The 112,738-nt window shown below is 40.2% G+C and overlaps 8 protein-coding genes across 10 annotated transcripts; 5 read left to right on the forward strand and 3 right to left on the reverse strand.

Moving 5' to 3' along the window:
* Positions 1–35,986: 35,986 nt before the first annotated feature.
* trh (thyrotropin-releasing hormone) lies at positions 35,987–38,669 on the forward strand. The gene is made up of 3 exons (XM_038722274.1): positions 35,987–36,226; positions 36,670–36,877; positions 37,318–38,669. The coding sequence occupies exons 2-3, from the start codon at positions 36,688–36,690 to the stop codon at positions 37,938–37,940; spliced, it is 813 nt and encodes a 270-aa protein (XP_038578202.1). The 5' UTR covers positions 35,987–36,226; positions 36,670–36,687; the 3' UTR covers positions 37,941–38,669.
* A 3,025-nt stretch (positions 38,670–41,694) lies between these two features.
* LOC119905342 (rabenosyn-5) lies at positions 41,695–49,856 on the forward strand. Of its 2 annotated transcripts, none has more exons than XM_038722275.1 (12): positions 41,695–41,801; positions 42,706–42,990; positions 43,454–43,588; positions 43,727–43,827; positions 43,938–43,983; positions 44,076–44,237; positions 44,332–44,600; positions 44,802–44,872; positions 45,004–45,090; positions 45,174–45,276; positions 46,182–46,286; positions 46,375–49,856. In XM_038722275.1, the coding sequence occupies exons 2-12, from the start codon at positions 42,828–42,830 to the stop codon at positions 47,476–47,478; spliced, it is 2,346 nt and encodes a 781-aa protein (XP_038578203.1). In that variant the 5' UTR covers positions 41,695–41,801; positions 42,706–42,827; the 3' UTR covers positions 47,479–49,856. The 2 variants fall into 2 exon arrangements, with proteins under 2 accessions (XP_038578203.1, XP_038578204.1); XM_038722276.1 differs by having other exon boundaries at positions 41,704–41,801; positions 42,745–42,990.
* mrps25 (mitochondrial ribosomal protein S25) lies at positions 49,799–52,257 on the reverse strand. The gene is made up of 4 exons (XM_038722280.1): positions 52,124–52,257; positions 51,074–51,180; positions 50,897–50,984; positions 49,799–50,527 (listed from the first exon to the last, which is right to left on the reverse strand). The coding sequence occupies exons 1-4, from the start codon at positions 52,255–52,257 to the stop codon at positions 50,338–50,340; spliced, it is 519 nt and encodes a 172-aa protein (XP_038578208.1). The 3' UTR covers positions 49,799–50,337.
* A 612-nt stretch (positions 52,258–52,869) lies between these two features.
* nr2c2 (nuclear receptor subfamily 2, group C, member 2) lies at positions 52,870–66,563 on the reverse strand. Its single transcript, XM_038722277.1, has 15 exons — positions 66,397–66,563; positions 64,210–64,294; positions 63,797–63,892; positions 63,358–63,558; positions 63,082–63,187; positions 62,736–62,915; positions 60,881–61,037; positions 60,694–60,784; positions 59,661–59,806; positions 58,144–58,321; positions 57,670–57,791; positions 56,525–56,664; positions 55,912–56,049; positions 55,670–55,775; positions 52,870–55,274 (listed from the first exon to the last, which is right to left on the reverse strand). The coding sequence occupies exons 2-15, from the start codon at positions 64,267–64,269 to the stop codon at positions 55,103–55,105; spliced, it is 1,893 nt and encodes a 630-aa protein (XP_038578205.1). The 5' UTR covers positions 64,270–64,294; positions 66,397–66,563; the 3' UTR covers positions 52,870–55,102.
* Positions 66,564–72,179: 5,616 nt separating this feature from the next.
* On the forward strand, positions 72,180–75,071 carry b3galt4 (UDP-Gal:betaGlcNAc beta 1,3-galactosyltransferase, polypeptide 4). Its single transcript, XM_038722279.1, has one exon. The coding sequence runs from the start codon at positions 72,547–72,549 to the stop codon at positions 73,666–73,668; it is 1,122 nt and encodes a 373-aa protein (XP_038578207.1). The 5' UTR covers positions 72,180–72,546; the 3' UTR covers positions 73,669–75,071.
* Positions 75,072–75,605: 534 nt separating this feature from the next.
* Positions 75,606–92,587, reverse strand: wdr46 (WD repeat domain 46). The gene is made up of 16 exons (XM_038722278.1): positions 92,469–92,587; positions 91,287–91,343; positions 90,266–90,414; positions 89,816–89,989; positions 86,898–86,978; positions 86,691–86,803; positions 86,496–86,583; positions 85,884–85,945; positions 85,169–85,273; positions 84,893–85,043; positions 83,790–84,025; positions 78,291–78,444; positions 76,909–77,056; positions 76,477–76,667; positions 76,287–76,400; positions 75,606–76,189 (listed from the first exon to the last, which is right to left on the reverse strand). The coding sequence occupies exons 3-16, from the start codon at positions 90,320–90,322 to the stop codon at positions 76,070–76,072; spliced, it is 1,794 nt and encodes a 597-aa protein (XP_038578206.1). The 5' UTR covers positions 90,323–90,414; positions 91,287–91,343; positions 92,469–92,587; the 3' UTR covers positions 75,606–76,069.
* Positions 92,588–93,532: 945 nt separating this feature from the next.
* Positions 93,533–96,642, forward strand: LOC119905347 (cytosolic sulfotransferase 3-like). The gene is made up of 8 exons (XM_038722282.1): positions 93,533–93,694; positions 94,025–94,163; positions 94,275–94,403; positions 94,631–94,731; positions 95,679–95,805; positions 95,918–96,015; positions 96,122–96,296; positions 96,376–96,642. The coding sequence occupies exons 1-8, from the start codon at positions 93,674–93,676 to the stop codon at positions 96,486–96,488; spliced, it is 903 nt and encodes a 300-aa protein (XP_038578210.1). The 5' UTR covers positions 93,533–93,673; the 3' UTR covers positions 96,489–96,642.
* Positions 96,643–102,014: 5,372 nt separating this feature from the next.
* On the forward strand, positions 102,015–109,161 carry LOC119905348 (cytosolic sulfotransferase 3-like). Of its 2 annotated transcripts, XM_038722283.1 has the most exons (8): positions 102,021–102,947; positions 104,669–104,831; positions 104,956–105,084; positions 105,817–105,917; positions 105,995–106,121; positions 106,210–106,307; positions 108,466–108,640; positions 108,756–109,161. In XM_038722283.1, the coding sequence occupies exons 2-8, from the start codon at positions 104,693–104,695 to the stop codon at positions 108,866–108,868; spliced, it is 882 nt and encodes a 293-aa protein (XP_038578211.1). In that variant the 5' UTR covers positions 102,021–102,947; positions 104,669–104,692; the 3' UTR covers positions 108,869–109,161. The 2 variants fall into 2 exon arrangements, with proteins under 2 accessions (XP_038578212.1, XP_038578211.1); XM_038722284.1 differs by lacking the exon at positions 105,995–106,121 and having other exon boundaries at positions 102,015–102,947; positions 105,817–105,942.
* The last annotated feature ends 3,577 nt before the right edge of the window (positions 109,162–112,738 follow it).

Genomic DNA, 112,738 nt, shown 5'->3' on the forward strand with positions numbered 1-112,738 from the left:
GCCACTCTGCTATAAAAGGTCTTAATGCTTGTATCAGAGCTGTTGTTCACACAACAGGAAGTGCAGGGCTAAGCAGCAAAGCAAGTTCCCATGAAAAACATCCCTTAGAACAGAACAAATGGCTTGGGATTTTCTCACAACATTGTCCTCAAAGAGTAAACTGTCAACAAAGTGTAGTGTATATGAGTGTAATGCTGTCCTATTTTTCACATGATCTGATCAGACTTGTACTTCCATTAGCCATGGGACTCAAGCAAAGCTTACACATAGTCCCACGTAAACAGAAACACACTTATATACAACGTACACTACACAGACAAAAACACACAACCCACAGGCCGGCTGTTTATTCTGCTCCCACAATAGAGCAGAGGATAATGAGAAAGATTAGTGTGAGCGGCTGATGCCTGGCGACCCTTTCTCTGAGAGCGCGGCAGATGAGGATGCTGGCTCTCAGTGGCCCTTGGCAATTAGAGCATCCACTCTAGCAGGCCAAGCCTAATGAAGAGTCCAGAGCATGGGAGTGGAGGCGGGCAGGCTGGGATTGATCCCCAGCCTGGTGAGGGCACAGCTGGGGGGCCGACATGGGAAAGCCTGGGGACTGAGGGACCGTATCTTCTTCTTCTATCATAGATAGAACGCCCTCAAGGAGATATGGCTCCATCTATGTCTGTGTTCCACCGTTTGACCTCTCAGTCTCATTATACTCACTCCTTTTCACATGTTATCAATTGTTCCCCCTCTGGATTTCCAAACTTCTGTTGCTGATGTGCATCAATTAATGGCCTGAGGTAGATTTCACTGCGTCTCCTAAGCTTCAGGGAAATTTAGTTTTTTGAGTCTTGTGTTCCTTAGAATAATCCTGCCACAGTGGGAGATACTTCAGCCTCTCCTTTCAATGTAAAATTTCATGAGCTCTATTCTATTAATGACATGTTGTTCATTACTGGTCAGTCCGTCACTTTGTTCCAGACTGAAACTTCTTGACAACTATTGGATGGATTGCAATGACATTTGGTATAGACAGTCATGGTCCTAGGAGGATGTGGCCTACTGATTTTGGTGATCCCCTGACCTTTCCTTTAGCACCACCATGAGGATGAAATATTTTGTTCTGTGTGAAATGTCTCTTGTCATGAGGAATGTGAGACAGATATCGAGTGTCCACAAAGGGATAGTAAGTGAATGAAGCTTTATTCAAAGCCAATTGGGGGATGCAAGAACTGACGCTTCCTATAGTGCCACCTTAGTGAAATGATGTACCTCAACATCCATTGCATGGATTGGAACAACATTTAGTGCAAACATTCATGGTTCCCAGATGATAAATCCTAATGATTCTGGAGATCCCCTTGATCTGGCGCCACCAGCAGATGGAAAGATTCAGAAAATATTTCGACAACTGTTGGATGGGTTGCCATGAAATTAGGTACAGATGCCCCCTCAGGATGATTTGTAATACACTTGGCAATACCTTAAATAACCTACTTGTTTATGCAAACACCTGCAAAACTTGTGACATTCCCATCAGTCTCAGCTGTACTTTGTATTTAGCGCTAATGGGCAAAATGTTAGCATGTTTCCAAGCTAAACTAAGATAGTGAGTGTGTTTTAAACAGTTTTGGATGACAGTGAAGAAATACTTGTTAGTTGGTAGAACAAATCATTTGGTGTTGTTGTTTTAATGGGATTTGTTGATAGTAACATATAGTGAAAATAACATTCATCGTGAAATTTAATTTGGCACTATGTAAGCACCCAGAAACCGGCCACTACTGGCTGATTTTGTTTTTTGTAAAAAAAATAAATACACACTAACTCCATATTCTAAGCATGCCCACTGCTGCTCAGTCTTTGATAAGGTCAGGACCCCTTTCCTCCACCTCAGTGTTTCTGCATCGCCACTGCGATCTGCATGCTAAAAGGGGTAATTGCCATTTCTAGTTTGGATTAGCATTCAGAGAGAAGGGGGGCAGACAGCTGTTACAGCTAACACTAGAGTCTACAACGTTGACTACAGCAGTCAATAATGGACACTGCTGACACCCATTTCACCAGATATTCACTGTTGAAGCTTAAGTTCGCCATGTGATTTGTGATTTTGAGTAAAGTCTTGGTCTAAAATGAAATATTACAACAACTATTGGATAGACAGCTTAAAATTTAGAACAGAAAAAGTAAAATAACTTTGGGTTACTTTTTATTTGGTGCCAGGTCATTTGTCCTATTCTTTCATATATATAACCAAATACGTGCAAAACTAATGACATTCTCATGAGCTTGTTTAGAAGGCAAATGTTAGCATGCAAACATTACCTGCTTAACATCAGAATGTTAGCATTGTTAATATGATCATGGTAGCCTGTAGCTAACTGTAGCGGTGTCCCTGTGAAAGTGCAGCCTCACATACTGTAGCCGCTGGCATGGTTTTGGACTTTTCATTTTGATATTTGAGGTGAAAAGATTAAATAACGTATTTAACACTTTAATACTTTTTAAAAGAAGCCCTGCATGCATATTATTGCTTCTTTACCTGTTAGCCTTTAATAAGAAACCAATATGATTCTGCATATGCAGGCTACTATATAGGCTACTTTGCTCTCTACTTGCCATGATCAGCTATACAGTATATGTCTGAATTTGTGGAAACGTATCCCTGTGTCTGAGCTTTGGGGGGAAAATCCAAGCAAGTATTCAAAAGAAAACTTAGCATTTCATTGATATGAACAAAGGCAACGTAGATAGAAAGTGAATGATCTGCTGAGTGTTTTAGAGAGGCATCTGAGACATCCGGAGCTTTTCTAACAGGTCAGTTTCAATTCGAGGTTTCAGACAAGTCACTAAATAAAGCCAACAATTCTCAGGATAGATATAAAGTCATTGATAGTCATGGAACAGAAGAGAAGAGGCTGGTGAGATATTTTGAGAAATGTTGTGAAGATGAGGCCTAATTGCTTTTCTTTGAACCTGATTTACAGCCACCGGCTCTTATGGGTGTCCTCATCATCAGGGAATAGTGGTGGGCTGCGATACAAATACTTACACGATACTTTTAAGCTGTGAGTCATAATATGAGTTATATCCTACCTCAAGTTAGACATGAGGGAGTTCCATTAATGAGACCCCTATGGTCCCTGAGGAACATTTGACTGCATGAGAGAAACAAGGAAGATTCACCAAAGCAGTCACTTTCAACACAGGCTAATGTGTGAATGTGGAAGAGACTGTACAAGATGCAAACATTTCCCTTTAAAAGCCATTGAAAAAACTGTTAGCATCGGTTTTCTCTGTGGTTGGCAGCATATGTTCATTTGTGCTTTTCGCATGACAAATACATTGTTGTTCACACTGTTAGTATTACTTAGCTACTGGCCAACTGGTTTTAATTGCTTGCTTTTAAACCCTAAGTGCTAAGGAAGTGCAGGAATTGCTGGTAAGGATTACAATGAGCAGCTGATCTGAGATAACGTAATCAGAGAGATTGTGGAAGGACAGGATTGGCATCAGACCAAAATAATGAACTTGAAATGTGTCATTGCAAATAGATTCCAAGCTGAGGTCACTACATCGGATTAAGTGCCAAATTGTACTTGCATGGATTATCAGAGAACTGCACACTACAACCACGTTTTATCTGCCTTCTCACTTTGCAAGAAAGTATAGTTGCAGGGAAAAGAATTTCATAATTTGGATAGGACGGAAGTATGACTGAGAAAGATCGGATGAAAAAGTAAAAGACTGGTGAAGGATGAACACCCCACATGTAGATTTGCCTTCTAGTTTTAATGAAGGTTGAGGGTTGGTAGCAAGAGTCTTTTTGTCTCGGCTAATCTGAAAACAAACACAAACACCGTGTGAGCTCCTCATTACCAAATATCAAACCATAGATTCAGCATGGGATTAAAGACTAAACTTTATTTGTGGGAACTTAAATTAACTATGTGGGTGTAATCTGAAATGCCTTGTTCAAGGATTAAATAACTTAAAATAGTGATAACTAGATCTAAATTGACAGAAATTTGCAAAAAAAGCTGGGTTTAACACTCTTCACCGATTTCAAATGCCTGTTGGAAAAACCTGATTTTATCTAACGTGGGATGTGAAACAAAATAATGCTAATACCACAAAACTGTTAGAATGCAGATAGAAACCATCAGTATGTTTACTGGGTTTATCAGCCAGCAATTCTCTGTCCGGTTGCAATTCGCCATTGAAATTAAGAAACAAAAGCAGTAAAATTATGCTATCGTCATTTCCAGTAATTGCACCCATCCATGACTGATTTGAGGCTACTCTACCCTGTAAAAATTCACACACCATGCAAGGAAGTACATGGTGTTCGCATTGTACATGGAAGTGTACTAACAGAAGTATCTGAATTGAGAAACAGCACTCCAAGGTTACTCATTACTGTATGTTCAAATTTAACAGACAGACATGAGAGTGATCCACAAAGTTTTCATGCCAAAGTTTTCCTCTTTTACCTCTTCAATTTCAGCTTTGTTGTTTTTCATTGTTCTATTTTCATTTCCCAAAAACTTAACAGCCGGCGAGCATTTTCACCAACTAACGCAAAGCTAGTGTGAACATTGAAATCATACACTGATATAATTAAATGTAAATGTACCAGTCAAACACTGAGAAAATGAGCAGGAAAGAGGATAATACCTGCTCTGTGTCCCCTTTACAGTTTTCGGCGATTGCCCAGGTGACGGGCTGACTTACCTAATGTTCTTCAGTCTGTGCCAGTGACACACTGAGCTTTCCCACTCTCTTTATCCTGCTAATAGGACATGCCACTTCAGGTTTCAGACAGAATAAGACAGTCTATGGTCTTATTAAAGTTCTTAAGTCTTGCAAGTCGAAAGCAATTAAAATAAACCTTCTGATTCTCAGTGTTGGAGGAGATGGCCTTTCTGAGGACATACCAACAATATTGTAGCAGTTTTATTCTAATTTTCACCATGACTACCACTACGAGTACTTACACTACTACTACCACTACTTCTTCAAACTGAGTACATGAACGCATATGATGCAAACTCGTCTTCAAAGTATTTACAAAGTAAAATTCACACTTGTATATAAACCAGAGATTATCATCCCTTTACGTAAGTTATACAGCTTGTGTCTGGCTGTAGATTGAATGTGTATGTTCACTCTCTGTCTCAATGAAAAAGGCTTCACAGGAGGTGAATGTCTTCTCCAAGAATCTGTTCTGATTTATTTGGAGCTGACACTCTGCACAACAGGATGGTAGAGCTCACTGGCTTTGTCTTTATATGCAGATCTTCAACAATTCAGAGACTGTCTGCATTTCTTGCATATACACGCACACAGAAGTACACCACAAATACATGTATATGTGCCTGTAGATACACGCACAAACAATTGCTTACACACACGGCAGCGCTGACCTTCCCAGTGACAGCAGTCTAGCAGCTGCTTCATTCAGTGCTTTATTACTCAGTCAATTAAAGGGGAAGAGTAGGCACCTCTACCAGTCAGCAATTGTGTGCTCTGTTGTCTCTTGCAGTGTGTATGTTTGTAAGTTTAATGACATGCAGATCTATAACAGTATAGTCTTGGTTTTAGTTACAGTTGGCTGACAAACATTCCCAGAGGCAAATTCAACAAAGTCATGTAATTTCTGACTCTTGGCTATACGGAGACCACAGTGGCCTCCCTGGCTAAGCCATCTGATGCAGGTGGTTACCAGTTTGCTCTTGTCATCCCAGTATTCACATTAAAAAGAGAAGAGGTTTGCATCAAGGAGACGGTCAGGGGCAACATTTAATGCCCCTGGGCAGCACATTTCCCATATTTGCCAAAACTTCATTCAAAATCATCTGAAAAGGCAGAACGAAGCTCAAAGTTAGAACTGTTGTACTTTCTGATCCAAATCCAGGATTAGGGGATCATCAATCTGGATACATCTATCACAGAAATGCAGCGCTGGTATTCTGCCCATAGGGCCCCATCTCTTTTCCTTGGCTTGGCTGCATCTTTGAAACGTGGCTGCATTATTCCTGATGCAGGTAAAACCTTGTTAGGGCACAGGGATACATGTAGTCCTAAACTCTTATAGTATGCATTTGAAATAATATGTAACCGAGGCAAATAGTGAGGGGTTCAAATCCCAAATATTCAATTACCAAGGGTTTCCCACAACTAATAAAATTCAAAGACGTGAGTTTCGACCGGAAGGAAAATTCATTTAAACAATTAAAAACTCAGGCTTTGGGCAATTTTATTCGCTGTGCAAGCACAACAATAAAAAAACAAATAAGATGTGGATGCCAATACTGCCAGAGATGCTAAGGGATAAAAGCACACGGTTAATGACACCTCAGCATCTACAGGGGCCAAACCTGCCAGGGGGTTTCCCGTGGGCCACCCAGGTGCCTTGACAACACCACTCACACTGGTGCACAGCCACCTAGACACAAGAAGATACACAAACGTCACACAATAAAACAATAAAACTAAGTAAAACATGCATCCACAGCTGTCATACCCACCACCACATGCATTGAAAGGGACTCCCACAATCCACCACCCTGTCCGTCCGGCAGAACACTAAATAGGGAAAAAAAAAATTATGGCTAACAAGCAGAGGAAAAATCATACAGCCAACAAAACAGGGACAACCGCCACACCCCTAGCAGACCCCGGCAGTTGGCAACCACATTCACAGTGGCCCATCCACCTGTAACAAATCTCAAAATAAGAATAGACAGAATTCAAACAAATAGCAGTGGTTGATTAGGCAGGCAAAACAGCAGTGGCTATACAAACCTAAAATTACAAGAATTTAATTAGTTCAGTTGTTTAATGCATACTGCAAAATCATACTTGCTAGATACCTGACAAATAATAGTTACCTCACAATGCAGTAAGTAGTCAACCCAGCTGACTCCACCTCATTTATGGATCAGATGTTTAGGCCCACTGCAATGTGAATCATGTTATCGAAAAGGAGGGGGTGGAGCTTCACTGAGAGGCTATAGCCGACCATGGCCTTACTAGGCCAAAAGCCTGCCTATGCCTATCACAAATATTATTATTAGTTAGTTGGCACATGGTATACTGTCATTGTTCATTTTTTCACCTTGGGTCCAAATGACCAAATTCTTGCAAGACATTCCCATCAGCCTCAGCTGGGATTTGGGTTTTTTCATGTTATCAAATGTTAGCATGCTAACATGCTAAAATTAGACAGTGAATGTGGTAAAAAATATAGCTGCTAAACATTAGCATGTTAGCATTGTCATTGTGCACATGTTAGCATGCTGACGTTAACGTTTAGTCTCTCAGTCTTATCATGTATTTATTTTCTTGTTGTTGTGCATATGTGATTTTTTATTCATCTCTCAATGACGCATAAGTAAAAACTAGATTCATGACATCAAAAGTATCATGAGGTGCCCTGGTGGCCTTTGTTGCATCTAATCCCCCATCTTTCTCTCCTCTCATTTTCTGCACATTGTATACTATATACTAAGTAATATGTAATAAGTAAAATGCCAAAAAGTTGTCATCTGAAGGTGGTGGGTGGCGATAACTAAAAGTAAAAATAAAAAATTCCACCTAGTTTGTTCATAGAGACTGGTGTAGATGTACATGGATATAGTGAAGTGAGGTATGCCAGTGGGACGTAAGTGTTAAAATGGACATCGAGACAGGGAATAAAAGTGTTAATTAATTGAGGATGCACGTCCCATCTTATTAGCAAATCAGCAGTTAGGCCAGTTGATTAAAGAGCAGGTTTAAGTTCCTTTGACACAAAATTGTGATAACATATTTTGGAGTTAATAAATACAGTTCAGGTGATTCAGTAAATTGGAGCCTCTCTCTCTCTCTCTCTCTCTCACATACACACACACACACACACACACAATGCTGTGCAACAAAATGAGCAATCTTGTTATCATTTGCCAGTTCTATTCATTTATTCATGGAGTGGCTCCTTAAGGGGGCTAGGGGACGACCATCGGCACAGAGATGAATCCTTTAATACAGAAAAACCCTGCTGAGACCAGAGAGACAGGGGGAGGTGAGGAGGATAGACAGCAGGTAATATTAGTGAGGGCCATTTCTGATTATATAAGACTCAGCAAGTGGGGAAGCGCTAGATGAGAAGAAGAGGTAGAATGGGAAGCGAGGAAGAAAAGTTTAAAGTGACAGGCTTATTGTTATATTTGAAGTAAACCATTTGGGAGGTGTCGTGTTGGAGTGAGATTTTGCTCACATGATTTATACCTGAATGAATTCACAGCAGATAGATAGAACAGCCATGTGTAACTTGTTCCTAACAGGGATTTATGTCTTAGACAGATGGTGTGTCTCAATTTGGAGCCAGTTTCCTTGCCCAGTCCTGCCTGTTATTGTTGCATTTACTTATATTCTTCGGTAGATGTTGCTTGTTGCTCTATGTAGTTTAATGTAAAGAACATAATGAACTGGGCTTCATGAAAAATGCCTTGCCTAGCACTCTGTACATGGGGGAGGACACAAAGGAGAGAGACAGGAATTGTTTGTGTGGAGGAAAAAGAAGGTGTGACTCCCCTCTCACTCCGCTGATTACAGATGGAGAGGACTCTGTGGAGTTCTGCTGCAAGTTCCTGCTGCCTCAATGTTGAGTGTGCCTAATGCTCTCTCCTCTCTATTACAGCCCACAGCACCGCGGCCATCACACACTCACGTACACACAGAGAGAGAGAGAGAGACAGAGACAGAGAGACAGAGAGAAAACAACAACCCTATCAGCTATCTTTATCTCTTTAATTCTCTCCTGCAGATGTCATACTGTTGCCTCCAAACAATGCAAGATCCTGCTTGGCCTTTCTCTTTCCTATGTACTTCTAAAGCGATATGTGGGTGGCAATTGCTGTCAGGAAACCCTGTTAATTATTAGTTACATGTAAGCCTACCTTAGGCTAACGCTGAAGACCCGTACTTAGTGCTCATTTATTATAATGGGAAGCCTTCTTCAAACACATTAGCAGATGCTAATCTCAAGATCACTGAAGGCTACTATGTCAGTAATACTCATAAACCAAGATTTTTCACTGCTGTGTGTGTGTGTGTGTGTGTGTGTGTGTGTGTGTGTGTGTTATCTTACATCTCTGCTTCAAAACGCAACTCCCTCCTAGCCTGTAGAAGACCAAAGAGCACACGGTTAAATAAAGGCACATTTCCATCCCCGGTCATTCATATATTATCATTGAATTTGATGTGAATTCTTTGGATTTTGATTTGAATTCCTGATTGTATAACTCATAATCACAAACACACCTTTACAGTCTCTAACTAAACACCCCAACCGTCAAGAGGATTAAATACATTTTCTCCAATTCACAATAACTTTTAGGTCTGATGGCTGCAGTATTCATCTGACCTCCAGGATTGTGGATTCAAAGACAAGACAGGAAGCAGATTTTGCACCAACACTTCAAATATCTATTGCAGGAATTATGTGAAATATTTCAGCATACAGCAAGTAGGCACACAATCAAGATCTCTGTTATTTACCTGTGTTTGCATGGCTAGCATCTAGAGTCATTTCTGCTGAGGCCAGCTGTACACATGCACATGTGCTCATATAAAAACACCTGCATCTGCTAAGAAGTCTAATACAAACTTTTGATTTCCATTCATTTCAATAGCAGATTAAACTGGAGGAAATGTTTTATGAGTCAGAAATGGGTAAAAGCAGCTATAATCAATTTTTATCAATGTGGATTTTCAACAGTGGATCGCATGGCTTCTTGTACATGAAAGTGGTCAAGAACGCAGAGAATTATCACTTGACTGCAGTGTTTTAACGTCTTTCAGCTAATTGTTTTGGTTTTCCTGCCCACAACTTTATTGTCTCGGTTGAATCTCACCACTTTCATCAGCTTTTCTGGAGGCAGCAGGCAGTTTTTTTTCCGGTGAAAGAGCTCTATTATGCACTACCTGCCCAGCACCAAATGTACAACTGTAGCAACTAGCTGGTGGATGTAGTGGAGCATTTAGCATCTAAAGAGTCTGATATTTCCCCTTTGGTGGAGAACAAAATGGAGCTAATGAGAGTAGACTTAGATTCATCAAATGGAAACACAACTCCAAATCAACATAATGTTGCTCTGTGTCTGCTGACTGTGTAAATACGCAACTATTTGCTAAGATGCTCCCTGTGGTGGCCTGATTCGTTCTGTGCATGCGAGTGGGTTAAGGTCAATGTTAGAATCGGGCAATGTCGTAAAAGGCCAAGTGGCCAAAAAATCAGCTAATGTAGGTTTAACTTGTTAAGTTTACAGAACTGAAATATTATTCTGTAGAAACTTAAAATCTAAAATAGATTACTGTAATCAAGATTTAAGGAGAATCTAAATTGAGGGAATGTTGGAATTTGACAAAAGATAACACTGTTGATGAAAATTTGCAGTTGTGATCCAATATAGAGTAACATAGAATCTATTATATCTATTATATAACTATTATATCCTTGAGCTTTGGAAATCCCTGCACTCGCTGACATTACAGCACTAGAAATAAAATGTGTTATTATTTAAATACATAAAAGACAATAGCAATAGAAGAATACATAGATAATAAACTAACTTATTGTTATATTTGAAGTAAACCATTTGGGAGGTGTCGTGTTGGAGTGAGATTTTGCTCACATGATTTATACCTGAATGAATTCACAGCAGATAGATAGAACAGCCATGTGTAACTTGTTCCTAACAGGGATTTATGTCTTAGACAGATGGTGTGTCTCAATTTGGAGCCAGTTTCCTTGCCCAGTCCTGCCTGTTATTGTTGCATTTACTTATATTCTTCGGTAGATGTTGCTTGTTGCTCTATGTAGTTTAATGTAAAGAACATAATGAACTGTTGTTCAACACAGTGTTTGTGTCCTGTTCTGAAGTATTTAGGTTCAATTGGTGGAGGATAGAAGTGTGTCCTTGAACATGTATGTCTTTTGAATGTGTTTTGTTTTCTTTATGTGAAGTGTATGTGTAGTGGGCGATATGTATTTGGAAAATAAAACCAGATAAAGCACAAACTTTCTGTTACATTACTCTCCAAATCTAGTGTAGATAGTTCCTATTTTTGGAGGCAAAACGGGGGTGTTGATCGTGTATGTACTTGTCTTTCAGAGGTTAAGGGTGTCTTTAGAGAACCCATTTGGGGCTGGTGAGTCACCATGACTGTCAGCCTTGCTGTTTCTCAGCTCCATCAGTGTGGCAGCAGGCAGGCGTCCAGTTGGAAGGGTGGCAGGGCAGCGGGACAGTGACGGGGGAATGTGACAAGGAGCACAGACAGGGAGGCAGAGGATGATGCAGTGGGCTTAAGACTGGTGACACAACAGAATAAAATCGAGACCTCTGTTAGTTCAGTAAAAAAGGATGATACTGTGCATCTCTTATGTCAGGGGCATGACAGGGTAAGATAACTATGTTACAATACACATTTTCAAAACTGGGTAGTTACTTTGGGTAGTTCATGGTAGTTGGGTTGCTCAAGGTCAGATCACGTTCCAACCACAAACAAACCGCTCCAGAGTTCATTTGAAACTGGTCCCAGACCACCTCCTCTCTCAAGGGTCTCATTGCGGTTGTTCAACTGACAGCTATAACGTCAGCCCAAAAGAACTGCTGAGTACTAGCCAGGCAAACGCACTATGGTTCATTTTGACCAAACCAAAGTAAAGTTCAGTTTCACTGAAACCAATTACAGTGAAACAAACCTGGTGGCTTTTTGAAAAATATCTTCTCTCCAACACTCCAATGGCTCTTAACAAAAGTCTATCAGAGTTTTGACAGGCGACCGAGAATCAATCTCACTGGGCGTGTGCAGAGCGTGGCCTTGTTGAAAGACTGGAAGTCTCTGTTCTTTGAGCACTAGACCTGATCACAAAGCTATTAACTATAAAAGCCAAGCCATATACATTGCAGACAATCAACTGTCCTGCCCTGTGTGTCCTAACTATACAGCCAAACAAGGCCTTTTTCACCTCAATACCCTAAACTAACTCTACAGTTTTGAAGCCAGAGGAAAAGTGATGAAGGAGGCAAACCATGGTAGGAATACTAAAGGAGGTCTTTTTTGACAGAATCCGGATTTATGTTTAACGTGACATTTGAACTTTTTCGCACATGGGAATAACTGCATCACGCATAGACAAGGGAATAGGTCACTAGAAGTAAACAAGGCATAGACATAATTCAGTTTGAGCGTCATTTTGAGCCAACAAATAGATTCCTGTGTTATTTAGAATGTGCATTGTAAAAAAAAAAAAATCCTATTTCATTCATAGCATCAATCTTCAGAAAGAAAGAGTGTGTGTGTGTGTGTGTGTGTGTGTGTGGCTATTGAACAAGCCTGTGGAAAGCTCTGTATGTTGCTGCAGTAGTAAACACTACAGTTTGAACACATGATATGGACAACAAAGAAGCCACCTACACCACAATCACCACGCAATTATGTTTCCTTTAGTGGCTTTTTTTTTTACTGAAATTAGCTTACTTTCTGTGCAGCTCAATGGCGTTTCAGGAATGACAAAGGGCTTAAGTAAAGTGATTTTGCAATTCAGCTGACTCACGTGGTGAGATCCCATCTGTCCCACCTTTGTCAGTCTTCTCCCTCTCAACTGCCTGTCCCTAACAAAAACATACCCATACCCCTACATTCACCTATACAAAGACGAAGAAGAGAAAAGTAATCAGTCTTTTTTATGAACGAATAATGTTGTTTCAGACATCCAATTGCTGTCCTGAATATGCCTATGGTTGATTTGCTATTGTTGTGTTTAGTAGAAATTCAAAGAACAGGAAATGACATATTCTTAAAGAATAAGGCTGGTCATGTTCTGTATTTTTCTTAATGTCAAAAAACCCAACGGAAAGACCAAACCAATAATGAATTGATCCCACTAACAATAATTCGTTGTTATATATATATATAGATGTCCAAAAACTATTAAAACAGACCAATGAGCCACACTGTTGACCTGGGTTCCTTTATTAAGATGAACAAGGGCACTAGCTTATGTTGAGTAAATCTAGGGCTGGATAATAAAACAACAATAATCATTACAATAATTTTTCAATAACAATATAATAAATGTTCAATAAATATTCAATAAATTATTTTATTCACCTGAATAATACATGAATTAGGACTTCACTTTTTATTAAGATGTTTATTTTGTTGAGGGAAAAGTACTGAAATAAAGCTTTTACTTAATTTATTCATGCATATTTGTTAAAAAAGATTTTATCATAATTGTTTTGAATGTTCTACCTCAGATTTGCTTAGTGATCCACTGTTTGGCCTCAAGTGTTGATCATAAAGAAGAGTTTAAACCACTTTTAACCATCGGGTTTCTTCAACTTTCACTCAGGAGCAAAAATCAGCCTTTAAACTCAAAAGAAATAATGATTTGATACTATATCGTCCAGCCCTAAGTAAATCCTATATACAATTTTTCTTCCATTCTCCAGTTAAATCCAATAGCGGCCCAAATGGCCGTAGCAACCTCCTATGCACTGGAATCACCTGGTCGAGTACATGTCGCTGATGTCACGTGAAAACATTTTGCGAAACTTTCTTACCATTTGATACCACTCTCATCTCTGTTCCTTAAATATATGGCTGCAGTCAGCAGATGGTGAGCTTAGCTTAGTATGAAGACTTGAAGCAGGGGAAAATAGCTAGCATGGCTCTGTCCAAAGGCACCTAAATTGTCTACCAGCACTTCTAAAGCTCACTAATCAACATATTAGATCTAAATTGTTAAATCTGTACAACAAACTTGTGGTTTTACAGGGGTTTAGCAGGACTTTTTCTTGGTCGGACACAGAGACTAGCAGGGGTCTGCAACTGGCCAAAAAAAAGTCCCGCACACAACCTCCATAAAAAGAAAAAAACAAAGGAGGACTAAACCATAGATGTAAACATTTTCATGGTGCTAGAATGAAGGTCAGGTGATCCTCAAAGTCATCAGAAAACATAATTTGGGAAACACAAGTGACCAAAATGAGTGCCTGTCCATTTGGCAGATTTTGTGATTTTTCACTGGATAACTGCACACTTTGATTTGCTTTGCTAGTGGTGTTGTAGGAAAAATCAGGGGATCAGCAAAATCATAATGATTCATCCTATGGGCAACATCAATCTGTACCACGTTCTAACTGTATCATCATCCAACTATATGTGTCAGCCATTTCTAATGCAAACAGTTGTCATTACATGAGTTAAACATCCGTTGCCACAAAACCATTATATTATTCCATTTATGTAGTATCAGCTATAAAGAAAAATGTGTGTAATGACTAGTGTGTTAATAACAATAAAACGCTGAGAATAAATACATTTGTCAGTAAATACATTTTTCCTGACTCCCTGTGAATCCGCTTGGCTGGTAAACAACACATCACACATCTTTAAATTGAAATATTTCACTGGCTTCTGTTAAAGCAGCATGGCACATCTGATGAATACTAGCCTGTCCTGCTTCTGACTTCCAAGGTTGTACAACTCTGTCGGCATCTTTCGTAGCTGTAACAAGAGTTCAATCACAACAAAACACGACTCTTTGCTGTTTTGACCTTTCCAAACATTGCAGAGAGACAGTGAATCTTCATCCACTCCTGTGGACAATTAGGTTGGTGGAACAGACGACCCTGTCAGTGCTGCTCTTTACTGTAAACAACGGCTGTGTTGTTATCCCAGGAGACCACAGGCTTGTGTGATGTCAGACTGATACAATATGGTCCAAATTCAGATGGAATGACAAAAGCTGCTGGAAATGGCAGCGAACCATCTGAACACAACCTCATTAGCAAAGATAAAGCTGGAGAACAATAGTTGTGACCTAATGGGTTGTGCTTTCATTTGACACTAACGTAATGAAAACAACATTATAAGTGCTGATACAGGTGCTTCTCTCTTGGTAGTGACAGCAAATGAAGATGTGGAGTATTGTTTTCCGGCTGCAGCCTCACTCCCACTGACAGAGCAGACAGGGCCTCCCCCTCTGCTGTCTCCTGGGAATAGGTCAATAGAGAGAATCACCACCTGCTGCTGCAGACACATATCTAAGGGGGTTCCTCTGTGATTCAATTGACCACCCGTGTGGTCTTTCCAAGCATAAGACACCCTGAATAAGACAGTAGGATATTGCAAATGATCTTCTAGGTGTCTATAAATCCCAAAAAGCAAAGTTTTACACAACTTGATATTAATTCTGTCCTGAATCAATGGTCCATTTTTTTTCATCAAGCAAGGTAAGAAACGTGAGACAGAGTAGGACTTATTATTCTAGTTGTGTGAAGGTTCATTTTTGCCTCTTGGATTGGTTTCACATGAGAGCCTTTTCATCCAGGGGTCCATGCCTCTGATTGTCTTCTTCAGCTCACCGGGACTGAGCCATCTTTGTCCTCCATGCGTGACGTAAATGGGGGATAAATCTTTTATCTATCCCCTTGGTGAGGGTGTAGAAATGTTGTTGCTGATCTGACGTCAGATCTTGGATCTATGTGTTGCTCATCAAGCCTGTCAATCGCACTGCCTCGATCACTGTGGCAGATATAAATAGCTGTTCGCACTCTGCTCTATGAACACATAATCAAGCAGTTAGCATGCCTCCCTGAAGTCCACCTTCTGATTGAGAGCTAAAAAAAAGACACAAACACAGGTGAAAGAAGTGTGAGGGATTTGTGTATATGTTTGTTTGTTTGTTTGTTTGCTGAATACCTGCTATGATTTACAGTACATATGAACACATCACTTTTACCACAGTCTGTATACTAATATGATAAGAAGACCATGTGAAGGAACTTTGATTCTCACATAACCTTTGGGCTTCATCTCAAGTTACATCTTGTCAAAGCAAGTCCCAGATCAAGTCACAAGTCTTCAGGTTACTGAATGCTGCCCATTAAAATGACACAGCAGTTGAAATGAAACATTATCCAAGGTGTGTGGCTTAGCAAGACCTGCCTGTCACTGTCTTAACCTTTATTTTTAATTGTTGCAGGATTTTATCAGGTCACAACTTGAGTGTTTTTGCATTCAGGTCTCAAGTCAATTCAACTATTTCGACAGTCAGGTCTGACCACAGTCAAGTCCAGTTCAATTCAATTAAGTTCAAATTAGCTTTATTGGCATGAATGTCAAACAACAATATTGCCAAAGCTTAAAATATATGAGTTAAAAGATACCAGTTTTTAGTCATAATTTTTGTGATAACTCTGACTTTTGCAAGGACAGGGCGATCAGAACTAGTTTGTTCGACATGTTGGCAGATCACGTTAGGAATCAAATGTGTTTATAGTTGTTCCAAACAGCCATAGTTGAAGGTTTTGCTATTCAATCATCTGACAAAGAGTTCTGATGGAGTACACTGGCCCCTTAAAGTCAAATTCACATTACATGATTTTTAGCCTGATTTGCCTGTCGGCGAGCGATCGGCGTTCTCGTGTGAACTACTCAGCGAAGCATCCAAAAAGGCTCGCCGACCCATCGCCGACACCAGACAGATGTGAGAAATATCTGGTCGGTTGACTCGACATCCACATCCATCCAATGAAAGAAGGCAGCTGGCAGAGCAGGCAGGTACTTTCCCTGCTGCCCGCATGTGCTAATCCATTCTTAGTATATTCTTTGTCTTTTACTTTTTCGTGTACTTTAAAAATATTAACTACATACAACAGACAGAGAGCTCATGCAATGTGTGACCCTCTGTCGCCGATCAGTCATGTAGTGTGAACACCACAACGAAAGTCGTGTAGTTTGAACAACGTCGTGTAATCTGCACTAGGCATGAAGGTGCTTTCAGACAGCAAGCGGTTCAAGGAGAGAGGGTGGGGCTGCCGCTCTCGTGAACACCACCATGATTCTGATGTTACTGGTATATGAGAATTATTCTTCTCATCTGTTTGATTCTCCGGTCTGGTACATTAAACATCTATAATATTAGGCGTCAATTCGTGCAATATTAATCTTGTCATTTCAACCATTTTCTCTATTTTAAGCTACACACTGTTCTGTTTAGTAGTGATTGGACTAGACTAGGTGGATAGTTGCTGGTAGGTAGGTGGGAGCACTGCAGCACAGTTGCCTGGTGGCGGATTCTGCAGCAACCATTCCTTGTCTGAAAGCACCTTAAAGTCTTCAACTCTGCTGTTGCTTTGTTTTCGTTCACTACTGCTAAATATCTGTTTTTTCAGTATGGTTTTACTGCATTTAGTGTCCAACGTTTTTCTCAGTCTTTAACTTTGCTCCTCAGGGAGAGAGAGGGGGTGATCTTATTGCTATTTCATCCAGTAATGAAGCCATCCGTTATTATTTACAAGGGTGAGTGTCTTATGTTGCCCATACTTGCAGTTTTGCATGTTGCAGGCAGTTGATATGTGACTATCATATATAAAAATCAAACTCTTTTGGTTGGTTTCTGCAGTTAGAGCGAGTACAGACTTGTATACTGTACACTGTCATTTCGTTTTATAACAAGTGGTGTAATTCTCTCTCCTCTGGCTCATCGAAAAGTCTGTCAAGAAGCTCCAGCATGCCCCAGACTGTGCTGCCCATAAACCCATGCACACTTCTCCCCACCAATATATTACACTTTGTTTTTATCTGAATTACACAGTCTTTCTGCTTCAAGCCCATAAGCACATTCATTCTCCCTTTAAAAGTATTAAGTATTGGCACGTTGTCTAAAACGTTGCAATGTGTTCTCTCAAGGTTTTTTCTAAGAAACGTGTTATAGATAGAGGCTGATGGGTCAAATAGTGGGAACAGAGTAAGTCAGAGTAGCACGGTTTGAGGTATGGGGACCTTCAGATTTCACCTTTATTTTTTGCAAAATGTGTTATGGTGGTCATGGTCTGGTTAAGCCAGTGGATAAATTCTGCTTATTTAATCAGACCATGACGTCCTGTGGATCCAGAGTACCCAAGCAAGTCTGATTGGCATTAACGTTGGTCTGGGAACACCATGAGGAGGACGTGGCTGAGGAGAAGGACGTTTTGAGTACCTTGCATAACCAATAACAGTGGCAACCGGGCCCAAATAAGCAGAAGAAAATTGATGGAGAATAGTAAAAACAACAATAGTGGGAGTAGTTAAACTAGGATTAATGGTATTTTTATTACTAGCAGTGTATGATTGTAGAAGTTGTGAATTTATTGATGGTTAAAATAAAAGGGTATGAGATTTTTTTTTCATCCAGACTGATTTCATTTAAACTCTATTTTATTGGCCCATTTCACCTGCCAGCTCATTTTACCACAATGCAGACTGATAACGGGCTGATAGAGGACGATAGAGAACAGCTGTGGTTCGCAGACAGTTGTACTTTAATTTCCAAAAAGAAATATTTAAAAGGCTCATTTCGTTTCTGATGAGCCATCCCAGGAAACGCAGTGAAAGTATTTGTGTGTGCACTAGATATGACATAACTGCTCCATCCTGTGCAGGGGAAGACGATGCGGAATATAACTGCATTTGCATGTTGTGGCATTTACACTTGGTGATAAATATACTTTTAATATGCTTTGCCGCTGCCTACCATTTCCCCCAATTAGATTAACTAAGCTGAAGGATGTCCAGAGTGGGATACTAGAGAAGGATTCTGTGTGTGTCTGCAGTCTCCCCTGGTAAACTTCACAAGATGGATGGTTTACATGTGATGGCTAAACACCTTGCAGGTGCATTTTTCTACATGCACTGATAGTGATACACTGGCAGCACATCACTATCCTGTTACAGCCTCACGCATTCCCACACAGCCACTGAGGAACACATGAGGCTGAAAATACTATCGAGTGATTTTATCTCAAGCACCAAATCTCGCTGAGATGCATGTAAAATATTCTGAGGGTAGTATAGCCTCATGAAGGATACTTTAGTGTTGAAATGCTTTAAGGTTTCAAAAGTCGAAACATAAAAATATCCACAAGCTCGGAAATTTGAAGTTAGATGCTGTAGTATAGGTATAGACAGTCGGTGAAGGCACTCAAACACGTACTAACAAACTGCTGACTAACAAATTGAAAATGTGATCGTGGAAGAGAATATACACACTTATAAATAAATGTATCACATCTCAAGTCAGAGCACTATGGCAATATATATTAATCTTTTTCTCTATCAAACAAAGACAGATATAGGTGTCGTTTACACTGGGGACGCTGGGGACATTTGTTAAAAATATACTGAAAAATAGCCTGCAATATAGTTTTCCCTCATATAAAAAAGACACTGTAAATTGGAGCAGAAAATGTCTTCAGAATGCAGGAAATTACGAGTTTAATGCTCAGAATCATCTGGGGGAGGACCCCCAGACCCCACGCACATATAATTCAGCATCAAATATTTAATCAAAATAGTGCTAAATAGTGCTAAAAATGTTCTTGTCTTGGTCTCTCCAAATGTATCATCACACCCCTAATCTAAAGTGACGCCCTTGAAGACAGATATTGTCTGTACTGCTTTTAAACCTATAATAACCAATTTTGGGCCACTTGGGAGCAGCAGAAACGAGGTGTAAACATTGACATAACATCACCAAGCTGATATGGATACAACTCCCCCTTTAGCTCTGGCTGTTGTTTGGTAGCAGTCTGACTTCTACACCGAAAACAGCTGTCTGCTAAGGCTAAGGAAGACAATGCCATTTGAGTGGTGTGAGTTAACCAAAACAGTAATGCTGTGGGCTGAAAAAACCAAAACAATGAGCTGAAAGATGCTAAAAAGCTCCATATAGCTGAGAGGACCTGCAGAGCCGGGTGATGATTCTGGGGTTCATCACTAAGCGACCCCTTTCACAACAAGGTAGTCACATGATACACTCTGTTAATATCCATCCATCCATCCATCCATCGTCAACCGCTTATCCTGCATACAGGGTCGCGGGGCACTCTGTTAATATAAAACTATTTATTACAGCTCCTTTAAAGATCATAATATAGACCAGATTATATCACAATATGCAGTATAATAATAATGATATCACAATGATGCTTAAAAAATTGCTGGACTGTCGCCTTTCAAGTACACAGCAAAAATCGCCTTTGTTCCAGGGCAATTAAGCCAAACCTCACTGCATGACATCCCAATTAATCTGTTATGGAGTCCTAAAAGCCCTTGTTTCTTAAAACAAGTTAAATTTATGCAGCAAATTTCCAACCCATAATTTCTTTTTTAAAAAGTGCTATTAACTCAGAACAAGACACATAGAGCCGATCACTGCACTGGCATCAAATTGACACTTGATTGTCAAATATTCTTGAACAAGTTTTGTGCGTGTTAATAGCCTGGTCCCACACCTCTGAATCACTGCCCACATCTCAGCGATTCAAATACTGATTCTAATGAATGAAATGACAATTCAGTCTAATTATCTGGCTGATGGGTTGAAATAATCTTACTAAACTTCATTTGTTTAAAGAAAATATGAGTTTTATGACTCAATTATAGACAAATGGCATGATGAGCTGGAGATCTTTCTGCAGATCTTTCATTAGGGACTGTATGGAACTTTTTTTTTTCAGTTTTTCCTTTCATCACTCCTGAAGAATGAAATATTTAAAACCTCACATCTGCCGTTTCAGCCGGGCGTGAGACTGAAAGATCAGCTTAATCTTCTGGTCCCAGACACTACCTGACTGTGATGGAGGGGAGTGAAAACGAGGGAGGACAGACATGGAGGGAAAGAGAGAGAGCACGATGACAAGTGAGCTGTAGCATGTGGTAGCAGTGCACTAATCATGGTCTCCGGCTGAAGAAACACACAGGCGCCTCACAGGTTATTGAGAGATAATGGGATTCTCAGGGCAACAGACACACAGCTAAAGACAGAGATGAAATTTGAAAATAAATAATGCAAAATCCTCTTTCTCCCCTGCTGCGTGTGTGCCCGTGCATGGTTGTGCCTATGTCTGTCTATGTGTGTGTGTTTTGTGACTCCAACTTAAGTGTTCTGTGTGATGAAAAATGAAGAAATAAGGCATTAGTCAATATGGAACCAGAACCAAACACATCTTTTAGAGTTTGAGCACCAATTTTGGTTTCCTAGGCACAAAATGGCAAAAGAAAAATCACAAGAGAGGAAATTGTTTGGTAAAAAAGGGAATTTTCTGATATCCAATGAAACTCATACCCGCTACTCATGGAGTGTCCTACACTGTGAGGAGAGCTTTGCTTAATTTTTTGCTCAAGCCTTAATTAAAAAATGGTCTTCTCAATCTTTAGTGTTTTAGTTATGTGACATGCATGGTTTCACTTGATGTCACAGCACCTTCTGTAGCCATTTTGCAGCTGTAGCGTGCAGGGTTGTCATGACTGTGATGGATTAAGGTCTCGTGACAGTGATGCTATTTCATAAACATCTGCAAGGGTTGCTGTAAAATCACCCATTGTGTGAGCCCTTTAAGAACCCCTTTGATATTTACTTTGAGTATATTGCCTGTGAACATACACTCTCTGACGCAAACTGCCCCTGTCCGTCATCCGGTCTTTTCTCATAATTTGAATCAGGACACCCACTAAACACAGGAGGTCAAAGATTTTTCACCAACAACTCCAAGCATTAAACTCGCAGCTCTCTGACAGAGCATAAATGGCAAGAGCTCACATTCATTTGTGAAGTAATTTACCAACTTAAACATATTACAGCACAGTTTAAATGAAATCTACTGTATCTTTTGAGTTTTCCAAAAATACATCTATTGACAAGATACAGTAGTAAGAAACCATTCATAAAAAACTAATCATGCACAACCATGCAGCAGAAGATTTGAATGAACACAGCAAAATATTTCTAGGAAAGAATCATTACTGAGAAGCTTCCCTTTGAATTTCTGCATGACATCAAAATGCGAGACAAAGACAACAACCCGGCCACTAAAGCTGAGTCTCTCTTCCTGCCCTGTGACACACAACCCTTCCATACACACACACTTCCAGCCAGCCGACTCCACCAGCGCACCCTGTAAACTGTCACTCATTCCCTGTCGCAGTGACCTCTGTCAGACCTGTGTCACTTTTAGGGGGGTAGGGTTATCACGCCATCCACACACACTCACTTTTCCATTTGTTTATTTGTTTTTGTCGCTTTGTTTTCTGGTGTCTGCCTTCACCCTGTCCATCTCCTACTCTATGCTTCTTACACGCATCTGCACAAAAGACAAGACATCAGTCAGAAGTCTTGTCTTTTGTTTTGCCACCTCTGGCTGCTTTTCTCTGAAGTGTCTATGAATACAGGGGTGTTGGATTTCACCTGTCGACAGATCCACTCTCCACTTTCAGAGAGTTTAACTAAACTTTGTGAAGACTTTTTTTATTGACTCTCCTTTTCGGAACTCATCTGTTTTTGTGCAACCAAAACATCCTTCATTCCAAGCATTGAAAGAAATACAAGAGAATTATTAAGCTGTACGTCATGAGAGGCTGTGCCTCAATGTGTTTTTTTCACCATGTAGTTTATATGGCTTACTGCAGTATGGTTTTTGAACAGTATGATTTGAAGTGAATTAAATTGAATTGAATTGAATAAACTTCACGGTTACTACACCCACCTGCTACCCCCTTACTGCATTATTGTCACCGCCTTAAACCTGCTGTAATACAATGCAAAAACAATGTGTCAAAACATTTGAGCATCTTTCAGCTCATTGTTCTGGTTCCACCCTTGTTCCAGCTACAGCAGGCCAACAAGTCCTCAAAGCTAAAGGCTAATTTCAGTATTGTTAAACATTGGCACTATTGTCCCATATACATGGGCACTATTGTCCCATATTTTGGTATTGAAATGACCAGTAGGTACAAAAAGTTTTGGAATCCATGCAGATGGTTTCAGACACACTCTGTAAACCAGCTGCAGTGTTCAGGGCAATTGTGCCCGTCAAAATTATGTCAACAAAAAGTGCTTCTTTTTGCCACTGACAGGCTCAGACTGTTATACAAGGTGAGTTGTTGAAGGAAGGGAAAGGATTTTCTTGTGAACGTAGAGAAAATGCTAGCAAGACTTTATTTTCTAACATTACTCCAACACAACAAATTCCTATCTCCAACTCACGTTTTCACTGGCGTCTTCCTGCAAAACCTCGCCTCACACAGGATTTCAGAGCGAGAATAGTCCTTGAGCGAAACTTATGTTTGTTGTTAACAACAAAGGGCATCACTGGGTGTTAATCGTAGGGATCCTTTCCAGACACCGTCCTGAGATTTCAGAGCAAGAACAACAGATAACTGTTTTCAAATCTGACGTCACTATAATCAGGACTACATCATTTGTAAACCGTTGCAAATCGCTGTCGTTATGAGGAATGTTTTATGGCATGACAACGCTTTGGTTAAGGTTTGATTTGGTTTAGGGAAACAACATGGTTTGGGTTCAAATAAGTACTAAGTAAGTAAGTAATGAGTGGTGATCTATGATCTATCCACCCCAACCACCTCCCCCCTGCAGACTTTGTTCGCAACTGGGGTAGGTAATGTCGGAGAACTAACAAGAGAGCTAGATTGTGAAAGAATCCAATCAAAAAAAAACCACCCCCTCCCTTCAGGCCTTCCTCCAAAGCCACTCCCCCAAAACAAATTTGAGAGTGTGTGCAGATAGACAGGCAGGTACACGAGCCAATCATTTCCATACTTCTTACGTTCCTGCGACAACCACGGATACAGGATTTTTTTCATTTTTGTGCCAGAGCATTTGATTTATTGGTTGCTATCGGGATGTATTTTCAACAAATATAACAAATAGATAGCTTTAACCTCATTCCCTGATTTGCTGCTTTGCTGTTTTATAGGTTTTAGCTTTTTTACCCATGTCCTTGGTCAGTGAGTCACAAAAAACATGTATATATATATATATATATATATATATATATATATATATATATCTCATGAACCAAATTGAGATCACACACTGCATGATGATATCCCTGTCAACCTGACACTTGATAAAACACCCTGCTGACTGAAATTTGTGCCGTTACTTGGAATAAATGTGAATGATGTCACTGGAGATGACCAGAGTAATATACATTTCTCAGGAGAAAGCTTTCAAGCAAATTATATTTATTAATCTTAATGAATTTAAGAAAGAAGCAATAATGTCAATTCTTTGTCTTATTTTTGTTGCTGCATAAAACCCGTTTCCTTTTTGGGATCATTTAAGTTTCATCATTGTGTGTGTGATGTTCATGGTGGTAAAATACTGTAGCCTTCTTTCCTTTGGTGCATTTTTTTCACAACAGCAGACTTTGACTTCCCAGTACTGAAAGAGCGAGGATTACACTGAAGGCTGCAGGCATCATTAAGCACTAAGTTACCGAGGAAAATGTTTCAATCTCATGAGCTGCACACTGGAGAGGCGGACAACAGGATCTGGGGCCTGTATCAGGAAGCAAGTTCAAATTAGTCTCTTTGTGTGGCTTCACTGAGCTTAACATCGGTGAGAGGTGAAGGTTGTAATTACAACAAAAATAATCAGATCTACGAGGGACTTTAAGTCATTGCAGAAGCAAAAAAATGTGAAATATACAGTGTACAATATAATCACACAACTAGAATAGAACAAGAAGCTGTTAACAGAGGATATAGCGTATGTACTCCTCCCATATAGCATTGTACTCATAACGTTGTCAGACCTCATGCAGTTTTGTCTGCAATTCGGGAGAGTGCCAGTGGTGGCTAATGTAGCCTTAAGCCGCTAGCCTCAAGCAGAGATGACAAGCAAACTAGAGAGGTCTGGAAACATCACTTCTTTCTAACTCCACACCCACAAAATGTTTTTATTTTCAAGCTCGTAAAAGTTCTTAAGTTACGATAGGATTTATATATAAAATAGGATTTTTTTCAATTTAGTATTACAGAAGCAAATCCTACCTAACTTAAAGAATCCTTCCTTATCTCAGGTTTAAATACTCAATCCAACATCATGTTTCAACTTTTATGTCTGTAACCTAGCAATCAATGCTTAAGGTGACCAGATTTCTAAATTGAAAACCGGTATGTCATTAAAAATATAATGTTATTATTATATTTATATGAAATAAAAAAGGGGGACAATTTCGGTATTATTATAATCTGTCAAATATAACTCTTCTGAATTAAATGAAGTCATTTTGAGGCAGAATCCATAGTCAATAAGTAGAAGCTGCAATCACTTTCTGGCAAATGAAACACTGCATGTTATGGGTTGTATTGGCCATTTAAAGGTATTTTAACAGTTAAAAAGGACTGGATTGGTTGGTGAGTCATAAGGATAATTGCAAAAGAGATCATGTCTTTATTTTATATATAACTCCGCAGCTGTCCAGAATTTCTGGCCACGTAAAATCTGATTTCAGGCATCTTAGCACCTTCTCCAGTCTATGATTAACACCCAGTTAAAAATGGGGACATTTCTGGGGACAGCTCCAGACGGGGGACAGGTCACCAAAACCAGGGACTGTCCCCAGAAAATGGCGAAGTCTGGTTACCCTATCAATGCTGCTTCTACTTTTCTCATCTCCACAAACTAAACAACTTTGTAACCGTTTTTCTTCATTTTTATTAAAACATACTGAGTTATACATTACATGAAAAACTGAGTTCAAATTCAAGACAGATGAAGTAGAGTTGTTGGTCACCTCTGTCGAGAAATCCAAATTTACATCAACGTTATCTCAGGAGATTAAAAAAAGAGAGTGGGCTAACACAGCAGACACAGTCTCCACCGTAAAATAAGTAGCCTACACTGACAAGTGATAGATCAGCCTGTTCTCATGCTCAGGCATCACACACGCTTTGAGTACCGTGGCTATTTTACGCAAAACGTCAATTTTGCGTGTATAGGAGACGCCAACAGGTTTATGTTTATGAGACGCATCCAGGCCGCATGTGTATATGACGCCCTGGGGTGACACGAATCGCTAGTAGTGCTTGCGGTCAGTCAGTAAATATATGCATGTCGACCAGCTCATGGCTGATATGCTACCAGGTATGGTTAGCCTCCTTTGTGTTGCAAAGCAATAGCAAACTGCAGTGTATCATATATATTCAAAATCCACGTTTTGCGTACAATAGCCACGGTTTTGTCAAAGCGTGAGGTGAGAACGGGTTGGATAGATCCTAAAGAGCAGAAGGAAACACGTATTGCGGGTCTCCTCGAGAAAGATTGTGAAGAAGGAGAGATGTCTAAAAAACAGTCAAAGAGGAAAAGGTCTAAAGAGTATAAACAGAAAGTTAGACGACAAGGCAAGGGCGAAGGCGTTTCAATGCTGCAGAAATTTGGAGGGGCGGAGCATCTGAGGGAGCACTGAAGGGAGGGGTGTATTTGGTAGTTGAGTTCAAATATAAACAATCTTTCAGCAGATTGTCTCAGGCCCCGTCTACACAGACACAGGTATTTTCAAAATCGTGACTTTTTCTACGCAATTTGGCTGTTCGTACACACGGAAATGCAGTCAGACCACTGAAACCTAACATTTTTGGAAACTCCTGCCAGGGTGAAGAGTTTAAGAAACTCCGGTTGGAGTGTTGTCGTGTAGATGGTGAAACCAGAGTTTTTGCCTTGCAACGTCAGAGTGCGTGCCATTATCTGCTGTGTTTGATGTCAGATTGTGCGCCACTGCCTGCTTTGTTTACCATTTTAATTGGCTCTGATTGTCATATCGCCACCTGGTGGTTTGGCATGCGCTTAACAGCGCTTGATGTGCGTGTTTGTGCGTGTTTTTGCGTTTTCGTGAAGACAGATTTATTTTTAAACAAAGTAGGAAAAATGTTTATAAAAATACCCATGTACATGTGGACTAGGCCTTACTCTCCTCTTAAGATAGTCAAGAACTAAATACCTTTATGCAATGAATGACTTTAGACATCTCTAGCAAGAATGTAGCTTGATCTAAGCCATAGTTGTAGTCCGTCAGGGCTGTAGTATTTCAGCTGCAGGGACTTGACTAGGGATCCGGAGGGTAGCTGGTTCAAGTCCAGCTTGGATCATACTCTATGGGGGGTGAATTAGTAGCTGGAGAGGTGCCCCTAACTGGTCGTGGTGCTGTACTATGCACTCTTGGCATCTCTCCACATAATAGTTTCCATGGTGATCTAACCTGGTTAAAAGACTAGAAAACCCGAGTTTTTGTGGGTTAGCCCAGCTGCTTACCCACTAATCTTCATGTACAAAACATACACGACAAGGCACACTTTGCAGAAACTTCCTTTACACACTGAAGTTCACCATGATTTTAAAAGATAAATAATTAACACCAGCAAGAGTAAACAGAGGCTAATGAGTCTTATTATTTTCTCCCACCGCACAGGACATATACTTAACCTGTCCTCTTTCTCTGTACATGTGGTACATAAGGCTGACTGGAATACTAATTGCTTTTCACAGCCTTACAGTGATAAAGGGGGAGAAAGTGACAACCTAAATGCTGCTACACCTGCAGCAATCATTCCATCTGCTTGTTCTACATCTTCAGTATCAGGACATCACATTCACTGAACAGATCCTGCCAGTTCACAAGACTTTCACTTGTTGGAGCATATGCTGGCCTTAAAATCCAACATACACACTCTCTTGAGCCATTCATTGGTTGCTTTGAGCATGTCGTTACATACTTGGCCTAATAGGATGAAGGGGACAGAGGTAAGAAGGTGGATTCCCATACAGATCAGACATGTCTTAACTGTGCCACTGTCGCTTTCTGTGTTCGCCTGAGGCAATGCAGCACAGAATTTAAATCACAAACAGACAGAGTGTGTCTTTGGCTCACAGCGAATTATTCTTCCTCCTTCACACTGTAACTTAGCTTACATGAGGAGAGGGACGCTAAACTTGGCTGGTGTGGTTTAACTCTTTTTTAAAACATATTTTGGGGTGCACGACAGGAAAAATGTAATGGTGGTGTAGTAGTGTAATAACTACAACAATATTTTTAGTGGAATTTTAAAAACGTTATTATTAATAATGAGCTCACAGGGAATGGCTACTCACACACCCCTTTCCCTCTCCCTCCCTCTCCCCTTGCTCTCTCTCTCAGGCTGAGCCACCTGCGCTGTACTTACAAATCCTCATATGGATCCTCTTTTTTTCCATGTTCTCTGTTTATGAGGCTATACACAGGGTGTGAGAAAACAGAGGGGGATGTTTTGAAAAGTTCTTTGTTGTCATGAAAATACCCCCCACCTCCCTTCGCAGGGTTCGGCACACAGGTGAACTGTGGATTGATTGCAAAGTTTAACCATCAAAGTATGAGAAAAAGTTTCACTGCCACTGTTAATTTTTAAAATAATAAATAATATATAGACTATTATATTATTATTATAGACTATAATGTTAGATCACAGTTGCAGTGAAAAGACAGAGAAGACCAATGCATGCTGTGTTTAAGCGCAGTGAGTGTGTAAGGGGAGAGCAACTGATTTAAAAGTCGTCACTCTGAGTTAAACCCTGTAGCTGTGACTTCGGGCATGTTCACACTGGTGTAACAGGGACACTGCGCTGCTTGTCATCATAGAAACAGATCATCCTATTTTGATGTTTACTGCACCTTCAGTAATATTGGCTGCCTTCCCTTCCACACACAGCTCCGCTGCTCACCGTAGTGTTGATAGGCTATTATTTGCGACGAGTAACCAATCACATAGTGCTGTGGGCGTGACAGCGAGCAAATAAATAAGTAAGAAATGTTATTTATATATATATTTATAAATCCCCCTCTCACCCCTTGCAGGGTGGTATGTGTCATCCTCAAGCTCGGGTCATCTACCAGAGGCTTGGGAGTTTGAGGGTTCTGCGCAGTATCTTAGCTGTTCCTAGGACTGCACTCTCTTTGGGGGTCACAGCCCCCAGTGCTCCGATTACCACTGGCACCACTGTTGCTCTTACTTTCCACATCTTTTCTAGCTCCTCTTTCAGATCATGGTATTTCTCAAGCTTCTCGTGTTCCTTCTTCGTGATGTTGCTGTCGCTTGGGATTGCCACATCTATCACTGCAGCCTTCTTCTGCTGTTTGTCGATCAACACGGTGTCTGGTTGGTTAGCCATCGCCAGTTTGTCAGTCTGGATCTTGAAGTCCCACAGGATCTTAGCTCGGTCATTCTCAACTGCCTTAGGAGGTGTCTTCCATTTTGATCTTGGGACTTCCAGCCCACGGCAGATGTTCCTGTGCACTTCCTGCCTGCATCTTACACTCTGCTGTTATGTCTATGAAGATTCTCAGTCATCCAGGTCATAGTTATCCAACAAGGGTTAAAATGAAGGGCAACTGGACTTGGTTGAAGCTACAGGAAGACGTTTCGTCCCTTATCCAAAGGACTTCTTCAGTTCTGACTGACTGGCAGGGAAACTCAGCTATTTAACCTCAGTGGGGTCGTTATCCCGGGTCATCGATACCGCTGGTTCGTTAGTGTTCCTTGGTGTTGTGACGACAGTCGTTGAGACTACCTGTGGCCAAGACTGAACGGCCATCGTTGGTATCTTCACCTGAGGCCAATAGGTTACGTTTGTTGAGTTTCCTGGGAAGTGATGAAAGGACAGCATTGTAAGTGGGGGATAAGTGGTGGCGTTCACCTTTGTGAAGACAGCCACAAGATCCAAGAAGAACAAAACTACAGGGGAGGAGGAAAAGAAGGTCAAACGCGTGGATCTTTGTCGTTTAATCCTGGACAGTGGTCTTGACACTCACTAGTCCTCGGCCTCCCTTGCTACGCTTGGTGTACAGTCTCAGGGTGCTGGATTTGGGGTGAAACCCTCCATGCATTGTGAGGAGCTTTCTTGTCTTGATGTCAGTGGCCTCTATCTCCTCCTTTGGCCAATTTATTATACCAGAGGGGTATCTGATGACTGGCAGGGCATGTGTTGATGGCTCAGATCTTGTTTTTCCCATTCAGCTGACTTTTCAGGACCTGCCTCACTCTCTGTAGGTATTTGGCTGTGGCGGACTTCCTTGCTGCCTCCTCATGGTTTCCGTTTACCTGCGGCACCCCAAGGTATTTGTAGCTGTCCTGAACATCTGCAATGTGGCCTTCTGGTAGTTCAATCCCCTCGGTTCTGATCATCTTCCCTCTTTTTGATACCATGCGACCACACTTGTCCAGTCCGAATGACATTCCAATGTCGTTGCTGTAGATCCTGGTAGCGTGGATCAGTGAGTCAATGTCATCCATATAGAGGAGGTGACTGATGGTTGTTCCACTTCAGAACCGGTATTGGTTGCTTGGCTTCTGTCATGAGTTGTAGTTTTTCCCTGTGAGTTTGAGTTTTTGCCATTTGTTTCTGGTGTCCTTCTGTTTACCTGTTCTTCTCGTTTCCTTGTTCTTAGTGTTTATGTCTTGTCTAGTGTTCTAGCTCGTAGTCCTGTGTTGATTTGATATTGCTTTGGTTTGGTAGTCTAGTTGTTATATTGTTTCTTAGTCACTGCCTTAACTCTTGTTCCTGCGTTTTAGGTCGTTGTCCTTGTACCTTGTCCTCCTGTACCTTAGTTCATGTTAAGTGTTCACTCTGGTCTGTTTTGTGTTCAGTGACCTGTGTTCCGTCTGTTCCCCCAGTTGTCACTCTGCCTGCATGTCAGTCTCTCTGTTTCCCTCTGCTCACTGTCTCTCTCTCTGCCTGCCTCGTTAGTCTCATGTCTGTCACCTGTGTTGCTCCCGCCCTGCTCGTTAGTCCCTGTGTATATATACCTGGTGTTTCTGTCTTGTCCTTGTCGGGTCATTGTTTATTGTCACCCAGTGTTACCTTGTTGCCAGCCTACTCGTCGTGTTTCCCTGCTGATTTTGGATTCTGGTTTTCTCGTTTGGATTACTTTGTTTTGGACTCTGTCATTAGCCACTCAGTTTGTAAGTGTGCTCGCCTTAGTTTGTTTATTAAAACCCCTTGAACTGTACCTCCTTTGCCTTGCGTCCTGCATTTGGGTCCTCCAACCTGCTCAACCCTGCCTTCACCTCAAAACCATGACAGCTTCCCTGGTATTAGTGCCCATTCCCTTCTTTGCCCGGTCCATATATTGAGCAATGTGCCTACTAATCTTAGCCGCTATGATGCCTGACTCCATGTTGTGGAGAGGCAGGTTACTGGCCAGTAGTTGGATGGGATTGTTCCCTTCTGGGGATCCTTCATGATCATGATTCATAGATGTCTGCCGTTAATTTGCTGGAGATTGCTGTGATCTGATCTAAAAACTGTTTATATATATATACCATAAATTATGGTGCAATGTTGCACTACATTGAAACGGTATGTGCACATAACTTGAGGCATCAGCATATGGTGGCATACTATGAGCCACTTTTTTCAATCTTGGTGTCACTTGATTCTGAAACAAAGTGACAGTTTCAGCCTGACCACCATAAATGCATTTTAGATCCACTTGTCTCTCAACTACTTCTGTTTATTGGCAGTTGGTGTGCCGCCTTGTGGCAGGAACTTCTGGTTAAAGTATAGATAAATACATACTTACTCAAACACACACATACTCATTCACACATCATATACACATGTATGTTTGTGTTTATGTACACAGTACTGTACAAAACTTTAGGCAGAATGCAGAAAGTAAGAACACTTTCAAAAATGGACATGTTAATAGATTAAATTTATCAATTAACAAAATGCAAAGTGAGTGAACAGAGGAAAAATCTAAATCAGATCAATATTTGGTGTGACCATCCTTCAAAACAGCATCAATTCTTCTAGGTACACTTGCACAGTGTTTGTCACGGTTTGTCGTGTCGAGGCAGGTAGTGGGACCCAAATGCAGGACGCAAGGCAAAGGAGGTACAGTTCTAGGGGTTTTAATAAACAAGGGGGGGGGGGCACACTTACAAACTGAGTGGCTGATGACAGAGTCCAAAAACAAAGTAATCCAAACGAGAAATCCAGAAACCAAAACGAGCAGGGAAACAGGGAGACACGACAAGTGAGGCTGACAAGTGAGGCTGACAACAGGAGCAACACACTGCTACACAAGGTGACAACATACAATGACCCGACAAGGACAAGACAGAAACACCAGGTATATATACACAGGGACTAACAAGCAGGGTGGGAGCAACACAGGTGAAAGACATGAGGCTAACGAGGCAGGCAGAGAGAGAGAGAGAGCAGGGGAAAACAGAGACAGACATGCAGATGGATCACTGGGGTAACAGACGGCAGGTAGGTTGACCCAAACACCTTGGAGAACTACTCACAGTTCTTCTGTGGGTTTAGGCAGTCTCAGTTGCTTCTCTCTCTTCATGTAATCCCAGACAGAGATCAGGGTTCTGTGGGGGCCATCGCTTCCAGGACTCCTTGTTCTTCTTTAGGTTGAAGAAAGTTATTAATGACATTCGCTGTATGTTTAGAGTTGTTGTCATGCTGCAGAATAAATTTGGGCCCATTAGATGCCTCCCAGATGGCATTGCATGACGAATAAGTATCTGCTTGTACTTCTTAACACTGAGGAGAACATTACTTCTGACCAAATCCCCAACTCCCTTTGCAGAAATGAAGCCCCAATCTTGCAAGGAACCTCCACCATGCTTCACTGGTGCATACAGACACTCTTTCTTGTACTGCTCTCCAGCCCTTCGATGAACAAACTGCCTTCTGCTACAGCCATGTTTTTCCAAATTTGACTCATCAGTCCTGAGCACCTTCTGCCAATTTTCTACGCCCCATTTCCTGTGTTTTCGTGCATAGTTCTGTTGCACAGACTTGTTTCGATGTCAGAGGTATGGCTTTTTGGCAGCAAGTCTTCCATAAAGACCACTTCTGACCAGACTCCCCCTGACAGTAGAGGTGTGTATCAGGGTCCCACTGTTTACTGCCAGTTCAGAGCTGTTGGCACTGCTGGACATCTTCTGATTGCGACTGGAAGTAAGCGTGATGTGTCTTTCATCTTCTGCGGTACGTTTCTTTGCATCTATACGAGCTTGGACAGCACGTCTGGAAATCGCTGATTGCATTGAAATGTCTGCCAGAGAGAGACCTTGCTGATGCATTAAAGCTACCATGTGTCTTGTTGCTGTGCTCAGTCTTGCCATGGTGCATGACTTTTGACAGTAAACTCTCTTTAGTAACCTCACCTTGATAGCTGAGTTTGGCTGTTCCTCACCCAGTTGTATTTCTCCTACACAGCTGATTCTGTTTTACTTAGACTTACAAAATACAAGTGAAGTATTCAATTTTGACCTGGGCGATTTCTCATATTTAAGCTCTAACTAAAACATTAATAGTCTCATCACCTTTACCCTTTGAGGGGATACTGATCAAATTTTATTTTCAATATATCATTATAGAGAATGTCAAACAGGGATTTCTATCAGTTTCCTCATAAAGGAAAATGAGATAGTCATAGTTATAAGATTTCTGACAGTATTCTATAAAAATCAGTCACAAAGTATATGATTTCCACCAGGGGTATTGATGTTTTTAACTGCAGGCTCGGCAGGAGTCTAAACCCGCTTGAAGTATTGGACGTGACAGCACACTGAAAGCAAGTAATTACAGCATTACACGGCCTATTCAATTCATGCCGATATTCACTATGCAGGAGTTCATCCAGACGGTGGAGTAATTTATCTCTGCATATGGACAAGATCTGCAGATCGTTTCATACAGGTAGTTTTGGTGAGTTTTGGATTTAAATTTATGTGGATTGAGAAGTTTCATACTTTGGTTCAGTGGACTGCTCAACAACACAATCTTAATAAGGGCCAAATTTCCTTCAACAGGAATCCACACAGTTGCCTTCACATCCACAGTTATTGTTGCCAACAATTGAATTACTGCCTTTGTGTGTAGCCTGCCAGCTGTCTGCAAAAAAGAGTGTACACCAGTAATTAAGCGAAATCACCAACCACCACTGATCTGACGTCCAGCTGAGACAAACTCAGCGTGTTTACATGTTGATCGTGTGTTTTTGTCAAGCTGATATTGACACACTTCACAGAAACAGACAGTTAGAAGGTTTATTGCCAGGTACATTTTCACATATGGGGAATTTGACTTGGTGCTTAACAGTACACATAAACATAATATAGAAATATAAATGTAGAAAAAGTAAAGAGATCAAGAATGTAGAAGTATACAAAATAATACAATAATACAATAATACTAATACAAAAAATGCAACAAAAAAAATACAGCATAATTAACAAGGATGTGCAAAAATTCACAGTGTGCACTCAGCAACTCTTATCAGGGTCAACAGTCAAAACTTTTATTCGGTTTACTGTAACTTAGGACCTGGGAGAACAGCATCCATTTTGTCAGATTACTCAATCAATTGTTTCTAATTGTATATATTGTTGGGCAGTTTAATGTTTTACAGTGTAACATATTTTTAAAGTTCTGCATATGATTTATTTTTATTTAAAATATTAATCTGCAAAATAACTAGTCACTCCAGCTGTTAGATCAATATCGTGGAGTAAAAAGTACACTGCTCAAAAAAATTAAGGGAACATTTCAATCACACATCAGATCTCGATTAATGAAAAAGTTCAAAGTTAAAAAATCAAATTGGTTGAGAGCAAAATGACATAACAATGGCCAGTGGAAACCAAAATCGCCAGCTGATTGAAGGCTGGATTCAAAATTCATGCTGAAAATCAAAATAATAAAAAAGGAAAGTACAGGCTGATCTGACTGTCAACACAGCAATTCATAATGTGACTCAGTAGTGTGGCCCCCACATGCCTGTATGCACTCCTGACAACATGCTCATAATGAGACTCCTGTCCTGGGGATCTCCTCCCAGACCTGGATCAGGGCATGAGTGAGCTCCCGGACAGTCTGTGGCGCACTGACATAACTTCCCAGAGGTTCACAGTTGTATTCAGGTCTGGGGAACATGAGGGCCAGTCTATGACTTCAATGCCTTCGTCATCCAGGAACTGCTCTGGCCACATGAAGCCGGGCATTGTCCTGCACCAGGAAGAACCCAGGGCCCACTACAACTGCGTAAGGTCTGACAATGGCTCTGAGGAGTTCATCCAGGTAACAGCAGTCAGGGTATTTGGCTAGCATGTGGAGGTCTGAACGACACTCCAAGGGTATGCCTCTCCAGACCATCACAGATCCTCCGCCAAACCGGTCATGTTGCAACATAACATTCACCACGGCGTCTCCAGACTCTGTCACACGTGCTCAGTGTGAACCTACTCTCATCTGTGAAGAGAAAAGGTTCACAGTGCACCTGTTGTCACTTTAATTTGTACCAAAACAAGTGACTTTGATTCACAATTGCTTATGCTTCCTAATTGGACAGATCCCTGAAGTTTAATTGACTTGATGTCATACTGTGATGATTAAGTGTTCCCTTATTTTTTTGAGCAGTGTACAATATTGTAGTGGAATAGAAGAATAACCACTCAGTTAAAGTAGCCTATGTCAGATTTGAACTTATACAGTATTTTAGTTGTTGTAGTTGAAAACTCCATTAATAGCCTAAACATACAAAAACTGGCTTCAGAAGTCACATTTAGGTTTTTGGTCCCCTGCTCCCACTCCATGTAAAACATGTTAGATCCGCCTCTGTGCTGCATCGTGACCAGAAAATACATGTTTTGTGCTCAGAAGAACCAGATGGATTCAGCTCTCCCTCCTGAGTCCCGTGACCTTAGGGTATTCATGAAAAATATGAATGTGCAGCCCTGACTGGCGCCCCATAGGAGACCTTCAGATGTTTTGTTTTTGTTAAGATACTCTGACCATCATCTGAGAGGCAAACGGCAATAAAAAGAAAACATAGCCTGTTGTAAGGAGACTCGTGCTCACGATGAAAGATTCTGAATACATGAAACTATATTTATCCACGCAAACAAAAGCTTAATGAACTTAAAGAGAAAACGGATTATAAAACTTACAAACAATAAATGACTTGTCCAAAATTCACAATTTAAACGAATTAATGTATCTAATCCACTCATCCTGTAGTAGTGTCTGTTGTCTATCTCAAACTCAAGCCTTTCTTTGTTTTTGAAACATACAAATTGGGCAGCGGCCCCTGTAGGTCGATCATACATCCAGTTGCGCACGACTTGGTGACATCAGTGGGGACGAGGGATCCTGAAAAATGACTCCAGCGTTGGTGTGACGACAGTGACCGGTTAGTATAAATGCTGAGACAGAAAGTTATCTTGCTCATACCTCTAGACTTTACGGGTCACCAACCGCTGAGATAGAGCAACTATCATCACTGCCGGCTCAACAGAGGCTGGGAAAGAGGAGAATTTGGATACATCCCAGGTGAGTCTGGCGCACTTCAGGATAAACCCTTATACAAAGTATATCTATCTTTTGTGTTAGTGGTTCTTATTCGTCTTATCTGGGTGGGAAAAATGTATAATGCGTTAGTGCGTTCAGTTTTCTTTTGAAAGGTTTTGTAGACAGCATGCCATTCAGTTTACATATTTTATTTCTGTAAAACAAGTTTTAAACGCAGCTGCTGGAGTTAAATTATCCTATTTCCGATCAGAATTCAATGAGCTTTCAGAAAATTCCTCCTATCTAGTTGAAAAAAAGTTGCAATTTGCATTGGACCCATTGTCTCCCTCGATCGTTTTAGACTCAAAAATACAACTTCGTGTCTCGAAATTGAATCAAACAACGTAAGAAATATACACTACACATATTCACTCATATATGTTGCATTATATTTCCCATCCACCACAACCTATTTCTTCCAACAGACGACCAACTAAGTGACCATGAAGTCGACATGTCTGCTTATCTTGGCTTCTCTCGTGGTCTGCAACTTGGCCGTGTCTGGAGGACAGGGCATCCCCGATGAGGATGAGACGGACCGAAGCACCATAGACGACATCATACTACAGAGAGCAGAAAGTCTCCTGTTACGGTCCATTCTCAGAAAGATGCAGGATGAAGGCGGCAGAAGCGGTGCGTAAAATACGCAGTAGCCTATGTCTTGGATCATTTTTAACATTGCCTAGTCATGTGGTGATGCAAAATAAAGTAGGCTAAAAAATTCAGTTGTAAACCTGTCATTTACCGCTACCATTATATTAATAGGCTATCTGGGCTCTTTGTCTCGTTTTTCAAACTGAAAGCCTAAGTAACTAAAGTGGCAACATGTTAAAACTAGTTTTCCAGTTGGATAAAAATTCATTAATTAATAATGTTTGAAATTGTCTTTTAAAACATTAAAATTGAAAGGAATCTTCTTCCAAAATGATGCAAGGCATATGGGCCACCAACTACATTCGTTTGTGTGCACGAAATAGACAAGCTGGGGAAACACATCTTTGCAGTACAGGGATATACTTAAAGTTGACTTGGGGATACTTCAAGTGATCGAGATAATGTTTTTCTTTCTCCAGAGGGATCTTCCTCTCAGACAGAATGGGTGACAAAACGACAGCATCCCGGTAAGAGATATAGTGCGGATTTGGAGAAGCGACAGCATCCGGGGAGGAGAGAAGAAGATGAGGACGAACAATACTTGGATGTTGAAAGGAGACAGCACCCGGGCAAGCGCGAAGATGAAATGCACTCGTTCATGGAGCTCCAGAAAAGGCAGCACCCAGGAAAGCGCTCCGCGACGGGACACATTTCAGAAAACCCCTTAATGCTCCTGAGTGAACTTTCAAAACGGCAGCACCCGGGCAAGCGCTACCTGGTGCTGCACAGCAAACGCCAGCACCCAGGTAAGCGCCATCCCGCGGATGAGGACGGCGATGGGGACTGGGATGCGGATGCAAATGGAGACGATGACCTCGCTGAGTTGGGAAAGCGTCAGCACCCAGGAAAACGGTTTTGGGATAACTCCAATCCGGATTTAGGCACAAACAGTCCGTGTGATGTTTTGGACCCTACGAGCTGCAGCAAGACCAGTTTGCTGCTCGACTTTTTAGACAACATTAACAAGAGTCATGCCGAGGAGAAGAGACAACACCCGGGTAAAAGGTTTGCACCCGAGGAGGATTTAGTGGATGGAGAGTAGGTTAAGCAAATATCTGGTGTGCGCGTACTACTGTATTGTAAACAAAATAAATGTGTAAATTAAGTGACCATAATGAATTATTAAACATGAAAAAAAAGATAAAAGAATTTATCAATCATTTAACCTTTTGTGCCACAGTTTTTCTTTGGCAGCAAATTACTGTGTCATGGCAAAACATTTATCTGCTGTTTGTTTCTTTGGACAGTGCGTAATTGTCCTCCAAACTGACTTTGGAGGACAATTACGCACTGTGTACTATTTCGCTGTAAAGAGATGCGCGTGCCCAATGTTGAACTTTATTAATGAGTTATTATTAATATTAATATTTATTCCGTTAATTAGGCTACTCATGCTGAAAAATTTAATTATTACTACTGACTTTTGGATGTTGCCTCTGTGAGGCAGCACACGCTTGTCAGTACCGTAGGACATGCTTGCAATATGATCAAAGTGGAGATAACGTTTACAGATTTGCTTTGGAAAATCTTTAATTTTATTCAGTTGTGATTCATTCTTTTCTACATAATGATTATCACAGCAAATAAAATGTCTCATTGGTTATTTTTCTACACATTATTGCATGAATTAAGTTTATTTAACCTAATGTTGTAAATTAAAAGCTTTGCCTTAAAGTCAACCACCAATGTTTTTGTTGGACAATAAAATGCATTGGTAAAAATGTATGGTTTGCTTTAGTTGCAGTAAATGCATGTCTATTAAACTGTTTATTCAACCCAACTAGGTCTAATAGTGTGAAGTCCAACAAATCAGTCACCCTGCCTTTGGCCCCATCGGGAATGATTCATGCATTTCAATAGAAAGACAGAGTGTGTCAGGTATCTGCCTCCCAGATTAATTGGGCTCGTTCCATCAGAGCCTTGGGAGCCGCTGTCAACAGACCTGATCAATATGCAAATTTCAACTCCAGCAGTAATGATCAGGGTTCAGTGGATTGACAAACCATTAAGCAAGGGGAAGAAACTAATGTACAGGATGAACGTATTTAGATGAATTATGTTTCATGCATGAACTGACTACATGAGATTCCTCGAGGACAGAATGCGACGTCGTTTTAAAAGTACACAAGGCTATCTGTGAAAAGTATGATGGTGATCTGCACACACCCCAACACACACATACACACACACACACACACACACACACACACACACACACAAACAACTTCAATTCCTCTGTGGATTGTTAAGTAAATTTTCAATATTTTTGGTCTGTAAGCCCTTGAAATGAAACAAAGTCTAGGCTGTGACCTTTCATCATAGGTGGATGTGAGTTTTGAGCAGTTTCACCAAGTACTCATATTTATTATTAGATTTAGGTTTCAGAGGCCTTAAAAAAGGGAGACTTACGCGGGATTTCACAGAAAATAAAATCAAAGTAAATAATTTTACATTAAACATAATTTTCTGTAACAGAAAATTTTTTATTTTTCTACATTCAATGCTCTTGATTTATGGTCCTAACCCCAAGACTGAAAACCACTGATATAGTTCTACCAATTAGACTTGTAATTTGCTTATAAAAAGTTCATGACTGACTAACAGTTACCCTTAGTTTTGGGCCCCTTTGGACCTCCTATTCCTCCTATTCTCTGTGCATTGTGTATGCACCCTGTTGCCATAAAGTGAGCAACAACTAAAGTGTACAGGGCACTGTACACGTTGCATCTTAATTGTGTTTTGCCAGAGAGCCCCAGAAACTGAGCCATAGGCTTAAAATGAATAAAGTTTATAAAACTATGAACTCAAACTGAAATAATTGAATGTCTTTAAACTAGATTTTGACACAGGGCCACTCACACACCCTGAGCCTCAGGGTTAAAGTTGGGGTTAGTGATTCTAATCCAGTACACGTCTGTTTGTCAAATTCAGAGAGTATCTCCTCACTGCTAGCTGTTCATTCTGTGTGTGGCTGGAAAAAAAATCCTATTGTTTGTACACAGACATGGCTATGTAAATGGAAAACCTACAAATTGGCCCACACCCGACCACACAACATTATTCCAGCTGTTGTTCCAGCCATCATTTGTGTGTCAGTTAGTGTTAGTAATTACTTGGCCACGGGAATTTCAGCTTTATTTAATTTGCAAAGACATGCTGCTGTTGTGATGTTAGCTATAGTATCAGGAAAGTTGTGAGTACCGCTGTTGTGCTGGCTCTGGGACCGTCTCGTACATTTTAGCTTCACAGCAGCAACCGTAGCGACAGTGTGCTAACCCACAACTTAGATAACGTTAGTTACTTTACTTGCAATGTCACTGTTCGCTCTATATCATGGTATTTGTCATTGTATTGGATTTCTCCAGAATCGCTTAGTCCATCTTTAAGTAATAATGAATGCTCTTATCATCAGGTCACACTGTAGTGCATATTCCTAATTACTTTAATTTACTTTAATGAATTAAATTGTCCCAAACCGTCTGACACACAGTGGCTGTTTCCCGCTTTGCACACCAACCTTGTATTTGCCAACCTAAACCAACTCACAGCAAGCACAGTCCATTAGTCATGGCAAACTTTGTTTCAAATAGGCTTATTAACAGAAAAACAAAAGCAGAAGGAAACACAGGCTGGCATTACAACAGCCTACAGCCAGTAATCATCAGGATCTGAATCCAAATCAAGAAGTTTGTAAAGGGAAAAATAACACATTAATAAACAAAAAGGTAGAAATAAAAAAATATACTGTTGAAATTAATATTAAACTTAAAAAATCAAAAGGAAAAAGCATAATGTGGAGAAAAACAAATCAACAGCGGCAACAGTAGGCTAAGTAAGTAGCCTATGAGAAGACGTAGGGGAACTAACAGGACAGAAATAGGAACAATAGACAGTAGAGCATTTTCTAGCAACATGCAGAAAAATATAGGCTACAGAAGAAAGACAAGTGATGATCATACAACTGTGGACAAGTAGAGGTCTGTGTAAAAAAGTACATTTGACTGTTTGGTTTTATAAGAGCTACTGGGAAGAGCGTCACTTTGTGTTGAAAAGTGGTGGCGACATAAGGGCTCAGATTAGGGGCGTGATGATACACTTGGATCACGAGACATGAGGATGAACAAGAAGAAGAATTAACATTTGGAAATGGTGAGATTTATGAGCGGGAGTCTGGGGGTCCTCACCCAGAAAATTGGAGCATTAAACACTTAATTTCCTGCATTCTGGAGACATTTTCTTCTCCAATTTATGGTGGAAATGTCTTTTTTATGTAAAGGGAAACATTCAGCTGGGAGGTGACTATTTATAAATATAAAAATACAACATAATATAATGCAGCAATCAGCTGCTTGTTCTTTTTAGCTTAGGTTACTTTTTTTGGACAATGCACATTTGTTTCTTCCATATTTGAATTGCATTGCATGTTTTTTTATTGTGCAAATAAACCTTTCTCAAAGCATTTTCATTTGTTAGTTAATATTTCTTGGTGCAAGCTATTTTTCAGAACATGTTATGCTTTCAAAAAGTGATGGGGACAAAATCAGCCATTTCAAAATGTGGTGGGGACATGTCCCATGCGTCCCCAGTGTAAATGACACCTTTGGCTACTGGACTTATTTAAAGCCATTTTAAATAATGGACATTGACGCCAACTACCTCTCAGAAGAAGAAGAAAAAGAAGATGAAGAGACCTCATATAATCCAGCGTGTTGTGAACTCTTTAGATACTGTCTATGGTTGTGAAGCCAGTGTGTTTCGTGCCATATGTCTCTCTTCTCTTTCCTTACACACTGAATGCTAATCACATGACCAGGCAGGGCTGCTGCTGCTGCTGCAGCTGGTGTTGTCGAGCTGTCAAAGAAAAGCTTAACTGTCAACCACACAGTTATTGTTGGATTCATTTGTAAGTATACACTATCTGTCGTGTTGCTAAGTCCGCGACTGTTTGTTGTTGTGATGTTGGAAGTTATTTATCTCCGTGTTTTGAACAACGACATTGCAGAAACGATGTCTAAAGAAAGCGAGACCTGCAGCTAGCGTTCTCGAGCTAACGTTGCATTCTCTGCTAGGCGGCCAAATATTAAACAATACAACTTTAGCCATTGGTTAGTTAATATGCAAATATCAAATTGGACAGTGCTCGCAGTCAGAAAAGCAAATACTTGTCGTCTAGTTAGGTTTGGTTTTTTTCCACTGACAACAACCGTGGGTTGTTGATACACAAACTGACTGAGTGGGTTAGCTAGGTATAAACTCTTAACGTTAGCTAACGTGACCTGGTAAAAATGTAGCGTTTAAATCTACAGGTTAATTTCAATGTGCACAAGATCAAGAAAACATGTAACGTTAAATAACTATAATCATTGTGAAATAATTGATGTGTAAGACTTGTGAAACTCAACACTGTCTGCAGTAACGTTAGCTTGTTGGCTAGAATTTATTTAAAAAAGCATGCAGCTCTTCAGCAGTGGGTGTAAATCTGAATGTTTGTTTCTTCACTCATGAGAGCAATATAACACGACTGTACAGGTGTAATAACCCCATTTATATTCTATATCAAGTTAGAATGTAATATATTTCACCTTCGCAATCCTCTCTGACCTGACACCCCTGCCTCCCATGTTTTACTCACATATAAGTCACAGTGTGTCATTACAGGAAATGATGCATTATTCAGTTTGCATAACTTACCAGATATGGTTAAAATTGACATTCTAATCAGAATACATGTTTAAATCTGTGTTGGATTTTTGGCCAAGTTAGTAAACATTTTAATCCCACAAAGTCTGCTTTGTCCTGCTTTTTAGATTCCCAAGCTTTTCTCTGTTGTGATGGCACTAATATAGGGTGGGTTTCACACCCTGTGACATGTGGACCGAAGCAAGAATCTCCCATTTTGCATCTCGTCTCCAACAACACAGCCACTGTCATGGCCTCCAGTTATCCACCCCCTTTTGAGGTCACAGGTGAAGTGAAGGAGGGCTTTCTTTGCCCACTTTGCCTGAAGGACCTTCAGTCATTCTACCAACTCCAAGACCACTACGAAGAGGAGCACTCTGGGGATGACCGCCATGTTAGAGGACAGCTCAAAAGTGGGTCCCATTAATTGTACTTGTGGATTCCGCTCACAGCCATAATGGCATTTGAGTCTTATCACATCTTGTCACGTAAAACAGAGAAAAAAGAACATTGTACTGTTTAGTTAAGCTAAAAGTCTGTGTGGCTTCATTTAAAAAGCAGTTTTAAAGAGTACATCATGAATTTGATTCAAGGGCACTGCAGTGTTAGAGCAGGGGAATTGTTTCCAGGATGATTTGGCAACATATTCTGCTGCTGCTTTTCATGGCAGGACAAACAGGAATGTGATAAAATGTAGAGATGAAGAATATATTGATGGGAAACAGAGGCATGCAAGGAGGAATCTAGTTGTTCAATTCAATCATTCATCTGGAAATTAGTGGATGTTCTTGTGGACTTGTGGTCCATGTGTATATAATATCCTTTCTGCATTTTCCACACATGGTGGTATTTGTGTCGAATTTTCTTTGTACGCAGGTTTGGTTCAGAAGGCAAAGAAAGCCAAAGACAAGCTGTTGAAAAGGGATGGAGATGACAGACCGGACACAGGCAGTTATGAGTCCTTCTACTATGGTGGAGTGGACCCCTACATGTGGGAGCCTCAGGAACTGGGTGAGACTGGAAAACTGGATTGTAAACTCAACCTTTTTGTTTGTTAACTTGGCCTTTTCATATTTTTTTCACACAAGAGTGACCGAGAAGGCCTTCAAGCAGCCACCACTCTTATCTCCTTCCTCTTTGCTTTTGCAGGAGCAACCAGAAGTCACCTGGACTTCTTTAAAAAGCACCGGGCAGCCAGGATAGATCACTATGTCATTGAGGTCAATAAGCTCATAATCAGACTGGAAAAGGTGTGCTTACAATAGCAAATCACACATTATTTTCTTCCCACTGCTGTTGAAATTACAGTAAGAATGGCTTAACTGTGCTGACTCATTCACCATGAAAACTGTCATTTCAGTTGACATCGTTTGACAGAACCAGCTCAGATGTCGCCAAAATCAGAGGTTTGTCCACGTGTTTTCAATACAAGTCTGACTTTCTCTCTCAGTGTATGTAAATATGATTTATTCATCATAAATTAATCATTCTTTTATAGCCATTGAGAAGTCAGTGGTGTCATGGGTGAATGACTCAGATGTCCCCTTCTGTCCCGACTGTGGAAACAAGTTCAACATCCGGAACAGGCGGCACCACTGTCGCCTCTGTGGGTCCATCATGTGTAGGAAGTGCATGGAATTTGTCCCCTTACCTTTGGCTCGTATGTATCAACAAACTAGAGGAAGTAATCATATATCTAGTTGAAGTCATGTTGTCTGAGTGCTGTGATATGTTAACATTTTGTCTCTTCACAGAAAAGCTAATTACTGGGACACGAGAGGCCCTGTGTGTACCTGGAAGCCCCGTTCAGTCCCAGTCTCCACCAGCAGGAGGTGGCGGTGGAAGCAGTGGGATGGGCTCCAGGAGAGGCAGCATCAGCAGCCTGAGCAGCGTTACCTCTATGCTGGAGGATAAGGATGACGAGAAGATTCGCTGCTGTCACCACTGTATGGACACGCTGCTGAAGATACAGCACAAGTTGGAAGAGAAGGACCACGTGCCGGATATAGTGAAACTTTACGAGGTTGGCCCATCAAATTATCTCGTAGATGGAAAGAATCACTACATATTTAAAAATCTGTCTCTTCCTCTATTGCCTCTAGTGTCGTTCGATGTTTTCTTTTCAAGCTGCCTTGAGTTTACACTGCTGTATCCTTCCCGCCATTCAGTCTTTGTCTTTGTGATTTCCTGTTGTTCACTTGCTCAAAACTTTTCTTCCTGTCAGAGGCTGAGGATGTGCATGGAGAAGGTGGATGAAAGGGCTCCAGAATACATCAAAATGGCAGAGTCTCTCAAGTAAGTCACATTTAAAAAATAAATAAATGTAATAAAAAGTTGATTTATAAGCATTTCTGATATGAGGAATAATCTTTGGATCTTTGATTTAAGCGACTGTTGCTAAGCCCCATGGCTTTATACTTTCACAGTGCAGGAGAAACCACATACAATCTTGACACTGCTGGTGGACTGAGACTGGAAGTACAGAAATACTACGAACTAATCGATGCCCTGAGGTAGATGTCAGTCCTAAATGAGTCTTCTGTCATGTTTGTCTTTTTAAAAAAAGATCACACAGAGTTGTGTGTTTTCTTCTCAGTAAGAGGATTTTAACACTAAGTGCAAAAGATGATCCACCACCGCATCCAAAGGCCCTCCAGCTGCAGAGGATGGTCCGCTATACAGCCACGCTATTTGTCCAGGTGAGACCAAGTTCAAACAAAAAAGCAGACCCCATTCGGACAGAGGAAATATTACGTGAGGAGGTTGGCAACAACATATTTGCCATCCCCGTTTATACCACACGTCATCATTCGAGTCGGCAATTTAGTCACTGGCCAAATACAGGAGCTGGTTCTGTCATAGACAGTGATATGCTGTGGGACACTGTGATCTTCTTCAGGCTTAGTATTATTTTTTAATAATAATAACATTAGGAATTATTTAGCTGTAACTTCATTATTAACACGGACAGCTGCACACTACTATGTTTCTTTTTGAGTGTCGATTAGGCTGTGCTGCTTTCACAGTAAGACTGGGACTTTTGTCTGCAGCAATCTGATATACATGCTGCTGCTCACTACACATAAAATCTGTTTAGCTACACAGACAGGTAGACTAGCAAAACAGAATTGCCTTTAACGCGGCACTGCTCATTTGATGAGCTTATCTCGTAAAGGTCTCACTTTTTCTTTCCGTAAATGTTTCCACTTTGGTTGTCACGCTGTGAGCTGAGCTGATGAAAGTCAGTAGCAGTAAACACATCTCTATGTTTAAAACCTCAGAGGCACACTTTTAAAATGCATAGTTTCTGTCCTGAGTAGACTTAACTTACAGGAAGAGCAGAGGGTTGGTAAGTAATTGGGGCTGTAATTAATACAGGGATGGGAGGTAAAAATCTCACACGTACTACACGTGAAATCACCGACCAGCACAGGCAATATTAAAATCCCCCCACCTCCCAGAGAAATAAATCATGTCCGAATGGGCTGTACAGTATTTCTACAATCATCACCCTGTTACATTTATACAGTACTTCTGTATGTCATGCTCCTTTGATCCTTTCCCTCCCTGAATTCACCCATTCTTTGTATTCTCCTTGTTTCAGGAGAAGCTGTTAGGTCTCATGTCTTTACCCACTAAGGAGAAATATGAAGAGCTGAAAGAAAAGAGGAAACAGGAACAAGAGAAGCGAGTCCAACAAGAGAGACTGGTGAGATTGTGTACTGGTACTTCTGTGTTGAATTTTCATACAATAAAAGTTATTCAACGTTTATTCATATATTTTCCCTTCTCAACAGGCAGCCCAGGAGACCCTGAAGAGGAGGCAGGAGTCTGAGAAAAACCGTCCACCTCCCAGTACCAACGGAGAGCTGCCACAGCCCCCTAGAGCTCCACGCATGACCAAAGCTGGTGGTTGGTTGCCCTCTGCAGACTCTGTCCATGCACGCAGCGAGCTGGAGGACCCCCTCCTGCAGCAGATTGAGAACATACAGTCATTCCTTCGTCAGGCACGAGAAGCCAAGAGGACAGACGAGGTAGCCATGTTGGAGGAGAACTTGCGTCAGCTGCAGGATGAATATGACCAGCAGCAGACCAGCCTGGCCATCGCACTCTCCCAGAAGCTGGCAGAGGAGGAGAGCTTGCAGCAGGGGGAGTTCCACCGCCTGAAAACACGGGAAAGGGAGGAGAGGGAGAACTGGGGCCCCACTGTGGGCTCCACCCAGCCTCTCATCACCTGGGATAGGTCTTTGGATATCAGTCCGGCAGGGGGCTTCCAAGGAGAGGAAGAAACTGCAGCAGAAGACCTGACTCCTAAAGCTGACAGGAGTCCATCCTCTGTAAGAGCGTTCCCTGCTCTCACAAGCCAGGAAGAGTCACCTCCCAGGTTGAGGAGCTTAGGGGGGCAGGTAACCCCCCCTGGCGGTGAAGGACAGAACAGCACCCCCCTTAACCCTTTCGATGAGGAGGACTCTACTCCAATTGAAGAGGATCCATCCAATCCCTTCTTCGAGGACATCAAGAGGGAACACAAAGAAGTAGCCAATGGGAAGAAAGAATACAACCCATTCGATGAAGATGATGATGAGCAGGAGGACAAACAGACCGCACCTGGCAACCCCTTTGAGGAGGATGCTGACACTGACACAGGTAACCCTTTTCTGGAGGCTACTGGGAATTCTCCAGGAGTCTCGACCAACCCCTTTGACGGGGACAGTGATGACGGGGTTTTGCCCGATGTGGACATGATAGAGGAGGAACTTCTGCTGCAGCAGATTGACAACATTAGGGCCTACATTTTTGACGCAAAGCTCAGCGGCCGTCTTGACGAGGTGGAGCTCCTGTCACAGAACCTGAGAGAGCTACAGCACACCTTACAGGAACAGAAGAGTAAGAAGCACTGACACCTTTCCCTCAAAATCCCTCTGACTACCTGCTACTTACCAAGTCCTGCAAGGCTAGCTCACTCTACGTGACTAATGAGCCCACTGATTCTAGTTTGGGTGAGGTCTGCTGCACCACAAAAAGATTAGGTTAGTCCCAAAACTAAACACATAGTAAAGCTCAGTTGTCTGGAGTGACTTTGTTCATTTCCAAACATCTTTCTAAACCACTAATCCTGTACAGGGTCACACGGGGCTGGTGCCTATCCCAGCATGCACAATATAAGATATAAGCCATGTTGTATCAGCGCAAACACAAACAGTGGGAGAATGCAAAATTTTTAATGGGACAGTCAGATGGTTGTTTGAATTGAGTATAGCTGTGGTCTTGTGTCAGGATGTATGATTAGGCTCTCTGGCAGAAGGCATGAGAAAAGTTGAAATGTAATTATGGCTAAGGGGGAACAAATGAGAGTATAAACACATTATGAAGCGCATAAATCAATGGATCAACAAATCGTTACAAATTAAGTTAAAAGAGTACTCCACCAATTAAGCAGTCCGAAACATCTCATGATGGACTTTGTTTTTAATTCAAGGATCAAAATAGATGCATTCTTCTTCCTTGTCAAAACCCCAAAATGCAACTTGACGGTCTGAGATTTGTGTTGCGTTAATAGCGGCTAATGCAGCCTCAAGCGGGCTACAGAGGTCTGGTAAGCTTCACTCAACTTCGTCACTTCACTCCACACCTTCAGAATAAGTTTCTTTTTTCAAACACGTAGGCTTCAGCCCCAGCTGATGCCGACTCAAGTGACATCACTAGAGGAAATTCATCACATTTCACACAGCTCCACCTGGAGGCTACAAACTAACTGTTTCACATATACAGCAGTACTTACCAAGACCGGTAAACAGACTTTGATGTGTAAATTCGGAGTTCCCCTATAATTCCATTGATATTAAAGGAATCTTGTTCTTGTACCTACAACTTTACTTTATTAATTATATCAAAGAACCAAACCATGCATTACTGTTCTAACTGGGCCATTAACAACACTCAAAATAACCATCTGATAATTTAATGGGAAACAAATCGAATTAGACTTTTATGACCATATTTGGGCAGCATAGAATTTGAAGGAAAGTGTTCATTAAAGTGTTATATATTAAAACGTAATCACAGGCTTAAACTACTAATACAGTTGCACCACTTGTCATCAGCAGAGGCTTTGAGCACTCTGTGTCATAGACTTAAAGGAGGGAAGTTAAAGGCACATTACATTACACAGATTAAAGACATTCTCGTTGCTCCTGTTCCGTAACCGTCACTCGTACTGACCATGATGACGTCAAAAAGGAAAACTGCGCTTAATCTTTAATTGAAGAAGTATTTGTTTTAACACCTTTTACCACTTGTTTCTGTTTCAGTGGAAGTTGCTTTTTTCTTTAAATGTTTCAAATGAACATGTTAACCTATGGTCCCTGCTAGAGGACACTTTGTCTGCATGGTTTAGATGAAAGTCTTAACTGTTGCGGTTTTGCTTCACTAACCATTTTTTTGTGCATTCTGTCATGTTTGTCTTGGCATGGTTGTATTTTAGATCTTTCTTTTTTTTTTAAGCATCTTTAATGCCACAGTGAGCCAAATGAACAAAGCATTTTACACGTCCAACTGTGCGGCCCCTGAAGGTTATGACCTTAATGTTTACAGTGGAACGACTGATCCAACTGAGCACTTGGGTTGCATGATTCATGTCCGCGTTGCCATTGGATGCTGGTCTTTCTATCGGTGCAGTATGCGTTCGGACATACTAATAAAATCAATCAACATGTTGCTTTTCCTTGCTGCTCGGTCAGGATCTATACTGAGAGCATGTTATCCGTTCAGTGGTTTCATCTAAGAAGTCCATTCAAAGTTAATACACCCAACACTCGCCATGAACACACTAAAACCAATTTGCGAAGGCACATAGAAACATCAACTAAATTCTTTGGTCAAAACATTTTAAGGACATTTTTTTTTGTCAGATAAATTAACACTACATGAATGCCATCAAGTATTATCACTCATGCCGCTGCTAAATCATTACATGAATTCATCATCGTGCTTTCCTGTCAGTCAGAATGTCCATGTGTCTTTATAGAGACAGAAATGGTGTTTTGTGCAGTCTGTTGATCTCACGCTGCTTATGTCCACAGATTTTAAGCCAAACATGTCACACTGTAAATGTTTTGTGACGGTGTGAATACCTTGAGAAGCTTCTTAAGTGTGTAAGCAGTTGTTTTTTTCCCTGCTCATTCGGGTAACACCTCTGCATTTAAAACAATGATTTAGGACTCGCAGACATCAGTTTATTTCCATCTCGGCACCAATAAAAAAAATTTTGTCTCTGTAAGATGTTTGCATTTCTTGTTCTTGTCTTAAATCTGGTGACACTGCCTAATCAGTCTCAACTGATCCTGCCTCTTGCATGAAGACATTGCGATTTAGATTTCTTTTAGATCTACAGCCACACAGGCAAATTAGTTTTTATTTCAGTGTTTACACTATAGTATTGACATTGTGCCAGGTGTAAATTGCATCCAGATGTGTGGATTCTTCAACAAGGTCACATCATATACAAACACCAGGTCAAGTTATCCAAACCTGGAGCAAAGTATGGTGGGTAGGTTCCTGCTGCTTATGGTGGATTGGAAGGTCTCAGGTCAGCCAGTGGTGATCTCACAATGCACACAGCATAGTGGGAACCCATAGTTACACATTTATATCAAATTACGCAATGTGGTAGTCCTTTTCTGTCATACAAGACCAAAGCGAACATCACAATGCCACAATATCCGGTGAATCTACAACAGTCATCTCTCCTTCTCAGCTTCTCACTCCTGCGACGACGCCATCTGGGCGCGATATTTGCCCGTCATCTCCTTGGGCAGCGGCGTGGTACCAGGACACGGCACCTGGCCATCCACCTCACAGATACACTCCCTCAGACAGTACTTTTTTGGTCCAAAGTTTGCGGGGTTGGAGGCCTGCATCTTGGCTTGAGCCTCTGCTTGTAACACATCTCTGTAAGCAGGGAGGGAGTACAATAAATGCATTTGTAGATCACTGCAGGAATGGGCCTTTTTTAAGGCAGACATTTGTGATGATTGTGAAATAGCACCCATGTTATCTTTACCTGGTCTTACAGGCTAAAATTCTATTGATGGATACAGTTTATTAGATAATTGATGTGAAATTTGACAATTATATCCACATAACTCTTAATCTTTGAAAAAAAAAAAAATCAATGACCACCAATCACTGTCACATTTTCAGTATCAACATATATAGCCCAAAGTATATATCACCAGCCCTAATCACAAACAAATGTTGTCATGTGGGTGTCATGAAACATGGTCCACACTGAACTCAAAATAACTCGGAATATCTTACTCAGATTTGCCCAAAATCTTCTTCACATGGTGTGAAATCTGTTTGTAGTCCTTCCCTTCCACATCCACCAGAACTTGCTCCCCGTCGTCTGCAAAAGAGACAGATCAGCCCAAGCTACATAATCATCATCATCATTATATTAATAATACAGGTTAAACGTCAGTGCAGGCTACACACCCAGGTAGAACTTTAAGAACGGGGCTGGTGTCATATTTTTGAACATCATTATTTGGACCCACGGGTTTTTGTACTGAATCTGAGGAATATTGAAGAACACAAATTTCCTGCAAAACACAAAGAGAGAGAGAGAAAGTACAAAATTTATGAAGAGCATTTTTTTTTTACTATTATATTATTTAACTATATACATACATTCTGTGAGTTGTTATCATTTGAAACACTAATTCAATACAGAATTATACATGTCACTACCGCAGCCATGTCTTTTCAGTTGAAGGTTGAATTGAGCTTATTTGGGAGAAACAAGTGCTGGTACTTAAAGACCTAACCGTGACTTCTGTGCATGAAATTAGAAGAGACAGCTAGAAGGCTAGATAGGAAGAAGACATAATCTGTGGGTTAAATAAACAAAACAAATTAAAGCTGAAACGATACGGGGGACTACCGATGAAAATTAGCACTTTTTAGCTAACTAGGGTACATTTACATTGTTTTAATGTTGATTAATGTACACTGTCCCCTTTCAAATAAATAAATAAATAAAGATTAGTGGACAATCAACAGAACATTAATTGGCATCTATTTTCTAATGTCTCATTGATTAGATCTCTGGTTTCAGCTTCTCTAATTTGAAACGTTGGTTTCCTTTGTCTTCTATAATAGGAAACTGAATATCTATCGGTAGAGTTTTCAGGCTAAACAAGTAATTTGAAGACGTTGGAAATTCTCACGGGCATGTTTTCACTATTTTGTGGACCTAAATTAATGGCCGATTAATCCGTTAATCAAGAAAATACTTTACTTTACAATTATACACAATGGAAATAATCATTAAAATAGTCTATGCCACTTTTCATATTGAATAACTTAGCTGACTTATGTACATGAATTCTATGAAATATTATGTCAAACTGAGATTGACAGAATTACACACGCACAGAAAACTGGAATAAAAGTGTTGGTGGTGATACTTAACATACTTTAGAGAAATTACATTTTCTGCAGCAGTGTTTAATCTGTAAACGTGTAGCTGTTGTCGGCTCTGACCTTGCTCCGTCGCTGAGCTCTCCATGTGTGTTGTAATTGACCGTCATGATCTTCACTCTGTTTTTAAAGATGATGTCGCCCTTCTGGAGGTAATCCAGAGTCCTCCTGATGGGAAACCTTCCTTTCATAGGCATTTTTAAGTCCTCTTTTTTGTCATTTAAAAAACACCGTTTGAAAACCCACCGCTGCGCCTGCCCAGAACCGCACAGCTAACGGAGAGGCGCCTTTTCATGACGTCGAAAGTCGTCAACCGAGGAGCGACCGTAGTTGGTTGTTTCCTGCATGCATCTATTTATCTGTCTACCAGCGTAGCACTGAAAGATAAAGACACATGGGAAATGGAACAATTCATGGAAAAATTATAGTGTAAAAAATTAAATACCACTTAGGACTTCTACTTCTAATGGTTTAGAAAGGGGGTAATTACTGACTGTAATGCCATAACGTCACGATCCCACATTATAATAATAATAATAACTAATTACGTATTTAAAGTGTATAAAAGCGTACAGATATAAGTGTTCACACCCATGAAAATGGCTTTTTGCTGAGACATCAAATCTTATTAATGAAGTCTTTTCCAACAATAATGTAAATACATCTTTCACTTAACTGATAAGGAAAAACTGGTGTGATGTTGCCAAAGCTTTAATGTGAGAAGGGATTCGGGCAAAAGAAACCCCTTCAAATCTCACATTGTGCCACTTTAGCCTTTCATTTTCAGCACGAACAGACTCCCAGCCATGTCATATTTCGTAATTGTTTATTTCTGCTATAACGCCTGGCTTCAGAGAAGCCAGTCTCAGAGACTGGAATGCTGATACAGGAGCTCAGTCGCTAATACATTTGTTTTAAATCTTTATCGGTGTGAGGTAGAAATGTAGGATTGTGACAGACTCCAGCAAAACATGAATGTTTCAATGTTTTGAATCTCTTGATAATGTCTGAAGAAATACATTTTTTATGAGCAGAAAAACAAACTACATTTACACAGTATAAAAATCTGAACCATAGGATACTCAATCCACAAAGCTGAAAAACAAAATTCTGATCTAATATCTTCTAATGTGAGAGCTGCTCATGGTAAATATTTTAAAGCCACAACATTTAAATTAAACATTTTTCATACAGCATTTCATAAAATGCACTTTAAGCAACTTGTTCATGCACTGCAATGCACTATAAAAATTATATCAATGCTCCTTATTAGGGCGGACAGCCACAAGATTGTAAAACCCGCCTTAAAAACAACATGCACTCATTTTTATGAAATTACATGTACAAAGGTCATTTCACGACAGTGCCTTTACAAACAGTCTGTATAGGTTTTAAACCCGAATATTACAATTGACATTTATTTCACAAGACATATTCCGTGTTGACTTCTTTACGTCCCCATTATCATTCACACTGCTGTGGATGCTTATTCTAAACCTTTATACAGGTGGATAAGCCGCAGCACATACCGTCTTCAAGACGTCAATGCACATGAGACTGGCTACCCACAAAATCTCTAGTTTTTGTTGAAATCAGGGAAACCTGCCCAAAAGTACTTTAAGTACACTTAGTATGCAACAAGCAAATTTGTTCACAACAAATTAAAAGTTTTTAGAAAACATAAAAAACACAAAGTTTTAGTCAGCATGAAGACAGTGGAACGCCACAAACGCTGATTGATGTGCACTTAGCAGAGTACAAATGCAAACAAAAGTACAAAAACAGCAGCATAGCTACACGTAACATTTACGTAACATTTCTGAACGCAAAATCTTTAAGAGAATTTGATTCCTTAAAAGAAATAATTACCATTGATAAATACACATACAAAATGCAGATCGAGAGGGACATTCCATGACACTGATGGGACAAAAGGAAGTAACATATAATTGATTGTCATAAAGGGGAAAAGTGATGAGGTGATTGCACAGGTTCTATTAGCAACACATTCATGATAACCCAGAAACAAGTGTACCTAAATGTAAAAACATACCCAAACTTAAAATCTCGGACATGTCATTCAATATATTAAAAAAATGGTCATGTCGGAATGAGCTAAGAATGTAGTAGCTCAATACTATGATAGCGAGGCAATGTGAATACAGATTAAGCATGAATTAATTTTTTGTACCTGATTGGAGTTATCATTCCAACTAATATTTACATTTATTTAAAGTAAAGAACTGTACATTAATGTCTTGCACCTTTAAGGAAATTCAGTCAGTCAGTTTTAAAATTGAAAAGAGAGAAAATTATTACAAAGCATGTTTCAATTCCTTGTTGTATAACAGAAAAGTCATACTTGGTCTTTGTAAAAGCCTGAATTCTCAATGTGAAAGCACAGCCAATAAAAATACCAGTTTAAACTGAGCCAATGTTCCCAAATACCAAATAAACAAATATTTTACAGCTTCAAAGTACACTTTTAAACTAAGTACTCAGATTCACTTTAGTCTTAAAGACTGGGTTAGACTTTTTAAAAAGGTGGAAATTCCACTTCCTGTTTGTTAGATTAAGGACTGGGCTTCTTAATATAGCTCATCTGATACTGGCAACACCAGCTAGTGCTAAACAATGAATGTGATCAACATGAGAGCATGGTAAGGCTTGGATAAGACTAAAACTATTTGAAAAGGCTTAGGCCAGAAGGTAAAGCACGCATGAAGTGCTGTAAAGACATTAAAGGAGATGAGCACAGTTGCAGCTGCAGAGGATTCCTTTTTCGTTCAACTGAGAGCGACTGAGTTTAGGCCAGAAACTCGAGATTACCACACTGCATCAGCTCCAGAAAACATTCCAAGTGTCATCCTGGCATTCAAGTGCCAGTTTATCTTACTCTAGCAAGGAGTCCTGAATGACTCTGCACCATGCATCATTAGAAAACAAGGGGCCGCTGCAGGATTTTGACAGTAAACCCCTTGCGAAACAAAGACAGTTCCTGAAGTGGACACTCGCTAATCTTTAATTCGACCGTTCTGGGTGCTAAAGTGATGGGCTGTCCTGGCTGCTGTACTCAGCTGTCTCCATCTTGAGGATGTAGGGAATGATGCTGTCAATAGAGACGTTACCTATCAAGCCAGTGAAGAAGAGCTCCTCTGTAATGCTGGAGTTCATGAGGCGCAAGGCCGGGAGACGAGTCAGGATACGGGTCAACCTGGGGAAACAGACACACAGCAGTTCCTGCAAAGTCAGTCCTTGATATCTGCTTACCTTGTTTTTCTGCAAATAAGATGTTCTTATAAGTTCCTCGGGGTGTGTACACAGTGCCACAGTCTTCATAAGCCAAACTTATGTCAGCTAGCCAGACAGACACGCATTTACCAGTGACTATTTATTGACAAGCTTATTGTAACTGGTAGTTTTATTGGTTATTGTGACAACAAATAAACAAAAAATCAGCCTTATACCATTTTGCACAAATATTGGGATATGTTTGTTTTTGTTCTTTTACCAAATCATCATGTTGAGCTGCTCCACAATCTTCCCATATACCCTCGGTAAGTTCCCCCTGGGGTACACATGCTCCATAGACCGGATGTTTGAATGTACCTGTAAGTGTCATCAGTGTAGGTTTTCTGCACGTAGTCCTGCAGTTCCATCAAGGCTTTCTCCTGGAACTTCTCAATCTGCCCGCCGCTGTCCACACTTGGATGATCTGACAAGTTAAATACAAATACAAAATTTAATAAAATCACTTTCATTCGTCCATGGAACTCTTTTTATCTGACTGATAAAAATTAATGAAAGTAACTTGCTTTAAGAAAAGCTGACACTCTTCAGAGCAGACTCACCTGGGCTGAACAACACTATAGCCTTCAGGTAGGCATATTCGTAGCTGTCAATGTCCAACCTGGTCATGCTGTTACAGAACTCCTGGAACTTCCAAATATGCTCCATCACCTGCTTCACCCTGTCCCCTGAAAGCTTGTCTGGGAGAGAGGAAAATGTCCAGTTTGATATTTCAAGATTCATAATTTACTTTTTCTGACATGACAAAAACATGTCCTTGTCATCAAAACTTGCAATTTTGAATCACTGCTTGTTAATGACGGGTTTTGTCAAGTTCTTTTAACATGTAGTTTACATCAAGTTCAATTTTGGCATCTGAGCCATCATGTATGACTCATGAACAAATAATAAACAGTCATCTAGCCTCATCTGGAGCTCATATGTGTAATACTGGAATGTGAAACAATAGAATGGTATAAACAACACCTACAATGCCACAAGTGCTTGACAAATGAATGAAACAATGGAAGAAAACTTATCTACAGCCCTTTCCCATTAGTTCCTCTATGCTTTACTCCTAGTTTGTTCTGGAACAGCTAAAAAAAATCACATTTCTTGAATCCTGTTTGTCTGTGTGTCCCACTGAGAAATGATGACGAGGTCTGTGGTCCATACCATCCTGGATGCTGCTCTGGAGGTGGTTGATGATGGCAGTGAGGATGGTCGACAGGTTCATCACATGAGCACACTGAGCAAGACCCAGAGTAAACAGCTCATTCCAGCAGGCTCGCACCAAACTGGTGTTTGCCTCCTGACTGAAAGACAGAGACACAAAAAAGTGTAAGCACTTAGATGGAAAAAAATCTACTGTAAAATAGACAGGAGCGTGTAGTGTTATGGTATTTCCAAAAGCCCCTTTTCAGACATGGAATACTCCACACAGCCGGCTTCATCAAGTTATTAAAGTGAAAGCATTTTGTCATTCAGACAGAGGTGACTTTTACAAGATGTTCTTTTCTTCCCTCATTCAAATATTGTGAGGATATTTACAGGAGAGAGAGAGAGAGAGAGAGAGAGAGAGAGACAGAGAGCACGGCAGTGCGTTTAAAATGTTTTAATAGCTGACCTTTCACAGGCTACTGCAGCAGTGATAAACATATTTTGCCTTTGAAACCTTAATTTTGGACCTTTGTCAGCACAAGGGGCAATCGCTCTGCTTGTCCCAGTGAACCCACTGAAGCATTTCACACCAGTTTCATCATTTAACATTATTTAACAGCGAATTCTGCGGCCTGTTTTATAATATCCGACATGAACAAACACTGAAAGACAGAGCATTAAGTTGGGACTCTCGTTTAATTCCATTTTGCTCACATACTGTATGTATAGCCATAGAAAGAAATAGAGAGGGTGTTTTTTAACCTCCTTGTTCCCAGGTACATCACGAAGGGAAAATACTTTAAATTTTCTCAGTGTTTTCTAGTTTATTACACTGATTTTGTGCATAAGAGATGGTGATTGAGATAATACACTTATTGCAGTAATTTTACGCACAATTACTTTGTCTCTCTTTGCATGTTTTACCTCGTGCTTCTGCAGTCTTTACGTTAATCTGACAGCACTGAATTCAGACTTGAGCCGTGTTGAAAATGTAACAGAAACGTTTCTTGGTCCGACCTAGTAAGATCGCCATTGTGACTTGTACGTAAAAGTGACCAGTGTGCTCATTCATACATGAGAGTAATGCGTTAAATTGCCATCGCACTAATGTAAAGGGGTGCATGTCTGGAAGGGGCTTAACACTATAATTTAAGTCTCACCCAAGAGCAGAGAAGGCAGGGATGGAGCGTGCCCAGTGCATGGAGAGAAAGAGAAGTCTGGATGCTGACTCGCAGATGTAGTGTACATTCAGATACTCGGGCATGGGGCTAGGCATGGTCAGCTGGACAGACAGGAAAAGATAGCGATATAGGACATAGGAAAGGAAATTATTTTAATAAACAGATGCCAAAGTAAAAGGAACGCAAACAAGTGTCTCAATTGGACTTGACAACAAGCCACTTTTTCAGTATGTTTAGACAGAGAAGTGTTCAATATACAGCAAAGCCCTCGGTAAATATACATAATGGTCTTTTTTAACCTTTTTTGTTGTTGTTGTAATTTCACAACACAGAGGGCCTTGAATTCTTTCAGGATTCAATTTCACTCTCAAGAAAAACAATTTGTATTCCTAAATTATTAATAATGTGAGTCTTTTATTCGAGCCATTAGCTGTACTAGGTGACTCCACCCACCTTGAAGCCGACATGGCTGTCTGTGAGCAGTGGTCCTTCCACCTCAATGATGGGGGTCTCCTGGTCTCGACCAATCAGCTGGATGGTTGTTCCACCGATACACTGTGACTTATCTGCCAGACTCTGTCTGACCCCTACTTCAGGTGGGTTAAAAACTTTAGCCAGGGTGTCAAAGGCACTGTGCGTAACACACACACATACACACACACACAAACACACACACACACACACACACACACCTTTAAGTGATTTGATTTGCGTAAATTCTGCAAAATAAATAGATAGATGTGGCTCCTTCTTGTTAACATAATATTTCATGTATATTTGTGTATGTATGAAGCCAGAAGAAGGTACAATCTCTAATGTCAAAACTCACTGCAGACTTAATGTAAAATGACTTGCATTAAATGTTGGCTAGATATTAAAGGGTACATGTCTAGATTTATGTAAGTATAAGGTTAATTATTATTTCTTACAATATCGGAAAACCAATTAGGGTTGGGATACCTGTTGTCTTCTGGAATTAACTTAGGGTGCTTTCACACCTAGACCGTTTTGTTTATTACTTTGTTCCGAATCAACTTATACGTCTCTTGTGTTCACACCGCACAATTGTAAAGCGGTCCAAATCGCATCCCCTTCCAGGGCTTTCCTTACATCACTACCTCATGCATGGAGGTCGCGCTTTGCATTGTGGGACATCTCTATGACAACAGCAACACAAAATGAATCATGGGTTGACTTGGTGCTGCGAGGACCTGAAATGCCTCATAGATATTTGGTCTTCAGTGGGCACAAGAACACTGAAGTCTACAAAATGGTTAGTGATAAAAAGAAAGAGAGGGATTGTGAAAGCTCCGTCAAGCAGTGCGGCGTGAAGGAAAAAAACTCTGACAGCAGTACATACTACAATATATTAACCACAATAACATACCGCAACAAATTAGCAAAATAAGCTGCTGAAGCTACATGTTGACAAGCGATCTTTTGGCGTGGTTGCCAGGCAAGACATTAATTTGTTCCGGTTCATGGGTCAGCTGTGATCTCACTGCAAATGAACCGCTCCAGGGTTCGTTTGGAATTGAGCCGAGATCACCTCTTCTAGGCGATCTCGGCTGGGTTGTTTTGTTCCGGATCAGAGTGCGATTGTTGTGTTCACATATTTCCAAACGAACCCAGCCAAAGGGGAAATGCCCCCTTGTTTCGGAACGTCTCCAATCGATCCAGGTGTGAAAGCACCCTTACACATAATACTGAAACTTAAATTAAACTGTATACATTACAACTGAAAACACAAGAAAGAAAACAACCCTTGAGGAAGTCCTTGTTATATCCATGTCATTTTAAGCCTTTTTCTTGCCTCTATAGAAACAAATCTATTCCATTTTAAATAATCTGCCAAAGACTGGCCATGAAAAGATGAGAATTCATTGAGGGCCTGTTAAAAGCGAGTGACGAAACAGCGCAGATACCTCTCACAAACACACTCCCCTCCTCTCTGTGCACCTCTGACTGACCGTGTTATCTCGCTGGCAGATTGCTCCTCGTGTTGGCTGTCTGAGGTATCACCATTGTTTAGATTCTCTTTTAGTGAGTCGCTAAGGTTGGCCAGTGATGTCACCACATTGGCTAGTGTCCCCAAGTCCCCCTGCCCAGACTCCATCTAAAGACAAACGAAACAACGCAGATTATTTTCCATCAAATAGGTCAGCCGAACTGGGATCCTCAAAATAATATATAATAATAGAAATGCGTTGCCTGCAACAAAAAGTGATGACAAACGCTCCTTAAAACCTATTAACAAGATAAATAGAAATAAGCCCGATTTTAGCCTCAAATTGGTCCCCCACGTTTAGAATCTGATCCTAATTTCTGCCTGATGGGCTGTCATTTGACATGCAGTTTAAGAGGGGTCATGATGCCTGTTTAATTGCCTGAAAAATCAACGACCTGGCTCTCTGATGACCAGATGTATTTCTGGCAGGTCAGAAAGTAAGCTTGGCTGTCTTACAGTTTGAGGAGTTCCACAGTCTGATTTCCATCATGGCGGCTGTCTAAAGATCCGTTATAAACTGTAGTGAGCTTATGTTAATATTACAGGAGTAGTACATGCTGTCTTGACTTGATTGAAACTAAACATAGCTGCATTACAGACAGATTACTGTATATTGTCTGCATCTTTTTTCGTCAACATTGAAGACACGATGTACCTTGTTTGAACAAAGTTTAATGGAATTGTCAATGGACAAAACCAATTAGTTGATCTGTACAGTGTGAGCATAAAAATCACAGGTTCTGGTCGTGCAGACAAGCCGATTAAAACGTTCAAGATCAATAAAAATGCACAGTGTCTTCCCACAGATTTTCAAGCTCGAACTCCTTTATTTTGTTGACCTTGTAATACTAAGCACCAAATATAACATCTTCACAATGCAAGAGCAACAAAACCTTCCAACATCTCTGTCTAAAGGATCATAATTCTATTACAAGGAGCAGAAGGAGATAGGCAGGGAGAGGTTACATTTACGGGGACTGCAGTAACAGCTGTACCTTTGAGTCACTGGCCAGCAGCAAAGTTCCATCACTCTGGATGACCGGCTGCTGGATATTTACCAGCATCCCCTGGTCCAGCAAGCTGGATCTGCACATGACACAGATCATCATTAAAAACCAGCTCTCATATCACCACCTGAGAGCCCAGGCCTGAGGTTTGTCTGTAAATTTGATTCCCACTGACCTGGAGCCATCTGTCTCTGCATCCGAGATAAAGGTTGGTGTGGCGATGAGTGGGCTATTTAGGTCCTTGCGAATGTAGATCTTTTGGGTAGAGGCAGCACAGTTGGAGTGCTTCTCTCTCGGAACTATATCGATGGGCTTCCTCTCACTCTGGACAGCTGAGGATAAACAGCAAGCAGACAACCTGTATTTACTTTTTTCGAATGGTCATAATAATACAAGTGATCATAGAAGAATATTTTTCTTTTCTAGTAGATCAATGTATCACAGTAATAAATCAATCCACTAAAGAGACTTCTCTGTGACAGAAAATTGACAGATGTTGTGGCTGTAATTAATAAATAACTCTTTGATTTAAGTTAAAATTGACTGGATGGAGCTTCCTAGCTACTGTAGCTAACAGTAGTGACAGTGTTTGCTACAGATCTGATTGTACTGACTGATACTCCTCTGCAAACTCGCAACCACATACAAGAATTAAATCTAACTATTGTTACTGTAAATATCTGTAGATACCCTGATAATACCTGCCTTGTTTCTGAGTGACAGTAGGGTTGGGCAATATAATGGTATACACCGTGCAATTAGGGATGGGTATTGCTACTTGATACCTTTATGGTATTGAGCGAAACAGTCCAGTATCGAGTGGTATCAGAAACGTTTCCAGTCAAACCAGTACTTCATTCAATACTTTTTGTAAACAGATTGCAAGTAACACAATGAAAGAAAAAGAAGAGCCCGGCTCTTTTTCCCCTAATGTGCCTGCACCCGCTTGTAAGTCCATGCGTGATTTTAACAGCCCCTTCACCCTCGGCTGCTCGGGCATTTTTGTCACTGTTGCAATTTTATCACCACAAGCTTGGCGTCCGTTGGTTTCATCTACTGGTATCATTAAACATTATACTGTACTTTTTTATTTGCTATTCACATCACTTGTCACTGATCGATCACTGCGTTCCATCATATCAATTAAAAGCTTTTGTGGCGCAGCAGCCATCAGCTGATTTTTCTCAAAGAGCCTCCGGCTGCAGCTGCCACAGATATCAGATGTAGTCTGTTTGATCAGCTGGATGTGCAGCCTCTCTTTTCCTCTATTTGCTTCTTCAGATTTTCTAGTGTAGTTTAGTGACTTGTTTAGCCGAAACCTTTCTTATTTTCTACTTCTGTCTTCTTCTATTACTGTCGTCTTTTTTAGAGGAGGTTCGCGACTCACCACTAAAGGCAAAAACACTCATGGAGATCTTTCAATTCAGTTTATTGATCGAAAGTTAACAAAATAAACGTAAAACGTAAGAAAAATTTAACTTTAATTCGTTTTCCACAATTCGTGTGGTCACTAAAGTGTTTCACTCCTCTCTCATTCAAATACAAAAAAACTCCCAAGCTGTCGTCCTTCGTCTGAGGATGACCTAAGTAGGACTAAAAGCGATCTGATACAATTTCCCAATATGTTATATAGCAGTTATTTGAAAAAAGAAATAGATCTCCTTGCTTGTCCAATCAACTAATATGGCTTCAACAGGTGGCATTTCATGCAAGGTATCGCATGAAGTACTGTATTGGTATCGGTATCACTGTAAGGATACTGGTCTTGGTACTGGTATCGTAAACTTTTAAATGATACCCAACCCTATGTGCAATGGTAGAAATGTGTCAACCAGAAGAGATTTAGCATTAAGATTTCAACCGTGGGAGCTATTCCTTAATTTCTCTATATATTTGGGCTGGAGTTTCGCGTGATCTCACAAATCCAGCTGCCTTACAAGGTAACGTGATTTGGGACTGTACATCACATGCTAACCGCCACAGAAGAAGAGAGTTTTCTCATGGTCTCCCGGATTTGGATCCAAACTCACACTCAGTCTTCATCCCCATCTTAAGGCATTTCCTCAACCGGCAGAACTGGCAGCGATTGCGGTGGTGTTTGTTGATGACGCAGTCCTGTTTACTGCGGCAGCTGTAGGTCAGGTTTTTCCTCACACTCCGCTTGAAGAAGCCTTTACATCCCTCACAACTGACCGCTCCATAGTGACGCCCTAAACACAAAGAAAACTAGTCAGAACGAGTGAGTCACTGTGTGCGTGGGTGCACATTCGATTGCTGACAATGTGCAGAAAAACACACTGTGGGCTATAGCATCAGGATACATCATTGAAAACACATACAAAACCACACATCACCAGGTAATGCAGCTGTAAGTACCTGAAGCCTTGTCCCCACACACCAAACAGTACTCCACTGGCTGCGGCCGGCTCAGGTCCCCTGACTGCCCTAACAACCGCTCCATTGACACAGGATCTGTGACAATCTGAAAAGCAAAGTCAAACAGAGGCCATTAATCTTGTGTTTCACCTTAACACAATGTCAATAATTATAATATATTATAACACTATGAGAAAATAACAACAAATATCAAGACCAAGATATTGCCAATAGTATCGTCATGTACCTGGGGGTGATATTATGGGGGAACTCTACCTGTATCCTTCCTGGCATCAGGCTGTCTGCAGCAGTGAAGATGAGCTGCTTAGTGTTGTGGCTGTCTGGCGAGGCCAGGATAACCTTGCCTGCCCCTGAGCTGTCAGCCGTAGTCAGAATGAACTGCTGCTTGGGAGCACTGGAAGGCTTCATTGCTGTCACTATCTGGATCTTCTGACCTGTCTGCTGGTCAGTTACAATCTGAGGGTGTTAAGATATGGAAGAGGGAGATAAAAAGAGAGGGAGGTAGAAATGAACATGCACCAATGGGGTTGAAGTAAAAAAAGAGAAGAGAGTGACATTGGAGGTGGGAGTGCTAAGTAATGTAACATCAACTCGTTCAGTGCTGCTGCTAATGTGCTGAAAGAGGACAACATCAACGGGCTGCAGCAGTGACACATTCTCTGAAGCCAACTAATGTTGAGCGCACAGCAGTTACCTGTATTCGCTGTGGTGTTGTGGCAGCCTCAGTGGAGATGACCTGAAAGCGCTGTGGAGACTCACTCATCATTGAGTCTGACGGAGAGGATGACATCTGCAAGGTGAAACACATTTCAACAAGTTTAAACACCTGATTATAATCAATAAGTCTGCAACATTTTACTTGAGCCTGTGTAAAGAATGGAAATGTTATTATACAACACTTTTACGCAAGTACAAGTCAGACCTGTCTAGAGTACCTCTGTCTACAGAAGGTATGTCTCTATGGCAACAAGTCAATATCCACTAAGCACACAGCCTGAGGGTAGCACCACAGTATTTCCACGTTTAAAAAGCCTTCATGTGGGTTATATGGAACAATGCAGACTGCCAGCAAAGTACATAATTAAAAGTCTCCCTCTGTACACTCACCTCTGCCTCATGCTCAGAGTCCACTTTCTGCTGAGAGAGCAGATTCAGGTTGGTCGTCATGATGATGTAAGGTCATTAGTGAGGTCTGTTTGGGGAAGATGCCAAATACATTAATCAACCACAAAGGTACAATCTGTCACAGAAGAGCAGGAAACAGTTTTATAGATATAATGTTCATCCTGTCACAAAAAAAACCCTTCGCTCAAGACAGCAAAATGAAAAACGAATGTCTTTTCAGCATGCAACATGCAAGCATTTGATGGTGACAAACAAAACAGAAAAATAACAATTAACAGTATTTATAACATCTGTTTTCCTGCTCCATATCTTATATCATCAAGTAAGCAGATAATGGCTTTTCTCATCACACCTGCTGTAATATTCTTCCTGTTCAAACACCTTAGGTAAATATTTTGTGTGACTGAGTGTGACAGGGACTGGGAGATTTGAGACAACGTTCATAACCACATTACACCACAGTCTGAACCTCACACTGTCCAACAGGACACTGCAACAAAGGTGGATAATTCATGGCCATCCATAGAAATGTACCCCCTTTTATATGCACATCACTACATCACAATAGTTTTTACCTACAACCTGGTTTATCCCTTTACATGTGACTTCATACTGATTATAAAGTCAAAAGTGTTGTACCTCTGCATATTTGCACTCAGATAATTAGCTGACACCATAGAAATGTTCTTTCTTCATTGGAGACAAGTTTGTGACCAGAAAACTGAAAGCTGAGTGTTTGCACTTTAGTTAAATGTTTTGCAAACCATGATACTTGTACAAAGAGCAAAGAGAACTGTGTGAAAATCACTGCATTTGAATGCAGATGGCAGAAACGCATCAAAACAGTTTAAATGTAACACCCCTAACGGCACAGAGTCAAAATCAGGGCAACAGACACATCCCATACACAATCCATTGATATCTGGTACTGGTATTTCTTTGGGTATTGCACATATTCGTTATTATTCTTCTATATTTGTAGATTTTGTTCAATTTACATACCACCCTGTAATATGTCTGCACAACACAAACCGGCGTAATGCACATGTAAATATCTGCCACATTGTGCTTTCTCCAAACATAGTTCAATTATTCTTTTATAATCTGCATCTGTTTATAACATATTTATATATTTTTACATTTATTTACGTCAGCTGTATGATTGTCTACCTGTAGCACCTTATCACCAAAGCAAATTCCTTGTAGGTGTAAAATACTACTTGGCAATAAAGCTCTTTCTGATTTCTGATTGAAAACCTATAAATCTGTATATCAAGTTTTGAGTGGCCGTACTGCATTTGGGCATCTTCCTAGTCAGATTTAAGTGATAGCATCAACTCCTACCATGAATTACCTCCTTGCACAACAGTTATGACTCTGATTTCTGATTATAATAAAGAATACGATTTGACAGCAGATGTGAAAGCTGATTAATGTGCCTGCAGTAGCTCCACAAGCTCACTGACCAGGGGTGTATGTGTATGGGGGGGGGGGGGGGGGGGGGGGGGGGGGCGTGCTGCTTCATAATGTTTACCGATTGGTCCAGCAGAATGCCCATCAGTACCTCCTTGCCCTAACGCAGAACAAAATGGAGAATCTGGCAGTCAGCCAACAACACTGGAGACGAATCGTTATGATAAATATGTTACGAGAAATTTTCTTTGCAGACAGTAGAGTGGGAGACTAACGGTGTGCTGGAAGTAAATGTAAAAATGCAGCTTTGGTGAATAAAGTCAAAGTCACTGTAATTTCAACCCACTTCTGTCCCCGGGATGGCAAAGGTAAAAGGGTCGAGTTCATATTCAGCAACTAACACACAGCTTTCCAATGTTAGCTGTTTAAGCTAGCGCAATACGAGTAAACGCAACAAGGGCTGCAGCAAGAGCTCACTGTACCAGTCTCTCCTTGTATTTGTCATTCTAGCATGCGGGGGTTGCTTCAGGTTTAATCGACAGTAAATGCACATTAGTTTAACTGTCTGTAAAGCACATCAGCGTAGCCAGAGCAGCGTTTCACGTCTCTTGCCCGGATCCCGAGTTGCCAGAATCGGGCAGGAAGGGAGCTGCGCATCGGCTGGCTAACAAGCTAGCTGGGTCATTAGCTGCGCTCTTTTATCCTCCGGTATCACGGACAGCTAAATACGGTTTTCTATCCGGGACTGAGACTTACCTCCGAGAAACGGTGGTCACGAATTTAGGGCTCTCTGCTATTTTATAAAATATATGTTTTGGTTTTCTTCTGTTAAAGGTCATAGTTCGTGACCCCGCACCGCCAGCGCGTCGACGATGGTTGAAGGTTTTTGTTTTTTTCCTCCTTCCTCTCTCTCGCGTCCCCGCGCACCTCCAATGCCCCCCACCCCCACCGTTGGCGCGAGTCAGACAGGGCTTACGTCATCCTGTCTGACAGGGACTTTGCTTTGCTGTTAAGATATGTGTTAGAAAATTAACACAACAAAAGAAAAAAATTAATAACGGACGCATTAGAGACAAACTCAAACATTGTTTCTCAACCATTAATGTATTTCTGGCCTGCTCTCCTCAATGGCACAAAGCTTTGAAAACTGTAAGTCAAGAATGTGTCATATAGGCCTATAATATAACAAAATGATAGCCTATATGTCATTTGTAATTCCGTTGTTAATAAAATATTTATAAGCATACAAATGTTTGGTCAAATTCCAAGTAATTATTTAATTATTTTTAATTTATATTGTAGTTAGGACCAAAGGTCATTTGAATAGCCTAGTTAATTATGTTGTCATGTCTTCATAGATAAGATAAGATAGAATATTCATTTATTAATCCCCCATAGGGGAAATTCACGTTGACTCAGCAGCACAGAGGAAGGTAAAGAACAAAAATACAGTAAAATAATCAGTTAGCTTTCTTACGTAGATGTATAAATAATATAGGTACACACTATACACACACTATGTACAATAAATATATAGTTAACATTCTACAAAGGAGTAAAAATTTATACACTCACTATATAAGCACTATTTACAATCAATAACCAAAAACAGTAATAACAATTATGTGCAATATATATTCAGAATACAGTCAAGAATAGACTACTACTAGACACTCATATACTGTCATTTCTAGATTTAAAAAAATGCTACACTATTACCAGGACAAAAATATATGGATTGTTTTATCTATGACTGCCACATGAACATCTGCACAGTTAGCTGCTGCTAATGCTAAAGAGTAAAGTCATGGGATAAATATGGCATCATTTTACAACTTCTTGTCAATATGACTGTATAGACATACAGTATATATTTTTACAATGCAGTCTGGCCTCCTTTCAATTTGTATGATAAAAACAAATTATGTTACATCGCCTCTTTCTGTGCTCTTGGTGTGAATATTTACCAGTAAATCTTAATATGCAACTGCATTCATATTGCTTTTTAACCAAAAGGCACTCAATGAGATTAACAATAGCTCTTACAGTATTGTCCAGGCCAAGACCCATCATATAGAACATAAAACATCGACAATGCAAAACATTGGCCTGTAAAAAACACTTAAAATGAAATAAAGAGAATAAAAAAAACATTACATCACAATATAATAGTACAGCTTGATAAAATGACAACAATAAATATACTATAACAAGCAATTTAAAAACAGATATGCCCAATATATGTAACTGAAAAAAAAAAATCACACAATAGCTTTTTAGAAACATCCTTTAGAAATCTTTTGCTTTGCTGCCAGAAAGTTGATGGGATTTTGCTATATAGGATTTAGTTTGAATGACCTAATTAATCCACCATGAGATTTCATTCCACAATTCACTTTGAACACCTTGCCATAACATTTAAATAACTGTCTCAGTTAAGCTTTAATATATCATTGGGAACTCAGAGTCACTTAAAGAAGGGAACACTTCATGGCATCCTGCAGTCACCATCACAGGGAAATGTTAGCCAGACAGAGACAGAGAAATTGCCAGGTGTTGTTGGCCCCTGTGTCTTATGCTGTCAAAAAGCATTTAGGAACTGCAAAGAACTCTGTTGAAAGAAAGTCTGGCACATATTAAAAAGTGTCCGCAGTGCTAGCATACGACATAGATTTTGCTGCAGGGTTGTTATTAAAATGATCAGCTCTAAGCAATTTACAGTATCTGTAGAATAAAAGTCGATTTACAATTCATTTACAAGACATTTATACAAACACGTATTTGCCATGCATTTTCCAAGAGACAGGTATATAAGTGTAACATATGATTGCATAACAAGAAAGTATATATTGTCAATGTTTGTGCAAGAAGGAAAAGGCGGCACACTTTGTAGGAATGTATTTATTTACAATAAAATTTACAATGCAGTTTTCGAGTGACTTATCTTCTAAGATACATATTGAAGTATAATGAAGTACTTACAGAAAAGGGGGATACACACTTGGTGTCAAAACACCATAGCTTTTACTTGTGAATTTTATCACTGAACTCCCCCTGTACTCAAAAATGTATTTTACTGATTGTTATGTCACTTGGTTCAGTCATCAGATTGACACTGTAGCCTGTTTCCACATTCATATACACATAAGTATGTGTATAATAATAATAATAATCCTTATTTGTAGAGCACTTTTCAAAAACAAGTTACAAAGTGCTTTAACAAGTGTAAAGAATAATACAAAAAAACAAGATAAGAGCATGAAAAATTAATATAAAATTAGTAAAATACAATAAAATAAAAGGGATAAAATACAGTCAAATAAGATTGGGAAAAGCTCTCCTATAAAAGTATGTTTTAAGAAGGGACTTAAAAGAGTTCACTGACTCAGCCGACCTGATTTCCTCGGGCAGGCTGTTCCAGAGCCTTGGGGCCCTGACAGCAAACGCTCTGTCCCCTTTAGTTTTCAGTCGAGAATCTGGAACAGACAACAGACAACAGACCTCTGCCCGAGGATCTCAAAGTACATGCTGGTGTGTATGGGACTAAAAGGTCAGAAATATAACAAGGCGAGAGGCCATGAAGAGCTTTGAAAGTAATCAACAGAATTTTAAAGTCAATTCTAAAACATACTGGGAGCCAGTGTAATGAAGCTAAAATAGGGGTGATGTGATCATATTTCTTTGTTCTGGTTAAAAGCCTGGCAGCTGAGTTCTGGACAGTCTGGAGTCGATCAATAGATTTTGGGTTAAACAGGTGAAAAGGCTGTTGCAATAATCCAGGCATGATGAGATGAAGGCGTGTAAAATGGTCTCGGTGTCCTTAAAAGTTAACATAGATCGAATTTTTGCTATATTTCTAAGTTGATAAAAACATGATTGAACAAGCTTTGTGGTGTGCTGCTCGAAATTTAAATTACTATCAAACCAAACCCCAAGGTTCTTTGCCACAGGCTTAATGTGATTTACTAGGGAACCAGGCAGTATTTGATTTGCCATCTGCTGGGACCCGATGACCAGGATTTCTGTTTTGTCTGAGTTCAGCTGGAGGAAATTATTTGACATCCATTTTTTAACTTCACAAAGGCAGTTGTTAAGTGAACTCAGCATTCCAGGGTCTGTGGATCTGACGGGCAAGTATATTTGTGTGTCATCAGCATAAATATGAAAAGAAAAGCCATGTTTATGGATAATACGTCCAAGGGGAAGCAGATACAAGGAAAACAAAATGGGTCCTAAGACCGACCCCTGAGGCACACCATATTTAACTGGACAGAATGAGGAGACATAGTTGTTTACAGACACGCAAAACTTCCTATTTGACAGGTAGGATGAAAACCATTCTAGGGCAGTACCAGAGATCCCCACCCAGTGCCTCAGTCTGTCTAACATGATGTTGTGATCAATGGTGTCAAAAGCAGCGCTAAGGTCCAGGAGTACCAGGACTGAGCACATGCCTTCATCAGCAGACATTAAAAGTTCATTGGTGACTTTAAGCAGGGCAGTCTCAGTGCTGTGGTACTTCCTAAAACCAGACTGAAACTTTTCAAATATTTTGGTATTTTCCAGTACAGTGAGCAGCTGTTTGGACACAATTCTTTCTAGAATCTTTGCAATAAAAGGCAGTTTTGAAATTGGTCTAAAATTATGTGGGAGGGAGGGATCTAAACCAGGTTTCTTTAAAAGTGGGTTCACGCAAGCCGTTTTAAAATAATCAGGGACACAACCAGTAGATAGGGAGCTGTTGAAAACAGAGATCAAATGGGGCCCAACAGAATCTATTACTTTCAGTAGAAACTTTGTAGGTATTACATCAAGTGGGCTGGAGGACACTCTCATTTGTGATACTGTTTTTAAAAGCTCAGACAAGTCGATGGGATAAAACTGGTTAAAACTCTGTTGTTGCTGGTGAGGAACCTCTGAGTAAGAGGCCGCGGGGGTAATAGAGGCTCTGATTGACACCACCTTATTGGTAAAATAAGATAAAAACAATTCACAGTCATCATTACTTCCAGCTGAGGCACAAGGAGGGGTTGGGTTTACCAGCTGATCCACAGTCTTAAACAGAAACCTGGGATTGTGTTTATGTGTAGTAATGAGTTCAGAAAAATAGTGTGTTCTCGCATCCATAACCATGTTATTGTAGTTAATTAATAAATCCTTCAGACTGAGGTAATGGACTTGGAGACTGGATTTTTTGAATGTACTTGTGAAATCCCAAAACTGAGGATTGACTCTTCTGTGAAGTAGGAGACATCTTGTGTCTAGTTGCAATAAACATCTGCATATTCACAGATTCTGGATTTTTTTAATGAGGGGAGAGATGTAGATTTTCTAACAACTTAACTGAACATCAGACAGAGTATATTTATGTTGTCAAACATTTCTGGATGGAGGGGGGTCTTTAAATAAATGTCTATGACGATTGTTTTATTCTTTCATATTGGGATGATGTTGAGGTCTTACAGGACTCACTAACTGGACACATTGTCTGTAACTTCTGTCCCTTTTACTTTTATGTTAGTGTTTGACATTTGTTTTTGCACTAGTCTTCGTGCAGCGTGTTTCGTTCGTGTATCAGATCTCTGCAGGAAAGAAACCATTCACATTTGCTTAAGCTATTTGCCTGCATTTGCGTGAACTCCTCCAACCTCAACACAAAACGACAAAAGTACCTGTGATTGAGCACCAGGTGTCGCTCTGCGCCATCAAGTTCGATAAACCAGGTGTTGTGCCAAATTCTGCCTGCCAAGAATTGCATGCACCTCGCGGGTGATAACGGTCATTTATGCTGAGAAAAGAGGTGGATGCAAATCTCGGCAGGTAGCCTACAAAATTTGATCTGCCGAATTATTCAACCACCTCTTTAGGTCCTTTTCAGACACTTTGCTGTGCTCATTGATCAAACGGCGTTATCTCCACATATATACTAAATGTCCAGGAATGGTACTTCTACTAAGTGTATTGAAATATTAAAGACTGTAAACGTTCATAAAATATATACTTCGAATCATTTAATACCATTGATGGACCCCACAAAGAATATTATAGCGTTTAAAAGCAGTAGGTTATTTGGTGGTGCATGCAATTCTCGGCAGGCAGGCAAAACTCGGCATAACACCGGGCGTGAAGGGGAATAGGAGCACAGCAAAGCGGCACAGATGGCCGTGATAAAACAACATTATCTAAAGGCTGCAGTATAGGCTACACTGGTCATTCGTCCGTTTTAAGATCTTCATCCCTGCAAATTCACCATTATCTGCCCATATTGCAGCTATCGGGATGTGAATATGTTTTATGGGGAAACTAACCCAATCGAGCTAATTACATTTGTCGCAGTCCAAGTAGGCTTGGCCACACATAATGCGGTTTATTATGGATATAGCTATTAAATCATCAAACGTAGGCAATCATTTGACAGGCTGTAATTTACTGAACAATGTATGCAAATATAAACATCTTTATTTTATTTTTAGCAAATACGATATTTAAGAGGCCGGGGGGGAGGGGGAGGAGGAAATAGGTGACTTAAAGTTCTTGACACGTCCCCTGTGTCGCAATCGATAGAGCAGCTCCACGTTATGGAGTCTGGGCAGAGAGATAGCTCCGGGCTCCTAGTGGATCGACTCTTTCCTTTGCGCAGCTGCACAGGCTACCCCACTTTTGTTCAACTGACTGGCTGGGCTGCAGCATCAACAAAAGAGTAACGGCCCCTACCTCCTCCATCCAGGTACAGAGGCAGCTACGCTCTCCTCCAGCTGCTACGGGGTAACTGAATTATCTGAGCAAAGGAGCAACGAGAAGGCAAGATCGGAGGAAACCCAATGATAAAGGGATTTTAGTGAGAAACGGACAAGGGTAGCAGCTACAGCAGTCTTCAGCGCTGCGCAGTGGAAGCGGAGGTTGGTCATGGTCGGACGGGGACTGTGGACTGCATGTAAGCCTCGGTTTGGAAAGCGAGGGAGCAGACTTGGCGTTTTGCCTTATTTGTGCGCCGCGATAGCGAGCGCAGCCGTGTTGGCACTGCTCTTTTTTGACTTCATCGACTTATGGGTCACCTCCATGGGCATGAACACGGCGGTGGAGCCGCACGCAGGCATCATCCCCCCGCAGAGCGTCCCTCCCACCAGACCCGAGGAGTTCCTGCTCATGCCCAGTCCACTGGTGTGCCAGCGTGCCAAGCCTTACCTTATCACCATGGTAACCTCGGCCCCTGCCAATCAGCGGGCCCGCCAAGCAATCAGGGACACCTGGGGAGGAGAGGGGGATGTAAGGGGCCTGCGAATCATGACCCTCTTCATGGTTGGTGTGGCGTCTGACCCTGGGCTGGCCAAGCTGCTGATAGAGGAGGCCAGAGAGCGAGGAGACCTGGTTCAGGGGCGTTTTCTGGACACCTACTCCAACCTCACCCTAAAAACCCTGTCCATGCTGGGCTGGGCCCGCCGGTTCTGCCCTCAGGCTCACTTCATGGCCAAAGTGGATGATGATGTCCTGTTCAATCCCAGCGCCCTCCTGCACTTCCTGAACAAGAGCCGTAACCCCTACGAACAAGGAGACTTGTACCTTGGCAGGGTGCACCTCCACGTGGCACCGGACCGTGACCCGGAAAGCAAGCAATATCTCCCTGCAGGGGCCTACCCTTCCTCCGTCTTCCCTGACTATTGCAGTGGTACAGCGTATGTCCTGTCCCGCTCCGCATTGCTCAAAATTTCCCTGGCCGCCTCTACATTACCTGCATTATCCACACCCCTGCCCCCTGAGGACGTGTTTGTTGGTCTTTGTGCCCGGGCAGCTGGTGTGCTGCCCTCCCACTGCCCACTCTTCTCTGGTGGCCCAGCTGTGCCATATGGGCGCTGCTGCTATCAGGCCATGGTGTCCATCCACCGCATACCACCCAAGGAGATGCTGTACTACTGGGCTGACGTCCATTCACCACAGCCCTGCTCATGGCTGAGTCTGCGAGCTTCTCTGGGGTTGTGCAAATTCAGGGCGATGCTCGGGACAGCTCTGGGGCTGGAGCAAGGGTTGTGAGGGTTAATAAGAAGGAAAACTGCACTCACTGGGGCTGTGCCTCACTGGAATACTGTGAACAGCACAGGTGCTCTTCAGGCTGTGAAACTACGCTGAGAAAATGTCAGTGTATATTTATAGATTTATTTTTTTAAGCACTTCAATGTATTCTTTGCTGAAAAGGAGAGTTAGTATCCTCCATTATTACACTGACACATATGTAGATGTAGGCTGGAACAAACAACATTGGCATGCTGATAGTATACAGTGAGAAAATACAGCCGCTTCTATCAACACACCAAGTCTGACATCTATTCGCTGCTACTTTCTTGTATTTAACACCCATGTCGTCTATCACCAGGTACTTCAATTGTAGAGTTTAGTCTATTAAGATGCCTGCCACATGATGTTGATGTTCCAAACAATCTGCGATATCAAACTTTATTTATCCAGTAGGAAGTAATTAAAAAAGAAAAATGTATTAGTGAACACTTTTTGTGTTCCAACAGAAAAATAATCATTACAGGATGAACCCAAGTAGTTTCAATAATAATACTAATACTTCCTTTATTTATATTGCTCCTTTCAAAACAAAGTGCTTTACAGTAAACACAAATAATAAAAGTTGAAAGAAAGTCCAAAACAAATGATGTAAAACAAGATAAAATTATCCAGTTACTTAGCTAAGAAAAAGCCATAAAAGTGAGTTTAAAGAAGATATTTCATAAAGGACACTGACTTTGCCAGCCTGAGATCCCCAGGCAGGGAGTTCCACAGATAAGGGACCCCGGACACAAAAGGCCCGGTGACGTGGTGGTAGGGCCCTGCCAGAGTATCTCATCGATCAGGTTTACAGAGAGTTAGCAGATCACAGATATAGATAGGAGTCTGACATTTTAGGGCTTTAAAAATGTGCAGTAAAATCTTAAAATCAATTCTGAAACTGGCAGGTATAACCTGTGAAGGACAGCAAGGATTGGTGTGATGTAACTGCTTCTCTTAGAACGTGTAAATGCCTGATGATATGTGTAATCTGAATCTTACCTGTGATTTACTGGCGAGACAGTGAGATGTACGCGGCCTTATTTGTGAACAGACAGAAGAGAAAGTTGCTTGGTTAAGCTGTTGCCTCACACATCACCGAAAATATAACCATAAAACTGATAAGATGATAAACCCACTCAATTGTATTATTTATGACCTCTCTCTGTAACAGTGACATTGTTAATGACAACTTTGGGCTGGTGTGTCTGGCCTGGGTTCGGTCTCAGTACACTGAAAGACAGTTTAAAACGTGTCAGAAGACAGCCTCACATGGTCCTGCTACACCCGTAATGGAATCAAAAGGGACAGTCTGTGTTTACACTATGGAAATAAGCTTGATTCAAATACAGTCACCAATAAACCACTCTGTATGTCCTTGATTTGCCTGATGTCATTTCTAGAAGAGAAACACACACACACATACACGTCTGCTTTGCTTTAACTACTGAAGTGGAAGGAATGTGTCCATCTCACACCCTTTACTTGTTTTATTCCAGTAGAAAGGTGCTTTGTTATCGAACACTGGTCTTTCCAGTTTAGTTACTTTGAGGATTTTTAAAAAAGCGCATCAGTCCCGTGATCGAGCTTGCTTCATTTTGAATTCAACTGTTAGACAACAAAGATGCAATGGTCACATTACTTCCTCAAATGCTTAAGTCGTGGTTTCCCCTACCACCTTCCTCTTTAAGTGTATATTCACAAATAGATATGTGTGCGATATTCAAATCCTTCCACATGGCCCTACTAATTTACTCATTGTTGACTCATCTCACAAATATGGCGTCTGATGAATTTGGGAGGAATGCAGGTTGTGCTAAGATAACTTTAAACAGTCATTCTGTTCACAAGTGAACCAAAGTTGACAACGTGTGAGCATATTTTACATTCAGTTGTGATCTCCAGCAAATCAGAAGTTTGGCATTATGTTGTTTATTTTCAGAACATATTTATATAAAAACATCTTGACATATGTTTAGACAGTTCAGCTACCACAGCACTCCATTAGACAATGTCAAACACAAGTGAAAAAATATTGTCAGTAGAGAGAATAAAAGTCCCTCAACTTGATGCAAATTCTGGGTGACACTCGTGTCAGCCAACGCACTTCACATTCCCCACCCATGTAGACAAAGTGCTTCAGGCCACAGGCATTAAAATAGAACTGTCCAATGACTGCACTCAACATTGATTACAGATGAACTGTCCCCCATCAATGACTCTTTACTAGCTGACTATATCCAGAATTTCTGCAAGTTGGTGTTTTGTTCCCACAGTGAAGTGATGTGTCCAAAATAATGATTCCTTTATATTATGGGAAGTTCAACAGTCATTCTTACAGGATGTCACTGGGTTGTGGCCTGCACAAGAGTCCTCCTTTTTATTTTTTGAATCTATCCAGAGCAGATGTCTGGCTAGACAACACTGCCGCCTTCTTCTCTTTGTCCTTGATCTCTTTTTCCATCTTCATTTTGTCCCCCATAGTTTTTCTGATTACTTCCTGTGGGGCAAAAAAGTCAAGAGACATGAGCCAAACACTGCATATACAGCAGAAAAGCTACTGCATCAATCTTTATCGTATATTCTGGATATTTTACCCTCTGGTCCACATGAGCCACTTGTTTCTTGCGCCGTTCAACATTCCCAGCAGAACTACGACCCTTCTTCTTATACTTGGGAGTAAATCTTTCTTTGGCATGTGGGTCAAAGCCCTAGGAAGACAAAAAATGCTTTTAGAAAAAGAAGGAGAACAGTAAACCTATTATGATCAAACTTCCAGACACTAACCAGAGCTTCGACTCTGTCTTGATGCCTTTGCTCAAAGGTGGCAAGGTCAACCTGTCCCAGCTCGGTGGGGTCTAGGCTGATGAGCTCTGGCTGGATCTTCTCCAGCAGGGCTTTAACCTCCCACTCTTGCCTCTGCTTCGCACTGCGGTATGGATTTGCATCCAGACCGTCAAAGTTGGGCTCTCCCGCACCTGTAAATGTAAATACAGGGCAAAGGTCCAAAGTTTTAATGCACAGGTTATTAAGGGTTAAGTTACATATTGGCAGCTCGTATAGCTTGTTTTACCCATCTGGAAATGCACATGAAAACCAAGCTGAACCAGTTTCCTCCAATCATTCTCAACTGCTCATTTTGACCCAGTTTTACTCAGTGCAGTCTTGTTGTTCAGGCTATCTTTAAATATGTAGGTAAAATGTGAAATCGAGTAGGACCTGGTACGAGCATGCTGGTGAAACCGTCTCCGTGTCCCACCCCGAGAACGTCCTCAAAGGGACAGAAGTGCAGCCCCCAAACTGTTCTTTGAACTCTGTGAGCCATGTAGGGTTTAGTCACTGGTGTGCTCCACACGTCCCTGTACACCTGCAGAGAGAAAGTTTCACAGACAGATATAATGATATGAGAGTGAAATATGTAAAGTAGTATCTTATGTATCTGTATGCATGCTGGCTCACTATCATGTCTTACTGTGGCAAAAACATTGATCTTTTTGTTTCACCTATGATTTTGTTGCCCATAGTTTTCCATAAAAAGGAACTGAGATGTAACTATAAATTCAAAAGGAAGTTTCTGAGAAGGACTATGTTGATTTTGTAGTACTGATATAGAAAACAGATTAGAAACAGTGCTCAGTTGCAAAGCATGTCAGCTAAATGTTTCTAATAATAAATAGATAAAAGATAAATGAACATTTAGTCACAATTAAATGAATCTTGAAATCAACAACTGCTTTCACACTTAGCACAACTAACTATCTGTCTCAGAATTGTGTCTCTCCAAATTGCATAATTCTTTACAGGAACCTCCCTTAAACATTGTTAGGAAATTGCAGACGCGCAAAAACAAAGTTTCACCATGTAGCCATGTCACCAGTGCTGTGGCATTCGTCTGTGGTTACAACTTTTCTGCTGCTCATAGCAACCATCCGGCTGTGTTCACTCATAAAAAAAAAAAACCACAGCACCAACTGAAACACTATCCAGGATGGCACATCAGTGCGAGCTGTGGCAAGAAAGTTTGCTGTGTCTGTCAGCGTAGCGTCCAGAGCATGGAGGCGCTACCAGGAGACAGGCCAGAACATCAGGAACATCAAAACACATACTGTGCAAGCTAGATCATTTCTCTTTTCAGCTTTCAACTTTTTTTCTTTAATTCATGACCTTTCACTGAAGAACCTTGGAAGATTGTGTTACTTAAAGAGTAGTACACCAGACTGAAAAGACAGTGGGGATATCATCATATAGGGAAAGAGCAGTGAGAAACAAAAGACACGTATTCCATGAAACACAAGCTGCCAGTATGATGACACGATGAGGCTAATTTAGCATGCTAGACAATAGAGAATTTTTTTCTTTATTTCGGCTGTACAAACATCACTCAAAAGACACCACAGAGAACAGCAACTGCAAGAGAACAGGGGTGGGGGATTGAGCAACAGGAAACAGAAAAAACAGAGGACAAAAAAAACTGCAGAGAGCAAAAAAAAACAGCTACAGCACCTGCAAGCAAACAAAGCAATCTACAAGAGTACAAGGAGGGATTTAAAAAAAAAAAAAGACAAGACATCATTAATAGTGCAGGAGGAGGTGATAAATACCTGAACAATATCCCCGGTGGCTGCAGACAGCAGCCCCCTCTGGCTCAGTGACAAACAGGAAGCTCCAGCAGGGAGGAAGTAGGACTGGAGGGGCTTGAAGGATCTAATGTCATATACCATCAGCTTTTTATCCATGCCAGATGTCACCATGTATCTGCCAAAAGAGGAGACCATAACAGATTGGTCTCTGGTGGACCCTGAGGACACTGCAGTTCATTGCTCAAAACAGAAAATGTAATAGTTGCTCAATGTGGCCATAAAGCAGTTTATGATTTGTAGATTTATGCTGCACACTTGTTGACTTGTCACCCACCTACTGTTCTGCCTTTACGGGGCAGAGCGTGTACTATTCACGTTTACAATAGAAAGTTGCATTAATAGGAACATGTGATCCACTGTAGACTCAGTTTTTTGACTTAGTGGTCATTTAAAAAAAAACAAAAAAAAAAAGGTTCGACCATTATAAAATGATAAAATGATGGTATAATGCACAGCCAAGTATATAACTGCTCCATAAAAATATGTTGTTATCTCCAGGAGATGGGGGTTAAAGGAAGAAGAAATTATTTTGTCAACAAGGATTTATTACATTACTCATTACAAGCAAAACATTACCGTTATAAAAGGTTTTCCTGGGACTATTGTAAGGCAGCACCCCCGATGCAAAAACATTCGTATTAAAAAAACTAAAACAAAACAAAAAAAATCGCATTAGAAACTCAACATCCTGCTGGTGTTTTGCAGCTCTTGGCGTGCACCGTTGGCGAATCAAGAGTTGTAGTGATGTGACCAGTGGTCGTCAAAATGTTAATTTTCTAATCTGAAAAGTGAAACCATCCAGATGGAACTTGCATTCTCTATAACGGCCAGCAGGGGCAGAGTCCATTCACTGCAAAAAGAAGCATCAGGGGTTGTAGCCAATTCTATTGTCTGGTTGCGGCCACACCGACCACTGGTAGTTACCACTAGAGGCGCTAAAGATTGTGGTCGCTGCCACACCGACGAGTAGTATGTAGCTGCAGGACCGGAGGCTGCAGTTTCAGGATCGCAATCCTAGGACCAGAAACGCATTTCCAGGACCCTTGTTTACTTTGATACTGCCAGCTAGCTGACTGGCTAGGTAGCTAGCTAGCTAGCTAGCTATGTTACTCTTTACAGCCACTTTATCTCAAGTGGCAGATGATACATTTTTTTTGTCTAATAGAGAGGAATGAATCAAAGCATTTAGATGTGTTGAGGAGTTTTCTACTGTCTCAGGCTTAAGAATGGACTCGAACAAATCTGTTTATTAGGCTAACACTTCAGGAATGTGAACTATTAGAAGTTAATGGTATCCAGTGAAGAACCCAGTTACATACCTAGGTGTGATAAGAATGAAAAACTCTGCAATAGTCTAAACTTCAGCCCTATGATTAAACAAATAATGAAAAAGGTTCCAAAATGTGGTGGATGAGTGATCTTTCACTGAATGGTAGAGTTTCTACTATCTAATACTGAGGGAATATCCAGATCTATGGATCCTTATCACTGGAAATGCCTACTAAAATATACAAAGAATTAGATAAGTGGAATGGAAGTCTGGAGGTTTTAAGTTTTGAAACCTTAAATTAATACTTTCAAAAGGTAAATGGCTAACTAAATTGATAAGAACCTTACCTTCCGTAATTAAGTAGTATTACATTTCTACTAAAATGTCAACTACAAAATCGATAAATTACCTGTGAGGTTATCAAACTTTTATAAACAAACTCTACTGGGCTGGAAATTAATATAAAATATAGATAGTATTTTATTCAAGCGCATGATTGCCGTTACTGTTCAGTTCAATAACACCAAAGTATGAACAAGACAGCAGACAAGACTTAATCTTTTAAATTGGAACCAGGCGGGAGGGAGGGCATAAGACGGGAGGCTCCACAGTCGCTGCCACTAGGGGCGCTAAAGTCAGTGGTCGCTGCCACACTGACTACTGTAATACACCTTTATCATAATTCTTTGTTAAATATATTATCGATTATGCCTACTTTTATGTGGTTATAGCCTATCTACAGTAACAAATTATCTAGATCATAATAATTTGTTAAATATAGCCTACTAATGATAACCTTTGCTTGCCATAAATGCCTCAAGCCTGCGACCCATCGACATCACCAAACTGTTGCATTCTTCATTTGTGATGCTATTCCAGGCTTTTACCGCAGCTTCTTTCAGTTCTCATTTGTTTCAGGGTGTTTCTCCCTTCAGTCTCCTCTTAAGGAGGTGAAATGCATGCTCTATTGGGTTAAGGTCAGGTGATTGACTTGGCCAGTCTAAAACCTTCAACTTTTTCCCCCTGATGAAGTCCTTTGCAACCGTTCGACGTCCGTTTCTTGTTACACCAGTAGATTATTTCTTTTTCCAGGACATTCCAAATTGTTGTGCTTGCTATGCCCAATGTTTGTCCAATGGCTCTGGTCGATTTTCCTTCTTTTCTCAGTTTGACAACAGCTTGCTTTTCTCCCATAGATAGCTCTCTGGTCTTCACTTTTGTCCATATCAACCAGCCCCAATCCAAATGCCCTCCAAGTATGGCTATAAGCGTTGTTTCATGTCCCTCTTTGCATGATAGCCTCCACTTTTAATCTGAAACAATGGAATTCATCTCTAGTTTTTCTTTGATGTCCGGACTGTTATACATCAGTTCTTCTTTTAGGATATTATATACTGCTCAAAAAAATAAAGGGAACACTAAAATAACACATCCTAGATCTGAATGAATGAAATAATCTCATTAAATACTCCTTTCTTTACATAGTTGAATGTGCGGACAACAAAATCACACAAAAATCATCAAAGGAAATCAAATTTATCAACACATGGAGGTCTGGATTTGGAGTCCCGATGCTGGGTTTTTGCCCTCCTACAGCCTCCTCCACGTCTCCTGATGTTCTGGCCTGTCTCCTGGTAGCGCCTCCATGCTCTGGACACTACGCTGACAGACACAGCAAACTTTCTTGCCACAGCTCGCACTGATGTGCCATCCTGGATGAGCTGCACTATATGAGCCACTTGACTGGGTTGTAGACTCCGTCTCATGCTACCACTAGAGTGAAAGCACCGCCAGCATTCAACAGTGACCAAAACATCAGCCAGGAAGCATAGGAACTGAGAAGTGGTCTGTGGTCACCACATGCAGAACCACTCCTTTATTGTGGATGTCTTGCTAATTGCCTATAATTTCCACCTGTTGTCTATTCCATTTGCACAACAGCATGTGAAATTGATTGTCAATCAGTGTTGCTTCCTAAGTGGAGAGTTTGATTTCACAGGAGTGTGATTGACTTGGAGTTACATTGTGTTGTTTAAGTGTTCCCTTTATTTTTTTGAGCAGTGTATATGTGTGGCATAGTGCACAGTGCCTTTAATTATTAACATGAAGAAGTATTCTATGTGATGGAGAGGTAGAGTTTACCGCATTCTTTGTCTCTGGTTTCATATGTATATTTATTTCATCTCTCTTAATAGAAACTATGCACTAATTTAAACATGCAGTGGTGAACCTCTGTAATAATGCATCTTTGGGGGAAAAAGTTTTTCCTTCCTTTTTTCTTTCCTTCACAGGTGACAACACTGGCCTTCTTGTAGGCAAGAACCAAATAGATAGATTTATTACTGTAGGTTAACCACATAAACTGCAATATATAGTGCAACAAAAAGAATAGGCATAATCGATAGAGTATTTTTAACAAAGAAAAGATGCATTACAGTAGATATAACAAACTGCGACCTGTGGTCAGTGTGGCAGCGACCACCATCTTTAGCGTCCCTAGTGGCAGCGACGACAGCGACCAGTGTGGCAGCGACCAGTGTGGCAGCGACCAGTGTCTTTAGCGCCCCTAGTGGCAGTGACCACACCGACCAGTGTGGCCAATATATGTAGCTGCAGTACCAGAGGCTGCAGTTTCAGGACCGCAGCAATCCTGTGACCGCAGTTCTAGGACCACACACAGAAAGACAAAGGAGGTTAACCCTGTCTGCAGCTGTAGAGTTAACCGGTCGACATGCATATAATCAATAACTTAAGTTTAGGCACACACTCTGTGATGGTTGTGGTAAGGATCCTAGAAATGCAGTTCCGGTCCTAGGATTGCGGTCCTGAAACTGCAGCCTCCGGTAATGCAGCTACATACTACTCAGTGTGGCAGCGACCACTATCTTTAGCGCCCCTAGTGGCAGCGACCAGTGGTCAGGTCAACCCAAGACTGGAGCATCCCGTCTCATGCCCTCCCGCATGTCTGGTCCGCTGTCATTCATACTTTGGTGTTATTGAACTGAACATTGACGGCAATTATGCGCTTCATTTGATAGAAGTTTGATAACTTCACAGGTAATTTATCGATTTTGTAGTCGACATTTTAGTAGAAATGTAATACTACTTAATTAGGGAAGGTGTTATAAATGTTGTCTTTCTTATCAACTTAGCCATTTATTTAGGTATAACAAGTATTATTTCAGGTTTCAAAACTTAAAACCTCCAGACCTCCATTTTTTTTCTGTTGCATAGGGTATCTTTGCTTAAATAATGACATTTGTACCTCTAAATGAAATTAAATAAGATCTAATATACAATTCTAATTCTTTGTATATTTTAGTAGGCATTTCCAGTGATAAGGATCCATAGATCTAGATATTCCCTCAGTATTTGATAGTAGAAACTCTACCTTTCAGTGAAAGATCACTCATCCACCACATTTTGGAACCTTTTCATTATTCGGTGAAATGACCCTACTTCTCATCTGAATTATTACCTCAGTTAACACTTTCATAATGCGTTTATGGTCTCAGTTGCTAGTTTCAAATCTTCTTCAACACAACATGATGTTCATTTAGTAAATTATGGTCCTATTTATGGGGAAATAGACCAGAAACCCGCGTATGCTTTAGGGTTGGACTACCTTGTGATTGACATGTCGCTACCATGGCGACCTGTCAATCAGGATAGAGGCGACTTGTATCCGCTTCTCTGTGTAAAGTTTTTTATTAAATGGCTGTCAGCAGGAGAGAGAGCGCATCATGTTTGAGTCTGTTAGTATGTTTTGATTTAAAAATAAATAGTTTTTTTAACTTTTTATTTTTTATAATTTTAACTGTAATAGAAAAAAAATTTATACTGAGGATGTATTTAATAAACGATTAAGCATATGAAGAGTATAACATAACTTATAAGTCTAAGTTTTGTTGTAACACTGATAAATAACTTTTGGAGGGAGGGACAGTAAAATTGTCTTGGGGCCAATAAGTTTCAAACCCATTGGCCCAGTGGGGCCAGTTGCAAAAAAGTTTAATGTTGAGCCTCGGAAAAAAATTAAAAATTAAAAAAGTGAACTAGTTTTAATCTGTGTGAACTGAACTTTGAGCCAGCTTTTGTTAAGCGTGAACTTGCGCAACACTGATAACAACAACAACAACAAAATAATACTATGTTGTCCTAAGAAGTGCAAAGTTGTAAAGGTGACTCACGTGCCCGTCTTGTCTACAGTGACAGAGCGCACGCCGCCCTGGTGACAGAGCATCTTGACGAGGGCTTCTTTCTGGTTGGGCGACCAGAGGGTGACCGTGCCGTTGTGGTGGCCCAGGTGGATGATGGCATTGTGAGGGTTTTGGCACATCACGTCTAGCCGGCCAGTCTTGGTGCAGATGGCAGCCACCTCCTTTCCCACAGACACATCCAGGTACTGAAGGAAACTTGTAGCACTCTGAAGACAAGGGGGAGAATAGTTAGGTTAGTCAGTGCTGATTACTGTTGGTGAATTCAAGTTTTAAATGATCTGGAACAGAGCGCTCTTTGTCAATGTGTTTGCTTTTAAAAATTTTATTAATTTTACTTTATCAAGTTTTCAAAATGTGAGGCACAGAGGGAGAGCCGTGAGGTAGGTTAGTTATAGTGGTTTGTCCTGATTATCAACACACACAGCTCATGAAGGCAATTAAGACACTTAGACTTCCAATTCCCGCAATGTGTTCAAATGGTTTACTCCTTTTCAGAATTATAACTCAAATCTGAACGCACACACACGATAAAAGTTTAATTTGTCTTCCAGAGGAAAGCATTATCTCCAGCGTACATTGAGAAGACACGTCTCATAAATCTGCTTAGGAATCATAGAAAAACTTGCTCCTTATAACTCCAATATAGCTTATAGCTCCTTATAACTTGTGAGAATCATGACATTTTTAAGTTTTATTCAGTATCAGTGACCCAGTGACAGTTGCCTGTATCTCTATAGACATATTGCAAACAGGAACTGTTAATAGCTGCTGTGGGATACTTTTAAGAACTGTGCCAATTTGCTTATAAGTAATAGGATAGGCTTAAAAATACTTTGAAAACTTGTCTACATAGTTTTGGAAACTCAATATGTGCTTGTGCATCGTAACGGTATACTGTTTGTGGTCTCTTAGTGTTTGATACGCTGTTTTAGCCTGGTTGTTTGTATTTATTGTCATTATTGTAACAATGTTCCAATGCTGCCCTTTTGGCCAGGTCTCTCTTGAAAAAGATCTGAATGAGATTTGAATGATAATGAGATGACAAAACCTATAAAAATTTACAATAAACCTACCGCTGTGGCTAGCAAAAAGTGGTGGGGGAGGAACTGCATACGGAGAACGTCATTGAATTTGCGGATGCAGTGGAGCTCTATTCCATTGGAGTCATAGATATGCAGCCACTTCTTCTGAGCCACTGCATACATGGCCTCACTATGGAGCCACCTAAGTAAAGGCAGAAATTGGTGTTTATTTACAGAGAAGGCGTTCACAGCTGCTGGTAGGCGAGGCACGATTACAATATCCAAAGGGGCGTGCTTTATGTGGTGCCGCACAGTTGAATGACTTACTTGACATCGTTGACAGACTCCATCACGTTTATCTCACACATCAGCTCTTTGGACTGCCAGTCTATACAAGCAACGTGGCCTCTCCTCCCACCAAGCAGCAGGTGCCTAAAGTGAGGAGATTCATCATTAACTACACACATACAGCTCAAACATTGAAATAAATATTTCTGTATCAACAAAGCTTCAAATGATTATGTATAATGTGAAAGGCTCCCTTTAAGCAATAAACCCACAGTATTAAAAGCAGTTTCCCTCAGCAACATCTGGAGAACACAGTAGAGCTAAAAGTAAAATTAATATATGCCAGGTAAACACGAACACAACCCTGAATTAATTATAACCTGTTTGCTACCATTCGGAATTGCACAGGTGTAACTAATATTATTATAATCCCATTAATGTTATGCTATGGGCCAATTAGAATGATAACAGGGTAAACTGCCCCGCTTTAACAGGTGCAACAAAGCTAACAGGGCAGGACGCCTGTGTCAACTCATACAGGTATAAAAACTATGGAGTTCATTTTCTTTTATTGCTGTGCTAAACTAACTCGTACCATCATGCCTGTCAAAAGCGCCTGTCATCTTCCATTAATATTTAACCAAGATGACCGTTCAGTGATGTCAACATGAAACAAATGAAAGCAACTCCAAGGCAAACACTCCATACGTGGTTTGACATATTGTATGATGGGCATGCAGAGTGTGACACTGACCGTCCAGTCTTGCTGTAATCCACTCGATATGGTCCAAACTGAGACAGTTTCAGATTAAAATACTGAGGAGGAAGTGGGAGAGAGGGGGGAAAAAAAACAAGTTAATATAAAGGCAAACAACAGAAGACCTGGGAACCTATATATAAAATTGCTCTTGAAATTCAACTTAAATGTACTCCAAGCATCAGTCGCCACAGTATGCTTATGTCCAGAGAATTGGACAGAATCTTGTCATGATGGTGGAGATTCCTCCAAGGGCAAGTGCCAAGGGGGAGTCAACGAGGGCATGTCAATGACTAATGAGGCTTTGTTATAATAAATAAAAAAAAAATAAAAAAAAGGGATGACATGCTACTGATGGATGGCCTGGACTTTGGGATCTTTATGTGAAAGATACAGGGTGTGGGTTTTTTTTTTTTGTCTAGGTAGGAGATTTCTTTGCCTTAATGTTTTTGTCATGAACACCGTGTTCTGCTTGTTTTCTACTAATAAAGTTAATCCCTCAGACATTATGTATTAATAAGTAAATGAGTTGGAATTAAAAAAAAATTAAAAATAACTAAGCACTTGAAATATTTCCACATGTACACCAGTGTCCAGTCAGTGTCCCACCTTTGCCCCAGATGTTATATCCACAGCATCAGCAATATCTTCCTGTGAGATTGTACACGTGTCCTCATCTTCATCTCCTTCTAGAAACCTGAGATTAGAGGGAAATGTGACACAACCAGGCTTTAAGAGTTGGCCCTTTTCCAACACTTAATCTCAGTGATACCGAGGCAACCTGAAACTTTAATAAGAAATTACCCTGCGTCCTCTGGGAGTAGAAGGTCAAACCGGGCTGCTTGTTTCTGGGCCATTTCTGAAGCTTCTTCTGAGCGAGCTACCATGTCCCTTAGCTTATAATTCCGGCTGCGAGGCTGGGACAAGAAGAATAAAAAGGAATGAGATGTTGGCGAGTGACAAACACTTTACTAGAAACTGTTAAAAAAGAAGAAACACTGAGGTGCTTACCTTTTTAATTTTGTCTTTCCTCTTGAACTTCTGCATTCTATCTTTTGGAATAGGAGCGGGCCCAGGGAAAGGGTCTGATTTCTGAGGGAAATCATATACTGGATTTACTTTGTTAAACACTAAATTAAGTATGTTAACAGAGAACTGGGAGATATATTGATATAATATTAATTCTGGAGCAGGAAAATGTATATTGTTTTTAATCATCTGGGGCATTGCAATATTGCTTAAACATTCCCCAGGCTGTGAGACTCCTAAATTCATCCTCAGCACTGCACCATGTAAAACAGTTTGATTTTTATGACTTCTAAATTTTCCAGTCATCTAGTGGAGGAGTATAAGAGGGAACTATAACTTCATCTTGTTATACAACCCTGTGTTATAAAACCATTAGAAAAATTCTACCTTGTACTTTGTACATTAGATTCTTCTGCACTGAAACACTTAGTACAGCACTCTTGACTCAACATGGGTGTATTTGTCAAATAGGAAAAACTCCATTGTTTTGTTCCACAGTTACAAATATAACTGAGCTGAATTTTATGCCAAATAGGCATCACTCACTATTTAAAAAAACCCTTAACCATTCCAAAAGATGCTAAATATGTCACGATGGACTTTGGAGAAATGTGTCTAAAATGATCCACAAACCATCAAAACTATATCCAATTGATGGAACGGGGTAACCGTATTGTATATGTTATACTGTCAGGCAGTGTTGAATACAATGATTTTTTACTTGTATGGCCTGTTCAACCAACCAACCATAAATTGTTACGCCTTAAAACACACTTCTTTCAGAGTAAACATACATATAATCAGGGATAGGTAGTAACTCATCACAAGTAACACAAATTAATAATTAAGTTTTAGGAACTTAAATTGCATGTTCCTTTTTAAAACTATACTTTTACTCAATTTTATGGGGCCAGAAACGCACTTTTATCTTATCTACATTTGCCATCGATACCTTCAATACAACCTGTCTGTTATTGTCCTTAAGCGAGACTTGTTAAAAACAAAGGGCTTCACTTGGAGTCACTCATAATGATACTTTCCACCATGTTGTCAGACACCTGGTCTGAGCCTGCAAAAAGAATCACTTTCTGTGGATGTAATTTTGATGGGGGTAATGAATGTTGCAGCCACTGCAGCACAGACTACAATTTTTTTTTTTTTACCTACTACTACTACTACTACTACTACTAGTCATTTTGACACCATAATATGTGAAAATAGGCATATGTTTAAAAATACCAAAATAATCCTTTAAAGGCATATTTTGTCTCTGTTGTGTAGAGCATGGCTTTCTTTGGATGGAAATTTGCTTATTTCTTCATGCCACACGCAGCACTTTCTACATAGAGCCACTCAGTCTGTCTGTTCTAAAACAAAATAAAGATAAGCTTGACCTTGGGTTACCTAACAAATGAAACGAGAAACAGCGTCTGATCTAGAGAGTTGGAGAGTCCCTGGCTGTCACCATTGGCTTACTTTAGCAAAGCAGTTGACCCTATCATGACCTGGGGAAATCTGTGTCATAGTACCCATAACTAATTCCTATTCAGGTCTCCCACTACGTGTAGACTTGTACTACTTCATTCAACAACAGGCTGCTCCCGTGTTATTGCCACAGTAATTCTTTGCATTGTAAAGCTTATCTTCATAGCTTTACAATGTAGCTTATCTTTTAGGAATGGTTGTATTGTATTGGGTGCCTGTGCTATTGGAGAAGGCAAACCATATATGCAGAGCCCTTCATATCACAGCAAGCTCTACAGGCAACAATGGTAGGCTAGGGAGCTACAGCAAGTATGGTATTTTAAAGTTATCTTATTGATACCTTCACGTAGATAAAGAAAAACTATAATTAGTAAAATAACTATATTGAACGGAAACATCTAAATTAGAGATTATCAGCAAGTACATTCCTTAGGGGAGAGAAAAATACATGTTCGTGGCTTGTCAATATACTTTTTTTTATGATTTGATGTCCTCCTTGGTCGCCTTCCATTAAGTCCACTTTGGCTCAAACAGCAACGGGCAGGGAGATCTGACACCGACGTGTCTTGACCTTGGAGTTCACCTCTAATGTCTGTGGAAGTTGTTCTGGGCTCTTTGGTTACCATTCGTATTATCCATCTCTTCAATTTGTCATCAATTTTCCTCCACATCCAGGGAGGTTGGCTACAGTCCCGTGGAGCTTATACTTCTGAATAATGTGCGCAACTGTAGTCACATGAACATCAAGCTGCTTGGAGATGATCTTATAGCCTTTACCTTTAACATGCTTGTCAATAATTATCTTTGTTATCTCCTGACAGCTCTCTCCTTAGTTTTCTGATGTCTATGTCGTACACCCATGATACCAAACAACTCAGAGACTACTTTTCACCCTTTAAATATGCACACTCACTGATTACAAGTTTGAAGGCACTTGTGATGCATGTTAAACACCTTAGTTTAACATGTCCCTATGGTCGAATTAATTCCAATCTTTTCTAGGGATACCATCATTTTTGTCCAGGCCAGTTTCATTTGTTTTTTTTTTGTTTTTTTTAAGCAATATCTGACTTTCATTAGTTAATTTTCAGTAAATGTTTATTTATGATTACTTTTGTCAGTTATTTCAGGGACCATTGAGGGTTTTTCCTTTCTTTTACAAAAGGGTACCAACAATTTTTTCCATGTCCTGTACTTCAGCAGGCTTGGAAAGAAATGTTTTACTTTATGGTAGTAATTGTACTTTTACTTGAGTAAACATGTTCAGTACTCGTCCCACCACTGCTTATAATTACAATCTTAATATTGCTCGTATTATTGGTATTTAAAACACTGATATTCTGAAGACCTACCTGTCTAAATGACAACTTGATGCTGAGTCACAAAACAATGCCTTTCATTCTCGTTTCTCTTACCCCTGATATGAATCTCTTTCCATCGCTCTGAACCCCTCCTTGTTTTCTTTTCTTTGATTTCTGTATCTTTTGCTTGTTCTGCTGCACAGCCTGTTCAGTCTGTTCTCCTCCTTTCCCCACTTTGTTCTCATCGTTCCCCTCCTCTTTTGGCTCCTGCCAGTAACGAGCTGGAGGCTGTTAGAGGGGAGCAAACGGTGGCAAGTTAGCAGCAGCGACATTAAGGGGAGGACAGAGAGTTTAGTCTATTTGTTTGTGCCCAGGTCACCTCGAGCTCCTCGAGCTCCTCCAGCCCCCCCTCCTACAATTACTTGCGTTAGCTGCCTGATGCTAGCAAATGGCCAGCCAATGCTACTGTCAGTCTGAAAGGCAAAAGTCAGCCTTAGCTGACGGTATGAAAAGTTTGACACGTTTGCATTGACGTCCCCTTACTTATGACTTATTCGTAGTTACCTTCTTCTTTTTCCCCACGTGTGGATCATTCACCGTTGCCTCGCTGGAAGACGCCATCTTTATTGTGTACGTTTTCCACGTTCTTCTTCTTTAGGGTTTAATGGCGGTTGGCAAACCAGTTTAACGGTGCATTACCGCCACCAACTGGACTGGAGTGTGGAACGAGAGATTAAGCAGGAAACAAAAAATAAATAAATAAATAAATAACCAAAACAAGAACACAAACAAACAGAAAGCAAAAAACACCCCACAAAATGTAAATTATTTTATCTAACTCAGTTTCTTGAACAAACATATTTGTGTGACAATATATCTGGCATGCTGTTTTCCCCAAGAGACCTGTGAATGAGACATTATGTTCCTTAATGACTGAAAGAGGCGTTCCCTATTGATATTGTATCTCCTACACTGAAGGAGAACATGTTCAAGTGTTTCTGGTTGGTTACAATATATACATTTGCTTGCCTATTTTATATAACGAAAGGTTGAGACCTGTCTGTCCTATTCTCAGACGAGTGATTAAATTTTCTTCCCTAGGTTTCCAGCCCACCATCCTCCCAGCACCAACCTGTCTCTAGTCAGTACATTATATAGATGCCATCCAGTTTCACTATGGTCCCAATGCTCCTGCCAAACTGACTGTGCATAGGTCCTGATAAATGTCTTTGCTTCATCTTTAGTTAATGGGGTTTTTAGGTCTACATGTTTGATTTTGAGTGTTCCTTTGGCCAGAATATCCACCTGCTCATTTCCCTCCACACCAACATGGAACCCAAAGGAAGCATGTGGATAAACCTTTAGCTCCATCCTGTACAATATAAGGAATATGTCATTGATGATATGGATCTAACTGATGATTTGCCAGATTTAATACTCATAAGTGCAGACAAGCTATCAGATGCAAAAACAGTATTATTTGTTTCACTCTCTTCTATCCACTACAGGGCCAGTAATATTGCAGTCAGTTCTGTGGTATACACTGACACATGATCTGATATTCTTTTCTTAATATATGACTCACTTGCTGGGATATAAACTGCTGCACCTGCACGCCCTGTATCAGGATCTTTGGCGCCATCTGTGAATATAAACACAGAGTCTGAAAAATGCAGATCAAAATAATTCTGTACTATGCTGCATTCTGGAAGTTTCTTTGACATATCCTTCAATTCCTGCTGTATGTTTAGGTCTACACTTGGTGTTGGGAATTACCAGGGAGGAATGGAAGACAGTGACACTATAGGGCTGTAATCTAATTGTCTTAATCCTATGACTTCTGCCTTTGCATCACCAATCCACCCAAAACTTGTGAAATTTGTCTCATTGTGTTCCCAGCAATCTATTAAAAGACTCTTGGCAGGATGAGAATCACATTGCCCCTGGAGATTAATCCAGTATGCCAGCATTAACGTTACTTGTCTGATTCTCAACAGCATTTCTCCCATTTCCACCTGCATTGCTGATACCGGAGATGTTCTGAATCATCCACTGCAAATTCTCAAGGCCTGAGCTTGTAATACATCCAACTTCTTAAGGTTTGATTCTGCTGCTGACATGTACGCTACACATCCATAGTCAAAAACAGATCTCATGAGTGCCCAGTATATATTTTGTAGAGCTGCTCTCTACAAAATGCTCTCTCACTCTTTAATCTCTAGGAAATATGTTAACCGCTCAGTGACCATTCGTTCCATAATTTTGTATAAATGTGAAGGTAATGCAATAGGTCTGTAACTAGAAGGGTCTGACTGATCTTTTCCTGGTTTTGGAATGGGCACTATTATTGCTTGTTTCCAAGCTAAAGGAAGTTTGCCAATATCCCAGACTTTATTAAACAATCCCAACACCGTGTCATGTGTGCCAACAATACATAACATACACTATCTTTCCCTGGAGTGGTCTGACGAGCACTCGTAATTGCTCTTCTTAGCTCAAACATAGTAGATCTAACGGATCTAACACCTCCCTTTTCTCTATTATTTTGGGATTCTCCATCAGGATTTTATCTCTACACTGCCCAGCTTCATCTGTGAGATTACATGAACTATGAACCCTTTCAAATGTTTGTGCCAGAAGTTCCGCCTTTTCTAAATTATTGACAGCCATTTTGTCCTTGGTGTTCAACACTGGTATCTCTCTATAATTTCTTCTAATCCCCCCCATTCTTCTAATCATGCCCCACACATCGGACAGCTGTACTTACCTTCCAATAGTGCTACAATACTGCCTCCAAAATGTTCGTTTTTGTATTCTTATTGTCCTCCTTACTATTGCTTGGGCTCTCTGGATCAATGCATCCTGAGAGTGAAGTTTCTTGAGTTCTCTAAATGCTTTATTCCTGGCCTTTATGGCTTTATTACGACACATCTAACTACGTAACATCCAGTTTTAGATTTTCTTCTTAGAATTCTATTGGCAATGAAATGGTGACTCAATTTTGTAAAACCAACGTCCTTTTCTCTCCTTCCCCCTTTGCTTTTGCCACCTTTTCTTCAATCTCTGTTGAAATGTAGTGGAGAATATTTTAATATGAAAAAGCAAAGTTGACATGTTTTGGAAGAAGGTTCCTCCCCCTAACACACTGCGTCAAATTGTTTTCTATCACGCCCTGATCACTTTGTATGCCAGACATCGAATTTGATTAGTTTCCTTTAAATGTCGCATGACACACAACATGGAAGCGTCCCTGAAAGGCTGAAACATATCCACAGCAGCACATTGCTCTTGGGTTTAAGTGCTCACTGAGAAGAACTGTGCTCATGTGAGGATTTTGTTTTCATTTCCTCCTAAGACTTACTGAGAAGAATTTTTGAAAATGGGCAGGTACTCTTATAAAACACGGGGGAAAGGGGAGTACCCCGGACATACTTTTCTTTAATTTGCCAGAAAAGAGCTGTAGCTCCAAGAAAAACACTGCGAGAACAAAAACAACTTCACATGTTCTTCTTCCCATGTGGTATAACCTCATTGGCACTTTAAATGAGAAAGACAAATTCCCAAGTGATTAACATTGTTTAAATATGCACACAGTATGTTCCAGAACAAATACTGTTTCCCCTATGTAACAGTTAAAAATAACAAGGGAAGTAGGAAGACTTGTTTGTCAGGATTATTTGGGACATATCAATGCATCTTTCCTGTGCATATTATTGCACAATGTACAACATGTCACAGTCTGAAAACAGGGCAATGAAGGGTTAAAGCCTTTACGGAAATCAGCATGAAAATCTGTAGGGAGAGGGAGGAGCCGGAACTTTTATTCATATCTAGGACTGAATTACAACCGAAACCCTGTTATGTAATGGGAACAAAGAGGAAGGCGAATAGTTGGATTGTCTGGGAACAGAAACAACAGCAGGAGAAGAGAAGAGTGTCAGAAATACAGCAGAGAAACCAGCAGTGATCAGCATGTCAGTTGATGTGGACAAGGTTAGTCTAAATTAATGAATCACTGCAGCTCGTCTTCAAAGAGTTGTTTTTCCTTTAAGTAGGACTCATAACTTGTTAAACATGTTATGCAGAGTGGATAAGAACGTATATGTAGACTAAAGTATTAAAAATGTATGCAAAAGCCTTTATATCTATTTGAACAATATATACTTAATCTTTGAGCACACTATTGTCCTTTTTGTAGAAGTTTAGATCAATCTGACTTCACTGTCTGCAACTGATAGTGAAGTTACTGAACCGTGTCACACAATGGTCATGTGTTTATACGTTTTAATTATCTTCCTTTTTCTTTTTTCCCCCTTTTTGTAGATGAATTTACCTTCTCGACCAGAAATGATTGATTTCCAGGGAGTCTCAATGGTCCACTATTTCACAGACAACTGGGCGAACGTTCAAAACTTTCAGGCCAGGCCAGATGATATACTTATTGCAACATACCCCAAAGCAGGTCAGCCCGCAAACATGGACTTTCTACTGTAGCTGTGGAATAAACGTGTGTATCAAGGTGAGGGGTTTGGATTAAATCAGTCTTTTTAATTTTCCTCCATCTACCTTTTAGGAACCACCTGGGTCTCTTACATCCTTGATCTGCTGTATTTTGGTCAGACATCCCCAGAGCGTCAGACATCCATGCCAATCTATGAGAGAGTGCCCTTCTTGGAGCTCACCATCCCATCTTTGGATTCAGGTTGATTAGACGGTTAAACATACTCACCATTTTTCACATACACAAATCATACAAACACCTAATCTTTTTCTAGATTTTCTAGTTTTTGCTTAAAGTTAAACTTATTTGGTAAACTTTAGCAATGTATCTGAAACATCTTCATTAGTATTGTGTGTTGTGTTTCTAACAAGTGTTTACCAAACTTCAGCAGTCAAGAAACTAGGTTTTATTTTTACTTCTTCATATAGGAAAAGATCTGGCGGACAAGCTCCCCACCTCTCCTCGCCTCATTAAAACTCATTTTCCAGTCCAGTTTGTGCCACAGTCCTTTTGGGAGCAAAACTGCAGGGTCAGTAGTTTGCATGTTATTTAAATTACATCAACATATGATCACATGATGCTGAAACAGAGGACAGAGTAACTTCAGCAGCATTAAGGATATTTCTAGTGCTGGGTGATCAAAATTTTAATCACAATTAATCGCAAGTTTTTCTGCGATTAATCGCATAGTTATGCACAAAATTAAATAATTCATTCTAAACTAGTGTATTGTGTACTTTTAACATGCGGAGCACTGCCTCCCTGTCTGATCACCAGAGCAAAGAGCAACGCCGCAGGGCCAAGTGACTACGTTGTGATTTTAAGAACATTCCTAAGACTGACATCTTCCCCAATACTAATCAGCGTGTGTAGCTATCCACTTCATTATGGCATCCAGCGTAAGCAAGCATTAAGCCTCGAATATAGTCGTGAGCGGACACGATTGAACCGCTGACCTTCTGATTAACGGCCAACCCGCTCTACCGCATGAGCCACAGCCGCCCCATATTACAAACAACAGTTGAAGGAAGAGGAGGAGCTGTTGGAAAAGGATGATGTAGAGAAGCAGCAGGAGAAGCAGGAGGAGAAGGATAATGGAACCAGAAACAATGACAGGTACAGGGCCAGTGTGCAGGACTGGGTAGGCAATTATCCATAGAAAGAATTAGAAAACGGATTATCATTAGTTATATTTATTACTGATGCTCTTCTCATACATATGTAGCTGTACAATCAGTACAAGCAGAGTCAGGGTCCAGTACATGGGAAGCTGAGCCAGGGATAGATGACAGTCATGCAAGAATAATGCTTAACGTGTCCAGCCCTAGATATTTTATTTAAAAGCTGAATGATGACAAACAGAAGCAGCAGAATATGAGGCATATCTATTTCCAGTTACCACAACAAACGCTTAGGTGTGTAGAAATGTATTATGTCTCATGTATTGTCAGATAAAAGTGTTTTCTTCTTTTGTAGATGATCTACGTGGCCCGCAATGCCAAAGACAACATGGTGTCTTATTTTCACTTTGAACGCATGAACATGGTCCAGCCAGAGCCTGGAGACTGGAACAGCTACATCCACAAATTCATGGAGGGAAAGAGTATGTATGAAAAACTGCAACAACAGAGTAGGGTTTTTTTGTTGGTACAGAGCTGCACCAATTTTTACTGAACGCTACTGAAGTGCTTACATGCATTGTTCTGTGGCTTCAGTTGTGTATGGACCCTGGTATGACCATGTGAACGGCTGGTGGAAGAAGAAACAGACTTATTCAAAAATCCATTACATGTTCTACGAAGATCTGACTGAGGTATTGTATTTGTTTTTGTGGGTATCTTCCCATTCAGGTTACTTTTCCAAAGTTCTCCTCTAGTTGGTAATGATGTAACAATGATATCTGGCTGTTGTGTTCCCAGGATACTGGTCGGGAAATAGACAAACTCTGCCACTTTCTCGGTTTGTCTCCTACAGCTGAGGAGAAGCAAAGAATTACAGACAGAGTGCAGTTTGATAATATGAAAAAGGACGACATGACCAACTATTCTACGCTCCCAGTTATGGATTTCAAAATTTCTCCTTTTATGAGGAAAGGTAACCAGATAAATAAATAATAAAATGCGTGACAAGAAAGAAAAAAGATATCCAAAGAAATTTTTGTGTGGTTCTACAGGGAAGGTTGGTGACTGGAAGAACCATTTCACTGTGGCGCAGAGTGAACAGTTTGATGAAGACTACAAGAAGAAGATGAAGGACCCCACACTTCAGTTCCGCACTGAAATTTGAACACTGGACATGGCTATGTGGAGATGGGTATATGATTGCCTAGACATGTGGCATTTCTGTAAAACAATTGCACCTAATGTATTAAGTTGCATGTGACAGCAGAAGTGTTTTTCATATTTTTTAGATCTGCAATTAAACAATAATAGCTCATTCACATTCTTTTCTTCTGTATGTGAGACATTTTACAAATCAGGAATTACAATATTTAAGTAGAATAGAAAATAAACAACAAAATAGAACAAACCATATAAAAGAAGCACTTAAGTATATTACCAATGAATATAAAGCTACATGTATGTACCTACATACATAAAATAAGTGTTTCTATACACATTTATATACAAGTCTGTTGCACACCGCTTTGAGGAAACATGTCGCTCAACCCGGAAACTGTAGCAAAACGGTGCAAATTGTTTTCAGTTTAAACCTGCTCCTGGTAACTGCAGGGCTGATTGGAGAAGCAGGTGAACAGGTGTGTAAATGGGTGGGGCAGACAGGTGACGTGAAAAGGAGAGAAAGTCCAAGGGAATCTGGTGGGCAATGGGAAATGGCAATGAAAGGGCCTTGGAAACTCCCTCCACTAATTAGATAGGTATTAAATAAGCATTAGACATTTAATTTGATAATAGGAACACTGAACTAACGCTATGTTAATATTGTAATCGAGAATCAAGTCTCTGCAGTGGAGTTCAACCACTTCATTAATAAATCTGAGAATTATAGAAAGTTACATCAGGCTTCATGATCAAATGAACCACTATGTTGATATACGACCTCTCTCTCTCTCTCTCTCTTTCTCTGTAGTAGTGCTGTATGATTAAACATTATTAAATATATCCTCTAGATCTATAACCAAATCCCACACCCTGTTGTACTTGTTTTTATCTTGTTTCTTGTTTTATCTTTTTTGGGTGTGTCTTATATTTGCCCTTGTGAAAGCACTTTGTAACTTGGATTTTAAAAAGTGCTCGATAAATTAAGTATACTCTAGATGTAGTTATTCCTCAATATAACACGCAAATATAAAGTTAGCAAAACACAAATCTTAGAACGAGGACTGTTTCGACCATTGCACAAAATATCGCCCCATGTAAATAAACGTGATAACGGCACGCACTCTGACATCACAAGCCAAAATCTCACCCCGTTTACAACACTGCAAACAGAGTTTCTTCACCCTGGCAGGTGTTTTCAAAAAGGCTCTTTTTCAGTGATCTCAAACACTGTTTGTGTGTGGACGAAAAGCCAAAACGCAGAGAAAATGCTGTTGTAATAAATACCCGTGTGTGGGCAGGGCCGAAACTACCTAGAACACCTCAAAGTGGTCACGTGATAGATCTGACCTGCCTTGAAATGAGGTTGTTCTTTTTTATAGAATAAGACATTCATGATAAACAATGGATAAAAAACAGTCAAACCTCTTTCCTACCACAAATAGTAGTATACCACAGATATAAGTCCTAGTAAAAAAGGATAAAGTCATTATGAGTTTTTTTATCATGCCTGATTTCAGGGGGTGCTGAAACCCCCTCAGCTCCCCCACTTCCCATGTCCATGCTTACCCAATTCTCGCAGTTTACTTTGGAGCCAAAAATGGCCTTACACTACTTTTTGCACATGTGCAGTAATACTTCCAAAGCCCTGTAAACAGACGTTGATTTGTAATATCGGTGGAGTTGCCTTTTAATGGCCTGGACACAGCCGGCAAGATGACCCCTCCTACCTTAGGCATTTTACCATATCTCCTTATATTAAAACCTAAACAAATATTAAAGCGATAATCATCAAGATTGGACTGATAACACTTATATAATATATATATATATATATATATATATATATATATATATATATATATTGTTATGACCTGGCTCAGAAGGCCACAACAGAAGGGAGACACACCATGGTAAACGTACAACATATGTTTATTTAACGAAAATAAGCCAAATTAATAGTTATTTCGGATTAACATAATTAAAGTATGAGGTATGTAGTCTGTGGTTTCACTAGAGTGTGCACAGGATGATGGATACATGAATATATATGTGTGAAGGTGTTGTAGTAGGTGAAAACAAGGTAAATACTACAAAGCAATAATCCAAAACCAAAGAAAATCAAGCTGAAGGGGAAACCGGGGAGCCGGCCCACAGGGAGGTCTGACCTGGTCTCAACAGTAGCTTCCTGCAGAATGAAAAGACAGGGTGACAGGCTGCTCCAGTTACAAGGGAGAGAGAGATAGACCACGCCCACTCATGACCCCACAGGGCATCACAATATATACTTATATATACTTAGTATATAGTACATATTATAGAAAATATAATATAGTTCAAACACATCATTGATGATACGTTTTGTCGTAAAACCGCTTTGTTGGGTTTAACATCATTTCTACTATTAATATTAGTTGCAGTCAGACACCAATTTAGAGATTAATAGGCCCAAAACTGTAGATGACAGTGGACTTCAGGAGGAGCCTCACAACAAGACCAAGTTTTGCTGTATTGTGATGTGTGATAGACACATGCTGTAAAAACCTTCAGATTTCTGGGATCCACAATCTCCCAGGATCGAAAGTGGGCGTCCAACATAGTCACAATCATCCAGGCTGGGCAGTACTTCTGGTTCCAGTTCAGAAAAGTCAAACTGCCTAAGGAGCTGCTGATCCAATTTTACACGGCTATCATTCAGTGTTGTACATCCATCACTGTCTGGTTTGGATCTGCCACCAAAGAGGACAGGAACAAACTACGACGGACAGTTAGGACTGCTGAAAGAATCATCTGTGCAGACCTGCCCACCATTCAGGATTTTTACATGTCCAGAGTCAGGAAAAAGGCAGGAAAAATCACTGCCGATCCATCGTACCAAGGACACAACCTGTTTCAACTATTCCCCACTGGTCGGTGCTACAGAGCACTGTACACCAAAACTTCCAGACACAGGAAAAGTTTCTACCCACAGCCCATCATAGTGTCAGGAACAACCCCTATGCAACAACCTAATCCTTTTTAACATGTAAATATTGCCGCTCAATTACAAATCTCCATGTAATGCATACTGTACATATACCGTCAAATCCACCTACTTCATGTATATAAAGCAACCTGTTCTGCTCAGCTGTTAGGTAGAGCATATTTTGAGTCACTGTATTTTATTAAAAAATTTATTGAACTTAACCTGATTGAACCTGCCTGTCTCCCTCCCTGCCTACTGACTGGTAGGGAAACTCAGCTATTTAACCTCAGTGGGGTCGTTTGCCAGGATTGTGGATACCGCTGGTTCATTAGTGTTCCTGGTTACAGTCGCTATGGTCGTTAGGAATTAAAAGCCACCAAGTGCGAGCCTTCACAGAACACAGCATCTCTGTGGATAGTAACATCAAGTTCACACAAGAAGATGTCCACAACAACAGTTTGGCCTTCCTGCACTGCGCTGTACACATTGAAGAGGACAGGAGCCTGCAGATTGGTGTTTACAGAAAACCCACACACACAGACCAATACCTACTCTTTGATTCCCACCACCCACTGGAGCACAAGCTAGGGGTCATGAGAACACTGCACCACAGAGCGGAAAACATACCAACAAGCGCCCAAGCCAGAGAGAAGGAACAGAAACACCTGAAGGGGGCACTTACAGCCTGTGGATACCCTAAATGGACCTTTGTGAAAACAGCCACAAGATCCAAGAAGAACAAAACTACAGGGGAGGAGGAAAAGAAGGTCAAACGCAACAACATTGTGATTCCATACGTGTCTGGAGTATCAGAGAAACTCAGGAGGATTTTCAACAAACATAACATCCCTGTGTTTTTTAAACCCAAGAACACACTAAGACAGATACTGGTACACCCCAAAGACCGCACACCAAAACACAAGAAAAGCAATCTAGTGTATGCGGTCCAATGCAGTGAGGAATGCACAGACCTCTATATTGGGGAGACTAAACAACCACTACACAAACACATAGCTCAACACAGAAGGGCCAACTCCTCAGGTCAAGACTCTGCTGTCTACTTACATCTGAAGGACAGGGGACACTCGTTTAAGGACCACCAGGTGCACATTTTAGACTGAGAAGATGGATGGTTTGAAAGAAGTATCAAGGAAGCCATCTACACCCGGGTTGAGAAGTCGTCATTGAACAGGGGAGGGGGTCTACGCCACCACTTATCCCCCACTTACAATGCTGTCCTTTCATCACTTCCCAGGAAACTTAACAAACGTAACCTATTGGCTTCAGGTAAAGATACCAACGATGGTTGTTCAGTCTTGGCCTCCGGTAGTCCTAACGACCATAACGACATTACAACAACCAGGAACACTAACGAACCAGTGGTATCGACGATCCCGGAAAATAACCCCACTGAGGTTAAATAACTGAGTTTCCCTATAGTCAGTCAGAACTGAAGAAGTCCCTTGGATGAGAGATGAAACGTCTTCCAGTATCTTCAACCAAGTCCAGTTGCCCTAGACTTTAACCTTCGTTGGATAACTATGACCTGGATGACTGAGAATTTTCACAGACAGATTGTAGCATGACACACCTCATGTCTGGGGACCCTGCTCTCGTCCCATTGGCTCACAGTCTGCAGTTGGACAATTTTCACTGAAGTGACTAGGCACCATCCTTGAGTCTGGTATCTGGTTCCTATAATACATCCAAACCCTATTCACAACAGACATTTGACTTGTCAAAGTAGGAAAAGCACGGGTGTAATTTATAACATTAACAATGGCACCACTGCATTAAGTGTCCTAGTGAGCTGTGTCAGTGGGTACCAGAATACCAGAGCCCTGGGACTGGCTACCCTAAATTGAATGCAGCCATCATTAACGTTACAAAATCCACTTGTGCTTCTCCTGCTTTGACTGGTTGAATTGTAGTGAAAAGGGTATATTAATTGAATTGCTGATCAAGTGAGTAGACATGCTAAAATAAGAGGCTGTGTGTGTAGAAAATACACACAAAAAAATCCTCTCACAACTTACTCGTAGGAAAACTTAGAAACTTAGAAGAGAAGATCAATACCACTCTTGTATCTATCAATTAAAAAGGCTGCAGCCAGTTAGCTTACCACATAGACTGGAAGTGGCTATCTCTGAATTATTCACTCTGTTTACTATTCCATTATGTGCGTGCAAAGATCAACCCTATAACAATAATTACAAATAAATAGAACATTTTAATTTTGTGTAACACTTACAGTACATTGCAATTGTAAGTGGATTGTAAGTCAGCTAAATGAGTAAATGTAAATGGTATAACCTGAATTTGTCAGGACATAGATTATACTTCTAACCTGATACCAGTGGTTCACGTTCAGCTGTAAAATTATAAGCTGATGTGAAATGACACATGCCAACAGTAGCTATACACGCCTACATTATTTCAGGAAGGTGTCACAGTGAGTATTACACAACAACCAAACTGACTTCTTCAGTGTGCATGATCAGGAAACAATCATTGTTTTGGGAAATATCTACTCAACAGGGTGAGTGTGCAAGCTCCTTTGAACACGATTATTCACAAAAGGGAACCTAGTAGGGTTACAGATATTAATTTACCAGAGTAAAAACATTTTTCTGGCTTCATGCTTCTAAAGTTAGGTCAGGTTATTCACAGCAAACATATAACTAGCCACTTAATAGTTTAAAAGTTTAATACAAGTTTGTCTAACTGTGTACCTTATTCACAATCTGGAGACTATTTGAGTTGACAGGAGTGAACCAGAAAGGCAAAGAAGCCTCTTAATCATTGGTTTTCAAAACTTAATCTGTATACGTAAGGCCCAAGTAAATCTTTGTATAGTCTGTATTGTCATATTTCTCTTAAATGCAAAAAACACAAAAATTACTGACTTTATCCTATTGCACTGGCTACTATTGTAAATACTAGTTCCAATGTGATCATTTTGTATCCACACTGGATTATATAATCTGTGTATCATCATTTGTTGTCATTTTCAATACAGAAATGATAATCACTTGTTTTTTGTATTTTCGATCTTTCGATCTGATTTATTGTGTCCAATTTTTGTGACCAGGAAGTTGCTGAATTTATGTGTGTGTGTGTCTTGATAACTTTTGCCTGCCTTTGCAGCACATAAAGCTGTGCAATGGCGCTCCCTGGTTTGATGTAACGAAAATGAGCTTGAACATGAATATGTTTTTTTGCAAAGTATTTTTAAACATGTCAAGTTACAGGTCTTCGGTTCTGTTTAGAGAGAAACTCTTACACGAAACAGGAAGCTGCTGCCAGGGATACAGTAAGTTAGAATGTGGGCAATCCCGTTTTACGTTTGTTTACATTTTTGGAAAATAAAGTTCACAAAATTAAGTAATAACTAATAATTTTTGTGTACCAATGAAGATTTTGATACTGAAGAAATCTTGAAAAATGGATGATTCTCAGGCAACTTCTGAAGCTTCCAATTCCTGTCCCATAGCCTATACAGTGAGTTAAACTGTGTGCTTCAAATTCAGCCTCGTTTCTTCTTTCCCAAAATATTGTGGTGATAAAAACACTCATGTTGATGTTCATTCATTAAATTAAATCATGTATAGCCCCATTGCCCAAGTGCTGCATGTTTATCAAATGCAAGACACAAAGAAGTCAGCAACTTTCTTGTGAGACAAATCGGACACTTTAAACATAAAAATCAAATTCAGACAACGGTCTGTTTTTTAATTTCCTATTTTTGACTTGAGCATAACCAGTGCTCGAAGTGGGGAAAAAAAGATGCACTATCCACAACCTGGATAAGTAAGTAGGCTAGTAGTTAAAAAATGTCTGTATTATTAGGCTATAATATTATAACATTAAATAAAAACGTTTAATGTTAGTATAATATTAAATATAGGTTACACTTCATTTGGATACTCTGCCAGATTGTTTATAGAGTATTTGTAACATTTCATGACAAACATGACAAACATGTAACATGAGATTCAACAATTAACCACCATTAATCACAAATAAACCCGATTCTGATATTACATCACTGTAGTTTGACTAATGTTTGAGTATTCATTATAATGTCATTAGACCTATAGGTCTAAAGTATATAGTTTACCACTAATAGTAATTCCAGTTGGACAATACAGCAATTTCATTTTTGTGGGTTGTTTTCCTGGGTTGTGCAAGAAAAATGGTCTACATTGTGGTTAGTCTTTAATATCATTAATGTTAACTAGCCTACTAGCTCCTCAATAATCATAACCGTTAATGTATAACAATAAGTTCATAATTTTGAGACTTTGTTGTAGCACGTCAACTATTATTTAATGAAAATTTATGAAACTTTGAATATTGTCAGGGAAAGGCACCCGACGTTCTCCCTACTCTGTCTCCGCATAAATAGATAGGGAGAATGGGAAAAGCTGAGTGGCACCCTGGGCAATGTAGTTTATGTAGGGCTATGAATCGGCAGAAAATTGAAGCTTGTGAGTAGTGATGGTGCACAAGAGACAAATGTTTTTTGGGGGTTATTATTATTATTATTATTAGTAGTAGTAGTAGTATATTCCTTCTTGGGTTAATTAAAGTAGTCGAAGGTTCAGGCATGATCACTCAATCATAACTGGACCAAAATAATCACGTGACACACGCAGTTGGAAGACAATAAACTTGGTTGAAGGCCTAATATCCTATTTACAAATTATAGGCCTACAGCTTGCACTTACTTTAAATACAGTGTTTTCTACATATAGGCTACTTAGGCCTAATTTGTGGGCCGGCCAGGTATGTTAGCACCTGCCAAAGTATATTTGACAACCCACTTTAATATTCTGCAGGGAAACACAGAGAGAGATGTTGTCTGCTATTACGTTAGGTGGACACAGTCGAAATCTTAATTTAGGGAGCGACAGTGAACGCACCACTGCAGAAGGTGGAAAATGACATAGAATAACTTACTGTCAATACAAATACGATATACACCGCTGCCGACCCCACCCCCTCATTGGCCGCCGCCGCCACAGGTTACACAGTCTAAATGAGAGCTGAACAGTCCGGAGAGCAGGTGTGTCGCAATTTTTAATTCACTCTTGAATAGGCCTATGAAAAGAATGATAACCTGACACGAATTCAAGATGATTTCCAAGATGATCACGAACTAGGTCTAGTTTGTTTGTGTTCATATAATATTCAAAATGTCATTTTGGTACCTATTTTAGATTTAGACTGAGTCACTATCGCAGATGGAGCTGCCACCTCGTCCAACACTGTTTGACTTCCATGGAGTCTCCATGGTTAAATACTTCACTGACAACTGGGACAGCGTACAGAACTTCAAAGCCAGACCAGATGATATTCTTATAGCTACTTACCCTAAAGCAGGTGGGGATGTGTGAGTAAGAGCATGGAACTTGTGCCATTACAGTTATACTTTATGTTGATGAATGGCCTGGATTGATATGTTGCCTATGTTCAGGCACAATGTATTCATGTGTTTTAATCTCAGGAACAACATGGGTCTCTTACATCCTGGATCTTCTGTATTTTGGCCAGACATCTCCAGAGCGCCAGGCGTCCATTCCTATTCATGAAAGAGTGCCGTTTCTGGAGATCAGCACACCTTCTCGACCCTCAGGTTGAATCATGGGTCTAAACAGATCTTTACACTGTAAACAAACAAACAGAAAACAACACTGGTCATTTCGTCCATAAACCCTTCATTATGGTTGTTGAGTGTTTATAACCACAGTGACTTAAATTTATTTTACAGACACTGTACAAAGTCCTGATCAACCAGTTTGCCTCAGAGTTTTGGTGAAAGTGTGCTGCTGGATGTGTAAATCAGCAGCTCTTTGCTATCAGTCAAGTGTAAAGGGTCATAATGTGTTTTGGCCACTTGAAGGCAGCGGAATAATTTTTTAACACAACATTTATATATCAGCTTTCAAGTTCATCCTTTTAGCAAACAGTTGCTTATTTACACATCCAGCAGTTACAGAGTCATTCATTTTAAGTGTTTTTGGCCATCTGGTGAAATCAATCCAATATTTACTCTCTTTTTGCTCCGTTTTTGGTCTCTACCAAATCCTGATAAAATCTAGCTCTTTAGCTGTTAAATGCTATCACCAGCTAGCTGCTAAATTTGTCTGTCTGCTGTCTGGTGCTGAGCAGGTAGAACAGTATGTTTAGTTTCAGTTACATTTTTCACTGATAACAGCTTTTTTCTGTAGTTAAAAACACTACGAGAGTGAAACAAAACATTTACGGGCCGAACAGTAAAACAATGAGCTGAATCATTACAATGCTGTGGCTATTCTCTGGTATGTTAACAAGTCTTTCTGTCTCACTAATGTTTCTCTTCACAAAGGTAAAGACTTGGCAGACCAGCTTCCCACCACTCCTCGTCTCATTAAAACTCATCTACCAGTCCAGTTTGTGCCCAAGTCCTTCTGGGAGCAGAACAGCAGGGTAAAGCCATTAGTCTGTGAAATATGTGAGTTATGAACCACTTAATTATTAATTATTAGTGTTTTCTCTTTGCATAGATAGTTTATGTGGCTCGTAATGCAAAGGACAGTGTAGTGTCTTACTTCCACTTTGGCCGCATGAACAGTATCCATCCAGAACCAGGTGACTGGAGCACGTTTCTAAAGGATTTCATGGAGGGAAAGAGTAAGTTCAAAGTAGTGTTAATGTAAAAGAAGGCACAATGTCATATCATGTCCCAAATGTCCCCTCATATATTATTCTGTGGCTTCAGTGGTGTTTGGGTCGTGGTATGACCATGTGAATGGCTGGTGGGAGAAGAAACAGACGTATTCAAACGTTCACTATATGTTCTATGAAGACCTGATTGAGGTAAGCTAAGGAGTGTTTGTGTTGTTTTCAAGGGAGCTTTGAAAATGTTTTTACGAAGTTTTATTCATTCATCTGCTGGTCATTAATGTTTACAGTTGTTACTGTAAGTTGCTTTGGATGACAGAGTCAACTAAATAATGAATAAATGTAATGTTGGTTGCTTATAAAACATGCTGTATAATGAAAAAAGTTGTTTAACATTTTGACTTTCTTCTGGAAAGTTAGATAAGATGTATACCACTCTCATATCTGTATGTAAATATGAAGTTAGTATTAAGAATATGGTTAGCTTAGCTTAGCACAAGGACTGGAATTAAGGGGAAAAAGCAGGGTCTTCATTGCTGGAGTCACCGCAGCCAAGACTCAAGGAAGCTGCTGCACTTGGCCAAGAAACAGTCTGGCACTTAACCACCTGTTAAACCATGATTGTCAGGATTTGAGTATGAAGCACAAGATTAAGGATCCAAATGCAGACAAAGAGGCAGACTTGTAAAGCAGTGAATTAAATGGACATAATGACAAAACTCAGGCTTAGAGCAGAGGGTCTGAAGGAATAGGGAAAATGAGTGCCAGGTGTGTTGGCAGGTGAAGAGCTGGTGACATGGAAAGGAAGGAAACTCTGACATCTTGTAGAGAGGTTGTGAATGGTGGGATGAAAGGTTGCTTAGAAAGGCAGGGGCTTGGAGGAAGTGAGCTGACAAGCAGAATGAGCAATACAATTAAATAAAATTGAAGCAGTGGTTTGTTCTTTATACATTTTAGATTTTGTACAAATTAAACAAAATTATATTACGTGTGTTCATTTATGAGCATTGGGAGGTGCTAGTAGAGGAAAATATTTATACCTTTGGACAGAGTCAGGCTAACAGATTCCTCCTGTTTCCTGTCTTTATGCTAAACTAAGCTAACTGCCTCCTTGCTCCAGCTTCACATGTACTGTACAGATATGAATATGTTACACTCATCACTATATTGAATACGTACGTTAGAAGAAGATGAAGTAAAAATATACAGCAGGGGTCGGCAAATAAGTTTTGCATCGGGGCAATATTTTCAACTGTTAGATGGATGAGAACATCAACATGTTTGGTTATCTTAATTGGTAAGGTATATGAGACTTGCAACCCAAGTGTTGAGTATTTGATCCCACCTTGGCGTAAGTTTTTTTTTCTCTCTTCAACAAATGGATTCTGCAGTGAATGTTTCTCACATTATGGCATGTAGGCTGCAGTGTTTGTGTTTCGGTGTTTGATCCACATCCATCAAACTACAGATGCTTTTGCATTTCCCCAGTATCTCCAGGCAGAGGACATTCAGGGGAATCACGTTTTCTGAAGGCTCTTTTAGAGGTGTGTCAATTAGGCATCAGACTTTTTTAATGTCGTTCAGAATTTTTCAAAGTAAAAAAAAAAGTTCAACTCCAAATACAGCATTGCAGTAAACAAGCGTCTCACGCTTTTATTTTGTAGGCAAATCCACTAAAGAGGAAGTGATTATGTGAGTAACTGTTGCTGTCATGACTGAGATATATTTCAGCACCGCTATCAAAGTATTTATTTATTTATTTTTGCTGCCATCAAAGCACTATAATCTGACTGCGGGCCAGATATTATTGCTGGCGCGCAGTTTTGGCGATGGTCCATTATCACAGAGAGAATTAATGTGTTTCCCTTGTCAGTGTCTGTATAAACTACATCTAATATGTGGTTTATAATGGACTGTGGTGCAGAAACAGTGACAGTGTTATACACTCTTGGCTTACATTTTCCATGTTATCTGTCAGTGGCTAAGTCACAATAACATATGGTTTTAAAGAATAATTAAATAAATATAATTTCCTAATAAATATACCTAAAGAAACCTCATTTCTTGACGGGCTACTCTCTGCTGTCTCAGAAGAGACACCTTTTGTGCTGCATCAGCCACGGTAGCTGCCCTCGTGATTGGCTTTTCCTTAATCAGATCAGACTTGAGGAAAGGACAGAATGAGTCAACCATGTGAACACCATAACCAGCAGGAGGCGCATCACTGTTGTATAGAGATGTGTCAATAACAATAATAGCCTTTGTAAGTCTGAAAGTCATTCAGAAAGATGACTATGTATAGTTATTTTAATTGTCACAAAGGCTGATGCTGAGATTCTTACATTTTCTGCAGGACTGTGGACGAGAGATAGACCGTCTCTGTTCCTTCCTTGGTTTGTCTCCTTCAGCTGAGGAGACGGAAAGAGTCACAAACGGAGTGACGTTTGACAACATGAAAGCAAACAAAATGACAAACTATTCCACTTCCCAAGTTATGAATCAAAAGGTGTCTCCTTTCATGAGAAAAGGTACAGTGAAAAATGTCTACTTGCTCTGTTTTTTTCTCTTTACACCATAATCTGCTCAAACCATGTATCGCTGATTGATTTTAAATCGCCTGAATAATTCTCTCTGCTTCTCCAGGGAAAGTTGGTGACTGGAAGAACCATTTCACTGTGGCCCAGGATGAACAGTTTGAGGAGGACTACAAGCAGAAGATGAAGAATCCTACACTGAAGTTTCGTACTGAAGTTTAAGTGTTCAGATCCTTTACTTAAGTAAAAGTAGTTATACCTCACTGTAAAAATACTCAGTTACAAGTAAAAGTACTGAAAATGTTACATTATAAAAGTATGTAAGTATAATCAGGAAAATGTACTTAAAGTATTAAAAGCAAAATGCCCCCAGGACTGACACTATTATAAATCATTAGATTATTATTATTCAAGCATTAATGTAAAAGCAATTATTGACCTTTTTCATTGAAAAAAGTTATTAATTGCAGTGTGATGCAAAAAAAAAATCTGCTGATAATTTTCTCCATTAATTGATTGTAAACTTTTTGGAAATAGTGAGAAATGTTGTCACAACAGAGCCCAAAGTGACACCTTCACAACGCTTGTTTTGTCAGTTCAAACCTTCAAAGATTAAAAATACATTAAAATAATCCAAAAGAAAAGCAAATATTTTTATCTGATTATACAGGAAAAATTACATAAACGTGGCTACATGTCTGTCAATCAATGAACGTACTACCTGTCCTTGTATAAACTGTTAGGTCTTTAATTTATTAAAAAACGTTATATTTTTTTTAACTCTTTATATGTTTTGCGTGTAAAAATCTTTCTTTGTAAAGTAACTAACTGAAGCTGTCAAATAAATGCAGTGAAGTAAAAAGAAATTCTCATTGTTGACTGAACACTGATGTTGACTTTCATAACACTTTCATATGTTGATCCCTTGTTGAAACTTGTAAATAACAGCTGTAATCAGTCTCTTGGAAATAAATAATTAATAGCTGCTAACAAGTATCAGGCTTGTTTGTCTTAAAATAATAATAATAATAATAATAATAATAATAATAATAATAATAATAATAATAATAATAATAAATGTTATTATCGTATGTAGCCATTTTGCTACAACCGTTCACAGCGTGTCATTTATACTAGCGACACAACCCGTACCAGAGAGGGAGTGGGGCGGACCGGATCGCAGAGCAACTGCTCTGTCGCTCCACATGATCCATGATGATAGAAAAATATAGAGATTAACGTCAATAATGCTGCATGTTGACACCTTGAAATATCACAAATCATGCTAAGCTCCCCCGTAGTTTGCACCCTGCTGCCCTCCCAGTCTATAACCACCAACGTAGCCTAGGCTATATAGGCTACCACCCACTTTTGTTAAGAGGTGTCACTGTCAAAATTAATTACGCCACTTTTAACTGCCCCCTCAGTCGCTTCATCCTGGAGCCGGGCCTGCTGCTCTGCTCACTGCTAAAGTAGAGATTTCGCTCACTTAATCAGAAACAATAGAAACTTTGAAACACAATCCTAGATTTCTGCACTACCTTTAAGACTGCTGTGATTATAGTTACTAAAGAAACAGCACTTTGATCCTTGGTCTATTAATAATTATCCTCTCTAACCTTTTAAAAAGTGCTACAAAGTACTACGACTTCTAGTACACATATTTTACACTAATCTTTTTGAACATTTTAAAACTTCTTTCTTTTCTTTTCTTTTCACTCCACTGAAACTGCATGAAATTGGTGAATGTTCCATGGATTGGGATTTCACCTCAGTGCTTCTATGAGACTGTATGTAAGGAATATGGGTTAGAGAAAAAAAAAAGTGTTAAAAAAAAGGATAGAGTGAGAGATGGGGAATCAAAGGAGTAAAATAAGCAATGGTGAGAGACCCGCCTGTTTTTATTTTCTATTTAAATCTTTTACAACTTTTTTTATATTTCCCTGTTGCTTCTATGTTTTATGTAAAGCACTCTGAATGACCTTGTTGTTGAAATGTGCTGTACAAATAAACTTGCCTTGCCTTCTATGGATTGTGGCTTTAGGCCTACTAGACCAACTGAAAAATCCATTTGGTCTCTGGCCTGGTTCTCACATGGTTAAAGTCTTATCTGAAAGAGCAAGGTGTTTCTGGTAACAATGTTACGTCAACATTTTCAAACTTCCATTAACGGCCATTTTTAAAATCTTGTTTAATTTTTACCAGGTTTAAAAAACGGTCACATTTCTCTGCTCAAGACTTTAAACAGTATTAAGGTGATGATTTATATAATAGCTAATATTCCTTCTTTGTGAGTCTTAAAAGAAATATTATGTTAAATTACCTAAAACATACAAGGTGGTTGTTACATGTGATGTTAGCCTGTTGGAGAAGCTAAAATTGCACTCTTGGAAATCTTCATTGAAGTGACTAGGCACCATCTTTGAGTCTGGTGTTCGGCTCCTATAATACATCTAAACCCTTTTCACAACAGACATTTCGACTTGTCAAAGCAGGAAAAGCACAGGTGTAAATTATAACATTAACAATGGCACCATTGCATGTCCTAGTGAGCTGTGTCAGTGGGTACCAGAAAACCAGAGTTCTGAGACTGGCTCCCCTAAACCGAATGCAGCCATCACAACGTTATAAAATCTACTTGTGCTTCTCGTGCTTTGACTTGCATTGTGGTGAAAAGGGGTATATTAATTGAATTGCTGGTAAAGTGGGTGTGTATATTTAATCTGCCAGTCACAAAGGCAAGGTAACACAGAGCATGTTTTATGCCTGTAAAGAACAGGAGAATAGAGGCAAATGACCAATGAAACCCAAAAGGACAGTGAGGGGCTGGACGGTCAAATCACAGATCACAGTAGAGACAGAGGTCGGTTTGCAATGAGAGGGGAGGAAGGGTAAAGATTTACTATTAACACAACAAACACACTGGTATAAGAGAAAAATACAACCAGGAAACAGCAGTCAGAGGACTATCAGTAATATGGACAAGGTAGTGTATGTTCTCAGATTATTTTCAAATTATGCACAGTGGGGTTCAGTACTTGACTTACAATTGCTATATATGTCAGAGGTTGAGTGTCTTGCTCAGGTACACATTGGTGGACATGTCACAGTGGGAATTGAAACTGGGTCTCTCACACCAATGGTAAAACAATGAATGTAACGTTTGAGCCCACACTTATCTTCCACACTGCAATTTGTACGGGACCTAATTGTAGGCTATGTGAAGATAATTTAATGGGTTAGATTGTGTGGCAAATCTGTTTAAAATTTAAGTCACCGTTGTCTCTGATGTGACAACCAGGGTGTGGAGTATGTATCCAACCTGTTGCATTTTTCTGGTGTACATGCAATGAAGTGCAAAGTAAATCAAGTGACTATACATGTCTAAGGTAGATTATCTCTGCTAAAATAACAGACTGTATGTGTAGAGAATGCAGGAATTAGAAAAACATATCTTCTCACAACTTAAAGTTTGACAATTTCAGAAACATGCTTATTCACTTTGTGATGGAAAGTTAGATAAGAGGATCGATACTACTCTTGTATCTGTCAATTTTGGCTACAGCCAGTTAGCTTAATACAAAGACTAGAAGCAGCTAACATGGTCCAACAAAATTCGCCTACCAGCACCTCTACAGCTCACTAATTACCATGTTATACTGTATTTATCTGTTGTCTGTACACCAACTGAATCTAAATTGAAAAGTCGTTTTTTGTGCTTTTGTTGCCACTAGAAAGAATGTTTCCCCATTGCCAGTGTTTGTGCTAAGCTAACTTAGACAGAGTAATCTGATTACTGCATTTAACACAGTGTAAACTGATAACTAAAGAGTAATCTGATTACTGCGTTTAACACAGTGTAAACTGATAACTAAAGAGTAATCTGATTACTGTGTTTAACACAGTGTAAACTGATAACTAAAGAGTAATCTGATTACTGTGTTTAACACAGTGTAAACTGATAACTAAAGAGTAATCTGATTACTGTGTTTCACACAGTGTAAACTGATAACTAAAGAGTAATCTAATTACTGCGTTTAACACAGTGTAAACTGATAACTAAAGAGTAATCTGATTACTGTGTTTAACACA

The sequence above is a fragment of the Micropterus salmoides genome, unplaced genomic scaffold (assembly GCF_014851395.1).
Source record: "Micropterus salmoides isolate LMB-PRFRI ecotype aquatic unplaced genomic scaffold, ASM1485139v1 Ms_hic_scaffold_16, whole genome shotgun sequence".
Lineage (NCBI taxonomy): Eukaryota > Metazoa > Chordata > Actinopteri > Centrarchiformes > Centrarchidae > Micropterus > Micropterus salmoides.

What these genes read in the sequence shown, in the direction of transcription:
- LOC119905342 (XM_038722275.1), top strand. Translation starts at nt 42,828, where the DNA reads ATGGCCTCCAGTTATCCACCCCCTTTTGAGGTCACAGGTGAAGTGAAG. An exon ending in TGTTAGAGGACAGCTCAAAA is followed by an intron (nt 42,991 to 43,453) that starts GTGGGTCCCATT and finishes CTTTGTACGCAG; the next exon opens with GTTTGGTTCAGAAGGCAAAG. An exon ending in GTGGGAGCCTCAGGAACTGG is followed by an intron (nt 43,589 to 43,726) that starts GTGAGACTGGAA and finishes TTGCTTTTGCAG; the next exon opens with GAGCAACCAGAAGTCACCTG.
- LOC119905348 (XM_038722283.1), top strand. Translation starts at nt 104,693, where the DNA reads ATGGAGCTGCCACCTCGTCCAACACTGTTTGACTTCCATGGAGTCTCC. An exon ending in TCTGGGAGCAGAACAGCAGG is followed by an intron (nt 105,918 to 105,994) that starts GTAAAGCCATTA and finishes CTCTTTGCATAG; the next exon opens with ATAGTTTATGTGGCTCGTAA. An exon ending in GTCTCCTTTCATGAGAAAAG is followed by an intron (nt 108,641 to 108,755) that starts GTACAGTGAAAA and finishes CTGCTTCTCCAG; the next exon opens with GGAAAGTTGGTGACTGGAAG.
- trh (XM_038722274.1), top strand. Translation starts at nt 36,688, where the DNA reads ATGAAGTCGACATGTCTGCTTATCTTGGCTTCTCTCGTGGTCTGCAAC. An exon ending in GGATGAAGGCGGCAGAAGCG is followed by an intron (nt 36,878 to 37,317) that starts GTGCGTAAAATA and finishes TTCTTTCTCCAG; the next exon opens with AGGGATCTTCCTCTCAGACA.
- nr2c2 (XM_038722277.1), bottom strand. Translation starts at nt 64,269, where the DNA reads ATGACGACCAACCTGAATCTGCTCTCTCAGCAGAAAGTGGACTCTGAG. An exon ending in TGCTGGCCAGTGACTCAAAG is followed by an intron (nt 59,807 to 60,693) that starts GTACAGCTGTTA and finishes GTTTGTCTTTAG; the next exon opens with ATGGAGTCTGGGCAGGGGGA. An exon ending in TACACTGATGACACTTACAG is followed by an intron (nt 55,275 to 55,669) that starts GTACATTCAAAC and finishes CTGTTTCCCCAG; the next exon opens with GTTGACCCGTATCCTGACTC.
- LOC119905347 (XM_038722282.1), top strand. Translation starts at nt 93,674, where the DNA reads ATGTCAGTTGATGTGGACAAG. An exon ending in TGTCAGTTGATGTGGACAAG is followed by an intron (nt 93,695 to 94,024) that starts GTTAGTCTAAAT and finishes CCCTTTTTGTAG; the next exon opens with ATGAATTTACCTTCTCGACC. An exon ending in TTCTCCTTTTATGAGGAAAG is followed by an intron (nt 96,297 to 96,375) that starts GTAACCAGATAA and finishes GTGGTTCTACAG; the next exon opens with GGAAGGTTGGTGACTGGAAG.
- mrps25 (XM_038722280.1), bottom strand. Translation starts at nt 52,257, where the DNA reads ATGCCTATGAAAGGAAGGTTTCCCATCAGGAGGACTCTGGATTACCTC. An exon ending in GAGCTCAGCGACGGAGCAAG is followed by an intron (nt 51,181 to 52,123) that starts GTCAGAGCCGAC and finishes TGTGTTTTGCAG; the next exon opens with GAAATTTGTGTTCTTCAATA. An exon ending in GTTCTTAAAGTTCTACCTGG is followed by an intron (nt 50,985 to 51,073) that starts GTGTGTAGCCTG and finishes TCTCTTTTGCAG; the next exon opens with ACGACGGGGAGCAAGTTCTG.
- b3galt4 (XM_038722279.1), top strand. Translation starts at nt 72,547, where the DNA reads ATGGTCGGACGGGGACTGTGGACTGCATGTAAGCCTCGGTTTGGAAAG.
- wdr46 (XM_038722278.1), bottom strand. Translation starts at nt 90,322, where the DNA reads ATGGCGTCTTCCAGCGAGGCAACGGTGAATGATCCACACGTGGGGAAA. An exon ending in CTACTCCCAGAGGACGCAGG is followed by an intron (nt 86,584 to 86,690) that starts GTAATTTCTTAT and finishes CTCTAATCTCAG; the next exon opens with GTTTCTAGAAGGAGATGAAG. An exon ending in TGGCTCATGTGGACCAGAGG is followed by an intron (nt 76,190 to 76,286) that starts GTAAAATATCCA and finishes TTTGCCCCACAG; the next exon opens with GAAGTAATCAGAAAAACTAT.